At 39.4% G+C, this 143,073-nt stretch overlaps 8 protein-coding genes across 18 annotated transcripts in view; 4 read left to right on the forward strand and 4 right to left on the reverse strand.

Annotated features, from left to right (window-relative positions):
- Positions 1-2,722: 2,722 nt before the first annotated feature.
- Positions 2,723-18,168, reverse strand: LOC116256850 (ABC transporter G family member 42-like). Its single transcript, XM_050078586.1, has 24 exons — positions 17,995-18,168; positions 17,167-17,686; positions 16,178-16,387; positions 15,387-15,471; positions 15,126-15,285; positions 14,093-14,169; positions 12,200-12,253; positions 11,933-12,023; positions 10,353-10,654; positions 9,618-9,899; positions 9,219-9,535; positions 8,337-8,497; positions 7,937-8,046; positions 7,332-7,485; positions 6,452-6,616; positions 6,152-6,321; positions 5,650-5,982; positions 5,042-5,332; positions 4,840-4,923; positions 4,387-4,520; positions 4,051-4,278; positions 3,759-3,934; positions 3,423-3,673; positions 2,723-3,260 (listed from the first exon to the last, which is right to left on the reverse strand). Exons 2-24 carry the CDS (start codon positions 17,544-17,546, stop codon positions 2,991-2,993), a joined length of 4,485 nt encoding a protein of 1,494 aa, XP_049934543.1. The 5' UTR covers positions 17,547-17,686; positions 17,995-18,168; the 3' UTR covers positions 2,723-2,990.
- Positions 18,169-24,557: 6,389 nt separating this feature from the next.
- On the reverse strand, positions 24,558-63,832 carry LOC116260444 (probable RNA-dependent RNA polymerase 5). Of its 3 annotated transcripts, XM_031638791.2 has the most exons (19): positions 63,366-63,831; positions 62,830-62,992; positions 62,582-62,711; positions 61,053-61,127; positions 59,967-60,156; positions 56,475-56,670; positions 56,284-56,371; positions 56,075-56,185; positions 55,213-55,275; positions 55,050-55,121; positions 54,185-54,288; positions 51,811-51,959; positions 51,360-51,579; positions 50,559-50,784; positions 47,915-48,057; positions 47,261-47,423; positions 25,927-26,065; positions 25,661-25,824; positions 24,558-24,958 (listed from the first exon to the last, which is right to left on the reverse strand). In XM_031638791.2, the coding sequence occupies exons 1-19, from the start codon at positions 63,649-63,651 to the stop codon at positions 24,665-24,667; spliced, it is 2,976 nt and encodes a 991-aa protein (XP_031494651.1). In that variant the 5' UTR covers positions 63,652-63,831; the 3' UTR covers positions 24,558-24,664. The 3 variants fall into 3 exon arrangements, with proteins under 3 accessions (XP_031494651.1, XP_049934875.1, XP_049934876.1); XM_050078918.1 differs by lacking the exon at positions 61,053-61,127 and having other exon boundaries at positions 63,366-63,832; XM_050078919.1 differs by lacking the exon at positions 63,366-63,831 and having other exon boundaries at positions 62,582-62,718; positions 62,830-62,948.
- A 5,557-nt stretch (positions 63,833-69,389) lies between these two features.
- Positions 69,390-72,311, forward strand: LOC116246331 (heat stress transcription factor C-1-like). Its single transcript, XM_031618160.2, has 2 exons — positions 69,390-70,197; positions 71,221-72,311. The coding sequence occupies exons 1-2, from the start codon at positions 69,997-69,999 to the stop codon at positions 71,977-71,979; spliced, it is 960 nt and encodes a 319-aa protein (XP_031474020.1). The 5' UTR covers positions 69,390-69,996; the 3' UTR covers positions 71,980-72,311.
- A 5,596-nt stretch (positions 72,312-77,907) lies between these two features.
- LOC116257187 (kinesin-like protein KIN-14C) lies at positions 77,908-90,905 on the reverse strand. Its single transcript, XM_050078199.1, has 24 exons — positions 90,704-90,905; positions 89,550-89,647; positions 89,144-89,459; positions 88,870-89,042; positions 88,513-88,668; positions 88,346-88,406; positions 88,081-88,254; positions 86,297-86,421; positions 86,120-86,191; positions 85,900-85,977; positions 85,704-85,805; positions 85,555-85,584; positions 84,854-85,195; positions 84,684-84,765; positions 82,635-82,730; positions 82,380-82,559; positions 81,990-82,096; positions 81,658-81,837; positions 81,196-81,359; positions 80,808-81,061; positions 80,516-80,679; positions 79,587-80,164; positions 78,896-78,999; positions 77,908-78,800 (listed from the first exon to the last, which is right to left on the reverse strand). Exons 3-24 carry the CDS (start codon positions 89,199-89,201, stop codon positions 78,730-78,732), a joined length of 3,351 nt encoding a protein of 1,116 aa, XP_049934156.1. The 5' UTR covers positions 89,202-89,459; positions 89,550-89,647; positions 90,704-90,905; the 3' UTR covers positions 77,908-78,729.
- Positions 90,906-95,857: 4,952 nt separating this feature from the next.
- Positions 95,858-109,309, forward strand: LOC116261699 (protein SAWADEE HOMEODOMAIN HOMOLOG 2-like). Of its 8 annotated transcripts, none has more exons than XM_031640545.2 (9): positions 95,858-96,163; positions 102,883-103,201; positions 103,324-103,369; positions 103,494-103,602; positions 104,502-104,565; positions 106,859-106,910; positions 108,582-108,725; positions 108,811-108,930; positions 109,086-109,309. In XM_031640545.2, the coding sequence occupies exons 2-9, from the start codon at positions 103,125-103,127 to the stop codon at positions 109,155-109,157; spliced, it is 684 nt and encodes a 227-aa protein (XP_031496405.1). In that variant the 5' UTR covers positions 95,858-96,163; positions 102,883-103,124; the 3' UTR covers positions 109,158-109,309. The 8 variants fall into 8 exon arrangements, with proteins under 8 accessions (XP_031496405.1, XP_031496422.1, XP_031496371.1 ...); XM_031640562.2 differs by having other exon boundaries at positions 103,116-103,201; XM_031640553.2 differs by lacking the exon at positions 95,858-96,163 and adding an exon at positions 96,215-96,692.
- Positions 109,310-110,453: 1,144 nt separating this feature from the next.
- Positions 110,454-116,425, reverse strand: LOC116261739 (casein kinase 1-like protein HD16). 2 transcript variants are annotated; one of them, XM_031640586.2, is made up of 16 exons: positions 115,607-116,425; positions 114,579-114,707; positions 114,386-114,459; positions 114,201-114,270; positions 114,042-114,097; positions 113,861-113,932; positions 113,128-113,222; positions 112,973-113,039; positions 112,709-112,838; positions 112,139-112,357; positions 111,912-112,054; positions 111,631-111,805; positions 111,454-111,544; positions 111,209-111,366; positions 110,918-111,106; positions 110,454-110,826 (listed from the first exon to the last, which is right to left on the reverse strand). In XM_031640586.2, exons 1-16 carry the CDS (start codon positions 115,976-115,978, stop codon positions 110,767-110,769), a joined length of 2,100 nt encoding a protein of 699 aa, XP_031496446.1. In that variant the 5' UTR covers positions 115,979-116,425; the 3' UTR covers positions 110,454-110,766. The 2 variants fall into 2 exon arrangements, with proteins under 2 accessions (XP_031496446.1, XP_031496436.1); XM_031640576.2 differs by having other exon boundaries at positions 111,209-111,544.
- A 2,065-nt stretch (positions 116,426-118,490) lies between these two features.
- Positions 118,491-127,063, forward strand: LOC116265973 (uncharacterized). The gene is made up of 8 exons (XM_031646997.2): positions 118,491-118,878; positions 119,083-119,170; positions 119,342-119,427; positions 120,705-120,783; positions 120,864-120,923; positions 124,978-125,099; positions 126,027-126,098; positions 126,183-127,063. Exons 1-8 carry the CDS (start codon positions 118,637-118,639, stop codon positions 126,283-126,285), a joined length of 852 nt encoding a protein of 283 aa, XP_031502857.2. The 5' UTR covers positions 118,491-118,636; the 3' UTR covers positions 126,286-127,063.
- Positions 127,064-128,365: 1,302 nt separating this feature from the next.
- LOC116259817 (golgin candidate 1) overlaps positions 128,366-143,073 on the forward strand; it is a 21,460-nt gene continuing 6,752 nt past the window's right edge. Inside the window, exons 1-10 of the mRNA XM_031637757.2 lie at positions 128,366-128,726; positions 129,849-129,929; positions 130,100-130,146; positions 130,264-130,902; positions 131,007-131,069; positions 132,249-132,326; positions 132,444-132,647; positions 133,568-133,624; positions 133,741-133,815; positions 133,903-133,974. Of these exons, the coding sequence (XP_031493617.1) occupies positions 128,699-128,726; positions 129,849-129,929; positions 130,100-130,146; positions 130,264-130,902; positions 131,007-131,069; positions 132,249-132,326; positions 132,444-132,647; positions 133,568-133,624; positions 133,741-133,815; positions 133,903-133,974 (1,344 nt within the window). The 5' untranslated portion in view covers positions 128,366-128,698. The remainder of the gene's footprint in view (positions 128,727-129,848; positions 129,930-130,099; positions 130,147-130,263; positions 130,903-131,006; positions 131,070-132,248; positions 132,327-132,443; positions 132,648-133,567; positions 133,625-133,740; positions 133,816-133,902; positions 133,975-143,073) is intronic.

The following is a 143,073-nucleotide window of genomic DNA, read 5'->3' on the forward strand; positions in this document are numbered from 1 at the left end:
GAGTTCGAGCTTATAAAGATACTCGAAATGATAAACGAGTTCGAGTTTCAGGAACTTGATTCGTTTATACTCTACTCGACTTGTAAATCTATACTCTATATAATACTACCAAAGCTGGTTCATCAGTTTTAACTTTTAGAGTGAAAACAAATTTTCACAAGTTGAACGAGTTATATGAGTTAACGCTTACACGAGTTAATGCCTAAACAAGTTAAATGGGTAGAACGAATCGAGTTCTAACTCGATTTTGTATAGTCGAGTCGATCTCGAGCTTGCTATAAGGAGCTCGACCCGAGTTTGAGCCGAGCTTAAGGTTGAGTTTTTTCTGTGGCTATCACTCCCCTAAATGACCCAATTTTTTTTATGTTATTTAACACTTCTAGCCAGTGTCGCTTGTAGGATTTTCTGTATTTTTATCTGATATATGCTCAATGTTCTTTTAAATGTTATTTCTTTACTGTGGTCTGTAAAGTTTCAACTATCCATTGGAACTTGGTAACGTTGATCTCGCTCTCTGTTTCTCTCTCTCTCCACCTCCTCCTCCTCTTGCTTTTGTTCTCGTTTTGTTTCTGTTCTTCACGTTTCTTTGTTCTTGTTTTCTTTGCTATTTTTTCTCCTATGTCACCTTTATTTTATTTTTTTGTCTTTGTAAATTGGTGATGCCTTATTACCAGATTTTGTTTTTTAATGAATTTCCATTCTCTCTCTCTCTCTCTCTCTCTCTCTCTCTAGCCTCATGCATGGGGTTCTTTTGTATTTACCTCGTTTGTAAATTTCTTGGTGCAATTGATTTTCTATTTTGTCGGCAGTCCCTCCCTCTAAATTTTGATAGCTTTCCAGAATTTTGATTGTTAGTCCAACTCAAGAACGCTGATTGGTAGATGAGGTTCTCGATTCTCAAACATTAACTCTTCATAATAATGGTGACATCTCCTTAGTGTTTGGTATCTCTTTTTGACTTCGCTGCTAAACCTCTACATCATGAATAATTGCGTAGGTGTAAAAGCGAGGCCAATAAGAAAATAGATCCGCCAGCCAAACCACGTGAAGATGCCGGACATATATGTAACATGCACCTTTACCAGATAGAAATTTTTCAAATCAAGATTAGTAGGGGACATATATGTGGTTGGTCTCCACGGATTTCTAAAAAAAAAATTAGAATTATGAAAAGGTCTTGGTCTAGATTCTATAAAACCCTCTCATCCCAAGTTCTTCCAATGAAATGCAGTAACTGGAGGTCTAGTGTTTGGTATCCTAGGAACAGCGAGAACAAACACGGCCTCGAAAGGGCCTGATTTTTAATGCCCAAGTCCATTCTTCCTTGCCGTGTCTCGTGTTTGATTTATCTGTTGATCAGCGGAACATAGGTGGACCTTCTCACCCATTTTGCAAGTTATCAAACGCAGAAGATGTTTGGATTTTGTGACATATTCATGGAATACTGCATCTCAAAGAAGGCCGTGTTCCTGTTACCAATGCCTTGTAAAACGCAGCAAGCCATACCTGAAATGATGGAAAGAACAAATGCCTGTGCTGAATTCAGCTGACCCACTTATATCTGCATAATTTGGTTATATGTGTGTGTGTATGAAAATTGTTCTTCACAATGCATTTTTGTTAAATCCCACCTTCAGCACATGAGAAGAACATACTTGGATGTATTTTAAACCTCTCTATGTGTCCATGATTGAACACTAAATTACATTTCCAATGTCCGTTTATGCTTTTTAGAGATGGAAATCAACAGATTATGTTGCCTAATCCTTTCAATGAAGGTTCAAAGTATTTCTTGCAATGAAATCTAGTGCATATTCATAAGCCAATAGACTAACAAATATGAGACTTAGCAAAAAATGGGTCATGAGAAGTCCATCTCTAAGGCCGGGCAGTGGGCTGGGCCAGGCCTGACCAAGGCTTGAAAAAGTGGGGCTCAGGCTGGCCCAAAACCTTTGGCACCAGCCGAAGCCTGGCCTACTTAGTTATTAGGTTGGGCCTGACTATCAACTTCATACCTGTCGGATACCCGGTTAGGATTTGAAATTCTTAACATTTCATTTTTTTAATATCTAGAAACATAAGTCAATGTATTAAGTGTTTTTAAGAGAGCTAACAGTGGTACACAAAAAGTTTTTGAGGGAGATATATATATATATATGTGTGTGTGTGTGTGACATATAATTTAATTAAACATTTTTAGTTATTTGTTTTTCAAATAACAACCATGTATGTATTTCGTGTGAGGAGGGGAATCTACCACCTAATAAAGAGCCAAATCTCCCACTCAACATTTTGTTTTCTTAAGGTATAAGGCTTGAGTTTGGTGTTTCGGGTTGTTACCTCTTGGCTGCGTTTCAACTTGGGCATGGATGAAATGAAAACCCACCGCGCATTAGCCTCCACTCCAAGCTGTTGTGCTACCTTCTTGGGTATATATATATATATACGTCTACTTGGTAAAGTCCCCTCTTTGTTCTATAGAGCGTATTCATGAAACAGCTTGGCCAAACAGCTCCTTTTCTTTTAGTCAACCATTTTCAACCTAAAACCTGAACCTTCTTGGGGCAGAGACAGAATCTCTTGTATACCCCTGCAACTTCAGCATGTACGAAAACGAGCCTCGTAGCAATTGAACCATGATTCTATGCGACTCTGCATGACATAGTAACCTTGAGCCCTCCAGAGAACCAAAATAAACTAGGAGAAAAGTCGACGACAAAAGTTAGACATCATTTCTGGTGATCTTATTACATGTATAAATTACATTTCATTTCCTTCATTTGGGATCGACGACCAAAAAATTTCAACTTATTACCAATATTACACATACAAAAAGCTCGTTAAAAAAATGAATGTAACTGAATCATTAGACCCTTTGGATTCTAGCTGCAAAGGGGTCAGCCCACACTATCTTCTTTTCATGTATTTATGTACAATACAACTTCCTCCACGAATTGGTTGGTAGAAATGTCGAACTCCTTGCTATTTGTTCATCTCATCTGGAAATTAAATTTCCTGATGCAGTAAGCAAACATTGCTGCAAAGAAGACTGTGAAACCAACCAGAACTCCGGCCACTGGTCCCATAAAGTCAGGGTTATAGCCGTAGCGCTCTTTGACAAAGGTGCTAATCGGCTTAAAACCTTCTCCAATAACTAGAATTTCTTCATCCAAATCTCCATACTGTGAGACAATAAGTCCGTAAACCGTCCAAGCCACTGGGCAGATCCAGTAGTACCAAACCCACCACTTTGGAATTCTCTGCATATGCCACCGAAAAGAAGCCATTAGTTACTGAATAAAACCTCCAAAAAAAGTTAATCTCGAGTACCAAACTTTCCTTGCCTTACGTGCATGTGTGCGCGTGTAGGCAGGCTAGTCTACCAGATCAGACTTTTTATCACTTGGCAGAGAAAGACTTACTGGTCTTGGGATGAAGAAGCCTGAAAACAAATTGAAGATGGAGTAAAATGCAGCGGCAAATATCGCAGCAATCTCATGGTTTGGAGTCATTGCAACGGTCATCATCCCGTAGTAGGTGAAGTAGAGGAAAGTGAAAAGGGTGATGAAGAAGAACCAGAAGAACTTCACTGCCGTCCACTGAAAACTCATCATACTATACACTACCACTGTGTAATATACAGCCTGAAATAGTGCATATGGTATCTCCACAACTACCTGCATTTAACAAAACACAGAACTTAGTGATGAAATTCACAGCTCAGCACACACCTTACCGCACAGAACTTTTCTGATGACCTACCTGAGACAAAGCATATGGCAGAGGAGCGTACATCCCTGCAGCTCTTTCTCTGTAAAACACAGTCCGCTCTACATCAATGACAGGTTGCACAGAGGAGCTGTTATTGATACCAACAAAAAGCACTGCCCCGGACATAGCTCCAATTATGATAAACAGATCATTTGAGGTCTTTCTGTTGCAACAGAAGAATTTGTTAGACATAGTTATGAATATTTGGTCGATTGGATGATGTCGCTGGACACCTTGCATGGGATGTAATTCATTTTTTTTTTAATAAGTGGGACACACCTATCCTTCCCGACACCCCAGAAGATGGTACCAAGTAGCAGGGCAGCAACAAGAGCATAAACATATCTAACGAAGTTGTACTCCGGGCTCCTCCAGTATGTCAACCATAGCTTCCACAAGCATGTCTTAAACTGCCCAGTGTTTGACTGTGAGTATTGTCTTGGGAAATATAGATCTTTTGATCCCTCTGAAGGAACACTCAGTTCTTTCACTAGAGAATTAGTACGCCTGCAAAGCAAATAATAATGAACTTCAGTACAATCAACATCAGCAGGGCATCTCTGTAGGTCATAAATTGCTGGTGTTTAGCATGTATTATATACAAGTTCGACTTACTGGCACAGAGATGATGATCTGTAATATTCAGCAAAATCCATTTGAAGACGAACTTCAGCAGCAATTGACGTAGCTTCTAGCATCCAGGTGGCTGGATTGTATTTGTCTTTTATTTTTGGTACGCCAGGAATCTCCTGTCGAAGTTGAACCAAAAGGTCACCATATGCCTCAACTTGTAACAGTCTTCAAGCAATGAAAAACCTAGATTTTGGCACTAAATGTAGAATTGTTGTCAACATTATTTTAGAGAGATAAGGTGGCACCATAAAAGGGGTCACCATCAAGGGCATTTCATCCGTCAGTCTTGAATTTCAATCTTCAACACAATTAGGATGTTTCTTTCGATTTAATGATTCCTGTACCAATTTGGGAGCCTCTTCTACGAGAGCAACAGAGAGGAAATTTACCAACTACCAATCACTTATAATATTTCAGTTTTCACATAATTCTGACCTCAAAATACTCGATGATCTTCTGAGAGTTTGTGCCTAGTGGTCCTGCATAGATTACCTGCCCTCCTCTCTTCATCAGTAGCAACTGTCAGTGACAGAAACAACAAACATCAATCCATGCATCTAGAGTTTCATAACAGTAAACTCATATTTGTATCTGCTGATGAAATAAATATTCTTACAGTGCGATTGCTAGCACATACCTCATCAAAAGCTTCAAAAATATCAATACTGGGTTGATGGATGGTACAGACAACTGTTCTTCCTGTATCAACTGTGTTCCTTACAGTTCTCATGACAATTGCAGCAGCTCTGGCGTCTAAACCTGAAGTTGGCTCATCCATGAAGATGATTGAAGGATTAGCAACTAGCTCAACAGCAATGGTTAAACGCTTTCGTTGTTCTGTCGATAATCCAGTGACACCAGGTACCCCGACCAGGGCATCTTTCAGATTTTCCAGCTCTACCAGTTCCATTACTTCATTCACAAACGCCTGCAAATTGTCATAGTCATTTCAATTAATTTGCAAGTTACAGATTTGAAAAAAAATGCTGCAATGGAGCCACCAGCCTCTGTTCTTGGCTAGATATTTTAAATAACACTTCTACAGCAAGAATTTTCTTCAAGAGTGAAACGGGAGATTGCTTAGCAGCAATAGCATGTACTGCTATAAAGCCTCCAGTAGAAAAGGCTTCTCCATATGGCCGTTTATCCTTCCTCTGAGTCACTTTTATACGAGGAAACATTGTTTAAAGTCTTAACTTTTAAGAAAATACAGAAACATTGAAAGAATAGGCAGAAAACCCTCACCATTTTTTCGTTATCACCGACTTCTGGAGGCAAACGGAGAAAGGCAGAGTAGATCAAAGATTCCTTAACAGTGACTTGGGGTGAATGGATGTCTGTCTGCTCACAATAGCCAGAAATTCTCGCAAAAGTCCCCTGGTTCTTGGGGTATCCAGAAATTCTTATGTCACCTTCAATATATCCTCCTGTTTTCCTGCCAGCAAGGACATCCATCAGTGTTGTCTTCCCCGCTCCACTCACTCCCATCAGCGCAGTGAGGACTCCAGGCCTGAATGCACCAGTTACTTCTCTTAGCAACTGCAATTTGTCTTCTATTATTCCTTGCTCTTTCATTTCCTGCATGAGGGAATCAGACCCCATTAGTAAGTCAATTTTTCTCCGTACCTGCCACCTTTGTAATACAATTGAAACAACTCGAAAATATCCTTGCAAGCCCTTACTGAATGTATAAGGGAAAAAGTTGGCCAGTAATGGTACAACAATCCTTAGGATATGGAAGACTAACCGGGGGCATGTCGACGTAGTAGTTGACATCCTTGAAAGACATGGATAGAGGTAAGAAAGGAAGAACCATTCCTTTCTTTGGCGGCACTCCAGTTGATGCTTCCAGAACGGAATCTGCGTTTCGGTTAAAGCCGTTGGCCGCGCTGCTTATTCCTGTCATGGTAATTTCTCCTGTTATTGAACATCATGATCAGAACCTTACGCAAAATTCTTCTGCAATCCTGACTACAAGTCTGTGCGCAATCCCCATGGCTTTGCACGTGAATTGAAGTGATCAACTTTGGAAAATTAGCTTTCTTACTGGTATTGTTTCCATCAGATTTTGAAAGTGATCGTCGAAAAGAGTCATCGTTGGCGGTCCAGGACGTTGATGATCTCGCTCCAACTCTATCCATGGATTCTTCATTCTCGATCTCCATCATTGCAACTTGTTCTTCAGATATCACAGCTTGTGGCTTTCCCAGGGCTGTCAAACCATTCAATCATACGTACAAACATATCAGCCATCTATCAAGATTCAAGACACCTTCTTTCATGACAAGTTTTATTTGCCAATTTCCAGAAACTGTTCCAAATTGCATAAAAACTTCTGCTTCTTAATCTAAAGATTGCAGAGCGACATCCTATAGCTCGCTGACCGGAAATAACAGATGAGGTACCGTTCCATGTTCAGGCCCATCTTCAGGACGCCAAAAAAAATATTGTTAAAAAAACTGGACTCAAAAACCAAGCCCAAGGGTTAAGTTATCAGAATAAAAGGAGTCTTTCAGACTTCAGATCAAGCAAAACATAAGTGCACTTTCATTTATTTATGGCTAGTTGAGGAAACTATTTTAGTACCTAGTGATTAGTTGTTCATGAATAAAAAATAAAAAATGAAGTGGTCAGGTAACTACGATCAGGTATCTTTAAGCAGGTGAAGGTTCTAGGATTTATCGCTAATGAAGTTGCTTTCACCTTGGCAGATCAGAATTATCAATTCACCTTTACTGTTTTTCCAAAAGTTGTCACGAATTCTAGGATGGAACTAACAATTGCACACACAGAGAGACGAAGAGACGACCAAATGGAAATGCATTAGGCAACAAGCTTTAAAAAAAGTACAAAATTGCAAAAGAAAGAACGCAAAGAAGGAAGAGGGAGAAGAGAGGAGGGGAGAGGGAGATAGATAGAGAGCATACGTTTAAGATACTGGAGAGCCAAAGTGAACAGGACGTTGAAAACGACAGCAAATGCTGCCAATGCAGCTACTCCTATCCAGTACCAGTTCTTTGCTGCGAACACATCGATATTGTTAAGTACTGCAATTCCTAAGCTCCTAACGTCATCTGCGGCCTGCAAAATTGCAAATCATTCGCCCGAAGGAATTAATTAGAACACATATGCGACTGCCACCGACATTCGAACATGTAGGTGAACGTGCAAAACAAATATGAAGTTATTATGAAAGGCGCCCTTCCTGTGCAAGATCATCTGCATATAAAACGGTTAAAAAAGTGTTACGATCCAATTCAACCATTACTGACTACGGACTAACATGTCAGAGGGCTTGGAACTGTGAACTTTATACGTGTCTGGCTTCGGTCGATTGTGATGCTTAGCTGGATGTAGATTCTGTTCCAGGCAGAAGAATTTATAGAAATATCGTCACACTGTAAATTTTGTGTTCCGCTGGGTCATAGGGTTGGACATGAAAGCTGGGCCTGGATCCTCCCACGTACAAGTACATGTACCGTGTCATTTGCAAGTTTTAAAAAGGAGAAAATGAAAACAAAGAGAACCGTACCTTTTGGTTCATCCATCTCGGAGCAAAGAATTCATTTACTGTAATCGCATTATACGCATAGGTAAGTGGAGAGGACCAGTAACCCCAAATCCACCAACCAGGAATCTTTCCTGCAACAACCAAATGCATCCAAGTGAGTTGCATCTATCAGACGCTGAATCTTAGTCGACAGTCTAATGGCTCAAGTGATGCACGGGTTCGAGTACTCCTGTGTCACTGATCTACTAGTTCATGAACTGCCAGAGACATTCGACGACTTGCTTATGAACAAGTTTAGCGTATTAGATTGAGAATTCTCAAGCGTAGCCTTCTGGGGTGGTTAAATAAGTTCACATGCATGAGGAAGGGCAGAGGACTCCGAGAAACAAAAATATCGGCATCATAAGGTAGGAAAGCTAACCATGAGGAATTGTGAAGCCCCCAACCAAGAAGATGAGAAGAAGAACCAGTGCTCCTCCAGTGTCAGCCAGGATCATTGTCCGGCAAACCCCTGCAATGAGTCGAAACAGTCCAGAGGCCATCTGTTGCAGCATAAATATGAGCAGGAACTGCTTGAAAAACCTGAAAATTGCATTCTTGGGTTATCCTTCACGCGGAGAACCTGAGAAACTTATTGACTTTTGGTGTATGGACTCCTAAGCTTTCACCATCAAATTATATGGCTCAAGCTAGTCTTGAGGTTCACCTGCCAAATCTATTACATGGGTGCTGCAGTCAAAACAAGTGCTTCTTTTGACACGGTAGGCTTATGCGGGTGGGTAGTCTGGCTCTTTGGCACCTTGGAACAGAATGTCACCATTTACCAGTAACTTAAGAGGACAGACCCTACAACCTAGGAAGATTTAGAAAAAGTATGACAACTGTATGAGCATACGGGTGTTGTTCCTGAATGATTGCAAGAGCATAAGAGTCCAGATTTTGTGGTTCCTATATAAGACACCAAACTCTCACTATTGAGAAATAGAATTCTTTGGAGGAACCGTGACTCCTATGCCGTGGTAACTGAGGCAAATCATCCATAAGAATTGCGATCGACTTCCTCGCTGAGGACGGATCGTCATTCCTGATTTATTCTGGCTGTCATTTTCTAAGTCTCGTGATTCCCACGGTCAGGAAGTTATTCCATCTACGGTGCCGCTACGTATTCCTCACTGGTAGTTGTCAGCCTCTTGACATATTTGTATTCTTCAAACTGACAACCTAATAAGTTACTATTCTACATGTAAGTTAAATGTGGATGGAGAACCCGGTTTAGACAGAAGCGGCAGGAGCCATGATTTACCTGCTGGCTTCTGGCGCAAAGCCAATTGTGTAGTATGTCACCCCCATCCAAGCAGTCGTCTCAAATAAGGAAATAGGGATTTTCAGGAGCATGTTGGGAACAGTAAATATCCAAGCAGGGTAAAAGAGGAGGTCCCTCTGCTTGAAGAAGACAGGAAGTCTTATGATGGTCATAGGTAGCTCTGCCAACCCGTTGAACATATTGATGATGACAGAGAAGATCAGGGCACCAACATATACACCAGCATCAGCCTCAGTTTTCGTGTGCATATTGGTCCTCAGAAAAACTGTCCCTCCAACCAACGCGATGATAACAATCTAGAATGCAGAAGACTTAAACTCAGGTACTGAAAGGAACCAGAACGCAAGGAATTCGATTGGGATTTAGCTGAAGGATTACCTGAACGGTCTTGAAGATGTACACAAAAGAGTTGCGCTTGATCAAGAGCCATTCTTTAGCAAATGAAGCTTTGAACAAGTCCCATCTCGGGACAGAGTCCTTGGTGAAGACTAGAGCCGCTTTGTGGCACCTGTCTCGATCATAGGGCACAGAAAGTTCATCGTCTAGGAGTTGGCCAACACGGAACTTCTTGAAACGTTGAACAAATTCAGATACGGAGACATATCGATACGGTTTCTGCTTGTTTGCCCAGTATTGCTCCTGATCTTTCTTAGAAGTAACCTGTTTTTGCATCAACCAGCAATGGTCAGAGAGAAAAAGCAGTACCATTACCATGTTTGAGTTGCGCTTTCTACTTAGAATAAAGATTTATTCGTGTAGCTTATAGTATCGTGATATCTTATCATGACAAACTCGACTTTAGCCTTACTAGACTTAGCTGATACAACAATCTTCAGCGACACTCTTCATTGTTTCAAGGGCATCACCGAGTGTTTTTTGCTGGTAAAACAATCTAGTCTTATTGAAATCAATATCTCATAAAGATGCGTTGACTGTGCAGGTCATAGCACAGTGCCGTCGGGAACCAAATTATGTTTCAGTAGTACAGGTCTAACTAGGGCAACTGCCAGTCTTTCCTATCTTCAGTCAAAACAGTACTATAATACAAACCTCTTAACTGTGATAAAGATAAGTGTATAGGACTCGGACAATTTCATAGAACGCATTCATTACCTCTTGCAGAAAGTCTGCAGTTCCTTTCCTATCAGGACATTTGAATCCGCAGCTCCCAAAGAACTCCAAAACATGAGTTCGTGGCCCCTGATAGACGATCTGCCCCTCCGAGAGCAAAATTACATCGTCGAATAGCTCAAATGTTTCAGGTGCAGGCTGGAGGAGCGACATTAATACTGTGCCCTCTGTAAGATGAACAATCTGTTGCAAGCATTTCACTATCTGGTATGTGGTAGAGCTGTCCAAGCCCGTCGATATCTCATCCATGAACAAAGTCTTTGTTGGTCCAACAATCATCTCACCTGCGTTCATTTGTGCGAATATGCTCAGTTGAGACGAGACAGATAACAAGAACTTCAAAACTTTAAAAGTCGATCTGACTAACGCCACATTATTTAGATCCCCGCGAGCAGAATCCAAATTTTATGTACCAAATGCTTGAACTGACTCTGTTCAAGAACGGGATCTCAAACGGTCAAACAGGTCCAAATCAGTTCATGGAGCAGACAAATAAAAAAATTTACCTTCAAGACGCGCAATACTGAACTATTATGATATACAATCAAGCGCTTGGTAGTAGTACCTTATAACCTAGTCCATTATGCGCCCAACCCATGTCAAATCCAATGGGGTCCATGTTTTTTGATAAAGGACAACCAATAATTGGAATTCATCTGGGCGTCGGATGATCTCGATTAGTACATGAAGCAGGTACGGCTGATGATGAAAATTCATACTATCTGAACTAGAATTAAGAACCGAAATGTTTGACGAGCTGGGTTTTTGGACCAGGTCTGACCTATTAATAGGAGCTTGATCTAGATTGTGTATTCCGGAACGGTTACAATGCCCAAACGTGGTATCGTAACTCAGAATAGGATTTCAAATTAGATAGTTACAATCTGGTATAATATACCTATTGCAGGAGGCTACAAGTTGGCTTTAGAGGAGCTATTCTCTGCCAATCTTGAGTAGGCTTGGGTCATCTGATGTTGGACAACAGACAGGATAAAAAACCAAAGAGCATATATGATCTGCATGTAAAACGGATCAACCCAAGCCTGACCCAAGTGATATGCGGAGTAGTTGGACTGGGAGTATGATCTGCAGTAGGTACTAATATGTAAGTCTTTGTAACAATATGTCATAAGCGTAGGATTAGGAGACAAGATCTTCTTTAGCCATCAGACTTGAGCCAAGGATTTTACATACAATTTTTAGCATATCGCAAATGCACCTTAAATTATATCGCTAGACGCTCGGAGTCATTTTTCTTGATAAAATGTAATTCAGTTCAAGTGCTGTAACCTGACTAATAATTATTTGGAGCATCGAGACAAAAAAAAAAGGCCTTAATTTGACATGAACGTCGTGCATTTAAATCAGATGGTTGATCGGATCCAGGTACTTTTCTGTAACTTCTGTATTAAAATCAGTGTGCTTATGTTCATATATCCATGTATCGATATGTCCGTGTACCTTTATATTAAATCAGAGTGAGGTGCTGAAAGTCCTAAGAGCGGTTAGACTTTAGGAAGAGCAACGTTAGACTGCTAGAAGAGAAGGCGTTGGAAGAATACCAGTAGTAACTCTTTTCTTCTGCCCACCGGAAATTCCTCTGTGCATGGCATCTCCGACCAGAATGTCTCTGCAGATCTCCAATCCAAGAATCTGTTTCGAAATCCATAACCAAGTTGAGTTTATTTTAATAATGGGTGCCCCAAAATATGGAAGTTTAGTTGTATGGAAATTGGGAACTATTTTTCTTCCCATCAATGACACTGCACGTGCTGATTTTCTAAAAGTTGTAGAGAGGAGAACAATTCCAGAGAGCCCCTATCACTTACTTTTATGGTGTAGTCTGTTTGAAGGGAGCTCTCCACCCCTTTAATCGCAGTGGCCTAAGTCAAGTAAAAACAAGTAGCAAAATTAGTTTTGTTAGCATGAATGCTAAATATTTATATTACAAAAAGACTAGGGACGGGGAAAGTTTACAGTATGATGACTTATATGCACTTAACCATTTTAAGCAAGCATGCATGCAAGTTGCAGCAAAAAATTAAGCCTGGTTTATGTCAAAGGATGCACTCTGAGTATTGAAACTCTTGATCTCTCTAATCCAATCAACGATCCAGTCCTACTTTGAGGATATTAATTATTTGGCTCGAACAAAATTTACTTTTGTCTGGTTTAAATCAATGAATTTTCGACTTCAAACCGATCCCATTTCTGATTAACTAATAAAGGAACCTTTCGTATACAGAACACCAGAAACAGCCTACTTTCAGGTTTCAGCTCTCTTCACCCTCACTTGTGTAGCTTTGACTCCACTCCCTAAAATATTAAAAGATAAATTTGCTCGATTAACATTTTCCCTCGTGCCTCCGTTCCTTCTCTTTCTCCATGCTGTTTTTTTCTGGGCAAAGATAAGAAAACTCAACCTAATTTTGTAGAAAAGAAGGACGAATTTGCTAGTTTGAAAAGGGTTGATGCCTGACACTAAAAGCCAGCAAAGGCCTCGGACGCGTCATCGTCTTTAAGGCAGCACACAAGGCCAAAGCAGACCTAGGTCAACTGCCAAATTGCATTTTGAAATAAGTGATATGTAGAATATGTAGTGGGTGTTTGTTTACATCAAATTGGAGAAACAAGGTGACCTCAGATCACCGAAGATCTCAAATTCAAGGATTTGATGACAGCGCCAGTGCCCCGCTCCGCGCCCCACTTCACACTGGAAAGTTTTCGGCGCTTAGTCAAGAAATTTAAAAAATATGTACACATGTGCCAGATTTTGTTTGTATTTAGTTTCCTTGAATAAGGTAAACCAAAGCCTGGTCAGAGAGTCTAGGGTTGGTGGATGGACCCGCTTATTAAGAAAGTCAAAAGGTCACTTCAAATCTCATGCCTTCAAGTCATCCCGGAAACGAAACCGAATCTAACACCTACCCCCACCAACCTCCTAAGCCGAAAGCTCACGCATTTACCGCAAACGCTCGTTGCCTTCTTTATGTCAACGCCTTACCTACTTCCGGGTACATATCCACTCATACTCTATGCATCTATGGGGTGGTGAGGCCCGAAGTCGACGGAGGGAAAAGCCTTTCCTTCTAGCTTTGACGGAGAAAAAGAAGAAATCTTTATGATAACGTACGAGCTTATATGATGAAAGCGTGTGCGTTTTTCTAGAAAAGAGTCCACAAGATAAGATTCAATATTAATGTCAATCGAGAAAAATTCCCGTCGAAGAAAGGTCCAATATCAATATCGTTCGACCTGGATAACCTCTCAAACAGTCAAACCCATTACCCTAAGCCCTTTAACGTCGGGTCGAATATGGAGATACCCTTTCTTAATAAACAATTCCCTTCCATTCAATAGTTTAGCATGCTTAAAATCATACCCATTTTTCAAAAATCTTCTTTCATCATGCAGTATTATATCGAGACGCGACGACAGGTTAAATCACCATGGCCAGATCTCCCACCAAGAATGATTTTTCTGCTCTAGAGAAGAAAGAAGGTTCTCAAACTGGCGTAGGCTGTGTAGTCGTTTGACCAAACATTATCTTGGGTACCAACCTTCCTTGGTGGCCAAAGAATCAAGTTTTATATTGTGAATCACGCGTTTGTCATTCCTTTGAACTACTGCTGAACCCAAACTAGCATTAGATAGTTTGTCATGACGGAAAACAACAAATTAGGGAGATGCTTCCACAAAAACAGTCGCATGTAATTTATTACCTTCATGAAGAGGTCCAGATCTGATTCAGGAAATATTCCTGCCTGCTTCTCCCTCGATGCCAATTCAGAAAGAAGGTCTACAGCAAGACATAGTATAAGTCGCATCTTAAAAATAAAAAACACACGCACACAGGAGTGCGTGCCTGCTCGATGCATGCATACATAATTATAAGTTTGTCTTTCCAATTAATTAAAGTTCACTAGGTAATAAAAAGATAGACTTACATATCTAAATTGCCCAATAATTTCTCTCCCTCTCCCCCTCTCTCTCTCTCTCTCTCACACACACACGCACACGCACACACACACACACACACACACACATATATATATATATATTAGCCTCCACATAGAAGCTGCACAGAGGGTGTAATATTACGTAGATGTTTTCGTGGACCATCCATTATGCGTTTTGACTTTAATGTATCTAAAATACCTTAAGGGCAAACTAATGCGCAACAAAAGTTTCGATATAAAATATTGGTGGGGAGCTTTTGAAATTCTTAAACGAGACACTTATATGACAAGTAAAAACGACATCTTTTTGTAAGGATGTACATCCAGGACCATGAACAAGGAAAAACAACAAAAATAAAAATAAAGGAAAGAAACAAAACTGGGACGTGCAGATATAGCACGTCCCAATAATACCAGTCAATACTTCTGCTTCTTTAAACAATAAAAAAGAGGACTAAAGTTGGATTCCCAAACACCTTCGCAAGCTTACATGCTTTTACAGTATTTAGTATTTACAATTTACATTATTGTTGTAAACTAATATACTTTTACAACGCTTGTAATTTGCATCATTGTTCTAACAGCACTTTACTTTCTCTCCCTTTGTTTAGTCTTTGAGAAATACGTCTCAGAATATAATATTGACGGTCCACACTTCACCTTTTTTTATGAATGGCTAGAAGGAAATTTAACGCTTACCGACCTACCGAACATGTGGAGTGTGTGTGAACAAAGATTTCAATCGAACATTGAACCCACGATAGAAACGGACTAATTTATTTACACTACGGCTCACCGTATCTGCATCCAACCCCTTGACATCTTGCAGAGAAATCCAGGGTTTCCTTGACAGTCATCTCGCCAATGTGAATGTCATACTGGCTTATGTAAGCAGAGGTCTTCTGAGGAACAAACTCCTTCAATTTGTAACCGTTGTACGTTACCTCTCCTTTTACCTGACCAAATATTAAACAACCAAGTCCGAGGTAAAGCAGGCAATAACATATTATTGAAGGACAAATATGAAGACATTTTAAAGTTTATTTATATGACTAACCTTCAAGCTTGAATCAAGCTTCCCAGCGAGTGCCAGCAAAAGAGAAGTCTTTCCTGAGGATGGTGGACCCAGGAGAAGTGTCATCCTGAGAAATTTACATAAATACGTTAGTTCATATTCATATAAACCCTCATTCGGACAGTAGGGGTGAATAGGTGAATCTTGTTTTCCGACAGATGACAGTGCGAAGTTCCGTGAGGTTGGAAATTTGTATTTTCAAGCTTTAGTAAGCTCATGAGCATAAGCTTCAGGATTGATGAGTCGAGTCATGAACCGTATATGACGATGATGGACGGCAGATTTTGAAGATGCGAGGTATTTGCACTTTGTCAAGTGATCATAATCTTATTAATTGTCCTCTCTAACAGCCAGATAAGATAGAGATAGAGATTACCCACCGCACTACTGAACCTTCTTGGTTGGTGAGAGATGGCAAGGAACACGGCCACTAGGTGATAATATACCTTTTGCATTTGCCTTCCTCTTTGTAACATTATGAAAAATGCATTAAATAATTAAAAACGACACAGCTAGATTGGTCACAAATTTTGCTGACATCTGTCATAATAAAATTTGGTGGCATACCCTCCGGCAGGCTGCTTTCGGTAGAGTGACCACAAATTTAATTTATGTAATTTGTGAAAATTAAGATCGAAGTGTAGACGCTATCGCCTCAGTTTATTCTTCAATTGCATAGAAGAAAGGCGCCCCTTCTAAAATGCAGAAGGAAAAGAAATCTGCTTTTGGAATTAAATGGTAAAGAGCAAGTTCAGCGAAAATGTTTAGATCACCTTGAGGGCCTGATGATGCCTGAGACGTCCTTGAGTATGGTCAAGGTGGTTGTCTTGGAAAAATTGATCCCAACAGATCCTAGAATGGTCTCCGCAACGTTCATTGTAGTATTCCAGAGAGTAGGAAGGGCTCTGGTTCCCACATGGCACTCTGCTTGTACCGTTAGATGCTCGAAACGAACCTCCACCGTTGGAAGTTGAATTCCAACTCTGAGAAACATGAAGAAGAAGGAATCTTCATTCGTTAGAGCATGGGAGTTACTACATAATTGAAGCACATGAAAAAGGTCCCATAATGGAATTGGCATAAGAACAGATGTTAGCATATGAACTTCGTCCAGATGGCTTTATTATCAGGATTTCGTCGGTGCAATTCTCTTCGTTTATTACTTAAAAGGAAACTCATATCCAAGGAAAAGGAAATCAACAAGCAAGAGAATCATCGGTGTTGTCTTTTATTCATCCAAAGAATCACACATTTAATATAAGGGAGGAGCATCTAATTTAGAGGAGGCAGTTGATGCAGATGCATTTGGACCAAACGATTCGAAAGACCATACTAGCTTCAGGAAAAGCTTTTACTTTCCTGAGAAATTTTAAATTCAACTGATACCTGTCATTATAAAATTCCAAAAAGGAATATTCTTTTTTATTAATCTCGCTCCTAACTGACTAACTCCACCAGCTCAATAATCAACGACGACTCAAAATCATTGTTGCACCAAAAATCCAACAAATAAGCACAATAATCGTCATTTAGCGCTTTTCTTCACTAAATTCAATGGTTCCAGAAGTGACTCCTCGCAACTAAAATAAAAAAAATCATGGTCCCGAACAAAAACCGACAATCAAGACTGAAAGTTTGGTGCTTCAGCAACGGATGATTTAAAATTGAAGCGCCTTGAGAAATCAAGAGAGTGAGTGAGAGATGATGAAGAAAGATAAGAAAAGAGGTGGATTAGGGAAGGAGTAAAGAAGGAGAACCTTACCTATCGATTCTGTTTCTGAACTTCCTGAGGAATATTTCATTGTCCTCCTCAGCCACCCTGAAGAGCCTTTCAATGAAATCCTGCCTCTCTGCCGCGCCCAGCTTCCGTACATCCACCTCCTTGTGAACAAGCTTCTCCCTCTGGCCCTGTTGCTGCTCCTCCCCTCCCTCCGCGAACGACTTGAGGATGCTAGTTCGTAGGCGATCGTAGGTCGGCAGCTTCTCAAGCGCCGCCCATCGCAGCGCCTCCTCGTCGGTCTCGGCGCTCCGAACTCGCCGCGACGACCTGAACGAGTCCTCCGTGCCCCACCCTCTGAAGCCCCTGCTCAGACTCCTGCCTAGGCTCCTTCCCCTGCTCCAACCTCTCTCCATGCCGTCCATTTTCCACTACCGGGCCGAAAATTCTAAATTTAGAAACAAAGAACGAATGATACTGCACTCCGACTCAGAAACGAAACGAACCACGTCTATGCGTTCGTTTCCCCAAATACAAATCGCTTTCCTGAACCTGGAGAGTTTCTCTGCATCCGAACACTCAAAGTCTTAGAGAGATTCTGTTTTTTCTCCAAAGAAAAGCAAAAAATTGGCTAAATGATCAATGAAGAATGCATTCTCCGCGAAATCCAGTTCAGAATTAAATTTTCGGGGCCGTTCTGACCGGAATCTGTGTCCTGAAGCTTTTTTTTTTCTAATTCTGATCAGATCAGAGCAAATGCCAGACGCCGAAAGCAAAAGACCATAAGGAGCTGACGAAAAAGAGGTTTCTTCAATGAATGACAAAAATAAGAAAATATTTCATTGTGCAGGAGACCGCGGTTCTCTACTCTACCTCCAGGAGAGTCACTACTGAGAGTTTCCCAAATCAGGAAAGCGAGGTGAAAAGAGGCCCGATGTCCACTTCCTCCTCCGTTTGTCACTGTCTTTCCCAAGAACAAGAACCCGTACCATTCACAAAGCGGACAACAGAAGAAGAAGAAGAAGTTTCACTCTTCTTCTTGGGCCAAGAAAGAAAGAAGGAAGGTCGAGCGTCACTTTGGCGGGGAGGCGAGTATTTATAGTTCATACTGGCAGTGCGCGCGGACTCATTCAGTGATTCTGGTGAATGAAAGGCGTCATCGCGGCTGGGTAAATTTCACATGGGTCCAACTATTCTTCTTATTTTCCAAACAGTCTCAATTTTTTAAAAAAAGACTCACCTCCTTCTCAACTTCTCAGTAAAGCAAGCCATATGGCATCTGAGGTCCTGAGGATTTGAGTAGTGAACTCGTTTCTTCCCTTCCCAACTTCTTTTAGGGCCATTTGATGCCTTGAAAATATAAAAATAAAATAAAATTTTTAAGAATTTATTTTTAAAATTATATAATTGAAAACAAAATATAGATTTTCAAAACCTCTTTGTGTTTATTGTACTTGGGTTTATGTTTCAGAAAATAAATTTCTCAATTTGATAAGAGTGAAAGAAGAAAAAACAAAATAGTTGGATTAAGCATTGCTTGAGAATCCAGCTTTTTTCATCTTGAAATTTTTTTAATGAAAATATTTTGGAAAAAACTTTATGAAAACCAACCGAACCTTCACTTTTTTCATGTCAAGTTTGATGGGCAAAAAAAAATTCAAAAATTTGAATTTTATTTACATAGCTACAAGAAATATCCTAAAGTGTCCCTTTGTTAATTAATGATCTGCTTGAAAACATAAACTAAGAGGTTAGGTTTCAAAAACGGGCAAAAAGGGATCATATCTTATCTTTTGTGAAGAAGGAAGAGAGAGAGAGAGAGAGAGAGATCCCTCTCCTTTTTCTTGGTGAAGAAGGAAGAGAGAGAGAGAGAACTCTGTCCTTTTTTCTCACCAACCGTATGATGTAATGTATGTCTTGGGGCCTTCTTCTTGGACTCTTTCTTTCATTTTTTTTCCCTTTCATTGCCGACACTTGTAATAAAAGTCGGTAGAACACTCGTGCGTATTGGGGCGTGAAGGCTTCTAGTCAACCTACTGAGATTGAAACTTTCAACACAACATCTGAACTAGCTAGAATTTTTTGGTTGATGGGCACTTGAATTGTCGCCTTGATCTGATGTGAGCATGACATGTGACTGAAACCTAATCTAGCTTTACTACATGCGTGAGTTATGCCGAGTACTTAGTAAATGATGAACCACTTCAAATCTTCGTTTCCGAGAGGGATGATCAACTCCGCAAATTTAACTTGAACCCGTGTATGGGTATGAAATCTCAGAAAGCACAACAATGGTGGTCGTGTGAGTTTGATCCTCCTTTGACTCTGGAGCCTCTTGGCTGCGCTGTGCTTGGATGCACTAGTCTTCCACATGCGAGTGATGAGATGAAAACCTCCTTATATCAAATTTTCCAATGGGATTTCTGAAGGTCTGGTGTGGGCACTGGCCGACACCAGTCACACTGTACCTCCTCTACTGTAGGACGCCATCTGAATGAATCGCTCTTAGCCTAATATTTACTTACAAGTTGCTAAAAAGTCGAACGCCAGACATATCTTTGGACTCAAGGACAGAAGAACAAGAAGAACTCAAGAACAGAAGAAGAAGAAGAAGAAGAAGGGGGGCTTCGGCTTCTCACTCAAGAAGAAGTGGGTTACCTCCCAGGCTCCCACTCACCCGAAAATTGTTAGAAAGACTTCTTCCCTTTTTTGTATTGACTGGTTAATTGTAAACTATGGCTTGACTCGGAATTGTAAACTACGTCAACTGAGATGTATAACATTATCTTTTATTCATTTCCTCAAAAAGGATGACTTGTGACTGCCAGTTACTGGATTACCTAACTGCAATATAATAATATATAGTTTTCGACGACGACTTGAAGCTTTTCATGGAGCGAAGCGCCGTATTCTAGCCGCAATAACTCAAGTGCTTACTCTTGCATGAGCCATGATAGGCATTGAACTCAAGCGAGAGCACTATAGAAATACTGGGGAGAAATTTCATGTATTTGGGTTTTCACAGTCTAGCTACTCTTGATTGCGGATGTTATAATCTGGAGAAGAACAGCGTGAAGAATGGGATCCATTTCTTTGAGTGTAAATCTGAAACTTCTTACTTCTAGAATTCGATTCGAGAGAGACTTGAATCCCATTTTCTTCGAGCATGAACGAAGACTTTGTTGGTGAAGATTCGCCAAACTCTCAAAGGAACTCATTTCCGCATGGTTGGAAGAAAAGAAAGGGAAAGGAAGAAGGAATCAAGGACCAGTTTCCATGTATGGCTTCATATGCTTTGGTCGAGGAACCCAAGCCGTGTTGGAGTGTGGAGCCTAATCTATTCTTTATAGGCTTTCTTAATTTCCATGGATCCAATTGCCGGTTTGCCCCAGTGCTCATGTTTATGACAGGGTGCCTTCTTTTTTTGTACTCTGTGATTCTTCGGTAGTAGTGAAAAACTTCTGTGGGCGACCGTGGACAAAGGAGAACCCTATCTCAAATCCACTTGTGTCTTCTTCTTTTTTCTCTTCTTGGGTTTTCTCTTGGTATGCCAAGAAAAGTGTGTGAGAGTCACGTTCCTCACAGGCCATACAAAAGTTTCACATGTCTTCTATTCTCATAAGTGTTGTTCCTCGAACTTTAAACGATGGCAATGTGACACTCTAGTTGATGGGTATACCATGGGTTCACCTAGGTTCTAGAGGAGCTTAAAACCTTAGGGGCATAAAAAAAAACATGAGATTTTCGGCCCTTCTTCAGGCAGCTTCTCCTCACTGAAAGGCAAAGAATGAAAAAAATGAACTAAAAAATAAAAGAAAAAGTGAATTAAAAGTAGGTGTTCCAAATAATAAAAGAAAAAGTGAACTAAAAGTAGGTGTTCCAAATATTTTAAGTTGGGTGTTGAGAGCGCAAGTGTGATATGGATGGTTGACTAAATAAACCTCTAAAACGCTTCTCTCGTTCTAAAGGTGTCTTTGATGAATCGCCCAATTAAACAGCCAACAATCTGTAAACATTGTAAAATCAATCTTCCCTCTCTCCTTCTCTAGGAGGGCTTTCTCTTTCTTGTTTTCCTTCCTTTTTCTCACCTTCTTTATTTAATCTAATTTTCATTTTGTCGGCTCTCTCTCTCTAATATAGCAATATAACTATAGAAGAACTCTCTCTCTCTCTCTCTCTCTCTCTAATATAGCAATATAACTATAGAAGAAAGCATGGTCGGCACTGATCGCTTTCACAAGGCATACTTAGGCTTCCCCCACCCAATCTAACATTTGTTTTGACCTAGCTCGATGTCTGTATTCAACACCAAATGTGACGGAAGCCGGGAAGTTCCACACCAACTCTATCGTTTCAAGATAAAATGTCATGAATTTTCAAGCTCTTCGGTCCACATAGCTATGAGTGGACAAGGTATTCGCAACCCCAAAATTTTGAGCCCCAAAGGGTGGAAAAAAACAAAGAGCAGTACTGCTAAAAACAACTTTAAACCTACCACATTATATAAACAACAAGTGTTCTGAATAAGTTGGTGATCCTTCATATATATGATATTGGAAGCAGCATTCATTATTGTGAAAGTCACATGGGAAATCAAAGACTTCCATGGGTCAGAGGGTATAAATAATGTCTTGTGCTTATTATAATCTCTTGGTGGGTAGTTGGGAGAGCCTACCAAAGGAATCAGAAGGGATGAACTCTAATTTCTGGTTCACAACACCGATACTGATACGGGTACGGATACACTTTGGGGAGCCGATACTGATACGGGTACGGATACACTTTGGGGAGGAGCGTTACAGACACGGTCATTTTGAAAATTGAAAATACGATGGCATGACAAGGATATGTATATGTGTGAATGTGTGCATGCGCAAAAGTTCATAAAAATTGTGCAAAATTAATAAGAAAAAGCTGTTAAGAATATATTTTGGAGAATTCATTTGCAAAAATAACACACAAAACTTCATTTACATATAGAAACTTCATTAATTTTCAGTTTTTTTTATATGTAAGTGCTCCTTCAAATTTGAAATTTAAACTTAGAGTGCTCTCCACCACTAAAGAAACATGTAAAAGATTACCAGGTTGAAGACAGTTCATATAACAAGCAACTCCAAGAACCGCCCTAATTAGAGTTGAAGGTACTCTTCCATGGAGGATCTGGATCTCGAATGTTGACTTAATCGGAGTGTTTTCTTCTTAGCACTGCAAGAAACACATCATAGAGACGTCAACACTGACCTGGTAAGTATTGGCAGTGAAAGATATAAATTTGATAAACTTTTTATCTTTGAATTAAATAAGAGGAGTTTCTAGCATTTTTTAACTGATTGAAAAAAGACCATTTTGATGTTGTATGTTATTCGTTTGTTATTCCGAATATGAATATGAAATCCATTCAAAAACTGTTATTAATTCAAAGATGAGAGAAAGTCGTGCTTGTACGCAACAGATGGCGTCTCCCGGCGACGAGGGAAGCAACTCCCGATGGAGTCGGTCGCCGGAAGAAAAAAGAACGACAGGTCTTGCTCAATTTAACTGGACCTTACAACTTGATGCTGGACAAGGCTTTGGGCATGACGGTGGGTGGCTAAATCACCTAGTGGCAGTTCTGCTAGTTTAATTTAAATCAATTCGGCATTGGGTTGAAGAGTACTTTATTTGGTTTAAGTAGGTTTCGATGCCTGAACCGATGCTTGAAACCCGACCCGAGTTGGGACCTATTTTAATCTAGTTAAAATAAAAAAAATATTTTTTAATATAAAATAATTATTTTTGAATAGAAATACATTTTAAATAATAAAATATATGTTTATTAAAATAATATAAAAAATAAATCGAGTCGAATCGAACCCGTCTAACCGTCCCAAACTGGCCCAATAATGCATCGAGCCGGCCCCGGCCGTTTTTTTCAAGCCCAGGCCCAATGCGCAGCCCTAGGTTTAAGAGATAGGATGTTGCATCCTCTCTCTCTCTCTCTTTCTTTGTAGAGTTGGTATCTAATAATATTTGGCATCACTTCATCTAAACCGACACAGTGTAAGACCCTAGAAGCAAGGAGAATATGAGGCCTCTAGATTCCTCTTTTAAGTAGTGAGTTGTTAACCTCTCACTCACCAGAACCGAGAAAAAAGAAAACAAACAAACAATAACAATGAATTCATTTTGATGGTTTTAAGCAACACCCAAAGTTGATCAGGTAAGGGTCAATTAGATATTGCTTTTTTTCTTATTCTTGGGTTTTCTTTCCTTAACGTGCGAGCATAAATTAATAACAATGAAGGTTGTGGGAAGCATTTAGGTAATTACCGTCGAAGAAAAAGCCAATAACCAGATGGGGAGGGGAAGATCTCATATGTGGATCTCCGAAAGACCTTTGAAAAAAGAAAAAAAAGAGTGAAGACTTACACAAGCACGCTGACAGTTTTCTAGCTACATATTAGTCATAAAAAACATTCCAGCATTTTTTGGAAACGAAGACCTGGGGTAACTTTTTTTATTTTCTCCAGAATAAAAGTCAGGAACATAATATAAAAATCTTGATAAAAAAAAAAAGAATAGTTAAAAACTTCGGATAAGTGCCCATTATACACCATCAAGAGACATCGAGATAATAGCATAACTACCACCATGAGAACATGGCTTTGGAAATAATGTTGTACGTGCATGGAAGCAGGCTTTCATGTATTGAATCAGCCAGAATAACCTTACGCACCATCAAGCAGTTTACTGAACAGATAGAACCATCCGGATAGATGAGCGATTATAGTAGCTCACATTTGCAGCCCCCTTGGGTGGAGTTTTGTGCCGACTAATTTACCGCTTCTTTAGGGGTTCCTTAGGAATGGGGGGGGGAAACAAACAAACAAACAAACAAACTATTTTGATCGTCAGTCAGAATAACGAAAATTTTACAAGGACGATACCAACTTTTAGTGGCACAACAACGGGCATAAATTCAAACCTGAGAATGTTTTCGTTACCCTTTTAACGGTATTCTCTGCGAAATTATCAAACAAAATGTGTGAAACCCAAGTTTAGTGAAACAGATTACCTTCCCCCCTCGAACTGCTTTTTGACATAAAAATGCATTACTCAAAAAAAATTTAACTTGCGAATGGAATAAACTGGGGCGGGATAATGCCAGCAGTTGGCTGTCTCCTGTTAATAACACCACGGAATTATCACCAGAAACTAAAATTCCGTAACATTTCGATGACTACATTGAAACTTCCAGACTTTCAGTGACGATGAAAGAGGGAAGTTGCTATAGTTGGGTACAGATGACAGTTGCCTAGCACCTCTTGGGCTTCCAGTATTTCTTGATCTTCACTACATTAAAAACAAGGCGCTTTCTCCCTTTCACCAGAGGATAAGACACATTTCCTTCAATACGTGAAATATGATATACACCAAGAGTGTTAGACATGGAATACAAAATCATATACATGCATTCTACAGCAAGGATATTTAAATATGAAATACAGAATTGTACACATATCAGTTGTCTTTATATTACAGAAGAAATACATAACTTTATTCATGCAGTCCCAATCAGCATGTCATGTAGAACGGAAGACAAGCAGAGAAGAGGTTGTTTGTTCTGGATCCGAGCAAAGAAGTCACAGAGGGCAGGACCAGCAACGTTCCAAACGAATGAGCATAACCGAGCCTTACCAATTTCTGATTCGAAAGGTGAGGCATTCTGATCAGGAGTATATGAACCTAAATTTGCAGCATATCCATAAACTATTTGATATATAGCACGAGCCTCAATGAATATCTCATTTGCAGCTTTTATTGAATCTTCATACTTAGCAGCACCATACAAAATCTGCCAACAGAAACACAATGAGGAACTGTCACAGACAGGAGGACAAAAAATGAATATACATGAGATTATGCAAATACCGATAAAGAAATCAGTATTATCATCAAATCTCCTGATAGTAAATAATTTATTAAGGTCTTCAATTTGACCAGAAAAGAGAAAACCCTTCTAAGGAAGAAAGACCTTCTATCCCTGGTAGGCACTTTGTTTCTTTATATGCAACAAAGCCAAAAACTGATAAAACTAAAAGCTTTTTCCAAATTTTGAACACGTCAAGGAGTAAGAAGGAAAAGCAGGCAAAATGCAGGACGGATGTTTCATAAAAATGAAATATAAACAAGGAACTTGTCCTTTAAAAGGTACCAATTACTTGCCCTTTAAAAGGTACCAGTTACAATTATGCTTCTTAAGGAAAACCCCTCAGAAGTTTGAAGAAAACACAGCATTTATGAGTGGCAGAGAACCACATACACTCTAAACACTTGACAGGGCAGTTGAAAATGTAGGACGAGACGAATTTGACTTAAACCAGTGCATATACTGCTGACTTAAGTAGTACTCCCCAGATCTCAACTGCTTTACTTAGTGGAGACCAGCCAACCTATAGTTCATGATGGTGAATGGTTTATCCTTATTTTAGCTGAAAAAAAACAAATAATGGGTAGGAGCCCGATTGTAATGATAGTAGGAACGTTTGCCATTCACCTGCTTATACTTTCTAATAATCCTGTCTGCTTCAGTATCTTTAGACTCCCCCGTAAGTTCCATAGCTTTCTTCATGTCAGCTCGATACTTTTGATAATGGGCAATCCACATTTTGGAAACGGACTGTGGGACTTCCTCAGTGAAGCATGAAAGTTGCCATATTTCTTTAAAACAGCAACAAGTAAATGGTAAGGAGTAGGGACATATTAGAGGCTCAAACTCTGGTCATAAGACAAGTTTTAGTTGTACTAAATGTTTCTGCTTACCTTGGGGTTGTTGATCCTCTTCAACTGACAACCTTACCTTATCATAGATCATACCCAAGATAGACCGTGAAATATATGAGTTGTCACGTTCCAGGTAATGTGGATATTGATCAGCTCTCAAATCTTTTGTGACTTCAACCTATTTCATAAACTGATGGGGGTTAGTCCAATCAATTTATGAAGATCAAAATGTTCATCAAAGAAACTAGGCCACACTCATGCAACATTATGATATACACACGTTATTTTTTATGAGAAAGGCTGTGCAAAAGTACCTCTAAAAAGGGGGGAAGGAAACGTCATGATAAATCTGTGTAAGATAAAGCACAATCCTCCAAGATAGGAGGTATTCAAAAGCATGCAAAATATGGTGGGACTTCATTCACACAAAGACTTGCTCTCCCAACCAACCGTTTCAATTTAAAAGAGAATACATGAAACCTATTACCTAGAGACAACTTTATCCGTATCGTACGATACGGACGCGTATCGTATAGGTCAAAGAAACCTATACGATACGTATTCGATATGCGATACGCGTGCATATCGTACGCGTATCACACGTATCGTGCGATACGGGCGTCGTGTCGCACGATACGGGTTAAAACACAAAATTTTTTATTTTTTAAAGTTTAAACACTCCTCCCTCTCTCTCTTCTTATATCTAAAGACTTCAAGAGACGTATGAGGGAGAGATTTTGCACATTTTTATAAAAAAATAACCAAGGATTCATCGATTTGGGAGATATTATCGTTAAATCATGAAAGATGATAGCTATATGTTTTGAACTTATAAAATTGTGTTATAATCTAAGTCCCTAAACTCCAAGTCCTAAGACTCTAAGTCTTAAGATTCTATAAAATTTTCAAGTTTAAAATTGTGATGAATGCTTATTATGTTATTTTGAATATCTAATTTCTTATTTTTGAATGTGTTGTTGATACACATGAATGTTCCTTATGTATGACGATCTTTTTTATATTTGACATTTTTCTTGATTTCTGATTTTTTGTTCATTTTTTCAGATTTTTAATAATTTTTCTCTATTTTTCTGATTTTTAAATATTTTTTAAAATTGAAAAATTAATTTTACGATACGCTACGCTTCGTTTACGATACGTTACGATACGACGGATAGGTCGGCCTAACCGATACACGATACGCTACACCTTTTATAACATTGCCTAGAGATCAAAAGTAGTTTCCGACGTCCATCATAGGCTTTAGTAATTTCCACATTCTGTTGATGCATCCCATCAAAAATTAAGAGCTTCCAATCTGATTTACTAGGAAAGGTTTCATTACAATTATTTGCATTGCATTATGCATATCTAGCAGTTTCGTTAACAGTCTATAATTCCAATTGTGTTTTTTCTATTGACCAAAACAAAACGCCTTTTCACCTGAAACAAACAAAGAGATAGGTAGATAATCAAGCATTACAGTACTGCAACGAAACTAGGAATCAGAAATAAGGGGGAAAGTTCTGAGATGCTGACATACTGAAGTACATTAAATTTATAATGGTGCATCGCATATTGTTAAGGCAGTCACAAATCATGGCAATCCAGCCATATCTGATCACGAATTGCCTAATCTAGATAAGGAAGATATTCTGGTGTCAGAACTTCCTCCCTTGCAAATGATACAATGGGCACCATTGCCGAATGTAACATTCTGGTTCCTTCACGTAAGGAAACCAAAACTATCCTGTAACATACTCTACTAAAAGGAAACTCTCCTCCTGTGATGGTTATGAAAAAGAGCAGGGGAGAGAAAATATTGGAGATCATGAATGTAGGCTTATACAAGTTGAACCACATTATATGTTCTATGTTTTTTTTTTCTTTTACTCTTTTGTTTAACATGGTATCAGAGCCCTTTATCCCACAGACAGTTTGAAATAATTTTGATCACTCAAAACCATGGATGGCAGCTGATTTGCAGGGATGCCATCATAAGCCATAAACAAAAGTTCTTTAGGAAGCATCTTAGCAGGTTTAAACACTTTGTTTCCCATATTATCCGCTACCACCAGTTTTCAGCTTGTTTTGTCAGGCCGGTTTTCTTCTCTAAATAACATTTCTCCATTTAAAAAAGCTATGCAAGTTAGAACCTTGTTAGAATACAGTGTTATAGGGAACCGGGTCTGGATATGGACCCGGTACCCATGTGCGCGGGAACCGAGGGTGGGCTCGGTTCCCTAGGCGGGCCTCTCTTCCTCCCTCTTTTAATTCTTATCATTTATTGTAATTGTTGATTAAGTGAATGAAGTTTTCTCTCTCCTAGGGTTGCGGTTTTGCCCCTAGGTTAAAGCTTCCCCGTGGTTTTTCACCTCTTTCTGAGGTTTTCCACGTAAATCCTGTGTTGGCTTTTCTTTCTCTTCTTTCGCTGCGTGTTTCTACATGGTATCAGAGCCAAAATCGTGTTGTTTGGCTTCTTTGTTCGTTTGTGATTTAGGGTTTTCTTGGAACCCTAAGTCTGAACCCTGAATCCTCGCCGACGCAGCCCGCCGTCTCAGCCCACCGCCGACGCCGCCCGCTATCGCCTGCCCGCCGACGCAGCCTGGCGTGCACCCCCGTCGTCGCCAGGACCGCCGCCGTCGCCTAGACCACCGTCGCCTGGACCTCCGTCGCCAGGAACGCCGTCGTTGCCTGGCCTTTTTCCCGCCGACGCAGCTCTCTGTTCTGTCGCTGCCCGTCCTCGTCCTGTGCTTTTCTGGTATTCTCTGACTGTTGGATTTCTTTTGTGGACGTTATGGCTAAAGAGATGACCTCCAAGACCGATGTTACCTTTGACACGGGTAGCAATACCAAGAGCGAAAATGTGTCTGTTCAAGTCACCTCTATTCGGCTGAACAAAGACAATTATCTCACTTGGTCTGCTGCGCTTGAAATTGAGATCACTAGTCGCAGTCGTCTGCCCTATATCACTGGGGAGAAACCTGCGCCTAGTAAAACTGATCCTGGATGGGCGACTTGGGCATTGGAAGATAGTCAAGTTAAGGTGTGGATTATTAGTTCTGTTTCTGCTGATATTCAGCCCCTTATTTTGCTTGACCTCATATGACATGTGGACTGTGCTTGCGAGGATGTATGGCCGTAAAAAGAGAGTCATGCGTACATACCAGATTAAACGCAGCATCTATTCTCTTAAACAGAGTGACTTGCCTGTGGCATCCTTCTATGCAGCCCTGAAGACTAAATGGGAGGAACTGGATTATCATGTGAATGATGACTGGAAATGTGGTTCTGATCATGAACTGTACTGGCAAAAAGAATGGATGGACCGCACTTTTATTTTTCTAGGAGGTCTGCGTGATGAGTTTGAATCCATTAGGAGTCAAATTGTCAATTGTGATGAGACCCTTGGAATTGAGGAGGTGTATGCCCGGGTGGAATCTGAGGAACAACGTCGTCAAGTGATGCATATTGACTCTAATCATGGTAGTTCACCCTCTGCTTTTGTTAGCCGAGCTCCAGGCACTGGGCAGCATACTATTCGGCGATGCAGTCATTGTAACAAGTTGGGTCACTGTTAACTTTTGTTGGGATCTTCATCCTGAGAAGAGGCTCACCCGTGGTCGTCCTCCCTCTGGTAGGCGGGGTCCTCCTGTGCCTGATACTAGCTCTCCCAGTGTTGAAAAACCGAAGCTTTCCTCTTACCAAATCAAGGAATTACAAGTTTACATCAGCCGATTATCTACTACTAAGGAGGAAGCCTCCACGTCTGAGAGAGCTCAGTTAGCCCAAGCTCTTGTTGCCACAAGTGATCAAGGTAATTCCTTACTTGGTGATTGGGTAGTGGACAGTAGAGCTACCCATCATATGACAGGGAACCCTAAGATGTTTCAAGAGTACAAATTGTCTTCAGGGCAGCAACGAGTATCTATGGCTGATGGGTCCTCGATCTCTGTGGCTGGAAAAGGGAGTTTGTCCTTATTAAATAAATATCTTCTGCATAATGCTCTTCATGTTCCCAATATTCCTGTGAATTTGTTGTCTGTCAGTAGTATCACCAAAGAGCTCAATTGTAATCTAATTTTCTCTGCTGATCATTGTACCCTGCAGGACTTGGTGACGGGAAAGAAGATTGAGATTTGTTCGGTTATTGATGGCCTCTGCAGACTGCCCGTACAGGTTGCCTCTGCTCTCATTTCAGCCACTAGCAGACAGTTGACGGGCGTGGAGGACAGGTCTAGCATTATGAGATGGCACGAGCGCCTTGGACATCTCCCATCCAGTTGATTAAGAAGTTGTTTCCTAGGTTTTTTACTTCTGTTTCCATGGACTCCTTCACATGTGAAGTGTGTCAGCTTGCTAAGCATGTTAGGGCTTCGTACCCTATTTCTATCAATAAAACCACTCGTCATTTTGCCTTGGTTCACTCTAATGTTTGGGGTCCTTCGGGAGTACCCACTTGTCGTGGTTTCCATTACTTTATGACTCTGATTGATGACTACTCCCGTTGTACGTTTGTGTACTTGTTGAAAGAACGCAGTGAGGTTCCTGTCGTTGTCAAAAATTTTGTTGCCTTTGTCGAGAATCAATTTCAGACCTCTGTTCAGACTTTCCGTACTGATAATGCCATGGAGTATGTCTCCCAATCCCTGGATGACTTCCTGCGGGGCAAGGGTATTGTTCATGAGACGTCCTGTAGTTATATTCCTCCTCAAAATGGCGTGGCCGAACGTAAAAATCGCCATTTATTAGATGTCACTCGAGCTATTATGTTCCACAGGCACGTTCCTAAGCGCTACTGAGGCGATGCTCTCCTCACTAGTGCCCACCTCATCAACCGTATGCTCACTCGTGTGTTGAATGGCCGTACTCCTTACTCTGTGCTCAGTCCCACTCATAACCCCTGGCCTCTTACTCCTCGGGTGTTCGGGTGTGTTTGCTTTGTTCATAATCATAATCCCACCATCAAGAAACTTGACTCTCGGTCTATCAAAGCTGTCTTCTTGGGGTATTCCTCCACTCAGAAGGGATATAAATGTATTGACCCTACTACCTCCAAAATCTATGTCTCTCGGGATGTTACCTTTCATGAACATGAGGCGTATTTTCCTGTGAATCCTCTTCAAGGGGAGTGTATAGTGGACAATGTGGAAGAGTATTCTCCATATCAACTTATTCAGTTTACGGACTTCTTGGACTACGAACTTAGTCACAGTGTAGAAGATACAGTCAGAGATGATAAAGACAGTCATGTGGAAGGAAGCCCTGTGGTTGATCAGCCCACATCCCGTGATCATTTGTTTGAGCAGGTTTACACTAGAAAGGAGAAAGATGTGGTTGAGACTGTTGATGTAACCAATCCCAATCCTGTGAGTTTCCCGAATGAACCAAGTCCAATGAATGAAGAGCTTTCCATAGCCCTACGCAAGGGGACCAGGTCATGTACTTCTTATAAATGTGACTATAATAGTCACTAAAGAAGAATATGATAGAAAAAAGCACTAAGGCCACTTGAAATATATCAATCTTATTGAATGAATGTCAAATGGCTGTGTAAAACAGCATACATTGTACAAGAGGCAGCCCAAGAATATATATAACCAATTAGAGTGAAGGAGAGAAGGAAGAGAGGGCTGTTCTAGCCGTTGGAGGTTCCAACGGCTCATAAAGGAGCCGTTGGAACTCCCAACGGCTAGAACAAAGGGGAAACAAAAAGAAAAAGAAAAGGAAAAATAAAAGAAAAGAAAAAGAAAAGAAAAGAAAAGAAAAAGAAAGGAAAATAAAAGAAAAGAAAAAGAAAAATAAAAGAAATAATAAAATACATAAAAATGAAAATAAAATGTAAAAAATGTAAAACCTAATCTAGCTATGATATCAACAAGATATCTTATTTCCTAACACCCCCCCTTAAACTTACGGTGCTAACACCGAAAGTTTATCTAAAAGAAAGTTGAATCTGGGAGAACATAGAGGCTTCGTGAAGAAATCAGCCAGCTGGAACTCGGAGGAGACATATGGAAGTTTGATTGTCTTGTTCAAAAATTCTTCACGAACATAGTGACAATCCATCTCTATATGCTTTGTTCGTTCATGAAATGTTTGATTCTTGGCAATGTAGATAGAACTCTTGTTATCGCAGCACAAATCAGTAGGTTCTTCTATTCTTGTTCCCATATCAAGAAGCATTTGACGAAGCCACACAATTTCCATAGTTGTAGAAGCCATGGCTCGATATTCAGCTTCAGTAGAGGATAGAGAGACTTTCTGTTGTTTCTTGCACTTCCATGAGATGAGTGATTCTCCTAAAAAAACACAAAAACCAGTAGTTGAGTGTCTATCATTTGGATCTCCTCCCCAATCAGCATCAGTATAAGCAATCAAGTTTAAAGGGGAAGAGGAAGACATAAATACTCCCTTATTTATTGTTCCCTTGATATATCTAATGATACGAAGAACAGCTCCCATATGAACGGTTGATGGAGCATGTTGGAATTGACTCACAGTATGAATTGCATGAGCAATGTCAGGCCGAGTGATGCTAAGATACATTAAGGAACCCACAAGTTGTCGGTAAGGAGTGGGATTTGTAAGTGGAACTCCATCATCAATCTTCATTTTGTTTCCTACTGCTTCAGGAGTTTCTATGACTTTATCATCTGTTATGCCTGATTTAGCAATGATCTCTGCAGCAAACTTAGTTTGTGATAAAAAATATCCTCTAGTAGAATATGCAACCTCAATACCCAAGAAATACGTTAGAAAACCTAAATCTTTCATTTCAAAAGTTCTTTGTAACAATTTTTTACATTCTCTAATACCTTCCTTATCACTACCTGTAATGATCATGTCATCAACATACAGTAGGAGGATTATGATACCTGCATTAGTATTCTTAACAAACAAGGCAGTGTCAGTTAAACATGAATGAAATCCATAATCAGAAATAACAGAGTAGAAACGGTCAAACCAAGCTTTAGGAGCTTGTTTGAGGCCATAAAGAGCCTTATTAAGTCTAAGAACTTTTCCTTGAGGAACTGACAACCCTGGTGGTACTTCCATGTAAACTTCTTCCATAAGATCTCCATTTAAAAATGCATTTTTAACGTCCATTTGGTAGATATTCCAGTTTTTAATAGATGCTAAAGCAATAAGGGTCCTAACAGTAGTCATTCTAGCTACAGGAGCAAAGGTTTCCTCATAGTCAATACCATATTCTTGAGCGTAACCTTTGGCAACAAGTCTGGCTTTATATCTTTCTAAAGATCCGTCACTTCTAGTCTTCACCTTGTAAACCCACTTGCATCCAATAGTCTTTTTTCCTATAGGTAGGTCTTGTATTTCCCAAGTTTGGGCTTTTCTCAAGGCATCTAATTCTTCTATCATGGCATTCTTCCATTCAATATATTTAGAGGCTTCATTAAAAGTAGAAGGTTCAAAGTGAGAGTGAATGGCATTAATTCTAGCTCTATGAGTTGGGGTGAAAGTTTCATATGACACAAACCTATTGGGTTGTCTTACATTTCTAATAGATCTTCTAAGGTTTTCTTCACTTTGTGGAGTTGGTTGGAGATCAATAGTCTCATGATGTTCTCCTTCATCAACATCTTGTTGCCGGTTTCTTCTATGATATGTGATTATATCATTGGCTACTCCGTTATCGTTATCATCAGTGTTACTATCATCAACATCATGCATTTCATCATCACATTGAGAGAGATACTTAAATAAAAAGGAATAATCATTGTTGTGTTGTGATTTTTCACAAATTTTGAATCCATTTTCGTCTTCACAAAACTTTACATTTCTTGAAACTATGATCTTGTCTTTGACTGGATCATAACATTTGTAGCCTTTTTGTGTTTCAGAATAACCAATAAAAACACACTCAATAACCTTTGAACTTAGTTTATCAGCCTTGTCATTAAGAACAAAACATTTGCAACCAAAAACACGAAGCCTTTTCAAATCAGGTTCATATTTGAATAATTTTTCAAAAGGGGTTGTATTATTTAAAGCTTTTGAAGGCATTCTATTGATGAGATATACAGATGCTAGGGCTGTTTCGGCCCAAAAGTTTTTAGGCACATTTTTGGCAATAAGAAGAGTTCTAGTTGTTTCAATTATGTGTCTATGTTTTCTTTCAGAAAGTCCATTTTGTTGAGGTGTTCTTGGACAAGATTTTTGATGGACTATTCCATAGTTTTCTAAATATCTTTTGAACTCATTTGAAATGTATTCGCCTCCAGAATCAGTCCTTAGGATTTTTAATTTAGCATTAAACTGTGTTTGTACTAAGTTGTGAAAATTTTTGAACATCTCAAAAACCTCAGATTTGTATCTTAAGAAATATATCCAACAATATCTAGTGAAATCATCAACAAATATCACATAATATGATAGCCCTCCTTTTGACATGATAGGAGAGGGCCCCCACACATCGGAATGAACAAGTTCAAAGGGAAAAGAGGAAAAGAAGCTTCTTTGTCCAAAAGATAAGGATTTCATTTTTCCATGTATACAATCATTACATTTGAAATTCTCAATACAAACGTCCTTGGTAGGACTCATCATAGACAATTTTCTAATGTTTGGATGACCTAATCTTTGATGCCAAACATTAATGTCCACATTTTTCACATAGTGACAAAACTTTTCCTTGGGGATGCATAAATTGTCCATGTAGTAAAGGTCCCCTTTTCTAAAACCTTCCCCAATCAATCTCCCGGTTTGGTGATCCTGCACCAAACATTTATTTGATGAGAAAACGATGTCAAAACCAAGATCTGAAATTTGAGATACAGAAAGTAAGTTAAGATTAAGTCTAGGGACATAACTAACTTTTGGAACAAAGAACTTTTGTTTTCCAAATTCTTTTTCAAAATCCCCGATCCCTTTAACATTCAAAGATGTTCCATCGGCAGTAACTACATTAGATTCTTTTCTTGCTTGTTCAAAATTGGTCAAAGATGATATATTTGGTGTCATATGAAAAGATGCACCGGAATCTAAAAGCCAAGAAAACATACCGGGAGTGTTGGAGGTAGATGCCGTTGTTGCTAGTGCTCCGGGATTCGACTCTTTGATCATAGGTTGAAGCACCGACATGATTTGATTCAACGTTGTGGAGATTGAAGAGAGATCACATCCTTCATTTGCAACATTTGCAACCCTCCTTTGGTCAAATTGTCTATTATTGTATTGCCCACCTTGTGAATATGAAGTTCCACTTCCACGGTTGTGTTGCCCTCCTTGAGGATATGAAGCTCCTCCTTTGAAAAGATTTCCTCCATAGTTTCGTGGTTGTCCTTCATTGTTATTCAACTTTGGACAACTAGGTCTAATGTGACCCGGTTCATGACAAAAGTGGCAAACAACCTTAAATTCCCCTCTATTTTGATTTTTAAAGTGAGGAGGTCTAAAAGATTTGATGTTGTTCCCGGGTCTAGAGGCGGCTAAAACTTTTTCTTCTTGTTTGGAAATAAGAACACTATCTAATTCTTTGGATAATTTCATTCTAGTTTCTTCACCGCTTAACTTCGTAAGAAGTTCATGAATGGGTGGAGGAGAGGCTAAAGAAAGTAGGGCTGACCTAATTTGTTCAAATTCGGGTCGTAGACCTTAAAAAAATTGAAAAAACCTAAATTCATCGATTTCTTCTCTTCTAATCTCATGACATTTACAATCCAATCCTAGTTTGGGAGTAAGTTGATCTAACTCATTCCATACACTAGAGATTTCCATAAAATAATCTCTAACATTATTCTCACCTTGCTTGATACTTTGGGCTTTTTGAATCAAGAGATATTTACGGGCCATATCTTTTTGGGTAAACATTCCCTTGAGATATTCCCAAACTTCACTTGCTCTTTCATAATACATGAGATTTTGGGCAATTCTAGGTTCTATACTTCCATAAATCCATTCTTTAATTCTAGAGTTTTTGGCCTCCCAATCATCTAATTTTTTATAGTATTCATCCATGGCATTTTTTCTCTCTTCTACATTCAAGTCTTTCTCAACTCCATTTTCAATTTTGGTCAACTTGAGAGAAGGAGGGGTAGACGTACCTCTTATGAAACCCCATAAATATTTCCCTTTGATATGCATCTCCAAGCATTTTGCCCATAGAGTGTAGTTGGTTCCATCAAGCTTGTACGGAGCATGATAACTTCCTCCTTCGATCAAGACTTTGGAGTCCTCCATAAGAGCAAGATTTTAAGTAACAATCTCCAAGAGAAACAAAGAGGAAGTCCTCCTAGAAATTTCACCAAACAGTTGGTGAGCAGCAATAATAAGGTCTTCAAGAAATGTTGATCAGCAACAATGGCCTCGTCTGAAAATTTTCTTCAACAGTCCAGTAGCATAAACAGCAAAAAACAGCTTATAAAAGCTTTCCAACATGCAGCCCAATGGCTCTAATACCATATAAATGTGACTATAATAGTCACTAAAGAAGAATATGATAGAAAAAGGCACTAAGGCCACTTGAAATATATCAATCTTATTGAATGAATGTCAAATGGCTGTGTAAAACAGCATACATTGTACAAGAGGCAGCCCAAGAATATATATAACCAATTAGAGTGAAGGAGAGAAGGAAGAGAGGGCTGTTCTAGCCGTTGGAACTCCCAACGGCTAGAACAAAGGGGAAACAAAAAGAAAAAGAAAAGGAAAAATAAAAGAAAAGAAAAAGAAAAGAAAAGAAAAGAAAAAGAAAAGGAAAATAAAAGAAAAGAAAAAGAAAAATAAAAGAAATAATAAAATACATAAAAATGAAAATAAAATGTAAAAAATGTAAAACCTAATCTAGCTATGATATCAACAAGATATCTTATTTCCTAACACTTCTCACCCTATTCAGAGATTTGTCTCATATTCAAAGCCTAGTAAAGAATACAAATGCTTTATTACCACTCTGTCTGTGTCTGTGATTCCCAGGTGTGTGGAAGGTGCTAGAGAGGATCTTAAATGGCTACAGGCTATGACAGAGTAGATGGATGCCTTGACAAAGAACAACACGTGGGAAGTGGTCGATATTCCCAAGGGGACTCACTTAGTTGGTTCCAAGTGAGTGTTTAGTGTGAAGTATATGGCACTGTGGAACGATATAAAACTCGCCTAGTTGCAAAGGGGTTCAGCCAAAAATACGGAATTGACTATCTTGAAACCTTTGCTCCTGTTGCAAAACTGAAGACTGTGAGGGTCATTTTGGCACTTGCAGTGCAAAAGAAGTGGGGCATGGACCAGCTTGATGTCAAGAATGCCTTCTTGAACGGCCATCTAGAGGAGGAGGTCTATATGAGCATGCCTCCTGGATATGCTCAAAGTGGAAAATGCTGTCATCTCAAGAAGGCCCTGTACGGCCTGAAGCAGTACCCCAGAGCATGGTTTGAGAGATTGAGGGTGGTAATGAAGACAAATGGGTACAAACAAGGAAATGGTGATCATACCCTGTTCATTAAGCAGAGAAGTGGCCTACTGAGCATTCTTCTTGTGTATGTTGATGATATGATTGTCACAGGTGATGATGAAGAAGAGAAAAGGAAGATGAAGGAGAGGTTAGCAGCTAAATTTGACCTTAAAGATCTGGAAAAATTAAGGTACTTTCTGGGAATAGAGATTGCACGATACAGGGCTTGTTATGAGCCAAAGGAAGTACACTCTGGACCTCCTGAAAGAGACAGGTAAACTGGGATGCAGGCCCTTTCTAACTCTAATGGAGTCAAGTACAAAGATAAGTATCAAAACTGGTAACATCCTGGATAAGGAAGGAAAAGGACGGTATCAAAGGCTTGTTGGTAAGCTTATTTATCTGACTCTTACTCGCCCTGATATTACTTATGTTGTAAATGTGTTGAGTCAGTTTATGCATGCTCCTACTGATTGCCACTGGAAGAGTGCAGAAAGAGTGTTGGGGTACCTGAAGAATAACCCAGGTAAAGGGTTACTGTATACACGGCAGGACAAACTTGATATTGAAGGATACTCTGATGTCGATTGGGCTGGTTGCACGGATACCAGAAGGTCTACCACAGGGTACTGCATCTTTCTAGGGGGAAACCTAGTGGTATGGAGGAGTAAAAGGCAGGAGGTCTGTTCTAGATCCAGTGCTGAGGCTGAATACAGGGTTGTTGCTATGAGGGTTACAGAGATGTTATGGCTAAAGATTCTTCTAGCAGATATTGGAATTGAAATTGAAGAGAAGATGAAAATGTATTGTGACAATAAGTCTGCTATTAACCTGGCAAATAATCTCGTCCTGCATGACAGAACCAAACATGTTGAGATAGATCGCCACTTCATACGGGAGCGCATAGATTCAAAGGAGTTGATCCTTCCTTATATGAAGTCTGAAGATCAAATTGCAGGTGTTCTAACTAAGGCCTTATGTACATCTCAATTTGAAAAGAATGTTAGCAAGCTTGGCATGTTTGACATGTATGCCAAGCTTGAGGGGGAGTGTTAGAATACAGGGCACGGGAACCGAGGGTGGGCTCGGTTCCCTAGGCGGGCCTCTCTTCCTCCCTCTTTTAATTCTTATCACTTATTGTAATTGTTGATTAAGTGAATGAAGTTTTCTCTCTCCTAGGGTTGCGGTTTTGCCCCTAGGTTAGAGCTTCCTCGTGGTTTTTCACCTCTTTCTGAGGTTTTCCACGTAAATCCTGTGTTGGCTTTTCTTTCTCTTCTTTCGTTGCGTGTTTCTACAAACCTGATTATAAAAGATCGAGAGTTTTTTGGCGCAAATGTTTTGTGCCTAGGATAAGCCAAAAAATCAACAAGGATTTATACGCTATGATATCAAAAATGATAAACTCCTCGTTTAAAGAATGTAAACCTTTCAAAATTAGAAAAAGAATCAATGGTTTACCTCAAATAAAGAAGTTGACTTTTCCTCTCTATTAGAATTACTAAATGATAGTGGTGATAAAATATTTTATGATGAAATTAACAATGACTATAATTTCAATAACAAGTAAAAAAATTATGAAAATAATGAAGCTAATGATAGTAGCAAAGTGGGGGAATTTAGAACATATTGTTATAGAGAAAATAATGACAATTGAAGCTTCTGTGATAGAATAAATTCAGATTTAGAAGGATCAAGTCTTAGAAGATCACAAAGATTCTCAAAAGATCTTAGTAGGCTTGTTTTTTATGAATATTTTCACCTAGATATAGATTATATCATTGATTATTCATACAGCAAAAGAATAATTTACCTATAATGAGGCAAAAGGTAAATCTTATTGAGAAGAAGATATGAAAATTGAATTAGAGGATTTATGAACAAAGCTAAAACTTGAGAAAATTTAAGATCTTCCCAGATTGATGGGTATACAATATTATAACTAAACCAGATGTAATATAAGAAAGATATAAAGCTAAACTTGTTGTTAAGGAATATTCTCAAGAATATAGAATAGATTGTAAAGCAACATTTGCATTAGTTGCTAAAACTACAACAGTTAGAACCCACGTTGCTATAATTGCTCAAAAAATGGAAACTTTATTGAATGAATGTTAAAAACGTCTTTTTAAATGGCAAATTAAATGAAGTAGTTTATGTTGGTAAAAGAGAATTAATTACAATGATGAATTGTGGCTTCCATTCTTGATATGCTGGCAACGCTCTTTTGCAAAGAATCCTAATGCTGGAAATGTAATTCTTCTATTACATGTTGACATGATTACTATTAGGAGTGATAAAAGAAGAATTGAAGAAAACCAGAATTTCTTAAAAACTGAATTTGAAATGATACGTTTGGCATATCTATCTTATTTCTGGGGATATAAATAGCCAACTCTGATAAAACATATTTTTATCACAAACAAAATTTGCTTCAGATATTGTTGCTAACTTGCTATATCTTATTTAACAACTGACAGGGAAGCTGAAACTTTTGAAGCTTTTGGTTCAAAAATGAAGATTGATGATGGTGTCTTAATGAATTTACTCCCTATAGATGGTTGGGCCGTTGGGGCACTCATGTAGTTGAGTATCACACAACCAAATATTACTCATGTTGTATATGTAGACGGTTAGTTTCAAAATAATCTCACATCAATGCACATAAGTGTTGTAATGTGAACAGTAAGATATGTTAAAAGGAACATTATCAAGAGGTTTATACTTAACACCATTTTTTCTCTTGAACTTAACAGTATCTACTGATTCTGATTATGGAGGTTACACAAGTAATGATAACTTCACCACTAGTTTTGGTACCTGTCGATGTGATGTGTAACATGTGTTCATATCATGAAGGTGCAAGAAACAGCAAAAAGTCTCTTTAGCCTTGATTAAAGCATAGCCACAAATATCATTTTCGGGTTGTAGAAATAAAATGTACACGAGAGTAGAAGAAAGCACACAGATGTAACGTGGAAAACCCTCAACGCGAGGGAAGAAAAACCACGGGTGAGGAGGTCTGGTGCCCACTAGCCTCCAGACACTCTCTCTCTTCAAAACTTCATTAACTCAAAGATTAGGGTTTACAGAGATATAAGTAGTCCTAATTAGGACAAACTGGATCGGGTACGGATCCGGACCCGAACAACAAAACCCGTCAACACTCCCCCTCAAGTTGGGCATACATATCAAACATGCCCAACTTGGATACATTTCTCTCAAATGGAGTTACACTTAAGGCCTTGGTTAGGATATCAGCAGTTTGGTCTTCAGACTTCATGTATGGTAGCGTTAATTCCTTAGCATCAATTCTTTCTCTGATGAAGTGACGGTCGATCTCCACATGCTTTGTTCGATCATGAAGAACCGGGTTGTTAGCCAAGTTAATTGCAGACTTGTTATCACAATACATCCTCATAGGCCCTTCAATCTCTATTCCAATATCTGTCAGTAAGATCTTCAGCCATAACAATTCTGATACCCCAGTAGCCACAGCCCTATATTCAGCCTCTGCACTCGAGCGGGAACACACATCTTGTCTCTTGCTTCTCCAAACAACTAAATTTCCCCCCAAGTAGACGCAGTACCCTGAAGTAGATCTTCTGGTGCCAACACAGCTTGCCCAGTCTGCATCAGAATACCCTTCAACTTCAATAGATCTTTGTTGCACATATAGAAGTCCCTTTCCGGGATTCTTCTTCAAGTAGCACAAAATTCTATCTACAGCCTTCAAGTGCATATCTGTAGGTGCATGGATGAACTGGCTCATCACATTTACAGCAAATGTGATATCAGGTCTAGTCAGAGTAAGATAAATCAGTTTGCCAACTAGACGTTGATATCTCCCTTTAGCTTCTTCACACAATAGTTCTCCATCTTTGCTACCAAGTTTATGCCCAGCATCTATAGGAGTAGAGGCTGGTCTGCACCCCAGTTTTCCTGTCTCCTTCAGTAGATCCAGGGTATACTTCCTTTGATTAAGTACAAGAGTTGTACCTGATCTAGCAATTTCAATACCCAGAAAATACTTCAGCTTACCAAGATCTTTTAGATCAAATTCAGTAGATAGTAAACCCTTTAATCTTGCTATCTCTTCCTTATCATCACCTGTAACAATCATATCATCAACATAAACCAATAGTAGAGTAACTTTACTCTCTCTTCTCTTTACAAACAGGGTATGATCTCAATTTCCTTGTTTGTAGCCATGTTTCTTCATAACAAGTCTGAGCCGTTCAAACCATGCTCGGGGAGACTGTTTCAGCCCATACAAAGCTTTCTTCAATTTACAGCATTTTCCAGGCTTCTCAAAACCTGGTGGCATGCACATGTACACTTCCTCTTCGAGATCTCCATTGAGAAAGGCATTTTTCACATCAAGTTGGCACATCTCCCAACCCTTCAGCACCGCCAATGAAATAATAACTCTAACAGTCTTCATCTTTGCAACAGGAGCAAACGTCTCTAAGTAGTCGATCCCATATTTCTGACTGAACCCCTTGGCCACCAATCGTGCTTTGTACCTTTCAATGTTCCCATCTGGTTTGTACTTAACAGTGTAGACCCACTTCGACCCAACCAAGTGGGCTGCTTCAGGAATATCAACCACCTCCCATGTCTGATTTCTGTCTAAAGCTTTCATCTCTTCTTTCATTGCATGAGACCACTTAGTGTCACCCTGAGCCTCTGTAGCATTCCTGGGAATCACAACCACAGCCAAGGAGGATACAAAATATTTATAGTCAGTGCTCAATCTAGAGTAAGATACGAAGTTACCAATAGGGTGCTGGGTACATGACCTGACACCCTTTCTCAAGGCAATAGGAAGATCCTCCTTTTCTTTTCCAGTCTGAATTTCTGTTCCAACATCTTGCTTCTGAACACGACTTGGATCATCCAAGGAAGAAGTAGGATTGGGATTTGGTGTAACCTCCTCATCATCAATCACCTTGTCAGTACAAGCTCTTCTCCTGGAATACACCTGTCCAAACATACGATTACCCTCTTGTTCTGTCACCATAGGATGCTCTCCCTCCTTCTCCTGTTCATGTACATCAGTAGTCGTCCCCTCTTCATCTTTGCCAAGCACCTTGGCAACAGGATTCTCTTCACGCTTGTAATCCATAAAGTCTGTAAACAGAATTTTCTGTGTGGGAGAATACTCTTCCTTAGACACTAATTTCTCCCCCTGAAGAGAATTCTCACCAAAATAGGAGACATGTTCCAAGAATGTGACATCTTTGGTAATGTGAAGACGACCAGTGGTGGGATCTAGACATTTATAACCTTTTTTAGTGGAAGAATACCCAAAAAAGATGCCCTTAATAGATTTGGGATCAAGTTTTTTCACATTGGGGCTGTGGTTATGTATGAAACACACACATCCAAAGACTCGAGGAGGAAGGTGGAAAGGTTGACTACTCCCTGGAAGCATAGAGTAGGGAGTACGACCCTTTAGCACACGACTAGGCATGTGATTAATCAAGTAGACACTAGTAAGGATTGCATCACCCCAATAGTATTTTGGGAGATTTCGTTGGAACAGTATGGCTCGGGTGACATTGAGCAACTGACGATTTTTCCTCTCAGCAACCCCATTTTGAGGGGGGGTATAACTACAGGATGTCTCATGAACAATCCCCCTCTTTCGAAAGAATTCTTCAACAGTGAGACACAAATATTCACGAGCATTATCAGACCGAAAAGTCTTGACAGAATTTCCATACTGGTTTTCCACTAGGAGGATGAAGGTTTCAATAATGTGAGGCACCTCACTACGATCTTTCAACAAATACACAAAGGTACACCTTGAATAATCATCTATAAAAGTTATAAAGTATTGAAAACCACCACGAGAATGAATGCCCGAAGGCCCCCACACATCAGAATGAACCAAGGAGAAAGCTTTATTAGAACGACTATTGGAAATTGGATAAGAAGCTCTAACATGCTTCGCAAACTGACACACATCACATGATAACATGGAAATGATTAAACAAGAACATAGTTCAGGGAACAAATGTTTCAAATCCCAAATGGGAGATGACCAAGGCGTTCATGCCAAAACAAAAATAACTGACGACACTCTTCCTCCTTCTCTGTTCTGCTGACTGCTGACATAAGAGCTGTGACAACGCGTATAGGAAGCCGATACATCCCATCAGACACCAAACCAATCCCAATCCTCTTCCCGGTCACCAAGTCCTGCAAAACACAACGTTTTTCAGAAAATATAAGCTCACACTTTAGTTCCTTGGTAATCTTACTAACAGATAACAAATTTAAGGGAAGATGGGGAACATGTAAGGCATCATGAACTAAAAAGTTATTTAACAAGGAAAGACTCCCTTTCCCTGCCACAGAAGTAAAGGAACCATCGGCAAGGGACACACGTTCCTTTCCCGAGGATAGCTTGTAGTCATGGAAAAGCTTGGGGTTGCTAGTCATGTGATGAGTGGCACCGCTGTCAACAATCCATTCACCCATATAAGAAGTACCTTCTCCCCCTGAAACAGCCAATGCCTAATTGATCTTCACCTCATCTGGTGTATCTGCCTGACCAACATCAATCTTGCTCAGATATGCTCGTAGCTCACGAATCTGTTCAGCAGAAATAGAACCTTTCCCATCACTCAGACTTGTTGCAGACGATACAGGCTTCTTTCCACTAGAAGACCTTCCCCTACTATCCTTCTTTTCTGGATACAGGTCCCAACAAAAATCCCTAGTATGACCAAATTTTTTGCAATGTGTACATTTTCGGGAAGAACGAGGAGTTCCCACAGGGGCACGGCTAACATAGGCAGACTGTTCTTCCCCCTTTCGTCCACTAGAAAGCAGCCTTCTCTGTTCTTCAGCTTCAACCGGGAATAGACATCTTCAATACTAAATGATTCGTCAGAGTTAAGAATTTGACTCTTTATATTTTCAAAGTCATCATTCAGGCCGGATAAGAAAAGGAATACCCTGTTTTCCCATTTATCAGTCATGTACTGCATCTGGTCGTGAGGACATCTCCATGTAATATCAGAGTGATAGTCAAGGTCCTCCCACTTAGATTTTAATGCTGCATAAAAGTCTGCAACCGAGAGAGCACCTTGTCGCAGGGAATACACATCCTTCATACACACGAACTTTCCTTTTCTTTTGGCCATACATCTGCTCCAAAATAATCCACATATCCCTTGCAGTCTTCTTACGAAGAATGAGGGGTTGGATATCCGGGGACACTGAATTGACAATCCAGGTTTTGACCTGGTTGTCTTCAAGAAACCATGTATCCCAAGCCAGACTATCTGCAGCAGGTTCAACCTTTCTCCCATTCACATAGGCAATGCGTCCTCGCCCAGCAATCCCCATAGTAATCGCAGCAGACCATCGGGAATAGTTCTCCTTGGTAAGTTGAATGGTGGTAACTTGAACCGGTACATGATCAGTCCGCGCAGACACAACATCAGGTAGTAGTGACTGAAGAAGAAGACGAGTCAGCCATGATCACCAGGTAGAAGTGGCTGCCAAAGAACACACACAGCAGCAGTAACCTAGAGAAGAGGTGAGATGACGCAGTCGGGGATCAACGGCGGAAGCGGTGGGAGCAGCGGAAGCAGAGGGCGGCGCTTGGCAGCGCGCGCCGAGAACAGGCGACGGTGTTGGACGTCGGCGTCGGTGGTCGGACGTCGGCGTCGGCAAAGGCGTCAGCAGAGACGTTGGCGTCGGCAGTCACGACACCAACGACGCAGCAGCGGCAGTCACGGCCACGGCGGGGCAGCGACGGAGGCCGTTACGGTGCGGCGACAGTGGCGGCGGTGGTGGTAGCGACGGTGGTAGCGGCGGCGGCAGTCAGGGTTGGAACTTCACAACCATAGAAAAAACAGATTTTGTTTTCTCCAAGTCCGACGGCTCTGATACCATGTAGAAATAAAATGTGCACGAGAGTAGAAGAAAGCACACAGATGTAACGTGGAAAACCCTCAACGCGAGGGAAGAAAAACCACGGGTGAGGAGGTCTGGTGTCCACTAGCCTCCAGACACTCTCTCTCTTCAAAACTTCATTAACTCAAAGATTAGGGTTTACAGAGATATAAGTAAGTCCTAATTAGGACAAACCGGATCGGGTACGGATCCGGACCCGAACAACAAAACCCGTCAACACGGGTTTTAAATGACGAGGTTTCTCAGGTATGATACAGCAAGTTTGATTAAAAAAAATGAAAAAAATATGGCATTTTTTTCAAATTTTAAGAATCTTAAAAGTTAGGGAAAAAATGAAATAAATAGGAAACTAATAAGACAACATCTAAAAATAAGTACATAAGAAACAAATAAAAATTAGAAAATGGAAAGAAGCAGGCCAGCATTAAAAAATGTTAAAAACATGGGAAAACATGAAGAAAGCGTGTTTTTTTTTCATTTTGACATTTAAAAAAAATGTTGTCTTTTTGCCTTTTCGGGTGACATGTTTTTTTTGTGTTTTTAACTTTTTAACACATTTTTCTGAAAGAAACATGTCTTTCCTTGTTATGGTTTTAAAGCTGAATATCTGACTAGTGGCCATAGCAACAACAACAATCAAAATTGTATGGTTGAAGCAGTTAATTCAAGATATAGGGCTTGTTCATAAATACACCAAACATGTATGTCGTGATATCAAAAGTGCTGTTGACATGGAGGGTAGACAACCCATCGAAATAGACTGTCAATATATTCAGGGAGAACATCTGAAGAAAACTATGAACTTACCATATGTGATTGGGACCTTCAAATTTCAATTGGAAGCTTCTTCCCTACTGCCTTGTATCCTCCAAGGTTAAATTTCTTATTAAAACAAACTTTCAGTTGTGACATCATAATTTTGAGTGGGGTGCTAAAAAATTATTGCATATGTATATATATTAAATATAAGTCATTGTATATGTATATCATTGTTCTATATGTGTTTACACACATGTGCGCACACACACACGCACACACACGTGTGTGTGTGTGTGTGTTCTTTTCTATTTTTATCTTTCATATTTTTGTGTCTTTTATTTGTTTATTTTATATTATTCTGTTTCACTGCAGCACTTCTAGCCATTTGAGGCTCCAGTGCTAGCTGTCGGAAAAACACCAACAGCCAGTTAATCAGTTACCTTTCTCTATAAAAAGAGTCTGCCATCAATTGTGTATTCCAAGCACTTCTGAAGCATTCTCTTGTGCAATACATTATTCTTTTGTGCCTTAGTGCACAACTTTTTGCTTCAAATCAATCGAGTCTGTCTTTTCTGAGGTTTTGGATTCGAGAAATATAGATACAATAAAAAGCCAAGAAAATAACTACTCACACATTGCTTACAACTATTATCATCTCATGCACTAAAAAGATGAACTTTATCAAGACAGGAAGATTTTGAATAAGGGTAATTGTGGAGTCATAATATCTAACTGCTGAAGAATGAAAATAAAAATTCTCATCAGTATTCTAGGTCCTCCAATAAATTGGATCCTCAGGAAGTTCAGGACTGGTGACACCTTTTTTGCTTGGTTTAAAGACAACAGCCACTGCTGACAGCACACCAATAAGACTCCCAAAGCATCATACTGACCATTATGATAATCATTAATCTGCTGTGGTTATCTTACACATTAGGTTAGATACGACCAAAACAATAAAATTTGGGTCCTAAAGTGCACGAAGAAGAGGGAACATCTGAATCATAAATTTAAGATGTGAAGAAAGATCTCCACAACAACACAGATGTAGGAACAGTATCTGATCCATAAATTTAAGGTGAGGAAAAAGATCTCCACAACAACACAAGATGTGGGAACAGTATCTGATCCATAAATTTAAGATGTGGAAAAAGATCTCCACAACAACACAAGGTGTAGTGAGTTGTATGCTAAGGACCTAAAACTTGAAATAACTAGAGAGGATATAAGAAAATTTTCAAATAAATTTCAAAGTGAATACGCAAAGCATACCTTCTTTCCAGTTTTTTGAGCATCTAAAGCATCATAAAAGATGTTAGTTAACCGAAGCATTTTTTTTGTTAGGCATCTTCTCTCCTCTTCACAGTCATCTCCAAGGGTCAATAAACGATCCATGTAGGCTAACCAGCTGTCCGCCGCCATACTTATAGTATTGCTGAAGGACAAAAACGAGAAAAACAGTTTAAAAACCAAAAGGATAATAATAAGCCTTCCCTATCCAACAAAGAAACACATACTCATATACAGATATTTAGTTCTTTATACTGTATGCAGGAAGGAAAAGAAAAAAGCAATATAACAACAGTAGGAGAGCTGATTTTATGGGTTTGCTTCTGTTTAACCATCTCCAGATGTAGATATTGATTTGTGAATAAGGCATAGGATGGCCAATTTACTGTAGCTTCAGCTTGGGAACTTGGTCCCTCCTTTCATAAAAATGATGAATCAGATATTTCCGATTCAAAGTATGGTTTTGAACATTATTAATGCTACAAGAGGTGAATTTTGCCAATTGAAACACTTTCTTTCATGAAACCTAAATGGTGAACCATGGCTTTCTCAATCTACAGCTATCCTTCTCATATATATTTACCAGTTCTCAGCCATTGTCATTAGTTTTGAAATTTAGATTTCAACTTCTCATACCTCGGATGGAACCGATTTGCTAAAAAAGTACTGAAAAGCTCTCTTTCCAGCTCCACTGGGGATGAAGGCAGGGGCTTTACAGACTGCTTTGCTGCAGAAGGAGGACGCTCCCATGGTCTGCTGGACCGGAAGGAGGACAGCAACTGGAAACAAATTAAGGTGACAATTCACAAATGAAATATAAACCCTAGAAAAATAACATGGTGAGCAACTCATAGATGTACGCATCCAATGTCTCCTAGTTCATAATGACCACCTTTTAACCCACTTTCCGTCTCCCCTTTTCCCTTCCTTTTTCCTTGTCAACACAGAATTGCAAAATAAGTCAACAATCCTACCAACCAGTATCGATCCACCCAAGAAATTTTCTTGCAACGCAGTTGCTATCAGCCATGCCCACTTTGCATAAGTGGCAATTCCTCTCATGAGGGCCCCAATAAATGCATAGTTATGTAAGCCAAATCAGTCTAAAACAATAGAATCTACCTTTTAACTTGACATGGGAAGTACCAGCTAAAAAAACACAATCAAAAGAAGAAACAATCAAGTGGTGCCATTATTTTAAGGATTAAAATGAATATACGGTTTGCAACAGCATATCGGGGTTCAATTGGAGATTCCTGTCAACATATAAATACCAACATGTTTTTGCCAACAAGCTTTCTCATGTCCCCATGTGTGCATAGCAAAATGCAAATATAATCTTATTTTACAGTTTCTATGCATGTATGAAAACTTTGGATATATGTCTAATGATCATTTATATTTGATTTGTATAAACGTGAATATATATACATATATATATATAGATTACCTGGACATAGGTTTATTCTTATGTATTTTTATTCTTCTTATGTATTTTTATTCTTCTTTATGTATTTTTGTTTTTATTCTGCTGTTCTGCTAAACTGTAGTTTGGCTGCTGCTGAAATAGCCATTGGAACTAGTCCAATAGCTAGTTCCTTCTTCTTCACTCTAACCTTATGTAATCTCTATAAATTAAGCGATTTCGTATCCACATTCAGGTATGGCCTGAGTGTCAGTTGTAGCTTGCTTTTTTATTAATATATATATATTCTGATTCTTCCAAATTTGAGGAAAATGAAATTCGTGATTCAAGAGTCTGTGCCTATTCTTTCAAAGTGTGTGCTCTGGTTTACATCAAGATCCTGTTTCAGGATCCTATCTGCTCATTTTTGTCTTATCTATTCATTTTTGTCAAAGCATGAAAAGAAAGAAAAGCCAACTGGCACTAGCACTGCAGCCATATGAGTCAAGCCATAGATGAGGCATATAGCTACTATACAATCATTCAAGTAATGGTGATAGCAACCATCCATCACGCATTAATGGCCTCCCCTTGTACTATGTTTAGTTTCTTAAGTCTTCCGTTCAGCTAATGCAAAGTCCCTTGAGTAAAAAAAAAAAAAAAAAAAGGTTTTAAACATCGTAGCTTGTCTGTCTCGAAGGACAGAGTGCCAAGATATAAGAAGATGAACCACACATTATTTTCTTCATGCAAGCTTTATGACCCACATGGCCATATCTATGGCATCTAAATTTGGAACTCTCAAAGGACTCTTTCCATGTATAATGTATTGGTGACTTGTGCTGTTTGCATAAACTTTTTTTACTACCTACCAGCCTGTACACTAGACCAAGAAAGAAGACATGCCTAGCATGCTTGAATTTGACCAAATTAATCTCTATGCAAGTTGATCCATCGATCAGAACAATCACGAGTTATGTATCATCTACTCTCCATTGATTTAACTAATTTCATAGCTTTGTTCGCTCCTTGCGTTTAGATTTTGAATTGACCAGAAAGCCTCCTAGATCTTCCCTTCTAATCACACTTTTCATGAATCAATAGTGTAACATAGCAGGGAATAATTGCATTTCATTATATGCAGATTGCTTAATCCACCACCATCTCAACTACATAAAAATACTCCTACACCCTTATACCACTCAATCTGATTAAAAACATCAAACTAGGGATTCAAGCAACTCAGCCTTCAGTTAACCAAGTCTTTTGAAAATGACATCCCAAACTCAAATTCTTCGCATAAGGAACAAGCTACTTTAGTGTAATTGCCCTATCTTCTCTCGATTAAAAAACTGCCAGGAACAGTGGTACTTCATCAAGAAGAACAGTCAACAACTTTAAAATCATTGTCATGCAAAAAAGGAGAGCATTGCATCCCACAAATACAAAGACTTTACTCTTGAGTAGGTGCCACTTTATGAGTTTTCAATCCAACATGAAACAAACAGAACCAAAATGTTTTCATGTCTAAACCATCACACATGAAGTTCTAGAGAGGCAGTGAGATTATGCCTTGCATTTGTTACAAGTGAAACTTACGAGATGCTACAGCCAAAATCTTTCAGTATTCCTCACTTTCAAAGCATTTTTTTCCTTATTGCCTCTTTCCAATACTCCTAAGATTTTCCTTCTAATGCATGCATTAACAAAAGCATAAAAAGTTTCCCCAAGCTGACTCAGCCATGTATAAACCACACAGCAAGAGCAAACCAAACAAAGCACATAATATATCTACATGCACTATTATAGTTACTTCCAGGAATGATAAAGAAGAAAATTTAACTTAGTGGCTAATCCACAAATGTTGTTTTTCACCTTGGAGTTCAATGATACCCAGTACATGTCACCATCAAAATCACTATTAGCTATTTCATCAGCTGCTGACCGAGGACCTTGGGTAGGAAAGAAGATGGCAAATTTTGAATTTCCAACAAAATTTGGTAACTCCTCAATATAAGTAGATGAAAATCTATGGATGTCCCCAAAATGCAATCCAGGATGCTTGTAAACCAAAACTTCACCCACTATTTGCCCATGATCCCTAAAAGGTGGAGAAAGACAAGTTTTCAGAACTAGAAACATAATTGCAAATGCAAAACATAGACATCTCTTAAGCCAGCAAAAAGTCACATCACAAAATATATCTCAAACTACAACATATTCTGGACTCAAGTAAGTGCCTAGAATAGGCAAAAAGATATTATTTCTCACCAGCAAGAAAAAAGAAGATGAATTCGATATAATTTGCCATGCCCACAAAATGGAAAATATGCATCAAAGAAAAAGAACAAAACAAAAGCAACAAAAAGGAAAAATAGTCAAAGAAACATCTTGCAAACAATGGAACACAGAAAAGCAACTCATCCAGACTCCTGAATTGTCATAAAGCAAAGCAGCTCTGAAAGAAGCACTTGGGCAGAAGATGAATAAAAGATTACTAAGAAACGAGTGGTCAGAAGAAAGAAGAAAGAAATAGAAAAAATGAATGAATCAAAACAAGTTTTTATGGTTAAACATATCAAATCTAAATAGAAAACCATGTCCTAAAAAATAGCTTGGTTCAAGATTATCACTAGCAATACCACAATGCAACTAAAATAACAGAAATGCACTTACAAAATAATGCAGACTTGATTGGATCTAAGCTTTCCAGTAGGATCAACAGTGCCCATCAAATAGTAGCAGTCCGAAATATAAACTTTTCCTTCTTTGAGACGCTTCCTTTCCTCTCTCAACAGACTGGACAATTTAAGTTGCAAATATGGTTCATCCAAGGGAATCCCAACCAAAAGCATCCTCACTAAGACATCACTCATCTCAGGATACTTCAAAGCAGCTGTTATGCCACATGAAATCAATGACATTTAGAGATATTTGATACATGAAAAAAAATTCAACCAATCAGCCATAAACTTGTAACTCAAGGTATAAACCCTGAAAAATACATTTGAACAAACTAACCAAATTCACCAAAAGAAAATATTATTACACTTCATGTTTATTTGAATAAAGCATGGACATAAACTTGTTCTTTCAATTAAAGAAGGAATTAAAGGGGTTTATGTACCTTTAAGTGCAGAATATGGATTGGAGTATGCATGTTTAGCATCGTCTAGTGCATCTGTCACAAGTCCCAGAAAGAAATCTTTGGGAACACCACCATAACTTAGCAACGCAATTAAATATCTTGAGAGAAATGTCTTCTTAGGACGAACACTGCATTACAATTTAGCATTAGAAAAAATTCCAACCAGATTCTCAAACCACAAGAAATATGATTATCTCATTATCTGACTACATCTTCAGTAGTAATCAGCTCCAGAATAATTATGGTATCCTCAATCAGATGAAACATGACATTCAGAAAGACTAGAGAATGTCCACAATAGAGTAGCATTACATCCAAAATTTGTTTGAAATTTTAAATGATAACATATGCACACTTTTATCCATGTTAACTGCCTCATCCTGGATAAGGGTTGCACCAATTGGGTTAGAGCAGTGTGTGTGGTTGAGTTTTTTTCTTGTAGAATGTGGAAGTTAGCAGGTGGCTGCTAACAATTGGTATCAGAGCCAATTTCTCAAGGGGTTCAGGTCGGCAGATTATGGCTGGTCGATTGGAACAGGTGGAGAGTACCTTCGCAAGGATCAATGGAAAGTTGGACCAGATGGACGAGAAGTTGCAGATGATACTGCTAAGACAGCCGCAGATGAGGGTATTGCTTGAAGAAAGGCTTCATGGTATGTATGAGCACTCGGGTGTCTTCTGAAGACGTCTTCATGACTTGGCAGCAACAAGGCAAAGTAAAATACCAGGATGACAGGGCGGAGATGCAACCACCCTCAGACCAACTGGGTGCATTCACTGCCATATGGTCAGGCGTTCACAAAACATATGTGTTCCAGGAGATTCTTGGAATCTCCAATAATGAGGAAAACGGCTCCAGTTCTGCCACTGAGCCGCTCTCAGTGTTGACCCACCTTGCACAATAAATTACAATCAAGGGAGCAAGCAAGAGGCACATTGGGAATAGGAAGAATTTCAAGAAGGCGTTCCACAATGCCGCCTCTCAGATGGGTGTTTCCACCCTTCCATTGTTCTCCGGCGACAAGATCAGCGGCATTGGCGTCTTGGTTCGATCACCCAGGGACTATGCTATCTTCATAACAATAGCACCTAAAACACTCACCCACACGCACTACTCTAACCCAGTTAGAGCGACCCTCACAAAGGAGAACCCCTATTACATCCATAACCTTAATTGCACCCCCAATTCCCTTGTTTATAGCCATCTTCTAGGTCAGTCCAGTAGACCTGATTCAGACCCAATTTTGGATCCGAACCCTGGACACTAACAATAATGGTTTGCACTTTGCATGAACTTCATTGTAAAACATATATACTTTTGCTTTAGGATTTACATGGGTTCCTCATTTGAGGTGGGAATATCTCTCCTTGGAGGTGCCACAGTTCTCAGTCTGATTCCTATTGCAACTTCCCCCCCCTCTCTCTCTCTCTCACACACACACACACAAAAAATGAGCATTATTCACATGGATGGCGCTGCACATGGACCAGTTCAAGCAGGTCTGGAATTAAAAAGGCTGGACCGAGCTTGAGCAGAGTCCAAACTTTAGAATTTTGACTCGGTCTGGTTGTTGGTGCCATGTAGACCCAACTGACCTGCTTTTAAATAACTTAACACAGACCAATAAAGAGAACCTTAGGCAATTGTTAATTTTTCCAAAGAAAACAAAAAAAAATTGCATTTACATGAAAGAGAAAAAGTCAGCAATGAAGCTTCGGTTTCCTAAGACAATTAGAGAGAGGAGGATGAGATTGGCACTGAATTTGTTAATGTTAGAATATATTGTAATGGGGAACCGGGTCCATATCTGGACCCGGTCCTATGGGGCACGGATACCGAGGCGGGCTCGTTATCCTAGGCGGCACTCTTTCTCTCCCTCCTATATATTCTTCACTTACATGTAATTGTTGAGTTAAGTGAATGTAATTTTTCTCTCTCCTAGGGTTGCGGTTTGCCCCTAGGTCAGAGCTTCCCCGTGGTTTTTCACCTCTTTCTGAGGTTTTCCACGTATACTGTGTGTGTTTTCTCTACTCTCTCCTTGTGGTTCGTGTTTCTACAGTTAAAATAGTAAATCTTACTTTCTTTGAAGTTTCGGAAGTTGCTATTTTGGTAACAAGCACAGCATCATAAAAAATTCAACTCATACATTTAAAAGATCACCTTTATTAATTAAAGCAAGATTGCATGGGCTGGGTCAAGAATAGGTTGGTCTTGACATGCAACTTGGACACCAGAAGTGAGTTATGAACACCCTTACACATGGGAAGATTATGAAAGTCAAGTAAACAAAAGAAAATTGAAAAGCTCCATAATAGTTTCTCGAGACATCACAAACGTTTGTGGATTATCTACCTAGTTGAGACAATCTCAAAGGAATTGATTGAGTGAGTGTTTGCAAGCACATCTCTATCAACCTTCACCATCGAGTCGCGTACCTGAATTGTATTTGGAGGCAGCTACACTCAAACAAGGGGAAAACACAAAATTAGAAAGCAGCAAACTAGTTCCATTGATTACCAATTTGAAATTTTCAATATGATACTTTAATTTGCACTTCATGGAAACAGATATAATAACATGTTTAGAGTTACAGTGTTCAGAATTTAGTGATGAATTATTCCTAAGAAAAATATATATACTAGGGCTCAAAGATCCAACACAAATTTGTTAAGACAATTGAGACAATACTGGCAGCTTGCAATCATATCGTAGACCTTGCTCCCTACATAGTCAGACCCACACTTGAGAATCCAAGGCACAAGTCTAGAATCAAGGACCACCTTCTACACAAATATGCAGGAAATAAAGTTAAACATTTAATGTTTTTTGGCCCAAAAATGTAAAAGTTATGTGATTTTGTAACTCTGGTTTTTTTACTGTTCTTCTGAACAAATGCTATAAATGTTAGAATAAATGATGTTTACGTCCTCATCAGGTCAACCAGTTCAAGATGCCACCTGGCCTTTTTAAGGGCTTGGAGTATAGACACCACTTAGAATTTTTTTTAGTATATAAATTTGTTTTCGTTGCAAAAATGGAAAAAGGAAACAAAATGTTTTACACTAGAAAATTTTCCAAATTAAAGACTTAGCTCAGAATGATACCAATATCACTGGATAAATGGCAAGAATAATGAGTTTTTTAGCAGACCTTGACAGAGTGAAGGAAAAGTAAGGAATTTTTCATAATCAATGGAGGAGAGTAGGCAGGGATGTACCATTTTATTAATAAGGGCTGTTCCTTTTATTGCATAACCCTTGTAAAAAAGACGAAACTGTATTAACAATGGCTGAAACAACAAAGAAATAAGGATCAGAACATAGTCAAGATGCAAGAAAATTAACTAGTTACAAAACAGAGGATATAGAAAATCTAGACACTGGATCCTCAGCATCACATGTCCTCCTCTTGCATAACATGTTCTTTTCCTTCTCAAATTGACCCTGCAAAAGATGGGGAATCAAGGGAAAAAATAAAAAGTAACATCAATACATGATAGAGAATGTCGTGGAAAATATACAATATAAACAAACATAATAATGATTTGGGCATAAGAGAGTGTTGTGGAAAAAATATAGAATATAAACTTAAACATAATAATAATTTGGACATAGTCACAAAAGGTTTCTTGTCTTTCCATAAATTCAGGGCAGAAATACTAAGCAAAGTACTACAAGGCAAAAGAAGTGAATATAGTAATAGGCATAGGTCAGATCAGTAAATTAATGATACTCCATCCAAACAAGCACATATAAACAATGTCACATTGAAGAAGAAACAGAAGGAGAAACTACTAGATAATCATAAAGGAACATAAGGTTTTTAATAAGAAACTAAATCAGGCAAAAACTGCAAAAGTGCACCAGATATTAAAACTTTAAAAAGTATAACTATAATTCATTAACTTACAGTCTTCTCTTTAACTTGCTTAGCAGTTAGACCACATAATGTGTATGTATGTAGAGAGGAAGAGAACAAGGAAAGAAAAAAGAGAGAGAGAGTTTTCTACTGTGGCCAACCATCCTGCTGACTTAAGAGATGCCCCACAACCACAAGAGATATGATGTGATACAGGAAATTGTGAATGTGCACATAGAGATGTAGCATTTAATTAATCTATAATAACTTCCCATCATTCATCAAAAGAAAGAAACCATGGCCATAATAAATTTCAGAATTTTGGTGGAGTTGAAATTAGAAAAGGGAAGTCCCCATAAACAAATTGGGGAAAAGTCAACTTACGTTTACTACTTTTGGACATCTCAAAGCCAAATCTTCAGAAATAAACCCAGTCCCATCTGTGTGAATTAGTTCCTTGCCATTATCATCAAAAACTGCCACATTGTTATCATCCTGAGAAATAAGTCAGCACTGAAAGTTAAATCAGTGAATGGCCTCAAAATAATGAAAAAATTTTGGGAAGGTCATGAGTTAAAATATTATCTCCATACCAAGCACAGTATGTCTTCAATAAATTCAACATTCACTGCCCTAAGATCAACTGGTAACTCTATAGTCTTTGACAAAATAAGAGAAAATCTGCATCATGTTCCCAACATTCGTAGCAATTATTGAAGCAATCCTTGGTGCAACAACCCTTGCCCCCTAAGTGACAAAATTTGGTTGTACTCGAACAAGTTACCTTGCCATATACTTTGACAAGTGAGGAAGCGTATGTACATGCATAAACATAGCCCTAGCTTCAGTAATTGATTTGTTTGACAAGATATAATCCTCTGCTTGGTCAATAGCAGCTCTTGACTCTGTGCGAACAAAAAAACACTTCACAGAAGAATAGTTATTCTTCTTCTTCTCCTCTTTCCCACCATCTTTGTAAACTAAGAAGAAAATTTAACAATCAGGCCACTTCAGAAGCAAATCCATTCAACAGTATACTCAAATGAAACCACAACATTGAATGATATAGAAATCAACTGGTGTCCCTCCAGAATGCTCAGATAGGAAAATAAAAACATAGTCACAAATATCATTTATGGGTTTTAACCAGGAGGTTTCTCTTGAGTATAATACGGTGAAGTTGTTTTCCTTGGGAAAATCTCGGTAAATTTTAAAACAATTAAAAAAGTCTTAAAAGTAAAATGGGAAAAATAAAAAAGTGGTAGCAAAAAATGTAACACAAAAACACAAAAAAAATGAACATATATATAAATACCTTTTGGAGTTTTTCTCAAAAAACGCATTTTTTGCCTTTTTTGGCTGACCCATTTTTCGAGTTTTTAATGTGTTTTTTTTTAAACATGTTTTTTGCGACTATGGAAAAACTAATACATTAAGGTTTTAAGAACCATAATTTCTTGATGGATTAACAGCACAGTGATCAAGCAAGAGCATAAACAACATAGAACCTTGTTTAACCATATCTAACAAACAGAAAGAGTAAAGCTTAAAAGGAAAAAGTTTCTAATTAGGAGGAAGACCATCTACATGGTGCAACCCACTTCCTATTTACATGCATATATATACCCACTTTCTATTTACATGCATAGATATATATATATATATATATACATATATATATATATATACCTATATATATATATAGAGGAAGAGAGAGAGAGATTGATGCAAGATGAAAGCATAACCAAATCACGAAACTGGATCTAATTATATTTTATTTAGTACTTGTAATCCATCCCTTTCTCTATATAAAGGGACGTTGGTTCATTTTGTAGGAGTCAATCAGTTGAAAGAAATGAAGTGCTTTCTTATTTTTCTTCTTCTGTTCTTCTTGTTCCTTGCTCGTTTGCTTGAGTTTTAGTTAGTTTTAGTTTAGTTGTAACTGCAGACGGATTAAGATTTGTTGATCTTAATTCTTCTTGTGATGCAATTGGTATCAGAGCGAGGCTTTTACGAACATGAAAGACCAAGTTCAGCAAACCTTGCTGACCGTAGCAAGGCAGGAATCTGATTTATCTTTCATTAGACAGGATCTTATTGTTGTAACCAGGAAGATAGACGTTGCAACCAGGACGATGGACGAGATCAGAGCAACGCTCTGCTCGTTTTTGTAGTATGCACAAAATAAAGCAGAAAATTACCAAGCGTTTCCTGCAAATGGTATTCCCAATCTCTGTGCATTGGGAGCTGAACGACCGTCGCAAGGTTACTCTGCGAGAGACGCCAGGGCTTTGGGGAGAATCTTGAATGCATCAATGAAAGGAGTTCTTGCCGGAGGTCCGTTGCCAGCAGGTGTAGCAAATCCGACACTAGGGCTCTTCGCCAGAGCTCCCCTGTTTCCGTCAAAAGGTAGTGGAGAACCTGCCCATCGTCAGGCAGAAGTCACGGCCCACGTTGGTCTGCCCACCGGTGAGCAAATGAAGGCACCATGTCCGGCGAAGGGAGCGATGTCGGCATCGGCTCCTCCTAGTGCATTGGGTGAGGTGCGGCAGACGTCGTCGGCTGCTGGTGGTGCAGGGGACGTCGCCAGCAGTTCCGCTCAACCAAAGGGGCAAAATCTGGAGGCATCTCTGTCCGACCGGCCGCCGCCCGTCGCTCCGCCTCCCACCACAGTTCGAGGGTCGAGGGAAAGTCGCCCGCCACCGCCGTTCACCCACCATCATCATCGGTGAGAGGCGGTGGGTGCCCTGCCCTCTGGTTTGCCCCTTCTGCCTCTGTTTGAGGCGAAAAGGGGGAAACTCGAGCGAGGCGCTCGAGGGTTGGGACTGCTTCCTTTTGGGACTGGTTCAAGTGAAACCGGGTTTTGGACCCGGTTCGAACCTGTATAGCTCAACCTCCTCAATGCAAATAAGCTATATGTATATATATATATATAAAGAGAGAGAGAGAGAGAGAGAATTTGATTAGACTGTTTAAATGCAACAGTTAATGTGTTCCTTTTGCGATTTAACCTTACAGGGTTAACATATATTTAGTTAATTATTTTTTGAATTTAATATGATTTTGATCAGACATGAAACTGAATGGCCCATATAACATCAAAATTTTAATCGTGGAGAAATCCCCATTTTTCATAAAAGTAACTATAACTAAAGCATATTTTGTATCAAATTAGTTTTTATAAATATCCTAAGGAATGTGTTCAAAGAGTCCCATTTTTAGACTAACTATTCTAACTCATTTTCTTCCCTTACTTGCTCACCTACTTTTGGTTCAAGAGTTTGGATCCGGACCCAATCCCACTTCTTCCACTTTCTTTAACCGGATCCGGTGCAGGGTCACTCCAGAACCAAGTCCAAGCTCGCGTTCCTTCTCCAAAGCCGCCACCAAAGCCGCCACCTTGATCATCAACAGAAGATAGAGCAGACCACCACTTTAGCATACATAGGCGAACGGTGAGACCTTTTGTTCAGCAGATCCAAACGTTGTCCAAACTCTCTAAGGTGAAGAATCATTTTGGCAGAATGAAAGATTTAAGCTCATCGAGGACGACTCTTCTCCAACTAGGGGAGTTGGATGCAAGATGAAAGCATAACCAAATCATGTAATTGGATCTAATTATATTTTTTTTAGTACTTGTAAATGGATTCAGATCCGCAATCCATCCCTTTCTCTATATAAAGGGACGTTGGTTCATTTTGTAGGAGTCAATCAGTTGAAAGAAATGAAGTGTTTTCTTATTTTTCTTCTTTTGTTCTTTTTGTTCCTTGCTCGTTTGTTTGAGTTTTAGTTAGTTTTAGTTTAGTTTTAGTTTAGTTGTTGTTGATCTTAATTTTTCTTGCATCAGAGATGGTACAAAACATGCAGCCTTTTCCACCTCAATCCCTCTTGCAGATCTAAAATGCAAGCATCGTAAGTCCAAACCACCCCTCTCCTATCTCTCTCTCATGAAAGATCAATGGATCTTGCATCTTCCTCAGACTTCAAATGACTTAAAATACAAAGTTTAATAAAACTATGGAGGAGGCCCATCTCACCATCAACCCTTGGATCTCAGATCATCAATCAAACAACCCCCAAATTTCTCTTGCACAAGTAATCCGACATGATACAAAAATGCATTACATTTCGCTACCATGACTCACGTATGCACTATGCTATTTGCTCAAAAGAATCATACTCAATAGTTCTTAAGTTCTTATAGAATTTGTTTCTTTGTCCTACTTACAAAAACAAAAACATGGTTTAAAGATTAAACATAAAGGGAGATATTTACCGAAAAAACGATAAAGCCGTAATCCTACATAAATTCCATCATCTGCAACATTGTGAAAAATATTTGTATACTGAGGTAAGTGAAGTTTAGATCCACTAGCGTTCTCTGTTTCAGCAAACTTGACCAACAAAACATTGTCATCGCCTAGGACTCTTTGAAGGATATTAGTCGTGTGATGAAAATATGGACCCTGCACACAAATGAGAAAGTGATACTTGATGGCCATATAGAACTAGCATGGAAAACTTCAATGACCTCCACTTAGCCAACTGAAACAACATGCATAGTAACCACTTAAGAGACATTGAATTGCAGAGTGATCAAGACAATCAAGATTTGAAACAAGAAAAGGAACAACTCCATCATAAAACTTTTTCCATGTATTTTTTCCCCCTCCATTGTGCTGTCCTTCTACAACAAATGCATTCAAATTGTTCACAACATTTCCTTTCATACAATCAGGTTTTTGTGCAAGAATTTGACCACGTCAAACAAAACACTAGTTGCAGAACATTAACTAGCATTTGATACTTAACATCTTCAGACAAACAGGAATATAAGAAAGTAAGATGTACTGTACCATATCTATTTAGAAGATATGCCTAGACTCATCAGGCTAACAACGTTAGATCCATAGAAGGCTATTAAACAACCTTAAGGACAAGAACAATGCAGAGACATAAATAAAAGAAAATAGAAAAGGAATGGCAGCTCAACAATGGAAATACAATATAACAAGGCCCTACCAACTCCAAAGAGGCTTCCAGTAATCTTACACAAGGAAAACTGATGTTGTTGCATAAAGCTTACTTTCCTCAGGAGGATAAAAACATAAAGAACAGAAGAAAGGCACAAGGTCGATCATGACCAAGCATTCTGCACATTATCATTTATATCACAGTTTACATTTTAAAAATTATGAAATCCAAGACAAGCAATCAGGCATCTTTCGTTACCTGCTTTTTAAGCATGATGGCATAAAATAGGGATGCCAAGATATACAGCTATGATATAGTTCGCAGATCAATTTTGAAGAAACAACAAAGTGGAACAGTGCCAAAGATACATCCAGAACCTGGTGTTCACCTTAAAACTGATGTTACCATTATGGTCAACGAGACAATGATACTGATGAGTTTTCCCAGAATCCCAATCCTGATTCTACAAATCAAATCAGCAAAACAGTGGACTCAACAGCAGTTCAACTTATAAATGAAATTTTAATTGTCGACAAACCACTTAAAACATTATATGGCTTGCACTAATGGAAGAAATCATTACAGACATAGAGCGATGCCATCAACTGCAATACAATATTTTAAAAAATGGCAGGCAAGTCAAAAAATAAGGTTTAGGCAGTCTTTTAATGTGTCAGGGAATCCACCATGAATCTTCTGTCACAATACCTTATTAATTTTGGATATGCACAATTTTAGGAATATTAGAAGTGGTGCACTTATGATGCTTAAATGCCGTGCAAGTTATTTGCATGATTTTCCCTGTGTCCCATGAAATTCAATGATGGTACTTTATGTCATGTTAAAAGTATGTGATCAGGACTTCATGTGGGAAAAGGAAGGAGAACAGGCAAGTTGTATTCCTGTATGATCTCTAGTATTATATAATTTATCATGTATTGCTAAATTAAAGCAGCAGAGGAAATGTCTCATGGCTACTAATTAGGGAAAAAGTCAATGATTAAACATGTTGAAAATGTATATAGCCAACAGCATATATGTACGCATGTGCATAACTGTATGTATGTAGCCATTTTTCATTGCTAAGCAGAGGTTTGACGGTCAAAAAATGCTGCTAAGATGGACTGAACCAAGTGATTCTGGTTGCAGTAGATGCTGGAGGTGACTTTTAGAAATAGTTTAGATGATGCTCTAAAAGGTGTAACAAAGTTCTTACCTATAAATTCAGACTCCTGTAGATTTAGGCAAAACATCATCTTGTGTAAATGAATATAACTTTCAGACAGTCATGCAAAGTTGTCTTGATAACAGAAAGAGCAGCTTTTATATATGGCAAGAGGGAATCTTTGATTGTGTAAAGCACACATTTCTCTATGCATAAATGGTAAAAGTGCTCTCAGCAGCCTCCATTTCATTCAATTTTGGGACAGTAAAGCATCAACTTTGACTTGGCGCAAAGATGTTCCCCAATACAAATGCTAAAAGTGCTATAGAAAGCTCTTGTTCATTCAATTTTGGGACAGTAGAGCGTCAACTTTGACTTGGCACAAAGTACATGTTGTCTGACCTTCTTTGGTTAGATCGGTGTCTGAGCCAATGCTACATTGAAAGAGAGCAACATTAATTTTTCTGTCCACATAGCAATATTGATCACTTGAATTTCAATCATATTCGAGCCGCTGTGTAGAACAATATGATTTTGTTGAACCAGAACTGAAGGTCTCAGTTTGTAACCATTCAAAAGCATGAAGTGGTTTGAAAGAGCAGAACCGGTGAAAACAGGAACTTGCATTTTTCTTTAACCTGAATCTTATAATTAACCCAGAAAATGCACATAAATACCGACGAAATCTTTCTCCACAGGACCACATATGCAGTTAAGCATTTGCTGTTCATAAACATAATAAAAAAACCAACCTGTTTCAATCTTCCATTTGGGACGCAATGTCTTCCTATTGCTCTCCAAACTTCCTCCTCAAAGGTGGACATGGGCAAATCCTTCAACTGAAGGATTTTGTCCACTGATATTGCATTTTCAAGTCTTTTTCTGCATACTCTCGACAAATAAAAGATAGAAACAAGGACACAAGTAAACCAAGACAGTCAATAGCGTCTATTTTTCTACTTTTTGCAAAATCAAGACATAATTCTTAGGTGAAACTTACTCCCCAACGTAACTTAAGATTAGAAATGCCTTTCGAAATTCGAGTTCCCCCAGAACCACCAAATGCTGAGAGGTGGTAGGCATGTTTGCATTTCTGAACACCAGTGACTGGCAAGCAGTTATGGACCCGTACGGATTTGGGAGCTCTGGATTATTCGTATAGCCTTCATGTATGATAATACAGATGAGCCGTCAATCACTCAACAGTCGACCACTCAAGCGATATCAAAAGCAAATTACGATTACATTAATTATTTATGCAAGTTCCTGAGCATTCCTATTGATATCAAAAGTCAGAAACGATCTGCAGAAATAGAAGAGAGGCCATTTTCGCTCTCTCTAATGCAAACGCTGCATAACGAAATTCGAGTTCAACAACTTGACGTCCACGCACTTCCCAATTTCAATATCCCAGCCAGAAAAATAAAGACAATATATCTAACCATCTGGAAGGTGCGAATAAAGCAACCTCCCTTGGAAATTCCAACTAAGATCATCGGAAAGGACACTCACTAAACCAGAGAGAGACAAACGTACATTCCTTTCGCTCTATCGGGGTCACTGGTGAGCCGGCGGGACTGGCACTTCCTGAGGTTCGGCCGGTACCACGGTGCATCTTCACTGATAAGATGATAGAGGCGGAAAGGTTGGTAACCCTTCCAGCCGCGATCGCATTGAGGATATCAACCGCGGTTTCCTCCGGGAGGGAGCTCAGCCCTTCGAGAGCGCTAGCATCCGGCGCACCTAGCGACCGCTCTTCACGAAGTCGCCGGAGAGTGCTCTCAACGACCGGGGACAGACGAAATTTCAGGGGCGAGCTCATCGCGTCCGTACACACACACACAGGGAAAAAGAGAGAGAGAGAGAGAGAGAGGGAAGGGGACTCGAAGTTGTCGACCAAATTGAGTAGAATTTGAAATCCTCTCCAGGCTCCAGTTCGCGTTGTTTTCGTTTGGCGCGAGAAACGAGACCGGTTACATGACGTCAGCTTGCACTGGATTTAAAATTCCAGGTGATCTGAAATCGTCGATTCCGAGGGCACCTTCCGTCGCTCAATCAAATTTATGTAACGATGAGATTCTCAATCAAATTTATGAATGATGGGATTCTATGTCACGTCCTACATTGTACTCTGACAGAAAATGTGGATTTTAAATAAACTGGTTAACGTTTGATAGCCCCAGATTGGATCTGAAATCAGATGAGAATTCTAGACCTTAGATAGGCTCGAGTTGATCGAGCCAAACTTTATGTGCGGAACTGAAATGTTGGCATGTAAATGTTGTAAATGTAGGGTCTTCAAGCATGATTGTCAACTTAAACATCTTTTTTGTTGTTTGAAGGATAGACCAACAATATGATTAAGAAAGTTGTGTTTAGTTGTGATTTCTAAGAAGATGAATTATGAAATATATTAATATTTGACATAAATTTTGGATTCAATGATAGGATGGATATGTAAATTCGTAATAAAGATGGCGGTCGCATGTTTTCATATCAATTTCTATCCTTCTGCGATATGAATTCAAGTACGATCTTTAGTTTAGGAGAAATCAATGAAATGGCATCAATTCAAATCTTGTATTTTTGAATTGAGAGAGATCAATAATTCTCGCTATTTCTTACATTCATGAACCAAATTCGATTCAGTGGTGTCATCTACTACAAATTATTAGTGTTCAATTGTTATATATTTTGTCATGAAATTCCCCGAAGTTTGCTAGCAACTGACCTCATTCTTTGAGCAAGATGAGCAAACACTTGCTATTTTACTGAGTGACCTTTGGCAGCAAATTCATTTTCCTAATCCCTAACTCGTTTTATTGATCATGCAACGTATATTAAGCTTTCACTTCAATTATAGTGAAAGCAGCAACAATCGCTGAAAGTGCAAATGAAAAATTGCACATATCACCAACACGAAAAACTAGGCATCAATGTGTAAATTGCCTTTATCACTATCAGACAAACCTTCATAATTTGCTGGTCCTTTACAACTTATCTGCCTTTTTCGCTCACGGATTCTTTCCTTACCCACGAAGTTCTCTATCGCTAGTGGGTTCTCCTACTTATATTTAGTATCTTTCTCTCTCTCTCTCTCTCTCTCTCTCTCTCTCTCTCTCTCTCACACACATATATATATATATAATTTAACAATGGAAATAACTAATTGTTTTCTCTTTTTGTGTGTGTGTGTGTAGTGAGTGAAGGTTGATTCTTATCCAAACTCACTCAATCATATAACCAAAACAGTCCATCTGAAATAGATTGATGGTTGAGAGAAGAAGACAAGAAAAAATATGTGAATTCGTATTAGATGATGAAAATATTCATCAATTTTTTTTCATTGTTTTTCTCTAAACCATTCACTATGTTGGATTGAATGGCTAAGGATGGTTTGTTGTTCTGAAAAATTATAATCACCATTCAAGTTATATATATATATAAAGCTCATGTTACACCACTCTTTGATTACTGCGTGCAGTCTTAGAGTGTTGACCATTGCCTTGATGTAAAAATTCTTCCTTACAAATGTGCCCTAAGGCTAGGGTTGATTCCTCGGATCTTAGATTGAAGGCTGATCTTAAATTCGCATTAGGTGAAATCCACCTTAAGGTTATGGTTGATTCCTCGGATCTTAGATTCAAAGCTGATCTTAAATTCACGTTAGGAGAAATCCACCGATGAAGCAAACAGTAGACTCTACAACTGTAGATTTGAGATCAACATTAATATTTTCTTGCCATTATATTGTCAGCGCTTAGATGCAAACACTCATATTCAAATAAAAGATTCTTAAAAGGGTAGAAATTGAATCGCACAGTACTTTTTACGGTGAAAAATAACTATCTAAATCCCGAAAAACTCATAACCGTGGAGATGCTTAAGAGAACATTTGAAGCAATACACTTGCTTCATGAACACTTGTTTTAAGAACGGTATGGTCCTGTTCTAAGAAACATAGGATGATCAAATACATGCTATAAGAACCACATTCTTGTTTTAAGAAACATTGGGTGATTATAGAAATTGTTTTTAGATCCAACCAACAAATGTTAGACATAACAGCACCATGTTTTATAGAACAAGAACGTGGTGGTCTTGAAATATGTGACATAAAATTATGTGTTTTAATGACACAATCTTCTTATCAAACACCCATTTAGAGTCTACTGATCTCTACTGCACTTTGTATGAATTTATAAAACTGTGGTGGATAACTTAAAACAATATCTAGCTTGGGTCAGCGGCAAAGACAGGTGTGGACTACGTGTAGGCAATTGAGCACACAGACTCCAACTTCTTATTTTTGTATTGATATTTCTAAGTAATTTTTCTCCTTATGCTGATACTAAATTTAGTGATCAGTGATTGAGATTGTGCAGAGCAAAACTGTACTTACACATCTGAGTGCAAATAACAATAGAAATCGAGCTTGATGTAGAGCAAACTGGCATACATTTCATAACCATATGGATCTTAAACCAGATTCATGTTATGGGGACAAGCAATCAATGAAGAACTGAAGGGATTCACTACAAGATTACTGTCATACACTTCAAGATCTATACAAAACTACTGGGCTTTGAAGGGATTAGATAGAAAAGATGCACCTACAAGCGAAGGTCAAGGAAATCAACCAAGTTGTAACACGTAACTAAGACCAATTATTGCACCAATCTACCATGCTTTTGTTCACACATGGGGACAAACGCATATAAATCATGAAGCCGTTGTGGAGTTAATTGCGTGCATGGAATTAAACTAAGAACAGCTCACATGTGGCATCTATTGCCTCACGCTTTTTATAAGTATACTAAAAGATTTTTCTTTGTAAATAATGAAGTTTGTTGAAGTACCCTTCAATGATCAATCTGTGGTTAGTGCGTGGACAAACTTAGAAAAAGGAAAACTCCTGTGCTGCAATGCCTTGTGCGAATGACGCCAAAGGGAAATGAAAGAGGAGGTCGACGGCCTGGTCCAGCTAGGGAACGTCATTGATGATTCCTATCCGCTAGCTCTTATCCTATTGTGGTAGAGTCTCGTGCTCATCAATTTTCAGTTTTTCACTATAAGATAAATTTTCTTCAACTGGAAAATTCGACATCTTGAAACAAGGGTCTTCTTTGTCAAATACTCAACCATAAATATTTATTGAAGTAAATAATGTATGTATATATTATATCTTAGCCAAATGATGAGTCTAGTGTTCTATGCATTTTTTTAAAGATTCATTTTAATGTTTGCTCAAAGAAACCGCTTTTTGGATTTCATACCGTTATGCTTCTAAAGTTTTGATTTGCTCACGAGGATTTTGGTTAGACCTACCATACACTTTTTAACTTGAATGTTGCACTTGTCACTATTTGCAGATTTCGAAACTCTTAGATGTTAAATCATCATACCGTTCAGTTGCATTACACCCCTTCAGACTTCAAAAAAATTAAACATGAATCATTTAAAATATATAAAATACGTAACGAATCGTGAAAATACAATTGTTCGTATAGAATTTTATGCCAAGGAAGCTAACACAATTAGTAGTAAATTCCTTTATATTAAATGAGGTTTACGCGCTATATTCTTAATCGTGATTTTTTTATTATATAATTTAAACTATGTTGCACCCACTTGTATAGTACGTCGGTGTATGATCTCAAATCTAGATCGTAAAAATGTCAAAAAATAGTGAAAAAAAAAACAGGAAAGTTGAAATAACGTACATAATACAGAACGATCATCGTCACTAACATATCACTTTGACGTGATCAATTTCTTTAAGAAGATTTAAAACAGTACCGACTCTCACGGAAAACACTCATATGGGGGCTTTTAATAAAGCCCCACTGGATAAGGCGCCACATGATCTGCACCTCAGAGGGGATTCTGCTTCGTGTTTCTAGACGACACATGTTCAACTATGCTGCAGGAACCAAGCCAAACTCTGTGGAACCCGAAGTCTTGAGTCGACACGTTTCACCTAAACAGATTCGCGCAATCAGGATTTTCAGAGAAAAGATTGTGCTGACTGACACTCATTGCCACGGGGTGACCCTTTTCGGACCGTACAGTGCGACTAAGGAACCCTGACAATCATTTCATTTTGGTTTGAACTTTCTCAATCTAATAAAAGTGTTCATGGATTCATAAATTTTAGCCAGCATGTTTTCAAGGTTGAGGTATGGATTGGCCCAAGCTCAGTTTTGTAAAAGATGACCACTTTACTTGTAAATTATAAAGCACTAAGCACTGAAAAAAATAAAAAATAAAAAGTTGAGTGAAGACTTAGACCTTTTGCCAAGTGAAGCCTCACTTGCTTGAAAGAGTTTAACCATTATGACATCTCCACTGATCCGCCGTCTTAATTTAGCAGCTGCGTGGTCAAGTAGGAAGGTAATTGAACCCATTTGAGACCAATTTCCTGGCTATTGCACAAAACAAAAGGTGTGGAAGCCACCGTCTTCCTATGAACACAATGAGAGGCCTTTTATTAGGCTGACGCACTGACTTCAAGAATGGAGTAAAAAATTTCTAGTTAGTTTTAACATCAACATGCAAATAAGAAAAATTGTCATGAAATGTCAATATAAAACTAAGTACTTTTATGGGTATGTGTAGGCAATTGCCCACACGTTGTTCATGCTTGCTTCCCAACCTGCTCATGAGGGAGGGTGGATTCTACACCTTCCCTTTTTATGTCATAAGACATAACCAAATTCTAACCCATTTAATTGGTTTTGGTAAAGAAATTTGGTTCTAACTTTTGTATGAACTTGATTTCAATGCTGGTTGTTCTGATTCTAATATAAATTAAACTGCAATTTCCAGGTGAAACTTGATTAACCGGTAATGCCATTACATATATGCATCTTACTTTTGTCATATGCTAATGGATTCAAGTATATAAAACTGATTTTGTTTCCCTTTTTTGCTATTATACTTGAGAGAGACCACCTCAAACAAAAGGACTTCATTGCTTGCCATTATAAGCGGCAAGTTTTCATTTTAAATTTTCTGAATATCAATTTTTTGTGTTGCAAAACAGAAAATACCGCTAGACAATTTAAAACCTAAGAAACACAAAAAGTTGGTCATATATGTTATGAAAGACAAGGAATTGAATGAAACTTCTAACTTTAACGAGACAGTAGTCCAAAAGTAAAAACTGGTTGCTTGCTTGACAAATGACAAGCACTTGCTGCAGGCAGATACATGTTTTATCTTTCAATGTCGGTAGTAACCAGAATCTACTTTCTTTGACTAAAATATATACAATATAGCATATAGCCAAAAGGCAAAACCTTCAAATATACAATTTCTTATATGTAGTATAACTAGCGCTTCCAAGTGCTCCTTCTAAACCCAAGTCAATACAGTCTCCGTCTCGAGCAACCCGCCGGCTTCCGCTCCGGCGAGAGGGAAGCAAATGGTCTCAAAAGCGGCAAAAGCAAGAAAGAGCAAGCAGAGAACGTGCTCACGAGCTTCCAAACAAGCACGAAGACAGATGGCAGCGGATTTGCGACATGCCAATTTCAGCAAATTTGATGATGCGACAGCTGCTGTGGCGTAATGAAGCGCTGCCCTGGCCTAATGAAGAGCTGCCATCTGCATTTATCCTGCCTACCATGTTCCCTTCATCGACTTTTTTTATCGTGAAATAGCCTAGGCGCCTAGCCTCTGCTCTTTAATCTAGTATCACGAAAATATTTATCCACAGGATCACGTTCTTGGACTCATCTTCGTCCTTTTCACTGCAGCCGTGTGGGTAGAGAGAGAGGGAGAGAGAGAGAGGGAGGGAAGATGGAGTTTGACGCTGAGGGTTGTTCTTTCGTTAGACTGGAGAGCCACAGTGACTGTGAGATAGAGATAGAGAGGAGAGAGAGAGAGATGTTCTTGTGAGTGGAGAGCAAAAGGGTCAATTGCTGCGCTTTTGCACAAGTCATGTGGGGGCAGAAGCGCCTGCCACTTCACAAATGGCCTGGCCACGTACCAGGACGCCATTGGAGAAGACAATAACACGCGTACAACCTTTTCAAATAAAGGGCGCTGCTCTGCCAGATGAAGGAAGCGAGGGAGAGTGAAGCAGGGGAAGGCAAGCAAAGGCCTTTACCGAGGAAGAAGAAGAGAGATCTAAAAAGGGTTCAGTAGAGAGAGCGAAGGAGAGAGGATGGAGCAGATCTCTGTTGCCCCTTTCGTTCTGAAGACGTACGAGATGGTGAGCGACCCTTCCACCGACGCCCTCGTCACATGGGGCACTGCCAACAACAGTTTTGTGGTGCTTAACCTCTTCGACTTCTCACAGCAGCTCCTCCCCAAGTACTTCAAGCACAACAACTTCTCCAGCTTCGTCCGCCAGCTCAACACCTATGTGAGTCTCCCTCTCTCTTGTTACAAAATTTCTCTTGGCTAGACGCCTATTTCTCAGCTACCATGCTAAAAGAACAAGAAGAGAATGTAGTGTTGAGCAGACCAATGATTCATTTCTTCATGATTGAGGATCTCAAGAATTAGTATTACCGACTTTCTAGTGTCTAGGGTCTTCTCTCATGAATAGTTCCCAAAACGACACTTAGTGAACCCAAAAGGAGCATAGTTTGGCTCTTGATGCATGTAAATGACAGAGGTTGAAGCGTTCTCCAGGTTGTTCCTTTATTTTTGAACTGAGCCACCATATTGATAAAACTCTGCAAACTCAAGAATGGAAAGTATCAGGAGCACCTTTCTAGTTCGACGACTTACTCCATATTGTGACAGCCCGTGAAGCTGAAACAAAGCCATTCTTAGGCTCTTCATCCCTGCATGTTGCAGTAAAAAGGTTGAGTGTTGAGCAACTTATGATTCTTTTCTTTCCCCACTTGAATAGAAACTAGACAAGGGTGGTGCTGATAAAACACAAGAATGCCAATAAATGAGTTGTCACTAACATCTTTATAGGCTTTAGTCTCATGCCTGTATTGGGCTGACCAACCATACCCATAAAACTCTACAATCCGCCGAAAATGAGTGTCGACGTCTTTCTAGTCTCTGATCTGTTCCATGCTGAGTGAAACTCAAGCAAGTAGATGTAGATTTTACCAAGAACCCCAAAACATGAGTGTCATAAACACCTTTCTAGCCTCTGTTCTCATACCATCTGATAGACAAGAATTTCGAGAAATGAGTGCACGGATTAACCCGTTTCTAGGCCCCGAGTGTTTCCATATTGAACAAGTCTCGAGAATCACGCGGACCATATTTAGGCTCTTCAAGGCTGCGATTCCTTAGTAATGGAGATTGGTGGTTGTGCTTTGATACTGACTTTTAGTAGAACTCAACGGCCATGACGATAAAAAATCAATGATCTGCACATAACAAATTCCACAATCGAGATTATCGTGTTCGTCCTACTCAGGGATTCAGGAAGGTTGACTCCGACAGGTGGGAGTTTGCAAATGAGTACTTCCTGCGAGGACAGAGGCACCTATTGAAGAACATCATAAGGAGGAGAAGCTTCCAGAATGGGGGCGAGATCAGCAGCCGCGTGAACGCAATCATGGCAAGCAGCACTGTGGAGATGTTGCTCGCCAGCCAGGTGGAAAGGCTGAAGCATGAGCGAAACTCCATGGTGGTGGACTTGGCAGAGCTGAGGCAGAGCCAGATGGCCATGGAGGAAGAGGTGGAGGAGATGAACAAGAGGCTGCAAGTCACAGAGAAGCGGCCGCAGCAGATGATGTCTTTCCTTGCCAAGGTAGTGACAAACCCCGGAATCCTCTCTCGCATGAACAAGGGGACGAAGCAATTGATGGACGAGAATCCGACCAAGAAGCAAAAGATGATAGCACACGCTGAACAGAAATACTCCCCTCCACCTTCGGTTGGTGATGCAGAGAATCGGGTGCTTGTGGTGGATGGGGATGAAAACAAGAATGGGGAAGGGAATTTTGAGGTGAATTCTGAGCTTCCATCCTTCTCAAATTCGGGGATGATGAGCATGAGTGCACAAGTTGCGGCTGAGGAAGAAGGGGAAGAAGAAGAAGAAGGTCCACTCTTAATTGAGGACATACAGCCACCTGAATACGTCTATGAATGCCAGCAACTTGTTCCTAAGCATAGATTAGAGAGACCAACTTTGCCTCTCTCTGGTCCTGCTTTCATAAAAAGTGGCTTCTGACTCTCACCAGATGCAAAGTTAAATTTGGTGGGAACTCGGGACAGGGAGGCTCTTTTGTCAGGGCAATCTTTTGCTCCTCTTCCACGTCTCTGTCTCCCTATCTTAAGCAGATACTAGGGGATAAAAACGATGAAAATGGGAGAACAAAATTAGTTCTGCGGGTGAAGCTAGATTAGGATGTGTGCAATCAGGATGTGTGGAATCTCTGATGTGTAGATAACCGATTCTTTGCTTTTCCATCTTCTCCTCCTTCCCGTTTTAGTTGGTAGGCTTGTAATCCGTGTAAACTGCAGAAACATCAGTAATAAATTTGTAGAAAAAAGGTTCATCTATTCGCGTGAGGACGCAAAACTCTGTTTTCAGTCCCTTGGATTAGATATGAACGGTTTTCGTCGCTGGACATTGCTGACAGTGGCTATAGAGCAAATGTATGGCTGACAATGGCATTTAGTAAGGAGCAAGCAGCATCCTCTGCATTACTTGACTGGTGGAACTCCTCTCAAGCCAATTAAACGGAAATCCATTGCAAAATTGTGTGACAAGGTGTCCCCAAGTACACAAACAAAGAGGGAGAGATGGAGAGAAGCCGTCACCAAGTTTTATTGAGTGGAAAGAAAGTAAGGGAAGCAGTGCACCGAAAGTCACTGCATTGTTCTTGATTTAGGGTAAGCTTAGCCATGTTTTATGGTATTTTCAATGATGAATTTTTAAATTTTAACGGTCCGGCAACCATCCAGCTAGCATTGATTTTAGTTTAGAAAAGAATAGACACTTGAAAAATCTAGTCTGGAAGTGATATATATGTATAGGGGGAGAGAGAGAGAGAGATTGTAACCCAAGCCCAGGGATCGTTGCAGTTCATGAAAGGTAGCAGTCAGACCCTTACCCGCCTAATTTAATTTGCTCTTAGTAATCAACTATGATTCATTAAGGATGGAATAAGCTGTTGGTGTATGGAACTTGATCCATACTGAACACTTATATGCAATACCGCGGATCCAAATGCGAGTTTGCTTTAATTTTTATGTTGTAAGAGGGGCCGTTGTTTTTTTTTTTTGTTTTCTCTTTGAGAGTGTATGTGTTCATCTGAGAGTGAATAGTGAAAGATCTGTGCGACCGTGAACGTAGGATATTATTGCTCCGAACTACGTAAATTTTTGTCTTTTTCTTTGTTGCTTCTAACCCCTCTTAAGAGTGTGAGAAGAGAGTTTTGTGTATTGTTCCTAACATAAGCAACCAGCAAAATGGATAGCGTTTCATCCCTGCACACAATCTCATATCAAGAAATCCAAATGGAGTCTGGACCACAACCATGTTCTCCATTTTTTGGTCACTCGAAGCTGAGTGGCGCTTTGTAGAGATCGGAAATGGCAAATGCATCTGTGACAGTGATGGTTGGAGAGAATCAACTGAAGCAAAAAATTAATCTTTCGAATAAAGTATTAATTTGAAACCAGTGGACCCCAAGAGGCTGGAAAAGCCCATCTTGGTATTGTGCTCACGAGTGAAACTGTTCAAACGGTGGACCCTTTTTGCTAACATATGGGGAAGACCTATGCCGACTTGAGCAGATTGGAAGAAGTTACTGGCTGTAAAGATCAAGATGAGTTCTAAGGGATCATTTTGCAGTTTGCTACTATTTTCATGGTCAATCAGCCCCTAATAGGATGTATGCTTGTTAATTCAAACACTCTGTTTCATGAACATGCCTTAATCTTTAATGCAGCTTCATGAAATAATATTTCTTGTGTTTTATGAAACTGTCTCAATTTTGTAAACAAATTCATGTAATAACCAATCTTAAAAATGCATTTTTGGCCCACTGCACAGTTAGATGCCAAGACAAGAATCGAGGCTTACAAAATAACATAATATGAAAGTTTTCAAAGAAGGAAGTTAAAAAAAAATTACTCGCTTGCTACAAACATGAACCGTTTGAAGCACCTAAAGGCAGCTGCCGACAACGCCAAATGGAGAAAGAGTAAAGATAATGTTCATGACGGCTCTAAAATAAGATTCGCTCGTAAATATGGCTTTTAAGAGCAAACAAAGAAGTTTATTAAATCTAACCAACAAACTCACCTTAGTAAAACTCTTCAAAACTTTATAAATCTCGTAAGATCATCCGGTGAAATGTCACGAGAACTTCGCTTTCGCATTATCTAAGACAAAAATGAACGTATATTTGGCGCTTTAGAAACCGCCAAAAACAACAGCAACGACAAAGTCGACAACGGCGATAAACACCACAAACGACAACGACTACAAAATTCAAAGAAAGCTTCCCATCTTATCGAATCTCCCGATACGCCGGTTTCCGGGTCAAAGATATGGCTATCGACGGAGAAGGGAGGTCGGGGCACTTAGCAGTGGCAGGGCCACGGGAAAAGCGCATCCGCGCCCACCGGCGGCCGCCAAGTGGCCGGTGCTGCCAGGGCGAGGGCCCTTCACCTCTGGATGTGGCACATGATGAGACATGTGGGGATTGCGGCCGCCCCCATCTGAGGCGGTGCTTGAATATGACCGGACATTTGTCACTAGCCAGTGAAGGGTCATCAGACCGAGCCAAGCATTCTGGGGGCGTTCTCATCCGCATCTATCGGGTAGATAGATTGATTGATTGAGCCAAACTCATCATCCCAACGATGTGATGTGATCTGATGAATGAAAAATGCACCCAATTCACATCACATGACGGATGGATGAGTATGGACATCAACATCTGATGCTGGATGTCACTGGATCCATGGCCAAAGTTTTAATTTTTAAAACGTGTTAATGCGTGTTTTAATTGTTATTCAAATCACCATTGATTATTGGTAAAAACATCATTTGTTGTTGTATCCCTAATGCTATAATAGCATTATAACAACTGTCTTTTGCCCAAAAGTTTGAATTTGTGAGGTACTCGAGACAAAAACCAGACTTATTGAAATTAATTATTAAAATTTTTTTTAACCTAATAGATATGATTTTAAGAGCGATTTGATGAGAAATATATATTAAGTTAGTTGTTTTCTTATTTAAATAATATTCTTTATAGTAAAAAAATAAATTGTTCTTATAGTATCAAAAATTTTGGTAGCATAAAAATCGATTTTTTTACAAAAGTGTTTCACATTTTGTCTAAAACACTTTTCAAATGAATTTAAAAGGTCTGGTTTTTTCTCATTCCCATGTGGTCTGATTACTGATACCTACCAATTACTTTTATATATATATATATATATATATATAAAGAGAGAGAGAGAGCAAAAGAAAGGGAGAGAAGGGGAGGGAGAGAAACTCTCAGGTGTCAAAACATCTTATGTTAGACGAATGGCAGAATGAGGAACAATCTCAATCGTCGACATTTTTTAAATTGGTAGTTGAGAAAAAAACAAAAAAAAAAACAGGTAACAGAGTATTTTCTTTATCTAATATTAGTTCACACCTCTTTTTTCTTGTTTTCCTATCAACTGCCGACACGCAAAAAATGAAGGGCTGAAATTATTTCTCATTCTTTCAACATTTAAGTGTCTAGCAACTACTCTCTCTCTCTCTCTCTCTCTCTCTCTCTCTCTCTCTCTCGCTATATATATATATATATATATATATATATAAAACATGCATTGACACAGCCAATAGCAATTCTGATGGGCTAACATGCAGCCTGAGAGAGGAGGCGGTTGTGTACAGTCAGGTCCCCCATTATACATACAAGACAACTTGAGTTTCAAGATTTGCAAATTTCAACTTATGCGTGACTGGATTTGGCTTGTAAACAGAAGAATAAAAACCAAGGCAACTAGAAGCACGGAGATGGGTGTAAGCTCTCTAAGGTTCTTTGATTTTTTTTGGTTTGAGACTCGTTTGAAGTCCATTCACAAAAATTGTTATAGTTCATCTTCTTTAAACTACAAACATCTCCATGTGTTGAACTGGAAGACAATTTTGAACTTGATCCCTTCATCAGTCTGATATCAACTAGAATAACTTGACCAAAAAATCACCCCTTAGTCTAATTTGATGGATTTCAATGCGCTTGGTTGGTAGCTTTTGTTTCGCACCGAATTTAATTATGCATCAAAACAATTGTTAGTGAGAAACATAAATAGATAAACTCTTCACGGATTTTTCATAATCTTTCTTGTAATACTATAATCAAGTCTTTCTTCACAGACGAGTGTTACATATGAAAGATGAACTGGAACGGTTCAATATTTTAACAGGCCTTCCAAATGCAGATCGGATTTGACAGACGAAGTAGCCCACATTTCGTATCCTCATTTCCGGAAAAGGGAAATTTTACCGTGAACGGTAATCGCCTTCTTGATGGACTTCATTTTGCAGTCCAAATTGACACGGATAACACCAAACCAAAATTGTTAATAGTCCTGCTCACTTCCATAGAGGTCTTAGATTTTGGTTGGTCCGACCATCTGGGTTTCTGTCAAATTTACGTCTGATGCGCATGATTAATCATCGGTCGGTGTATTGTAAGAGCCCGGAAGATTTTTCCATCCAAACCTAGATGAAGAAACCAGGAATTATGTGTGTGTGTGTGTGTGCACGTGCATGTGAAAATTAAAATCAACCAACTGCCTTTGTGGCAAGATGGTTTTTGTTTTAGTTTTATATATCTCTAAAAACCATCAGAAAAAGTGCATTCCGTCGCTAAAAGCCATACACCTTTTACAATGGTTTTTAGTAACAAAATAGAAAAAATTCATCCGGTCATAAAGGCTAGCTTGACTGATTTCTATATATATATATATATATATATATATAGATTGCACGACATTTTACGGTAGAAAAAGATTTAGTACCCGAACATCGTTGTTTTATAGATTCAATTTGAACTAGTTGCTTCAGAGTCTATTTTTAAGGACACTGGTTGTGACAAAACGGAAACCCAAATACTCGATTTGGATGAAATTTGTGTAAGATATAGCAGCTGACCCTGTCTCATAAATTCGGCAAAGGAGCCAACACAGTTTCTTATCTTGTTTTCTATTAGCTGTACATGTCTCTAGATACCCCATAGGCCATAGCAATTTTTACAACAGCAAGTGAACAAAATAGAAGAGCAAATCGAAGTATCCATCTGATACAGCAGATGGCCTTTACAAGGCCGTGACATGCGCGGTGTATTATACATGTAAATTGCAGAATTAGGCAGCCGCAGCATGACGACGCGGAAAACCGAAATAACATGATAAAATTCTTCATGCCATGTGAAACTATGCGGTCCATCGATCTTGAAATCAGAGAGCGTGACGGGCAAACTGTAACCGCACCAGCTAAGAGCCTAAGAAAGATGTAGAACAGGGATTTATCCATCTACGTACCTGCCGACGAAAGCTTCAACAAGTAGTCAGAACTATAGCCAACTTCAGTAGGACACGTGAAAGTTCAAGTTTAGCAGACACCACATTGATGATAATAGTTTGACCTTTCTCGGTAAAGAAACCACTAAGTTCCTGCCGCTTCTCTTTCCTTAAACAAGTGCTGCAGTTCTTCCTAAAATTCATCTTCATCCCTCTATACATTCTTCCACGTTGTTACCTCCAGTCTTCCTCAACGGGTGCTCAATCATCTCGCATTACCACATTCGTATGCCCCGAATGCTTCTTGCAGAACATCGAAGCCCAGTCTGATGCCTGGAGTCATTATTTTGCTTATTATATTCCGCAATTTTCTCATTCCACGTTTTTTTTTTTTTTCCCAAAAGTTCAAAGCAATCGTTAGCCAGGTCTGTCCTTATATTTTGTGCAATATTCTTTCACCATTTCCCGTCAATGAATAAGGAATATATGTTTCACATTCAGTTCTTTAAGCGGGGTTTCAGAAAATAGTTGCAAGTGTTTTTGCCTGACGGACGTTTCTTTGTTTTATTACTCACAATAGAGATAGATGTAAAAGATCAAGCTCGCCTTTCTCCAAAGGTGAAAAACATCAACCCATGTGAATATTCATTAAATAGATGTTAGTGGAGTTCTTGCATCTTAGTATTAAGAAATGACAATCAACTAAAACCCACTCCTAATGTATGCTTCTAAGGCAAATGAAAGTCCCTTCTGCGCTCCCACCCCCACACCTCCAAAGAAAACACGCATTGACACCAAGATTGAGAGATCGACTCAGTTTCGGGTGGAGTAACTGGGGACTGGTGAACTATGAGGTGCAGCAGCATGCAAAAGTAGACAAGATATAGACTGTTGTAAACCTCACCTTAACAATTGCTGTATATTATGCATAGTGAAACACAACCTCGTATACATCTGCTCACCTATCAGCTATTAATCTTAAGCAAAAACCTGCAGAATCACAAGTCGGGAGGGAATTCCAGAATACATGGACATGAATGCACTGAATGCAGCAGGCAGACGAGACTTGAAGTGGAGGCGCATGTCCAGCATTGAGACTCCGTAACCAAGGAACAGGGTTCCCTTGCTGAAACAGAGCAAAGTGACCTCTCGTGAACAGTTCAGATGGAAGAACAGGAATGATGTACCGTTCCAACTGACAGATAAGGCTGCAATTGGGGATAGGTTATATTCCAGACAGAATTTGGGCTTCAAAGCAGGACATCTAGGTTAGAAGGCACCTATAAAAAGGTTCAGTTTCATGAACCAGACATATGCTGAATAAGAAGACACGTAGAAAAAGGTTCAGTATTCATGAACCGTATGGAAAACTTGCGTTACTGAAACTACCTGCTGCCATGATGTTGGTCTCTTCCACCAGATTACAAATTAAATAACACTCTCATTGCCATTTTCTAGGAGGTGGTTTTGGGGTTGTTGCTGGTTTCTGACTAACAATTGATCTTCGCAAACCTGAGAAAGAATGGAATGAAGAGAGGTTAGCAAATATAAAAGAGGAATACAGAGACACACACATATACATAGAGAGAAAGCAAATTCTTCCTTACTGGTGGATGCCCTCATGGAATTTGTGGTCACAGACTGTCGACGAGTAGTTACTGATTGCCTCGGTTTGGGTGGTGGACGAGGAATGCTTGATGGGACTTTTGACCTGCAATTGGAGTTGAAAAGCTTAAGAAATGATTGGTATAATTTAGCATTGCTTCAAACAAGTAGAATTAAAACAAAATCCAGTCTGTAAAACAAATGGAAAGAGATGAAATACTGACTTCATGCAAAACTGTAAAAGAAAAATCATCTTAATCTGCATCATCTTAAAGAAATGTGGACCAGAAAACTACGAAGCTAATGAAGGTTCATAGAAAACAGAATTGCTTGATAAGAAGTATTTATATTAAAATTGCAATATGCTTTACAGAGGAAAATTTGGAGAGTTTAGCTTTATTTTGGCAACTTTTATATTATGCACTATTGCATTTTTATCCTTAAAAGTCACAACATTTCATGGTGTTCGAGTTTACATGAAAAGCTACCAAAATAAAGCTAAACTCTCCAAATTTTCCTCTGTAAAGCATATTGCAATTTTTAAGCTTGATCAGCTTTTCAATCTAGAAATATCCATCCAACACTACAGAGAAAGTGATCGAGAGTAAAACAAAAATTAAAAGAAATCATCTATCAACAAGTTGACTTCTATATACAAGAAAATCGATAGGCTTGGCATTAAAACATCCTTACTGTTTCTCACTATTTGAATTTTTAGCAGCTTCTGGGAAAAGGGTAAGCTCCACTATGCTGGACATTGAGCCATCAGTCTCTGTACCCATAGAGAGACCTCCATCGGATATATCACTCAATCTCTCTTCCAAGTCACCATCGCCAATTCCTAAAAGCTCAACATCAGCTGAAGTAGTTTGATTTGGATACATGGTAACGTGCTGGGGCTGCTGGTAATGTTCTTTTTGACCTCTAAAGTCATCAAAAGACTGCTGTGAACTAGCCTCTGAATGCTTGTCACTATACTCAGAATAGTTATCCAAATCAGAAGCTGCCTTTCTCCGGGCTGCTGCTGCCGCTGCATCACACAGAGAGGAACTTGATAGAGGCCTATTCAGGTTTCCAGTGGAAGATCTTCGAACCCGACTACTAGAGCCTCCTAGAGTTGACCTAGGAGACAAAGATGATGTATGTTTAGGAGAGTTCGAGCGTCGCCTTCCCATTGAAACTCCAGGTGAGAATACCCTCTGATCTTTGAGAGACTGCAACCGTTCAATTTCTGCATCCTTGTTTGCAACTAGATCCTTGAGTTGTGACACCTGTAGAACAGAAGTCTAGATCAGCTTTTCGTTTTTTCAGATTGGCAGAATAGATTGTGAAATACCATGTAAAAAGATTTTCCTTGGCAGTAAATCATATCATACAAAACACATGCTAAGCATGAATTCCAATGACGATAGCATAGCATGGATAAATACATTTTCCAGCAACAAAATACAAACACCAACAAACAAATGATGAAAAGTACTACAAAATAGCTGCCCTAAATTTCAAACGACTGACTGTCATGCACTTGAGAAACAGCCACTAAATCAAGCTGCCCTCTCCCTGAAATGTGAGCTGCTAAAAGAAAAAAATTATAAGACAATCGAAGAATAAAAGAAGGAAACCTGTTCCATTAGGTCTCTAACATCTTTGCTCTCTTTGTTGCTCTTGGCAGCCCCTAACTCAACGCCTGACACTCTTTCAGCGAACTTTAAGGTACTAATAGTCTCAGAATATGACTCTATATCAGGATTAAGTTGCACAAACATAAGAGTCTTAGCTTGACCACCTGACATAAAATCAGAGATTAGAATTCACAAAATATATCGTAAACGTATCATTTGAAAAAGCACGCAGTTTGAGGCCATGAAATGCTAAGCATGACAAACATAAACTATGTCAATTGACAAATAATACCTAAAGAACCCTGTAGAATCTGAGTAAGTTTACTGTTTCTAAATGGTACATGAGAGTTCTTTTGAGATAGTGCATGTATAACATCTCCAAGAGCAGACAAAGACTTGTTAATATGCTGTGCTTCTCTAAGTCTGTCTCCTGTAGCTTCTGAGCGCTCAACCCTTTCACTTCCAGCAAGGTCTATCAAATGAAGTGAACCCCGTAAAGCAACACCAGTTTCCAAATTTGTCCCTCGAACATGCACTGTAAGGACACTGCAAAAAAAATGAATTCAAAAGGATGCTACAGAGAAATGTGAAACAGTCAACCAAGTGTATACTTATATTGAACAGGAAAAGCCCAAGCCCCTCAACCCCATAAAATGACAAGGCTGGACATGAAGAGAAACCTGTGCGACCGGCTGCTCCTCTCATTCAAGGCAGTTGCACCTACAGCCCTGTTCATCTGACCAATCTGCATTAGTGCAAGCACATCACTGGTTGAATCAACCTGATGCATGCTTGCATCAGGAACGCTTAACCCATTGGGTTGCGATGTGCTCCAAATCCCAAGTGTATGCAAGTCAAAGAAACGCTTACAAAATTGACAAGTGCAGGGAATCGCATGAACCCACATTTTGAGAGAGTCAACATAAAGGTGTTCATAAAGCATTGGAACATTTTCTGTACACAAAAACTCTATTGAATATAATACTAAAAGAAATGGCAAGTAGATAAGTCCTAGCTATAAAGCAAACAAGATAAATCAAACAATGAAAGGAGGAGCATGGAGTCCCCTTCAGCTTATGTTAACAAGTCCTGGCATGTCAAGGGTAGAATTCATCCCATCCGGCATGGTATTTAAAAGGATATCTCTTCTGGGGACCATCACTTATAAGAAGATCACGCACTTGTTCATTGTATATTTCAACCATCTGAACTCCAATTTCATATGTGTAGGTGCTTCTTCTTTTCTGGGAAATGAGGAAAAGGTCATTTAGTGCTCGATAGTTGACTCCCCAGGATGCCTCCAAAGATGGATCTGGTCCACTCTGACAAAACAAGGCATGTATATCAACATGTGAAATCAAGAGAAACTACAAGTATTTTTCAGTAACTTTTTTTGGCATAATAAGAGGACTGACTGGTACCAGCAAAAAAAATGAATGAGAGATTCAGTCAAATGCAGTACAGAAAATCATACCATTGTAAAGGTCTTCCCAGAACCAGTTTGACCATAAGCAAAAATGCAAACATTAAAGCCATCAAGGACAGATCGTATAAGCGGCCGTGTGTCCATAAATACCTCCTCTGCCAAAAGTTAAACAGAGTCAATAGCCAAATAAGCATAAGACAAAGCAACAGAAGCAGAGGTGATTACTTGCCCATAAGTGCATGTAGCACAAAGGCAACAATCAAATAAATTATTTTGAGGATATTATGAATAAAACAACCTGTAATAGATAACTTAAGACATGACAAAATCCAAAAGAAATTTGTCATTCCAATATATTTAACAGCCTTAACACCAAAAAAGCTATACAGTTGCGGCTACAGAAAGGATCAACCATAAATATTGGACGTCCATAAAGACCTTGAGTAGTTGTTGGACCATACACCTTGTTGAACTTGAACATCCTTTGACCATCTTTTCCCGGTTTGGATGGATTTGAAACAAGCAATTCACCATCTTCTCCAATATACTCAATGGTGGTTTGCTTTCCAGCCTGGCCAGCCAGGAATGGCCTTACTCTACAGTATACCCTAATATTTCCTGTTTGCAAATGAAAATCCAAGTGTCAGAAACATAGAAGCATATAAAATGTAACTAAATATTACCATGAAGCACCTTTTAAGTCTTGAACTTCATTATACAGCTTTCTATTTTCATCAAGAACAATATGGTAGTTTTGTGCTGCATCAGCCAAGCCTTTGAGATTGACACCTGTGGAAAAAGGAAATCCACATGATCTGGAACATAACTGATGCAGTGGGGAAGAAGACTGCTCCTCTAACCCACGATCAATGCCTAAATTGAACTAAGGAATTCAAAGGGAACATGAAAAGGAACAGAAATAACTGAAAGAAGGGAAACTCAAAGAAGATCAGGGTTTCAGTAATCTCCAAAAACTAATTACAAATGAGACTCTAAACGTCTATATACAGCCTGAAGTGGACCCTTCGATTTAGATCCGAACAACTTAATCATAAACCCTCAAATACTAAAACGAGATCCAAATAAAATAAAATAATAAATAAAAACAAAATTGAAAATGAATCTGTCTTCTTTTTTTTTTTATGCACAGCTCCTGCGTCATACTCCCAGGGTTAAAAAGAGTCATCCTGGATGATGTAGATCTCACAGGTAGGTAGTTGATGCCCCACCTGGATCCCAAATGATCTGAATCAGGTATATCGTATTTGATCAGATGCCCTTGAAATCAGTTTAAAAATTGTAAGAACCGGTTTATAGAGACCCGATCGGTCTGGTTCTTGCTCAATACAGACCCGATCGGTCTGGTTCTTCCTCTCAGGTCCCAAGTTAGATCCCAAACCCAAGATTTGGGTTCAGACACGAGGGCACCAAGGGCTCGATGGACGGGCAACTCGCCTGACTCTACCCCTTTCTTCTTCCACCGTCAGGTACCTAAGGATGCCAGAGGAGGGCCTGACCGGCACCGTCCGGCAAGCGGCTGGTTCGTCCCTTGTTTTGGGTAGTAACCTTACTGCTCCACAGTTTGCCGCCTCAAAATCGCCCAAGACAAGCATCATCAGCAGTCGTCTCTTAGCCAACCCAACGACCGCAACGACCGGAAGGGCTGCCGCCAGCATTTGTTGTGGAATATTGAACAATCCTAGGGTGCAGCAAGTGTCTGGGAGGAAACCGGTGGCTCTTCTGCTAGCAATAAAGCAGTCCGACACCGGGCACGGAGCATCTAGTAGTGGCGAAACCTATAGGAGGGAGGGGGCGACAACTGCATTGTTGTCTGTCGATTGGGTGGCTTCGTGGGGTGTGACAAACACCTCTTGCCATGTCTTCCACCGTTGATGTAATCCCCCACTTCAATATGGTCTCACGAGGGTGACTCTAGATCACTGCTTCGCAGCCATTGTCCATTGTAGAGCATCGCAAGCTAGCAAGAGTGACTTCCGCCAGGCCTGCCCCTCTCCGCTTTGTAGTTGTATCCCCTTCTATCACTGGTGTTTGAAATACGCTTGGTTCCTTTGACTTTGATTTTGTTCACGGATTATTATCTTCGATATGTTGCCGCCATGGTTGGAGCAAGTCCATCCTCTTTGTGCAGTTAGCCAGATCTTCACCCATTGTCTCTAGACCTTCTTGCATGCTTGTCAACGTACTCAGCAACCATATAATCCTCAGATCTTCCTTACTTTGAGCAATGGCCTTTGAGAATTTTTTTTTTGGTGCTTTTACCAAAACAGGATCATTCCTTAAATCTTCATTTATTGTTGAAGATGGAGGAAAAACCCTGGGCTCTGACACCACTCTACTCTGATACAATGGAGAAGAGGACTGCTCCTCTAACCCATGATCAATATGCCTAAATTGAACTAAGGAAATCAAAGGGAACATGAAAAGGAATAGAAATAACTGAAAGAAGGGAAACTCAATGAAGATTAGGGTTTCATTAATCTCCAAAAACTAATTACCAACTGAAACTTTAAACGTCTTTATATAGCCTAAAATGGACCCTTCGATCTAGATCCAAACAACTTAACAATAAATCAAACCCTAAAATACTAAAACAAGATCCAAATAAAATAAAATAATAAATAAATGCCAAACTGAAAATGAATCTTTTTTTTATGCTCTGTTCCTGCATCATTAACAATGAAAAAAAACTCAATATGCCAAGAAACTAAAATATTACCATACCTAGGTTATTAATTTCTTGCATCCAGTCCTTTTGTGTATCAACAATTTCCTTCTTTACAGCTTGTGAAACTAACCTTATGTCCTGCAAACATGACAAGCTTCTAGCATAATAATTTTCAAATGCATCAAAGAATGGAGAACCTGTCTACAAAGAGAGTGGCAAATTGTACCTCAAGGGATTGAAGATGGTTGTCGATAAACATTTTATAGTGAAGCTCTGTTAGTTTCCATTCTTGAACTCTCGATTCAGAAAGAGCTTCAAGCTCTTCCACTTCTCTTTTTGACTCTTCTAGATGCCACTCAAGCTGCTTTATTTTCTTCTCCATCTCATGTATAGCACCTTTCCTCTGGGCTTCTAACTGCAAGTAACGCTGCTCATATGTCCCTTTAGTCATTTCAAGTTCTTCAGTCAAAGATGAAATTGCAAGTTCAGTGCCTCGTTTCTCATTCATTAGTCTAAGCACATCCTGTTCCTCAAGTTTATGTTTCTCCTCCAAGTCGCTCTTCTCTGTCTGAGCACCACATACTCCATAATCAGTTTTGGTTAAGAAGACAATGCTAATGACAATCAATAAGTACCGCCTGGACATTCTTAAAATCAAGAGAGCAACTGGGAATAGTATTGCTAAAGCTACGTTGAAGGTGGACCATGTGACACACCAAGGGCAATTCTTATTATGAAAACCTATCATATCGGAGTTCAGTCAATTCATCTCTAGGAATATGCTCCATACAATCCAAAGAAAGTACCCATAAAATGTGAAAACAAGACCCACAATATCTTTCTAACGAAACCAAAATTGCTAACATGAAAGGAAAAATCAAGCAAAGTTAATTAATCAACACGAAAGTAGATGGAACAAAAATTCACCTTTATCTTTTGAAGCTGATGGGAGACAATCTGTAAATGAAAAAGACATACTTAAGAAACTGGGATGTACACAACAAGGAAATCAGAAAAAATATTATAATTTGGTTTAAATGAAAACACAAAGAGACTACATTTGAATCACTCCATACCTTGATTTCTTCACTTGTCCCAGATGCAAGAGTCTCGAGTACGCCAGCTCTGGAAACCAATCTTTCCTCACGTGCAAGAACCTCTTTAAGGGCAAGTTTTAGCTGCAAAATGCACATTATAAGCAATAACCAGCAAGCGGAAAAAAGTAGGCAGCTCGAAACTCTCAACATAACAATACTAAGAATAGATCATTACTTTCTTTATATGTTCCCCTTGGGTTGCCAACCTCCGTTCAATTTCTTGCATAAGTTTTCTCAGTAAACTGTTTATTTGCTGAAGCACAATAACAGGTTAATCAATTATTATACAGCAACTTGTTACATTTAATATTTATAATCCTACATGAAGAAAATGACTAGGAAACAAATGTCTTAATCATACTTGCATATAAGCATTTTCATTTTTGCAAGCATACCGGAGAAACTTCCCCCAACTTCTCTCCCAGAATTGCGTTTACAAGACCTAAAATGGACTGCGTCGGAGCATTCTGCAAAATGCATAGTAGGTATTTTTAATAGAAAGAGAGAAAAAGAAGAAGAAGGAAAACCTCTAATATGCTACCTATATGCCAACCTACATTCCAATAACTTACATCTAAAGTGTTCAAATTCATCATTCCGGAACTTTTCACTGCAGAAGCATCTAGTTGGTGTCCATTCAGTTGAAGAACTTCATTCAACCTTTGCCCAACACGATGCAGCCATTCTGAAGATGGTTCTGTAGGATATTTTGACAAAAATAATAAAATTTAAGGCAATGGAAATCAAAAATGTCCAATTATATACACATACAACTAGTTCCAATCTTCATCGACAAACCTAGGATTTGCTATCCCAGGCAAGGCCAATCTAGCATCAAGTGCCCTTCTCTTGAAATGATTGGTTGCACAAAATGTATTCTAGATTTGTCTACCCATGTGATGAAAAAGCCATGTAAACAAGGACACTGTTTGTTGTCAGTGAACAGTGTAAAGTTTTCCTAAAAAGCAATGCATACACATGACAGATTGCAAGGGACAAAACAAATCACCAGCAGAAAACGTCAACCATTGCCCAAAAATGACATGCAAAAATGGTCAAACCATTGTAAAATAATTCCACTTTTCTGGAAGCTTGAAAATCAATTGCAACTGGTTAGCAGTTTAAAGATTAACACCACATTGGAGTAAAAACATACAAAAACTGATGAGGGGTACAACTTTAAAAATAATGTTGAAGATGCTTTGTTGTCTCCATGAAAATGATTGTTCATTAGAAGAAATTCTGCATCAAAGTTTCATCCTCACTCTAAATGAATGTTAGCTGCATGGTATATGGATACACACATACAAGTTGAAAATTGTTTCCAAAGCTGGACACGCTTCTGAATAATAAATAGGAGCTCATGATAGAATTTTCTATAGTTGTATTAAAAATGTATGTCAATTTTTCCTTGACCTCATTTATCACCTGACATAGGTTTCTAGCTTGTCAGCTATTCATGATCTGAAGCAAACATGGCACTTCCACAAGCATGCTAAACTTTTAATTGCTGTTATATCTGACACAGTATATCTCAATTTCAGATGCAGCCATGTCTGTGGACTGTGGGTATAATACGGTGTTTCCACAGGCAAGAAAAGCATGCTAAATCGCAAATTCCATTGACCACCTTTCAGCATGCTGAGGTGTCTACTGCCGAGTCTTCACCGGTCACACAAGCTGGGGGTGGTGGGCAAAACAGTGCATGGGTGTCTTGTGTGAAGGCAGTTTAGACTCTGGACATGGTAGCCTATAGTGCAAAGTTGAAGACATATACTCAGGCACCTTGTTTAGATCCAATACTTCAGTAGTTCACTACTGCTCAACTATTTTAATCACAATTAGGGATTAGATGCATAAACATATGGCCACAATATTCACTTCAAGAACCAGAACCAGCATCCGGGAGTTTCAATTTTGAACCTATAATTCGAGTCCAGATCTACATACACATGAGGACCTCATGAGCATGGACAGTGACATCCTTGTTCAATTTGTAGTAAGCAAAGATTGTTATCTCCGAATCATCCCAGGCATAAGCTAGAGTACAACCTGATCAGTTACACTTCTAGCTATTGCACACAATGTTTACTGGCCCTATCCTGAATTACCCAATCTTTAAACCCACAACAAATTGCAGCAGCTGAACATAAATATTCTCTGAATCGGGTTGCTGTTCCCTAGAAATGGTCACATATCAAGTAATTAGTTATGGCAGATATGGGATGGAAGTTGAAACCTTGGAACTAGCAACCAACAAGAGTTCCAAGGACATCCCACGATTGTTCTTCCCGAAAGCACCTAGTATTTCATTAACCTCATAAAGTCCATTTTTACAGTTAACATGCAAGCATACCTTTCACAGCAGGACCTTCTGTAAGTTTCTGAAATCTGGAATCGGAGCAATGGGTTTGCTTTTCCTCTCCATTGAGCAGCAAACTCTGCAAATTAGTGCGGTCTCCATGGCAACCATCTGCAGCACATGGCCTTTCTTCTGAAAGTGACAACCTTCTCCAATGCTGGCCACCACCTTTCAGCAAAACAAAGACAGACTAATGACAAGAGCCCTAAATAAGTCCAACAACAATAATATTGTAGATATAGATCATCTTCAGCACTACCATTTGATGCAAAATGATCCTTGACACTCAGAAGACACTCGACAACAGCAGTCATTGAGCCCTGTAAAATGTCAACTATGAGAAAACAAGAAAGAGACATACCCATATTTCATGGTTTAGGAGGACATGAAACCATGAATGGAAGTCAAAATTAAAGTCTACAGTGCCTGTTCTAAATCTGAAAGCTCAAACTTTGGTAAACCAAGGTCATCCACTGCCAAAAGAAACTTCTTAACATTTTCACGCTTCTGCTTAAGAGAGAAACCAGCAAACTGCAGTGAATCAACATTCGTTTGGGTTTCTGGCTCCAAATTCAAATTTCCCTGCATATAACCAAACAAACAAGCATGTCATGTTCAACCGAGGACATTCCTTCGCATAAGAGAAAAAAATAGAAGCAATAGCTGAAGAACCATATCTTTATAATGGAGGACAGACACCGAAAACTCATTTAGAAGTAACTGAAAAGCATGAAAACTCTGATTTATAGAAGCATCAAAGGCAAACATAAGCAAGGATTCGACCTCTGGGATCAGGTCAGGATTTAGTGTCCTCAGGACGGCACACAAGACAGACCCATCAGCCAAATGCCTTCTCAAATCTTCTTCAGAAGCATCAGCCGGAATCCTCAGAGTAAGAAACAGTCCATTAAACCAGTCCACCACTTCCGACAGCTGATTAGAATTAGTCCCCATCTCTGTGAATTTAAGGACATTTTTTGTCAGTGAAATTCAGAACAGATGTAAAGCTTCGCTAATTGTAAAGAAAAAGAAACATAGAAGCGCTAAAGATCAAAACCTGCATTGCTGTATCGCCTTGAAGCTCTTGGTTCAGGTAAATTGCCATTAGCATCCATTTTGGTGTTACCATTTACCACACTTGGAGCAACCACCGTGGGGCTAATTTCTTTAAGGTCACAAATTTTCCCATCTCCCTATTGGACAGTCAGATAAACCAGGAAAGCTGGTTTTATCAACTAGAGGGTTCATAGGAAACCCGACTCAAAGAGAATTCCTCTTCCAATTTGTTCTACCATAATTGAATGTAGCTGATCCGATCCCCGTGACAAAGCCGACCGACAACCTCAGTAGAGAACCGCCTTCCCCATATGGTCCTAACCATGCAGAAAATGCAGCAGCATTTCATAGGAAAGAAACAAAAAATAACGCTATACGTAGATTATATAGTGACACTGCTTACTGACCATTGAAGTCCCCACTTTCTACTGCATCATCTCTGACACGATCTTGACGACATGGGCGATATGAACAACTCAGATCTGCAGATCTAGCACAACAAAAACTAAACCATACACAAAGATATCAACGAGAATGAAAACTGAGTATCATACTGTATGCAAAGGGAAAGGACTAAGAGTAGCTAAAAAGAGAAAAAGCACCATCCTAGATAACTTCTAATGTAAGACAACAAGAGCTTGTACTAAAGGGAAAATGTGAAGTAGAAAATAAGAAACTTCCGGAAAAACACAAACTAAGGAACAAATGCAACTAATCCCTTGCTTTTTTATTAGTCCAAAATGCACAGAACCAGATGAACGAAGTTTAGTATCCTAACTATCCTCGTCTGATTAAAATGCAGCTTTAAATTAAGACAGAACCCGTCCGAAAGGGGCAGAGAAAACCTCAACTTGACGTGAAAATCGGATCGAATGTTCTGTGCTTAGAGAACCCTTTTGGGATTGGAATGCACGGTGCGCATTCTAAGAAGTAAGGAGGGGAAAAAGCAAAAGAAAGGAAATCATAATCTAGATTTTTTTTTTTTTACTCTTTTTCTATCTTTGATAAAAGACGGAAAGCAAAAAAAAGCTACCCAAAAAAAATAAAACATCATTTCTGATATATTTCAGCGCCTAGGCCCGTACTGAGCCCAAAAAAAATCAAGAAATGACAAAAAATAAACCCACGACAAATCATCTTTCCATTGCAGACGAAAAAAAAAACAAAGAAAATAAAGTAAATAAATAAGAAGACGCCGTTTTCGGAAATCGTTGTCCAAAACTCGACGCCCCTCCTAAAAATAACAGTACTTTTACGAACAAAAACCGGTAAAGAAAAGTGAAAACAGAGCTTCTCATTCCAACAAAAATGCCACTCGAACCCAAAACCTGGAAGTGAAATTCAAAAACTTCTATCAAGCTAGAAATTTCTTAGAAAGATCTCGCACGACAAAGAAAAACCCCTTACTCAACCATTCTCATTGGAAATGCAGCTCGAACCTTTCTGCCCACAGCAATAAGGTTTTCAGAGAACAAAAAAAATGAAAAAAAAAATAATAATAATAATAAGAACAAGAAGAAAATTTGGAAGAAAACAAGACTCGGAGAGAGAGGGGACTCACCGGAATTGGAGAGAGATCAAGAAAAAATTGATCGTCGACGGAGGGCGACCCGATGGAGGAAGAACGGTGGAGCTCCCGCCCCGCGCCCGACGAAAATAACGCCGTTAAGTTCTCTCCCGCCTCGCCCAAAATATTCTCCGTCCCATGAAAAAAGGGATGAGGGAGAAGGCAAGAGAGAGAGAATATGCCCGGCACGTCGAGGGCGGGAAGACGGGCGTGGGGGCCAAAATGGGCACTTGTTAAATGTCCCTGATAACTTTCTCTCAAATGTCTCCCACTTTGTCCATCATCCAGAAACAGACCTCACTCGCTCCACAATTTCGTAAATAGCTGTCGATCATTGCCCTGATTTTTCCATCTCACGAGTTAAAAATTTTCGGTTACATAAAAATAGCACAAACAATAAATTCGTAACTTTTAAGAGTAACTGACTACCTTTTATTGTCAAAAAAATACATAAAAATTGCATATTTCTTCCTCATGTAAATCCATAACAAGTGGATTGAGGGCACGTGATTATGCTCTTATATCAAAAGAGATGTATGTTTCATATGAAAATTTAAGTATGTGGCTATTAGACCATTTAACATTGACCCAGCTTTGATCAGAGGACAAAAGAAAATAAATATAGATTCAACTCTCGTTTGAGTAGTAATAACCTTTCGCTCCACAAAAAATCAATAACAAACCGGGGTATCTAAGCCATGACTTTAATGGCAAGTCCTTGTCTGCCATTTTCCACTAAAAGATGGATCTCAAGAGAATTTATCCTCTTCTGCCGATTCCTCGCCGTTGTCCTTTCCATCGTCTCGCCGTGTTTGTTCGCTTTCAAAGTTCAAAACAATCTCCCCCCTCGTCGCTGTGGGGACCCACGCGCTGCCCTGTCCGGACGTTAGATAACTTAAAATATCGTGAAATTAACGCGATAAATGCACACGAGAAGATCAAGGCTTTCAAAAGCCCCTCCTAAAAAACATGTTATAATAAACGCGATAAATACATTATTAAATAAGGTTGTGGAATGCTGAAAAATGATCGGCACAAAGGAAAAAAAAAAAAAGAGGTGGTATGAAAGTATCGAACACATTTACCTTTTCCTAATGAAAGTATCGTGACGGTATACTGTGTTCGGCCAACATATTCTTATATTTATCGTTTTATATTGTCTCAACTTTCTATTTTGCAACATTCGATAACAAATTAAAACACTTTGGCAGTTCTTAAGAGATTAAGGCGCCCCTTCTTATAAAGTTAATAGCTATTTTGAGATCTAGGTGGTCTTATTCTTATAAAGTTAATAGCTATTTTGAGATCTAGGTGGTCTTATGATACACTCTTTAACTTGAGCGTCGCTTATGTCCCTATTTACGGTACAAATAAATAGCACACAAAAGAATCGAATGAAATATGTGTCATGGGCGCAGCACTTTGGCCAACCACCTATGCTACACCCTTAGCAGCAAATGAAAATAAAATATTGAATCAATGTCATAAGTAACAAATAAAACCCCTATATCTGCCCGATACGATGTCTGGCTTAAGTACCCAATATAAAGACGCCCCTTGTCAATTTCATTTGTTTAAAGCTTACTTTTATTTATTTTGGATATTTTTTGTTCCGAAAACCTGCTCCACTTTTATCTGTACTGTTTTTTTACTGCAGGCCTAACTTTTATAGAAAAATAGTTATCGCATTAAAGTTAGTTGGATCTGAAACATGTGAAAGTTTTTATGTTCCTTTATATTGACACTTCAATGGTAAGCAAATAAATAAGTATAAAACTTTTTTTGTATATTGTCCTTCATTTTCCTAATAATTCCAAAAACCTGAACCACCTTTTATTTAATCTCCTCTACTACAGCACCAACAGCAGCTGATGACTGCCAATGCTCGTATTAAAGCCGGTGGTTCTGAAATACATGAAGGTGTGCACGCTTCTTTGTGTTGGCATTTCAAGGTGGACGATACACATTTGCTCCAATCTAATAGTCGAAATATTTGTAAAAATCGACACTTAGATTGTGAAATTGGAGTTGGATTTAGGTGTGACTTTTCTTCGTTTATATTCAAATATAAACATGTGAATATCCGAAAAAACATATATGATCAATAGTATATCATGTATATCATATCAGTATGTTATGACCCCTAACAAGGGACTATATATTGTCTTATAAGAGTTATCAAAATAGCCCTTAAATATTCACAAACACGAGGCTCCTATCAAACATTATGAGCTCGCTTATTAATTCTATTGCCTAAATGGGTTCCCAATTGGACAAACACAATAACTATTCATCTAGCGGCAGGCTAACGCAAATCGCAAGCGACGGCAATTCTCCAATACAGGCATCGTATTGTCATTTCCGAGACTTTCAGGGGCTTATTACAAAAGTTTTGATTGGATGGTTGGAAACTGCAATACGTGGGGCCCATTCTCGTGAATTCCTTGCAATGGGATCATCGGTGGGGCCCTTTCTATGCACATGAATCCATTACAACGTGTTTGACTAAACCACGGAATCAAGCGTTCGGATAATAAATGCGGTAGAGCTAACTACCAAATAGCAAATAAATCCCTATTGAAAGATGCTTCACGTTTACTTAAATTAGTACAGCACTTTTCATCAATGGCCATCTTCCCTTTTTCTGCTTGAGCATCATTTGTAAAGTAGGTTGGTTGGTTTCCTTTTTATATATATATATATATATATATATATATTTATTTATTTATTTATTTATTTATTTATTTTTTGTTTGTAATTCGAATTTAAACCCTAATAACGAGGGTGTTTGGATGACAGCCTCATTAATCCAATTCGCGAAAACTTTATTTTATGAAAACCAAGTTTTTTAACGAGTTCCTAGCGCTTAGTTTGTTTATTTGGGGGACACACCCAAAACCTGATTTTTTTTTTTTTCAATAACTTAAGTGCGCTCACTTTCATAATAAGACTAAGGGCGCGGCTGGATACACCTTCAAACCAACATTTAAGAAGTAAAACAATGTTTTGCTTCTCAAACACCTTATGAATACGCAATATATAAATTGAACCATGCACCATTGTCATCATTTGAGGCAAGGGGAATGGAGGTACCTTTGGTGGATTGTTAACTTGTTGCTTTTATCACAAACAAGCACAGGAAAGTGGGACGTTATTTATAAAGGCATGACATATGCACTTCATTTATCTAGCTTATTCATGCGTAAAAAATAAACTTGTAATCCAAAGTCACCCTCATTCTATGTGCTTGTTTTAAACTCACGTTTGAGTTTGCCCAGACAAAGCTATATAAACCAAGTCGTCTAGATGTTAGGCAGCTATGAGTAAAAGCATTTGAGTGCTCGTTCATAAGAACAATCAGAGTTCGATAAGAAAAATACCACCATGATTGGTGCGACAAAAATAAAGTGTCAGCGGTGTTTCATTTATTATTTTATAACGCTTATAATGCTTCAATAAACTGGGTTTTACCAATGTTTGATCGTTTCATCGGCGAGTAAAGCAGTGGCGGTGCCAAATGTCTCGCACCTATTTCTATAATGTGACTATAATTTATCTTCAGGCTAATAAAGATGTTATATTTTCATAAAAATATTTAAATTTAAGGTTGTATCAGGCAACAATTGATATATATTTTTTTTCCATAAAATCAGAATTTGAGCAAAAATGTCACTACTTTTTAATGTATGTATCTGATTTTATTTAAGTTGGCATCATAGCAACGATTTATGGTGCGGCGACAGTTTATAATGGCTTTAGTGACAGATTATGATCCTTGTAGCGACTAATTTTAAAAATTTAGCTACAACTTTTCATCTGCATGCAACCTATGGAGGATAGATAACAAACCAAGTTTGTTTGTGTTATTATAATTTACTCGAGAGGAATCACTAGTTTGATAAAGTTTTGAATAATAAATCTGAAGAGGTGCTTTTATCATGCAGTTGATAAACGTTAGAGGTTTATAGTTATTTTATGATCTTAGTCTCGAGGTTTCATTAAATAATAACTTACGAGGAACATGCTTGTAAGGTTTTTTTTTTTTTTTGTTGGTTTAACCAAAGCGGTTGTTTTAACCAAGCAGATTGGTACACTCATTTTGTATTTAAGGGTGCGTTTGATGCACAAGGGAAGAAATTAACGTGGTAATTTTTTCTAGCAAATTTTTATGGAAAAAAAAAACATGATGAAATTTAACCAGCAGAGAAGGGGGGAAAGATCACCAGTAGAGAAGCAGACGGTGGGAAGGCGACAGAGCGAGGAGGAGCTGCGGGACCTGTTCGAGCGATGTTCGAGCAAGGAAGAGATGCGGGCGAGGGCGATAGGATGAAATGAAAAGTGTCGGGGGGGGGGGAGGGTGTCGAGCACGGGGGTAGGGCGTCGAGCGGGTGGAATTCCACCCGCTCCAGTTATACATTAAACATGGTGAATTTCACTTCGTTTGATGCAATTTTTGTTGGACGGGTCAATTTTCACTCGCCCGTACGAATTTCTGAAAAATCGGAATTGACCCGGTGCATCAAACGCACCCTTAAATCCCACCTTTTAGCAATATTCTCCAAAGCCTCATGATTTTTTTTTTCATTTTATAAGAATAATTTTTACCAAGGATACTTCGGTGTTATGAAACTAGGGCTTATGTCCTTTCAAATTTATCATAAAATCCCATAACAAATAATTGGCTTCGAATTTTTTGCTCATATAAGGTATCAAGATAAAGTCCGGACTTGAAATTTACAATTTTTTTTGCCCAACCTTTCAAGTTTCATTTTTTTTTCCTCTTCAAACACAAACAAAGAAGGAAAGTATTTATTATATTAATTAGTATGTAATGAGTGTGACTGGAGTATGTTTTCCATGTTATGCAGGAAGGACATGAACCAACAGTTTATTAAAGGAACACTCTGATAATTTATAATGTTTTTCTCTTGTAGAGAAGACCAGAGGTGATCAAATTTTGATAATTTTTAATTCACAATATAGCCTACTCGGGTGTGTCTGACGGCTGTGTAAATCAGGCAACTTAAGGCAAAAGCTCATGCGGAATATTTGAAATGGGATCGTATTTGGAATTATTGATAAATCATAGGGCCTTAAAAATAATTCGTATAAATAAACGTGCGCGCCATTTTTAGGGGTTCCGCGGAAGGAAAATGACGGTGGCGCTCTGGGGGAGAGAGAGAGAAGGAGGGAGTCGTGGAACGACGTCTGTTTGCTTTTGGTTGAGACCAAGGGGACCATAAGGCGGGTGTTTTTGCCGCAGCCTTCTTTCCCTCTTCTTCCTCGCGCGAAGGAGAAGACGTCTGGCTGCTGCCCGCAAGGAGAAGCGCTGGCTGCATTTGCCTACCGTTGCTGCTAACCGCTGGCTGCATTTTCCTGCTCACCCTCCCTGCATTTTACTACAATTGCTGCTCACAGCTGAGGAGAAGCACACGCCTGCTTACTCGTGCGAAGGTACTCCCTCTCCCTTCTCTTCCTCTCTCGATGTACACAGGGGCTGCTCTGGCAGACCCTTTGTTCTTCGGGTTTTTTGCTCTCCATCTCTCTCTCTCTCTCCATCCCTGCGCCCCTCTTTCTCCGTCGAAGCACACCGGAGATCCTCCCGACGGAATGTGCGACGGCCATGACCGTATGTTTTGGCGCTTGTTTTATCTGATTCCTTTTCAGCTTCTTGTTCTGGTCGATTTTGGATGCGTTTCTTTTTTGTTATCTTTGGCTTGCCCCCTGTTGTCTTTCTAGGGCTTTTGTTTTTGAAAGCGGATTAGTGTAGGGTTTTTTATTAATTTTTAGTGGTTATTGACTGCGATTATGGACGTGGCGAGGATGGCGATGGCTGTTCTGGAATTTAATGTAAAATTTTGCGTGTTGGACTTCAACATGGTTTCATGGTGGCGTTTGGTCATAGTTTGGTTTTTGGTTGGCGTCCCCAGCATGGCTGCCTGGAAGACGTTGATCTAGTAATGAAAGCCAGTGTTTGATGAAGGTTGACCTCTGTTGCTTGCCATCTCGTTGCTGAAGTTTTGCTTCTCTTTGAATTATTTGATTTTGCGCAGTACTTAAGTTTGGTTTCATTTGTTGCATGGGTAGCTTGAAATGTTGCATAACTAATATGCAATTGTGGTTCCTTTGCCTGTTTCAACTGCTGTTTGTTCGTTTGTCCAAATAACAAACGACTTGTCAATATGAGGTTTTATTCTGAAGGGACTTTCTGTTTTTTAATGGTTGCTCTGGTGTTAGCAATTTTAGTATTTGACTGCGCTAGACCTGCTTAATTCTTCCATATTAGCGAATATTAGTAAAGTCATTAGACGTTAGTATTGCTTATTGGCGCAATTTGAGTCGACAATGAAGGAAGGTGGCTCATTTATTACTCATCGACTAACCGTGATTGCAGTAAATGAAAAATTAAGCTGCTCAACACCTTTTTATGTCATTGTGTGTATGTCGGAGTTAAGGGTTGTTGTTCGGAGTGGCACCAGCCACTTGAAAAACAACGTCATCTTATTCATTAATCTCTGGGACTCTGGGCTATTTTGAAAATTTCTGTAATGTCTGAGAGCCGCTTGTATTATGAATGCAAGGCAATCATTGAACCAGCAACAGCAATACCAACAAGAAATAGCCAGACTTTTGCCCTTCTAGTGTTTATTGATCTTGTAAGTACCATGTCCACAACATGTTGGCTACGTATCAGGCACACATTTTTTATTTTCTAGAACGTTAAATAAACACTTTATGCAGTTAATATGTAGTGGAGATCTTGGATTGTTAGTATGCAGTTAATATATTCCGCCTTTTTTGTTTCCTCTTTCTTCTGTTCATTCAATTTTATTTTTTTGCTTTAACTAGCAGAACTTACTTTTTCTATTTTTAGTTGTTGATCTTGGTCATTTTTCTATTTCCCATGATTGATAATAATGAAATGAGCTGAGGATGGGTGTTATGTATCTTTATTTTGTTTATTGGGCTTTGATGGGTCTTGTTTTTGCAGGGGTTTTTCTGTTTAACTTCTCGTTGAACTGAACATTTATACGATGATTATACTTATTGCATTGAATGATTACCAAATTGAACAAAGCTTTGGGTCATAATGACCACTACAATATAATCCTGCATTTGGCCGAGGATTATTTTGACTTCTTCTTCTTCTTCTTCTTATTCTTCTTGTTGGATTAAAATGAATACTGTTTTCTGGATTTGGTCCATGATTTTCTGCTTCGCTTCTCCTTAAATTGAGTGTGATTGTGATGATTATGGCGAAGAACTACTAATAAAAATGAGTACGATCTTGGTCAGAAGGGCCATTATAACATGATGTTGAATTTGGTCATGATTTTCTATTTATCTTCTTCTTGAATTGAAGGTTTCTATTTTGAGTTCGTTGGCATGTTGTGACCAAAATGAAAATTTTTGCTAGTTTAACCTGATTATCAATGTGGCCTTGATTATATTCATGTTGAAAATGGCGGACAGCAGCACAGCAATGTGAGAGGATGGCCTGATAAGGGTTTACCGCAGCTGCTTTTTCTTTTTGTTGGATTTTTTAATTGCTTTGTGGAGTTGTGGGTTTATGCAAGAAGGGTGCAGTAATGAATTTCAAAGGAATCCAACAGTAACTTGTTTTTAGTCCCCAGTATTCTAACTCTCTTTTCAATGTTTTAACTTTTCATTAAACAGGTCATTATTAATTTTGGAATAAAAATTCTAGGCTATCAGCCACAACTTGTCAATCCTTTCTCTAGGTAGATGGGTGCATCCGAACAGCCAATAAAGGAGGCACACTTGATATGGTGTCATTTTTATATGGAAATTGGGCAAGTTGTTTAACTTCAACCTCAAAGGCATTATTCCCCTTAATCCCCCATGCTTCTGGTGTCTAACCATTACAGGAGAATACCTTGGGGTGCTCTTGGTGCTCAAGGCCCTCAAAATGGCAAGCTATTGACATATTACCATGCTTTTGCCTCAAAATTTAGTCTCTCTTTTCCATCATTAGCAGCTTTTACTGAGGCAGATAGCCATTTTCTTAGCTTACTAATTCATTAATTCCTATGAGTACATAAAAAGTCCCCATAGGGTGATTTTGGTTTGTAAAGTAGCCCTTTAAACTGGAAGCTTCCTCACACTTTCTATATGATTTGTATGGCACTTATGTCCAAGAGTATGATCAGTTGGAAAGTACAACTTCCTAGCTTGTCCTTCAACAAACATTTGAAAAACGGAATAAGCTGTGATGCTGCTATGTGGAGGATAATGCAATCTCCTAAATTTTTTGGATAAGTTGGTATGACCAAATTGCCCATTGTATTATTGGAAATAGGCTTATTTTCTCTATCAGTTGGTATACACAAGCAATTGTCTTGCTATATTGGGAAGGATGGTTCCTTAAAGTGAGGCATGTCTGTGCTTATGAGGGTCAATAAATGCAATAACTAGACCCGTTGATGCCTATTATTAGACAAGCCCTCGCCTCCTCTCTTTGGGTGGAGGTTGCCGGCTCCCTCCCTCTCACTCCTCTCTTTGTTAGCTGGCAATCTTTCGCTTCTCTCTAAACTCTCTCTCTTTGCCTTGGTCAGTGACCCATCCTCTCTCTCTCTCTATGTAATTTATTTGTTTTGTTTGATGTACAATTTGAAAACTTGCTTGTGTTAATTGAATACATAGATTGTTGAGTTTGTGGGTGTCAAAGACAAATAATTTAGCAAATTGATAGCTTCCAAGGTTAGGGTTAGGATGCTTGGTTTACATGTCGTTTGATGGTACTTTCTTATAATGATTGTTGGTCTTTTCTTCTCTTATGATTGAGTATATATATATAAAGTGATTTATTAGATTCTTACTTACATATATATTGTGCGCAGTTGATTGTTCAAGTTTGAGAAAAAAAATGCCACGAACAGATCCAGCTTGGAAACATTGTGTTGAAGAAGATCCTGATGATAAAGAGAAAAGAGGAAATTTGAGATGCAATTATTGCAAAGATATCTTCAGAGGTGGTGTAGCAAGAATGAAGGAACATCTGGCTGGAACTCGTAAAGGTGCTAGACCATGTAATGATGCACCACAAGAAGTAGTGCAATTTTTCGTGAAATATCTGCAGTCAAAGAAAAGTGGAAAAGAACAAAAAAAAGCCAATCTTGAATTTGCTAAAAATGAAGGTCTTAGCAAAGGACTAGCAGGTGCTAATTTTACTTTTCCTTCTACTAGTGAAGTTGGAAGTTCAAAAACTAGAGGGCCTATGGATCAACTTGTAAATTCAGAAGCTCGACAAGCAACAACTGATAGTGCCTTAAAAGAAGAAGAAAGAAAAAAAGTTTGTTTTGCCATAGGAAGATTCCTTTTTGCACACGGCTTGCCGTTAAGCTTGTGTAATAGTTTGTATTTTGAGTATATGTGTGAAGCGATTGCAAATTATGGTTCAGGATTTGAGCAGCCAAGTTATCATGAGATGCGAACATGGATTCTAAAGGAAGAAATTGATAGAACCCAAATCATGTTAGAGGACAAGAAGAAAACATGGTCGAAGACCGGTTGTTCCATAATGGTAGATGGTTGGACTGATGACAAGAGCAAAAACTTGACTAACTTTCTTGTGGACAATCCTTCAGGTACATTTTTTTTAAAGTCTTGTGCTATTAGTGGGGAAAAGAGGACAACTGATGATTTGGTAAAATTATTCATGGAAGTAATTAAGGAAGTTGGGGAGCATAATGTAGTTCAAGTGATTACAGATAATGATGTCAGTTACAAAGCTGCATGTTTAAAGTTAAAAGATATTGAAGGTTTTCAACATATTTTTTGGACACCTTGTGCTGCACGTTGTTTAGATTTGATGCTTGAAGATATTAGCCAGACACGTTTGCATAAGCAAGTGTTAAAGAAAGCAAAAGCTATAACTACATTTATTTATGGATATGCATGGACTTTAAATTTGATGAGAAAATACACAGACGGTAAAGAGCTTTTACGGCCTGCTGTTACTCGCTTTGCAAGTTCTTATCTTACTCTGCAAAGAATTGGCATGAATGAAAGAGCGTTAAGGAATATGTTTCTATCTCGAGAGTTTCAAGATAGCGACTATTATGTTAAAAATCGAAAAGGTAAAAGGGTAACACGTATTGTTACTGAAGACAGATGGTTCTGGAAAGCAATTGCTCATATCATGAAAATTACATTACCTATAGTGAAGGTTTTGAGAATAGTTGATTCAGATGACAAACCAGTTATGGGTTTTTTATACGATCACATGAGAAAGGCAAAAGAAGAAATAGCTTCCAATGTAAACAATGAAAGCAAAGCCTATACTCAAATTTGGGAAATCATTGATAATCGATGGGATAGTCAAATGCATCATTGTCTACATGCTGCAGGGTACTTTTTAAACCCCCATTTTCATTATGAAGATGATTCTATAAAGGATAGAAAATTGAAGGTTGGGTTTTTAGAATGCTTAGAAAAAATGGTGCCTAATATGGAAGAACGATGCAATATTATGGTTCAACTTGATGCATATGAAAATGCAGTTGGCTTGTTTGGTAGACCTATAGCAATTGGAACAAGAAAAAGATTGCATCCCGGTACACTTTTTTTTTTATTGTCTTGATTTATATTATACTTGAATCATTGTTTTCTTGTTGTATATATATTTTTTATTTTCTTTTGGCAGCTTATTGGTGGAATACATTTGGTGACGAAACAAAAGAATTGAAGAATTTTGCAATGCGAATTCTCAATCTTACTTGTAGTGCATCAGGATGTGAACGTAATTGGAGCACATTTTCTATGGTAAATAAAAATACTTTAAGATCATTGTTCATAATTCATATAATTATTATATATTATTTAGGACTTATAGAGATGTAAAATTATATGATAGGTACACACAAAAAAGAGAAATCGCCTTGAGCAGGAAAGGCTTAATGCTTTGGTGTTTGTAATGTACAACTTGAAGTTGAAGGAAAGAGATACAAGAAGGAAAAGTATGGGTGACCCTTTGTGCCTTGACAATATTGATTCAGATGATGAATGGATTGTAGAAAAAGAAGATCCTGTTTTCCCACCTTCTTCATTAGAAGATTCTTGGTTGGATTTAACTTTCAATGTAGATGATATAAATATTGCTCCTTTTGGAGTTTCACCAAGGTCCACACAAAAGCGTAAAAGGGATTCATCTTCTAAAAAGATGCAAGTTGACAAAGGTATCTATCTGTAATTATTGAAATCGCCTATGTAAAATTCTTTTTGTTCTTTACTAGACGAATTAATTATGTAAATGTTTTTGAATGAAGGTAAAAGAAAACAAGGAGATTCAGAAAATGAGAATGTTGATGATGAAAAAATTGGAGAGGAAGATGAATCTATCAAGTATATGGATGATTCAAATGAAGATGAATTGTCCACTTCTGATGAACACAACATTGATGAGCACATAATTTGAACCATTGCCTTGTGGAGATATTTAAACTTTGTTAAAAACTTACTGTTATCTGCATTGAAGAATTGATTTCTTGTAAATTTTGTAATATGCAGTGTTATTTTTACTTTCACTTTTCTCTACTCATTCTCAAATTGAATAGAATTGTGTTTTTATTTCTGATGTGTTGCATATGTTTTTTTTAAATTATCTAATTATTAGATGCTTGTTAAGGTGGCTATTTTATGTTTCTTATATTGGTGTTTGCTTGTGTACTAGTCACCTCAGTTATTCTTTTCCAAATTTTTCATTTATATTTTGCTCATTTGTCTTGAAGCTTAAGCATCAAAGCTTATGCCTTGCTCATAATAGGCTCAAGGCCTTGCATTGCCTCAATGCTTTTATCTGATGTCATTCATTCCATGGTCTGATAGTGGCCGGTGCCTCATGATAGGTGATACATTTCACGACACAGCTTTGTATCAGCTCATAACTTATGCCTCACTAATGTTGTGGTTATTGCTACTTACCTGTCTAAAGTCGTATCATCCTCATTAATATCTCATAGAACTCTTGATTAATAAATTTAATGTGCAATCTTGTTCTGTGGATTATCTGGTAGGGTTTGCACGACCATGCTGGGAGTCATGTTCATGCACAGACTAGCATTCCCCATGTTTGACTGCATTAATGGTAGCATAGAATTGTGGGTTTTTTCCTACATCTCTGATTTTAATTTGTGTCTCGATCATGATATCAGTTTTGTAGAAAAGGCAACTGAAAAAAGAATTATTTGGCGATTAACCTGCCATGCAATCTGCTGGAAACCTCCTTTTATGACTTGGGATACTGACAATCAGCATAATAACTTTGTTACCTGAGGGAGCAAAATTTGCAGCTGCAAGCATAAGTTTCTCAGTGAGAAAGGATCTATTCTATCACAAATACTATAGTACATAGTATATAACTTCGCTCTTAAAATATATTTATCAGATTGAGCAAATGGAAAAATTGTCTGATGATGCCAAAAGGAGATCCTTGGATCACAAGCCCGATCAGTCACTGGCAGAGAAGTTCAAGTAAGCTCTGTCTCAATTTACACATCTTAGATTATCTTGCGTCATGTTCAAATACTTTCTGGTTTCTAGGCCATTGGGCCTCTCCATTTTTCTATGTCATTCATTTGGCATCATGTTGGCAGTCTTGCATCAGATCGTTCTGGAAAGGCAGCTATACAACGGAAACAGGTCCATACTCCATTGCTAACTTGGCCTGGGAGTTATAGTTATTTTTATGACATTCCAACTTGATACCATCCTTTTTTGTTATTGAAACTTCATTCATATGGTGCAAAATTCGTTTGAATGTAAGCCACATGCCAGCAAAGCAAAGGATGCTTCTTTTGCATTGAATGAAGAGAACTCCATTCCTCACACCTGCCAGGAGGGCAATGTGGCAACTTCAGCAATTGTGCCATTAGGTGTGTATACTTGCTAATTTTATGATAATGCTCAGCTATTTCAGCTAGCTCTTACCGTGGATTGGTATACGTATGGTTGTCATGGTATTAAAAAAATTTAGTACAATGTTTTATCATTTGAATTAAGGAAATGAATGTGCAAATGTGTGCTTAAAGGTGTAGAAGTGATCTTTCTGCATATTTGACTCTCATATACTTTTTATAGCATTTTTCTTGATTTTTATGTGAAAACTGCTAATCAGTTTGGTACAAGTTCTTGTATCTAAAGATTTGCAAAAGATATTCCTGGAAATAGAAGCTGCAAAGCACGTATTTTTCTCTTTGGCAAACATTCACTAATGGGTTCATGTATTACGATGTCCAAGTAAGGTTGTTTAGTTGTCTAAGTAGCTTTTTGAAGACCAATAGTATCAAAGCTAGTGATGCTTATTCACTGGTCACAGCATGGTTGTAGAAGCTTGTTGTAGCTACATTCCATTTTCTTTTATTTCTGTGTTATGTATTTGTATTGTAAGGAAGGATATGGTATAAGTATTTGTTCTATGTTATATCTAGCTTCTTGCATTTTTTTACTGGGCAAGAGAATATTGCATTTCTGGCAGTGTCATAGATGAGCTAGACCTGATTCCTGTTGTGTGGAGCTGATGCGTATACAAGCCATTTTCAACTTTACTTCTCCTTGCAAACTATGCTTTCTCTTGGTGCTTATTTTCTACAGTTATACATGTTCTGGGTGTAAATGTGGGTCTCATGGTTCTTTGATTAAGATAAAAGATTGTACAATGAAATTTTTTTTTAAATTTGCTGTGATTAATATGTGCTTGCTGTACCGTCTGAACCTTTTTGGTTCTGTTTGTGCATGATGAGTAGCACTTATCTCTTCATACTGCTTTTACTAGGTGACAAAATTCCAGATCTCTCTGAGTTGGAGTTTGAGGCTAGGTCTGCAAAAGATGGGGCATGGTAAGTAGCCAGATGGCTTGGATCCTCTCCTCTTTCCTTGTCTTTTGATGCTGCAGGCATAATTTATGTGGGATCAAGAAGTATAGCATCTTACTCCATTCTAGTGTATCATGATCACTGTATTCTTCACGCTTTCTAGATTCTATGTCACATGGGTGCAGGTACAGTAAGGGTTTGGGCGTGGACCATGGTGGTACTGGTTCAGACAAGCCATTTTTGGAAATTGTGATTAATGGGGGTATGGCAGGATATATATATATATATATATATATATATAAAACCAATGTTGTAAAAAACGTATCGTAAGCCGTATCGGTCTGGCTTTAAGATATGCTATGTCATAACATATCGTAACTGTATTGCATTTTAAAAAAAAAAAATCATAAAAAATAGAAAAAAATCCGAAAAAAATCAGAAAAAATCAAGAATAATATGTTCTTCATAAAAGAACATATTTTCCAAAAGGATAGGCTTATTATTACTATAAAGTTATGGTTCATTACTTCGTCATTCATAAACATCAAAATTCATAACAATATGTCAATATCAATCTAGAAAGCGCAACAAGGAACATAACATATCATAATTGTATCGTATGATACGGTGCTTGTATCATACGATACGTGCGATACAGGCACGATACACCACCTGTTTAAGATACAGGTGGTGTATCGTATCACATTTTTGAAACACGACGATACGTACAACACTGTATAAAACAATCCACAAGAAAGTCAAAATTAAAGCAAAAATGAAAGGAAAATACAGAAGGAAAGAGAAAAATCAAAATTGAAGTAAAAAAGGAAGGGAAATATAGGCCTGTTATCTCTTTTTCAAGTTTGAAATATTAGCTTTTAAGTTTCAAAACATACATTGTACCCATTCGTACCCACGTGTTAACATAGGTACTTGCATCTTTCACATGTACCCATGTGACATAGTCTAGATTTTATGTGCTTATGCCCATTTGTAAAACAAAAATCCATATCCTGTCCCTTCATAATCTGTCTTCATGCTAAATTATATTCATCTTATTTGTTGTACTATTACATTTAAAAGCCTAATATGACGAAATAAGCAATTGGAAAAAATTCATGAGATGTTCATCTTTTGTAATGTTCATAGAAGAAACAGATTTCACAGACGAAGAATGAAGGGACTCTGGTGTCCAGTCACGTCATCTCAATGTCAATATGCAAATACCAAGTGCAGTATCTTCTGCTTCAAGGGAGAAATGAAAGCCGTGGACTTACTTAATTATGGATGGCATGTTTTCTTGAAGAAGAATAGTACTTTATCCTATTCTGCAGAAGTCATGCTGACTTTATAGTTAAAAGCATTTTCAGGCCCTCTCCTAGGCACTTGGTGGTGGCCTAAACATGTGGACTGAATCAAATATTTACACAATGAGCAAACCATTCTCAAAATAAGACTGAATTTTCTCTTTCCCTCCCTTTGGATTGTGCTGAGGTAGAGAGCATGATCCAAAAAATGGAAAAAATAAATAAAAGGGGGAGAGAAAAAGAGGTCTGAAAAACCAGTTCGAAGATGAGACTAGTTGAACCCATTCCGGATGTGTGTCATAGCCACAAATAAATATTGTTCTCAAGTTATTTATAGCCTGGTTTTTTTCGAATATTCTTTGGGAAAGTTGTTTCTCTGGAGAAAACCTCGACATTTTTTTTTAAAATATACAAATCCTAAAATCTAATAAGTAGGAAGACGTAAAAAATACTAGTAAAATGGTAATGTGACTATAAATATTAACTTAAGTTTCATTTACCTAAATGACATCATTAATCCAACCAAACCAAAAGGAACATGGGTTTTAAAGGATTAGAAAGACAAATTTATAGTTTAATCCATGATGATATTAACACTAAAAAGGAGAAAACTAAAAAAATTGCTAAATGTGCATTAAATTTATTTTCACACTTTTTGATAAAAATCTGTCTTGCCCATGTTTTTTTTTTCTTGTTTTTCTCTTTTATAATGTTAATATTGTATATATATATATATATATATATATATATATATATATATATGGCACTCTAAATTTTTACCCTTTTAGATCTATCTTCCAGTGTACTGATCAAGGTGGAGATTTTTCAAACACACACCACCCCCTCAAAAACCCTCAACCCAACCCATATGACATGTATAACACTTTCTTGTATATTACTGCTAAAATTGCTCAATGGGAAGGATTTTTTTTTTGGCTTCCCCTTTCTCTTGTAGGCAGTGTTTGTTTTGTGAAACTCTCTGTTTGAATTTTTTCTTGTGGGTTTGGCAGGTATGACGTAGCAATGTTTCTTGCACACAGAGTACTTGATTCTGGTGAACCGGTGAGGAGTCCAACCCAGATGTCTTTTTTATAAAAAATGTACCTATGTTCATTTTCCTTTATCTTCTCTGCTTCGTGGATTGCTTCTGAGCTAAGCCACTTCTCAAACCAAGAGGAATAAAGGGAAAAGACAAGGTTTTTCAGTTGTACCTACTTATGATATGAAAACCATTTTGCTTTTTTTGGTTCCAGGCTTTGAATTTCATACTATTTGAGCTTATGAAAGTGATACTTTTTTTGCTTGGGTAGGTAGTATTTACTAGCTTTTTTATGTTCTTTTTTCCAGAAATGTGTTGGAGACAAATACAATAATTTTATATTTGTAGATAGTGCATCTGTGAGTTTGAAATTTAAAGAACCACTTCGAATGCCTGTTTCTGATTCTAGGTCTGTTTAGGTTGAGTGGAGTAGGCATTCTGAGTTAGAAGTGAGGCACTAATTTAGGTGTCTGGGAAGAGTAGAGGCCAGAAGACAACTGTTCCATTTAGCTTCGATGAAGTAGAGAATTTGTAATGAGTAGGCCAAAATCAGCATTACTGCCAGTACAGCACTTTGTACTCCACCAAAAGGTTGGTGGTCCCACATTGCAAGCAGTACATAATTCTTAATAGATTTGTGGTGCCCGGGGCCATGCTTATCAGCTGTAGGCACTAGACAGTAGCAGAGCTACATTATGGTTGGTGTAGGCCACCGCCAACACCAGCCCTTCAAAAATCTCAAACCCCATAGCATTGAAGGTAGACCTAGCTTCAGTCACATGCGATGCCCACACCAGACTCGGGTCAGCAACTCAAAGTACCCCTCAGCCAAAAGTCCTAGTTTGTCTAAATTGAAGGCTTGACTAAGTTATACGTGGATTCTAGTGTAAAGACAAATTCCAAGATAGTATATGACATGGTCAACATAGATGCATTGGTAGACATATGAGAACCGACTGTGATAGAAAAGCAGATTAGTAATTCAACTCCTAATTCATGATGCAAGGCTTTACAATGATAGAACTTTTAATGCGAGGCACAAGAATGATTGATCTACACCGTAATGGAACTTTAAGCTTCAATAACATCGACAAACAAGGATTTGCCTGACTAAAGAAACTGTCCTGGAAGGTTCAATTTCTGCCACTGGCTGTAGACTGCGTGTGGGGAATTATTGGAGCAATCTTCCCTATCTAGTGAAACTGTGGAAATACTGGTTTCTTATGCGGAAAATTGCTTCAATACTGAAAATAGCTGTGCTTATGTTTCACTCTAAGTCTAAGGTCTCCTGCTAAGAATGAACATGCTTGTTTTTTCTGTACCAAACGTTTGCTGGGAATTTATATTGATGAAATTCGTTTCTGATACTAAACTGCTGCTTGTGATGCCTGTCACATAGCTGTGGAATTGCTATTAACCGTGGATCAGCCATATGGCAGTGCATTCATTCCTCGTCGACCCTTGTACACACTACACACCATTTATCATATAAACCTGGCGAAAGCTTCCTACGTTGGAAAATTTAGGTGTCCATCATTAAGTTGTGCCATAAGATATTATTTTAAATTTTTAATACTGAATTTGTTCATGGTTGCATATCCTGTTGACTGGCAATTTCCTCTTAAGAATTAATGCATTAACGGTTTGGAATGTTTTGTAGACTATTTCAGCAAATATGAGCCAATATGGTGCAGGAAGTACGTGTAAGATTTGCTGGATTTGGTGCTGTTGAGGATGAGTGGGTCAACGTCAAAAGGGCTGTCCGGCAGCGTTCACTTCCACTGGAACCTTCTGAATGTACGAGGGTCAAGCCTGGGGATCTTGTTCTCTGTTTTCGGGTAAACTTTTTACAAGAGAATAGAAAAGCAAGATCTTTTTTTTCTGAAAGCTGTGAACGTCCTCTGATTTTAGGCGTCTTTTTAGGAAGGGAAAGAGCAAGCGCTCTACTTTGATGCTCATGTTGTCGAAGTTGAGAAGAGGCGCCATGATATAAGGGGTTGTAGGTGCTGTTTCCTGGTTCACTATGTACATGACAAAACAATGGTAAGCAATTTAGTCTTTCAGGATGACGATAAAGGCCTTAGGTGCTCAGTTTCGTACCATTCTATGTTTGCATCTCACTCCTGCTGGAAGCTTAAAAATTTGCCATTCCACTTCTGGTTTTGTTAACATGGTTAACTGTTATTTTGTAATGACAGGAGAAGGTTTCCTTGAGACGATTATGTAGCCGGCCTACAGTGCCTGCCGACCCAGGTCTAGGCCAGGTCTGAATATTCATTTGAATCTCACGTTTTGTTAGTTTTGGTGGCTCTCTTTTACTTTCCTGCTGCAGTAACTGCTCCATGCTTGTACTTTGCCGAGTCATGAGAAGTATAATGGAGCCTTATGCATACATTAGGAGGACATTGGACATTCATGAAAACTGACGTCCTGCATAGAATGCTGTAGTCCTACCAATGGAGGTTTGTGCCTCTAGTAAAAGGCAAGAGTTAGACTAGGGTGGGTGAACGTTTATTGAGAGAGCACCACCATAGAAACCTAGTTTTGAGACTTGATCTAAGATATCGAACTTCCGAGAACGTTCCCTCTTAAAGCTGTAGAGTGCCAACTGTCCATGCCAAAACGTTGGTACTGTCGAACCACTATCAAAAGGTGAAACCAGCGCAGTAAAAATTCACAAGTATAGAAAGATCAGATCATCCGGTAACCTGATAAAATTTTCTAAGTGTTCGAGGTTTGATGTTTGTTGGCAAACTAACAGACCAAACAGGCTCACAAGAGCACCTGATCCTACTGCCGCTGCATTCTACAGCAAACGACATGTTCAATTAAACAAAAGCAGGAACGAGAGAGAACAATCAAGAAGAAAAAGACTGCCATCAAGAATCTCCCATAGAGTGGACGGTTCATCTTATTGAGATTCTTTTTTAAGCTTTGACATGTCTGAAAAGGTTTAATGATTTCCAGTCAACCTCGGAGCATACCCCACTTTGAACATGACCTTTGATTTCTAAGCCAGATGATTGGACTTCTCATTGCATGCCCACGTTCACGAGTAACCTCAAATGACATGCATCAACTAGAAAGGAATCCTTTTCCAAATTGCTTCATACCCCGGATGTTCAACAGAACCTTAAAACCGTATATCAGCGATCCTCGCCAATGCGGATTTAACTGGTCTGACAAAAGCACCAACGCACCCTAAGATAAGGAAGCCTCAGGAAACAACCCTGCCATTTCTGATTGGTCACGATCTACAGAAAACGAAGGCATGAACCAATGTTTATCAACTAAGGAGAATGAGTTCGTGTTTAACATTGGTGATCTCCATTTGTTTGCGTACATCGCCATAGCTATTCACAAGAACACTCCAACTTTCTGAAGAATGATGTTCAAACTTTCTCTGGAAGATGTCACGAAGAAATTATTTTAGTTTTCTCGGCATCGAAGCTCCAACTGACATGCTGTTGAAAAAAGGTAGCGCATCAGCACGCGGTTCCTCACATTGCTCCGCAACCACGTAGAGTGCAAGTTTATGCTCATTCATAACCCAATCAGACGAGATATCTCTTGCTAAAGAATTCTTATTGAAAAGCTATACAGAGAACAATAAGATCATATCTCATTTGATATTCGTGGATCGCAGTTCTTAGACCAGGGGCATCAGATATGCTTGGTACTATTGCACAAGGTGAGAAGCAGGACATAATCTGATAATAGGCGTAAGCTGCAAACTCACACGTCAAAAAATTTCTCTGCTCCAGATCAAAAAGAGAGCCGCATGCCTGCAGGTAAGGAAGAATGACGCCAAAAAGACTCGATGCACGAGGAAGGATGTCTTCAATGGTGCATCGGGCAGCTTTCCACCATAATACACGTTCAAGAGACAGTTCGGCCATAGCAAATGGATCCAATGTAGAGATTTTTCGCCCACTTTTCCTGTGAAATAAGACGGAGAAACATATATTGCAAATCAGATCACCGAAAAAGAAGGCAGGTATAGGAAAAGGGGCGGGAAGAAAGTATGAACCTTGACGTGTGTACTAGGAAATGCAGATGTCCTCAGTGTTTCCTGTGTTTCATCATTAAGCTTTCTTCTGGGTATGCTCAATACCAAAGCAGTTTGATCACATGTTGCTGCAGTTGCAGTTATTCGATAACCACTATCCCACCTCCGATGTATGCCTTCACTAGGATACAGAAAATCAAGTTCCACAACCTAGCGTGTTTATCAAGTAACCTGGTTAGTCTGAGAATTAAGACATAATTCAAAAGAGTGAGGCGGGAAGGAGAGACGACACTGCAAAATAAATATACATACCTGGTCAGAAAAGGGTGCATTACGAGACATAACAACTGCCCATCTACTCCCAGCAGTGGCCATTGAGGTGACGAAGAAACCTTCCCTCCACTTTTTGTTGATCCATTTGTAAGGAAATGAATCACTAACCTTATAAGATTGCTGTGCATATGGGGTACCTGCATTAGAATGCAATTGCATGAGCAAAATAGATTTGGGACGCACGTTGACGTCTAGTCTCAGATAAACAAAGATTAGTAGATTACCTTTTGACATTACTACTAAAGAGTTTCCATTGTTTGCACCTGCGACTGCACTAATATAATAGTTTTTCTCCCACTGTTCCACGATCCATTCCTTCAAAAGTACCAAGGAAATGTCAATTACCAATAGTAAGCACTTCAAAAGTCAAAAAAGGAAAGTCAAAACCAGCAACAGGGAACCTTGTGAAGAAAACATTTCGACATTTTATAAACTTGGGATGTAAAAGCAGTGCCAGCATCCATGATAAGTGCCCACAGATTTGTACAAGATGCTACACTGCTGATAAATAACCCATCTTGATTCCCTTTCTCAATGTGCTGTGCAAGCCTTCCATCTGCAACATTATAATGGTACCTAAGGGACGGCAAGAACAAGGAACTTTTTCATTAACAAGGTCAAGAAAATCTTTGTAAAATGTGGATAGTTAAAGAACCAAATCAATAAAAACCAAAGCACATACCGCTGCTTCATTGGCCTCCTTGCATTATAAACACTAATCCATTGCGTTGCAGGCACCCCCATACGGATCTTCTTCTTCGGTTGTTCGTCATCATCTTCCTCGATTGTAATGCGCCCTCTCTTTTGTCCAACAGGGTACATAAGCTTTACATTTGTGATAATGCATTAGACAAATTTCAAAATGGAGAACACAAAACAGGCTAGAAATGGAAGTTTCACAAAAGATACCTTTTCTGCCCCATCTGTGTTTATTGGTCTTATGGCTGGACTTGGACCAAGTATCTCATCAAAGAGAGAGATATACATAGTATAGTTGGGCTCCTCATCAAACTTCAGGTTTACCACATGTTCAAGAAACTGCCTGAATGGCTGCGGACAAAAGCAACAAAGAGCCTCTGGAGATGTAGCCATCTTCTTCTTGCAAACCAAGAAACTCTTGTTCTCACCCTGTAAACAATAAAAAAGTGTATGAATTAGATCAAAAGTGAAAAGGACAGACTGCCTTCAGTAGCAGTGAAAAGAGCTCCAGATTCCAATAATGTGGTTACTTATGCAAAACCCTTTTTTCTTTAAGTAGCCATAATACTCGAAAGTCACAAGTCCATGTTTGAAAATCAAGAACATGCAGGGCAGTTCATACAACAGAGATGGATCCCTCTCACAATGAAACCACTTCTACTGTGCAGCCATTGGCCAAAGTTCATGTCCTTTACTCAAACAAATGTACATGAAGGAGCACAAAATATAAAACTGCAATGCCATATGAAGACACGTAATTGAGGAGAAGAAAAGACCAACCTGATACCCTTGCCAAGGCAGGCGGCCACGTAAAAGAAATATGAGAGTGTAGGCAAGTGATTCCAAATCATCTCTTCTACTGCCAGTTCTTCCTAGGTGTGCGTGCACACTAGCATAGCGCACGGTTCCCCTGCATACATTTCAAGCAATTAATCAGGTGCCAAAATAGCATGTTCAAGTGATCATGCATGCAAAACCTTTAAACAAGACAAAAATAACATCACAAAGACACGTTTTCAACTAAACAATGGATGCTGAATTTACCTGAAGACATCTGGCCTTTGATCATATTCAACATGCTGACAAGTCGAACTTTCACGCCATCTAGTGGCTGGAAAATAATGAAGAAAATAAGAAAGTTGAATTCTTTCCACATAAGCAGAAGTACCATCCATATATAAGCAATAAACATGACTTACCTAACCCAAGATCAACGAGGAATAATTTTTTCTCTTCAGGTGTACCAGGTGGGCCAAGCAAGAAATTTTCAGGCTTTACATCCCCATGCACATATCTACAAAAGAACAAAATAAACAAATAGAACTTTGATGAATTAGACTGTCTTTGATACATAAAATTGAATTTGATGACTCGCAACAAGGAACAATGATGTAGACAAGATAAACTACATGCAGTAACAACTGGGAATTGCATGACAATAAAATATGTCCTTGATTTTACAATCAGAAAGATTATTGTAGGCAACCATGAAAAAAATATAATTATGCAAAACAAAATAATGGGATTAAAATTGCTAGGACATGTGGATGTTCCACCCAAATGAACTGAGATGTAGATACACCATTGTGTTTGGATGTTCATCTTTGCTGTATATACATTTCACAACCTAATTCAATCACATATACCCCCCTCTCTGTCTCCCCCATATATATATATATATATATATATATATATATATATATATACGCACGTATGTATCTGTCATAGTAAGTGTGTGTGTGCGCCTCAGCACATACCATACTCAGACAAAAGCCTGAGGGAACAACATTCCTAACAAATTAAAGCATACAGTAACTATGTACAAGAAAGCACTGTCATTATGCCACAGAACAGCAAATGAATAAACAAAACAGGGTAGCAAAAGCCATCTAACATATATGAGCAGAGAGATTAGAGGATAGATGATCTAACCCTCGATGGTGCATCTTCTCCAATATAGAGATTGCTTCCATAGCAATACAGGCCACCATTTCAGTAGACATTCTGCATTAAACACAAGAACAGGAGTCAAAAAATAAACTACACACGATAGGTGGATGAATCAGAACAAAATGTAAAAACATATCTGTTCAATTAGAAATTTAGAACTCACAGATGAGCATTGTTATTCCAAACATCCCATAGGCTTGGTCCCAATATATCCATCACCTACAAGATTTTTTCATATGAGCTTAACTTTAAAGTATAAAAAGGATTATAATCCTGTTAAAAATGCAGGCTCCCAATTCATAGAGTGTCAATCAATGGATACCATCACATAGTAATCACCCTGGCGGCCTTTGTAGTGAACACGAGGAACACCATGACTGCCACCAAGTGCACTGCACAGACATAGGTCCATCAGGACACAAGAACAAAAAATTCATAAAAGTAGAAAGCAATAGCATATGACAATAAAATGCTCAAATATGATTCAGAAAACAGATAAGAACTTACTTATAAACTTGCCACTCATATGGGGGGCCATAATTACACCCTTTGCTAGTTCTGTGTTCAAACTTTAGAGCTACCTGCAATGCATAGAATCATGGAAAATTAAATTCAAATACTTAACAAAGCTTGCAGAAAATCAATATGCACAAAAGTTTTGTCAACTAGCGCATTAGATGGTAGCATAACATTACAGTACCTCTAGAGTACCAGCTGTTCGATCATTTGTATTTGGAGCAGATACACGGCGACCAACATATACTTGCCCAAAACCTCCTTTTCCCAACTTCCTTTCAATTTTGTAAACTGGCGAACCACCCACCTGAACCTGCAGCAGGATATGTAAAAATATCACTTTCCTTCCACATAAGAGGACGATCCTAATGCATACAACAACAATACGAAACACAGCAGAGAAAAGCTTCTGACATGAGTGAGTGAAGAAGTGTTTCTGACAACAGAGAATAAAGCGTCCATAAAGAAATAAAATGAGAAAAATTAAGTGAGAATCTCCCAGTCTCCAACTTCAGTCAGCGTAGAAAAGGACAAGTTAGACAGCTGAATTCGGAAGGGCAAGCCATAAAGTTGTGCATCAGACAAAGTGAACGACTGGATCTGATAATTAACAGATTTAATGGATTCATCTCATCTTGATTGCGAATAACCCTACCGCCTCGTCGAATTAAAAACAAGAGACGCATAAACTTTCGTAAAAATACAAAATTCCAGCAACAAGCATTGAGCGATTAGTGGATCATGCAAACGTACGCAAGTAACAAGATACGATTATCCATACACTTTCTTTTTCCTTTTCCACTCGGAAGAAAAAAAAGATGGTTTTATTCAACAAGGACCAAAACAAAAAAAAACGAAAGAAATGCTGAGCTATAAATATTATATTAAACTTGCACCGATGTTCAAAATAAGTGAGAAAAGATGAAAAATCATTAAAGTGCACAAATTCAGGCAGAAAATAGATACTAGTAAACAAAAACCATTCCCAATCGGATACCAAAGAGTGATAAGCCAACTGACAGCAAATAAAACAGACGGTCGATTAAAAAAAAAACAAACAAAAACAAACTCTTAACCGGCTTCCTGATCACCAGTAACAACTAGAAGTATTCACGTAACCACGATCGAATGGCATTATCTTGTTTCGTACCGAGTCAGGAACCAAATTCAAGAGGGAATCTGATAACAAAGAGGAGGATGAGAAAGACTAACCCTTTCAGGAAGAGGAGCAGTGCTGCCCTCGTCTTCCGCCCCGGGGCCCTTATCTTCGCTTCTTGCGCCGCTGTTGTTATCCTCCATTCTCGCTTCCACCACGAAACCCTCCTCTCTGTTTTGCACCACCGCGTTCCCACCAGGACCGCACTTCTCCAAAGCCGCAGCAACCTGTCCTTGTATGCCCAAACCGGCCGCGTGGCCTCTGCCACTCGTACCTCCCGATCTCAGCCTTCCAACCGCTCCATTACTCTTGCCGCCTCGCCTCCTTCCTCCTCTCCCTCCAACCTGCTTTTCACCCGCCGCCTTATCGTTCAACTCGCCGGGCGGCTGTCCCCGGCCCTTGCGCACTCCACTACGCAGAACCGGCATCGTTTACCCATCCAACCGCACGCCTCTCCAATTCCTATCCTTCTCCCGTCCTGCCACGTCCCGCATAAGAGACCAGGAAGAAAAGCCCGGCAGGAAACCGATCCCGTGCCGTCTCCGGTGTCACGCCCGCGCCTCGCGATGGATTACGCCCGCGATCAGCACGAAAACCTCAATCAAAGGATTCGCATATGGAACTCCAAACTCTAAAGAGCCACGGGACAAGCGCATTCGCCGTTGTCCCTTCACAGAACCCGACCGCCGCTTGGCCGACGTCGTGATCGATCGAATGATCGCCAAAATATGGGCAGTGAATTGCCGGGAAAACAGGGACTCGCCGGGAAAATGGATAATAACAGGAACACGATCAGAAGACTCCAAAAGAGAACGAGAACGAGACAGAGGTTCCGTTTTGCTCTCATGCAGCAGACATTTGGCTTCGTGAAAGGAGACGCGATCAATTTGGCCTCACCTAAGGATTATATATATAATATACATAATAAATAAGCCGTTTTTATACGTATCAGATTCACTTTAAAGGTACTCTGACATGTTCTCCGTCCGATCATCGAGATGAACGATCGACATATATCAAAGACACGTTGAGCGATTAAACCTACGTATTCTTGTGTCCTTGAATCGTACTTTATACGTATTGTGTGGCCCTTTCCGGAGAGCTCTGGCCGTCCAACTTGAAAGTCTGAACGGTGTGGATCGAGTCGTACGGGAAGGTTAGATTCCGTTCGGGAATGTCAGAGTTCTCGATATCAATGAAAATGAAACCTGGCCGAGGGAAAATCTCGCGCGAGTTTTTTCTCGTTCTTCGGGAAGTCAAAAAAACATCTCCCGCGGGTTTCACGTCCCGTTTCTCGATAAATCCTGGATAAAAATCCAGATACAAAACAATATAAGCAAATGAAAAGATGTAAATATAATCTAACATAATAAGTGAGATATTAGTAAGGTTAGAGCGCTCTCAAAACTGGTAATAAGCGATTTTTTATAAGCTATCTCTGTTTGTCTCATGCATGAGGTTACAAATCGGTGGCAGAGCTGTCCAAAAGCGCCGCGTGCTGTTTTAGTTTGCTTTTTTATGTTTTATTTAAAAACTGATTTTTTACCTTAATTTTATTTAAAAGGCAATTGAATTTACTCGGGATTTTCATAGTTTAGATTTTGCTATTTTAACGTGTATCTCAATTGTTTGGTTTGACTAGTAGGTGCCACAAAATATCAATTTAAATCAGATTGTTTCGAGGAACTAATTAGTTATGATGCACTGCCTACGTTATAAACGAATTTGAATGCTCCAGTTTTGAAATTATATATGCATCGGTGCATCTTTCAACTTATATATATGCATCGTTACATTCAATCTATGGGTAATTGGACTAAAGTATCCAAATTAGGAAACGAGATCATACCAATTTGAAGTTCCATTTCAATCAATGTATGCATGTGTTGGCCCTCTCAAATTCAAATAGACATGTCCAAACTTGTTAGCATATCAAAATAAGCTGGATATGCCATTGTCCATAAAAAAAGTAAACTGGTTAGACATGGGTTGGCTGGGTCCTGCTATAATTTGAATAAGAAGTGTGCAGTAGATTTGGATCTATATTTGGGAAAAGGGTTTCAAATGGGCAGGGATGTATTTGGTATGATTATGAAATGTACAAACGAACTTGACATGTACACATTTAAATAACTGAACCTATCACTTATTGCTATATTAATGTTAGAAGAGCTGTCAGTGGTGGAGTCAGAAATTTAAGGGCACTCTTAATTTATGTTTCAAAAGCTTAAGAGACACTTATATATAATAAGAACAGCAAAAAAGAACGAGTAACAATACTTGAACAAAACAAAGTCTATGTGTTGCGAGCTTCATGGGATATTTTGTTCAATTAACTTTTATGTTCTATTTTGCAAAGACTTCCAGGACAACAATATGCAGAAAGAATCGTAAGAACCCGGAATTGAGCGTGAATATTGAGTTTCTTGATAAAAGCGTTTTATGTTTCCTAAAATATAATATTGATATAACATATTCGCTGCATGGAATTGGTCTTCAAGGCTAGATTGCATTAAAGAATACCAATTACGTCGATTGGCTATACGCGAATGCATGGAAAGACACGCGGTTAGAATGTCTTTAACAGAAGAGCAACATATAGCTATTTCTTATGATTTAAAGACATGTCAACTATGTTATTTCATATAGCGGTTTAACATGAGTTAATACAATCAATATAATTAAAGAATAACGAATTCTGATATTAATATTTTGAAGCTAATAAGACGCTCAGTTTCGGATTCAAACCGACAATTGGAGATTAACAAAAAGATGCATGTAAGTTGGTCTCAATTGGTCCGTGTCGCAGCTCTGAGTCGCAAGCAGTTGTTCACCAAAAGAAGAAAACGCCACCTTTCAGATTCATAGAATTAAGATCAGACTCCCATCTCACCTTAAATCAATGTTTTTACCTCAGTGATCTTGTATGTACCCAAATGACACTAGTCTTTTTTAGATTGGATAGCAGATCGGAGGCTATCAAACGCAACCTGAGACATTTCAAACTGAGCGAAATCCTTTTGCTGCGGAGCGTCGCAGGGATTCATGGAGCTGTAGTAGACGGAGAGAGAGAGAGAGAGAGGGAGATGCTATCTGCTTTATGCCCTTCGTCCATTTCACCAACTACCCACCCTCACCGGCAACCTTCTCAATCGGGAACATGTGCCCATCGGTTGAGAATCCGCGCAACTGCCTTACCGGAAGAATGTGACCGAGGTGCAGCAACGGGGTCGGGAACGAGTGCCAGAGGAAGGCGCCTTCTCAAAATCAGGGAGGAGAAGAGGAAGAGAGAGTACGACCGAATCCACAACTACCCAACTTGGGCAAAGTAACCAATGAACCCTCTCTCTTTCTGTCCCCTTCTGCAACCGGTGCTTGAATGCGACAGTTTATTGACAAAAGTAGGACGAAAAACTAATGAAAAGCTTAAACTTATTTCACGCGATAAACGGGTGCATTCAATCGCCTACGAAGGTCATTTTTGGTTAGTCTTGAATTGGGGTCCTTTATAAAGGTGAAATTTCTGCAACAGGATTCTGGAGGACGCTTGTAAGGATGATTCGGAGCTTCGGGCCGTCCTTGGTGATAGCATTGGTAATCCCGAGTTGATGAGGAAAAAGGTAAAGTCGTCACCCATACGCTTCTTCACTCTACCCTTCCTTTCTTCATTGTTATTGGTTTTGGCCTTCGAGATCTTCCTTAGGCATGTGATGAAGTTGGGAGTTGAAAAACCTGACTTTTCGGCTCTCAGCAGAAGTGAAATGGTGAAATTGTTGGTTGAAACCATGCAGGTCGAGGAAAGAGTTCGGAAGAAAGGCAGAGACATTCGCAAGTCTAAGACAGGCTCCATCGTTGCCTTCAAAGTCAGCTTCAGAGAGTAAGACGAAAAACTCAGCTTTTTAGTTTAAGAACTAGAGATCTGTAAAATCCAATTATTGGATAAATTTTATTGTTTTACGTGATATTATGATTACTTTCATACGAATCTCGAACTCGTGAAAAGCAATATATTGCCATTTACATCAAGGGGAGCGACATTATATTGTCCATAAATTGTACTGGCCTCCCGTTTTGTTGTAGGTCGAGTCGTTCGATGATTAGAAACTCGTGAATCTTCCATAATCCACGCGTGCTATAGTGTGTCCAATACTATTATTGGCGTCAACTTGAATGTCACAACTTGAGCTAAATTTGATGTTTTTGCGTCAAGAGGGGTGACTTTGTGGCGACAAAGAGTCGAATCATCTATAATGTGGTCACTTACTCGTCAAATTTCCATGAGTAATGCATTCTGCACAGAGAAGCCAACTGCTGCAGCGTGTGAACCGCAAACATGCACGCAGCTAGGTGCATTGGTTTCCTTTTTAGTGTGGAACTCATGAGAATTGGGAGATGATGACTTTTGAAGCTATAGGGAACTTGCTCTCGTAGGTTCAACTGACATCCCAAAGCGCATTTCACATGTCTGTGATGAAAAATAAACATTTAAAGGCCACAAATTGTTGCAGGATGATGTGATGTATGCACTTGCATGTATATGTATATGTGCATATGCATGTGTTTGGAAAGGTTAAAGTGCAAGTAACGATGCAACATCTGGTTGATTGATTAACTGCACTTGGTTGCCACGTATTTAGCATTTCACCAATCAGGCTTTGCATGGTGGTACTGAATAACCAATGGTAAAATATTTATATGCATTGTGAAGCATCTGTTTTTTATGTGTTAACCGCAAGTGCAACCCCATAATCAGTTAATTGTTGCTAAGCTGAATAAACATAAAAGGTTCAGTGAATGAAAGGCTCAAATATTGATTAAGATCTGTTGGTTGATCTTTGGTTGTGGGAATTGTACCTCCCCCTTCATGGCATGTGGCTGTAGAACCGAGACACTCCATTTAGATGGCATCTTCAATATACTACATCTTGAATTTTGCTAATTTATCTTTTGTGGAAGTGAAAGAAAAGGAATAAAAGTGCTAGAGCATAGGAAACATAGGATTACTTAAAAATGTACACCTGGAACATCAAAATTTGAAACAAGTTCTAAGAATTTGCAGCTGCAAGGCCTCAAGTTTTTTTCCATTTAATTCATTTGCCCTTAAGCTATAAACCTTTCACTCGGGTTACTTAACCTTCGTTTGGCTACCTGCAGCTTCAATCTCACGGATTCATATATATGGTTTGAACTATATGGTGCTCCCTCAGATCGAGATGTTGACCTCATTGGAAGTGTTAAGTATTTTTTAATCCATTTATTTATCACTAAGTTCCTTAGAATCAGATTTTCTTAAAGAATGAATTCTACTTCCAGGTTATACAATCATGGTACGTGATGGGGCGACTAGGGGCATTCAATTCCTCAAATCTGCAGGTTTGTTGATTATATGGAGTAGTTATGTATTTCCTTTATGCATTGTGTTTAACTAGATGACACCTTTAAAGGTACTCATTTATTTGGCAGTTATTTTTTTATATTCCTTTATTGGTATCTATCTTTGAAGGGAGAGAGTTCCCTGCGACAGTATTTGTTCTTTAGGGGCTGTTTGATCGGTGGTAATGTTTTGTGCTAGGGAAACCTTTTGCAAGTGAAAATTTGAGGGAAGTTTTTCCCTCATTAAAAAAAAAAATATTTTGCCTTCTTTTAAGGAGGGTAAAAGTTTTGAGTACTTATGTCATTTTTGTTAGTTTTTTGGTTTTAGACATTATAAATGACCCAACCTTTATTTTTTTTTCTTTTCTCTGTCAAATTTGGCAAACACAAGCTTTTGCCTCCAGTAAGATAGCACATCAAGTTCTCTGGGAGAGTATAATTTTATGCGAACTTTTCCTTCCTTCGTAAGTGCATTTTGCTCCAACTCGTCTGTTCCTCTTATTACTGCTCTCTAGAACATTACCAATTTACGGAGAGTAAGCAATGAAGACAAGTTTCCACCTGCTTTATTTTGGCATATGTTAGCAACCTGGTGAGGGTCACTCTAACTGGGCTGGGTTAGGGCAGTGCATGTGGGTGAGTAAGCAGGTGGAAGTTAGCAAGTGGTTGCTAACAATGGTATCAGAGCTAGTCTCCTACAGCCTCCTGATGGAGGACGTTGCAGATCATTTGGGTCGGATAGATCGATGGAAGGTGAAATTAGAAAATTATCTTGATAGGATCTATCAACAGATGCTTGACATCGACCAGAAGCTACAAGTGATTTGCTTGGGGCAATGCGTTCTCAAGGAGCTGCTGCTGCAGTTGCTTCACCAGGACCATGATGGTTCTGAGCAGATACGGTCTAGGATGAAGAAGCAAGGTAACCTTCTAGATTTATCCATGGAAAATGCTGCAGAGATTAAGCCCTGATCCAAAGCAGAACCTAGAAACATCCACACGCTTCTTATTGATATGGATGAAGTTGAAGGCATTCTAAGAGAGGAGTTGATGAGGGGTTCACTGGTGAGGGAAAGAAGCACGAAGAGAACCGATTAGGAATGGAGATGCTCTCACATATTTCCCTATTTCCACGCCAACCAGGTATGAAAATCTCTTTGGAACTCCATAAAAACCCAGTTATGCAGCAGAAAATTGCTGCACATGGCAAAACTTCCAAAGATGGAAGTCTCAGTCTTCTCTATCGGGGATCCTGTTCACTGGGCACTAAAGGATAGACTCCATGTAGAGGAAAAGGGGCATCAGGAAGATGAGGCCACACAATGGGGGACATGGCGCAAAACAGCAACCTAGAAAACCTCCATGGCTGGATCGACTGATGTGCAGACCAAGGTGGCCATACTCATCTAGGTTGAAGTTTGCCCAAGGTAAGAAGTGAGAGTCGAGGAACTGCTATATCATGGGCACAGCATAGGAGTTTGATGGGTTGCACGGAGATGACAATAGCTTCTTGGAGAAGACTCCTCTTAACATCCACTGGTGCGCGATCTTCTCAGTTGCTGGTTTTCTGCAACATGCACTTGCAGAGGAACTCTCTCAGTCTGCTTCTGCTACTCATATGATCAGTTACGTGTGGGAGCATTTACGAGGAGCAACTGGTAGCTCCATCGAAAAAGTAGAATTCTTTTCAGCAATGGGAGATCTTTTGTTAACACGAAGGGATGTTGAAATCTGTTTAGAGGACCCCAGAAGCACTCGATCTATGTTAGGATACCTCATAGATCCAGACAACAACCTTCCTACTAAAATCCCTTTCTCATTGTGCAGGGCGTGGCATATGGACAACAAAATTGAAAGCAGAGAATTTATTAAAGATGCTTATGTGAAACTTTCAGAAATTCATGCTACCATGGGAGATGCCTCCCATGATATCACGCTGCTGAACTTAGGCATGAGGACATTCCTACCAACAGTTCAAGAATTTGAGAAGATCTACCAGGTGCTGATTAGGGGGTTGCAAGAGCTAAGGGCAGGAGTCCTCCCTAAATTAGCTGACTATCAGAAGAAATGCGATGATCAACATCTCATCTCTGTTTTGGATTGTATTCTTCAGGAAGAAGCCCATTTCATTTGTCACTCAGGGGAGCAGGACATTCCAATTAGAAGGGGCACACCTTGCTTACAGTGCAATGAATGGATGAAGCATTCAGCCCTGTTGAGTGCAATATTACTATTTAAATTTTCAGGGAAATCTGGACTGAGTGTGTTTGGAGCATTGACTAGGTTGGTAGCAGGGTTACAAATGGGATCGCAAAGCTTCTTGAAGAGTGACCAACCTGGTAGAAATGGCTTCAGGAATTATGGGAAGCCAACTGGGACAGTTCCAAATGTCTCCGCGCACAAACCTTTAGAGGATGTTGCAATATTAATAAAGGGGGATCAACACAATGGCTTAGCTGTGAGGCCCACTAGCTACTTCCTTAGAAGTGCCATCTTACACATAAAACGTAGCCCATGCCTAAGAAGTGCTGAAGCGTGTACGATGGAGATCAGAGCATCTCATAAGGCAGTTCTGTTTAATCGATCAATTAGTACACACCTACCATGCAGGATCATGTTAATATAGAGAATACCCCTGTGGAGATCTCATGTTTTGAATCAAGCCCCCAAAACAGGTCTCCGCTGCCGCTGTTAAAACCTGATAGCATACACAAGTCAAGGAAGGAGAAGCTGATCTTCAAGTGCGCCCTTGCATTATCAAGACCAAGGTTGAGCCAGGTCTCACAGCTGCTGGCTGCCCTCCTTGTTTGGCTGAAACCAAAGGAGGAAGCTTTCTCAGGCAGCATCTATTCTATGCTCCCACCAGTTATTGTATACTCACACCCTGAAGACAAGGTGTTCTTCGAAGGAGGGAGTAATGTTAGCAACTGGGTCATGGGTAATACATATGCAGGTGGGGCGGGTCCTTTAGCAGACCCTGTACTAGAAAATTATAAATGTGTGGGGTGGGTTTGAGAAGGATTATCAATGTAATAGGGATTTTCCTCTGGTGAGGGTCGCTCTAACTGGGTTAGGGTAGTACGTGTGGGTGAGCAATTTCCTGTAGCAGGTGGCTGCTAACAGCATGTTTCGCGTAGATAGCTGAAATTCTCTCTCCTTTTTATGTGAAGCCTCTTTCCTGGATGTGTTCCTTGCTTCATGCCAAAACCCCTCCTGTTGGAGGGGGTTAGAACTTAGAACGAAAGAACCTTTTTTCTACTTCTACAACCATGGTAACTCCTTTCTATCCAATTGTGGGCATATGATAATTTCATTCATGAATTATTAGACAAGATAGATTAATTAAATAAAAAATAAAAGCCATCGAGTCACCTTTACCAAGCTCTTCAACCTATTCTGAAGCCAGTAAAACATTATATTACAAAGATTTTTTTTATTCTATTGAACGGCACCTGCTTTGGCGTACACAAGGAACAAGAAAGTAAGAAAGGAATTTCTTTTAGGTCAAGGGATTATTAGATTTGTTAGGTGTAGCAACTAAGCACAGTTGTTTTTATCCATGGAATTGCAGGGGATCTTGGTTATGTCTACAAGGTGTCTGCTATATAGCTTCTGGAGTGTAACCAACATAACTGGCAAAGATTTCATGTGAATAATTTTTTTGAGCGTATTTGTCCAAGCAATAATTTCTCTTTTGAAACTACTCTGCAACAATGCTTTCATCTCCTAAAAGTTTTTGTGTGGTCAATTGTAACTGCTTTTGGTGCTGTCAGTTATTGTGTTTGGATTAGGAATAAGCTCAGCAATGTAACAAAATCACATTTTTTTTATCTGATTTGGAGGGCAAACGAGAGCTCCTAAAATTGACATTTTGCCTAATACATCAGGATTATGTTTGAAGAATAACCTAAGGCACCAAATTTATTGCAAGTTGTAGCATATTGAGCATGCTTACTTTGGTTTGTCAAACATCTTTTGGTGTTTACCTTGCCCTTTCCATACCTAATCAGTTTGTGATAGAACATGCTTCTAATAACTGTGCAATGATATCCAGTTAGCAAGTGCATCCATGGACTATGATCCACTCTATGATGCGGACAAGGGAGCTACTGTAATGCCATCCTCGTTCCATGATATCAGTGACGTCGAGTTTCAGGACAACTGGGGTCGAGTGTGGTACAGTCTCAAGGACTAAAGAATCACTGATATATATATATATAAATAAATAAATAAATAAATATATATATATGTATGTATGTATACACATATTTATGTTATATATATATAGATTAGTTTATAAAACATTTGGACTAAATAAATATGATGATCATGTGAACTGATTATAAGTCCTTGATCAACTTGATTGAAGATTTACAAAGTGCCACATGTAAAGTTGTTTTTGAAAGTCAAAGTAGTCATTATCATTCACCTATGTAGAAACACACACCAAGATGGAGAGAAAGAGAAGGAACACACAATATACGTGGAAAACCTCAAAGAGATGTGAAAAACCACGGAGAAGCTCTAACCTAGGTGCACAACCGCAACCCTAGGAGAGAGAAAATGTTATTCCACTTAATTCAACACTTACACATAAGTGACAATATATAGAGGGAGAGAGGAGAAGCCGCCTAGGGTACCGAGCCCACCTCGGTACCCGCGCCCCATAGAACTGGGTCCAGATATGGACCCGGTTCCCACAACAACATATTCTAACACTCCCCCTCAAGCTTGGCATACATGTCAAACATGCCAAGCTTGCTAACATTCTTTTCGAATGAAGAAGTACAAAGCCCTTTAGTTAGGACGTCTGCAACTTGATCTTCAGACTTCATATATGGCAGAATCAGCTCCTTTGAGTCAATGCGTTCCCGGATTGTCGGTGCACCATAGAACCGGGTCCAGATATGGACCCGGTTCCCACAACAACATATTCTAACAACCTATTTGAAAATTAACTTCAGATGTGGCACCTTTTAAAACGATTAATCAAGTTGATCACTTTCGTATTTACTTAGTCCAGATATTACAGATATATAGAATTCTGATTGCTCTTGCATAACACAACTCACTGCTGTATTCATCTGATCTGTCACTTAACAGGGTTGATCTTGGAACATCTGACTATTTTGCCATTGATGTGTTGCTCAATTGTTTCACCGTGCTGAGCTCAGAGTAGGAGCTTTCTTGCCTTTACCATTAGCCTACAGAAGTCTCTTTCTTCTTCTCACTGTATCTTCTGTCATCCATTTTCAACAGATATCTTGGAATCCAACAGGTGGTTTTTGGTGGCCAGAAAATAGGTGATTGGGAGGAAGGCATGACCGACCCTGATTATGGGTACAAGTATTTCAAGATATGACGCCCTAGTGTAAACGAGCTTTTAGCTGCTTAGTATCAGAAGGAGAAAATGGTTGAAGGAAGTCTGTGCGGTATCTGCAGATTTGTCGGTGTATACAAGGCCAGTATCAGTAGGAGGAAGCTTGTTGGGGTCAATTAATTCCACGTCAGTAGGAGAAAGGTTGTTGCAGTCAATCAGTACCACTCCCCCTTGTTTGTCAGTCGATTCATGGCACCCTAACTTTGGCCGCGTCAACTGCTGCAGCATTGTTTACTATTAATGATAATTAGCATAGGAAGAAGAAAATGGCATGCAAGGGCAATCTTTGTTTCTCATCGTGTTGGATTGAGTGATCATGGGAAATTCCATTTTCAGTTTCCAGGTGGAAGTGGCTGGAAAATTCAAGCAGCACATAGAATAACTTGCACAGAAAAATTAATGTTTTTGAGCTTCCTGATTATAGCGACTCGTGCACAGAGAATGAATATTTTGATGGATCCTAGCTTGTTCCTTCTGCCACTTGTTTCCCTCTGCTGGCGATTGACAAAGCAAGAAGCATGTTCACTTTTCATGGTTGAAGTTAGCCTGTGCGGCTTCCACAGTTTTGTTGGTGTACATGAAGCCAATATCAGTAGGAGGAAGCTTGTTGGAGTCAATCAGAAAGCCAGAAAGGTTGAAGATTGTTCACTTTTTATATGTTCGTTCACTTTTCCTTTTCAGACAATCACAAGTCTGCTCCCGTTTCCTCATTCTAATAGCATTATAAACATAAGATCTTCAAGTGCAAAATCGTTCCTGATGCAGGAAGCTCACCTTTCTCCAATTATGTTTTGGAGACTTAACTCCAAACAAGTAAATGGAAAAGCAAAATTCATCCTTCCATATTTCTCATTAATTATCACTAGTTACTTTCTTATATGTGTCATCAATCAATTTTGTGACAAAATTTTCTAATGTCATCAATCAAGCATTGTTGTATGCATTGGCCCTATCAACCCATATGCATTGGGTTGGAACTTAACAAAAGCAAGGTATGGGCCAAGACTCGTCCTAATGACAAACAGGACACAGCACACAGGCTGGGTTAGGACTGGGCCTGGCCGTTCGAACCCGGCCTGACTTAACCCCTCAGTACTGAAAACATGAACTTGGTCCGGTAGCTCAATTCAGGTCGCACAGCTAAGCTGAGCTTTGTGCCAAACTCAAGTTGGTCTGTGACAGACAGGACCCAATACTGCGCTTGGGTCGTTCAGCCTTCAATATAAACTAAAATAGGTTGGTTCTGTCACAACTAGCTAGCAAATGCCAGTGGCTGAGAAAGTTGCGGGGGCTTGTGTTGTCAATTGCCCACACAGGTCCACATAAAGTGTTTGTTTATGTATTAATGCTTCATAGTCATTTTCTTATTTACATATTGGTGTCTTTCAAATATATAAAATCGGAAATGTTGGTGCCGTTTTGCTAGAAATTTCTGGCCCTGCTGCTGCTGCTATATGCTCATACCAGATCTAACGCACTACAATGAGTTGGTTCAACTTGCACTTTGGCACTCGAAATAAAAGTTCAATGCCAAGCTCATTTTATTGTCTTATAAAATAGAAGTTTATCGATGGACTGAACCATGATGCAGGGGCTCCTTGAGTTGAAAAAGGAAAAAACAGAAAAAACTTATGCTAATTGCATTTTTTTTCCGTGAAAATAAATACTTCGGTTGCCCCAGTTTGGACATTTTAACAACCCTGAACTTTAGAACTGTGATAAAATCTTGTTTTATCAAATATCATTTCTCATAAAGTCAACAACATATGTCACATTTTTATTGCTAAACTTAGCTAAATGAGATTAAAACATTAACACCTAAAACGCCATTTGCACATAATTCACGAGCTTTCACATTTTTTTTAACCAAACGGTTCACCTCCGCCTCCCGGATGCTGCCCCGTTATGAACCGTCGACGCCGGAAATCCACGACACAGATTTTTCGTGTTCGGTACAGAAGCTGAGGCGTGCATCTTGGGAGGCATGATGGACGGCTGATATAAAAAATGCCGAAAGTACATGAGTTCGCAACGCATGACATCAGTCCTCTACAAGTCCCCGGCGCACCGACCAGACGTCCACCTGAAGGAAGGTTGCCTAACTGTCTGAACCAAGAAACGAACCCGGATTGGGTCCCCCCGGACGCACTATAAAATTGAGAGAGTAGCGCCTTGTAAATTTCCCGCAAAATTCGTTCCCCGGCTTCCCCCTTCAGCCGTACACATTCCGGCGACTCCCAGAAACTGTGGGTGCCAATTCCGTTGTGTGGCTGGAGAACCTGAAGGACCACTTCCATGTGCTTGTGAAGTTTGGGGAATGCTAGGAGATTTCGGTGGTTTGATTGTCGGATCGGAGATCTAGGGTTTGGCCTAGTTTCCGCTTTTTTTGCTGGCGATGGGCTCCTGGCTTAAGGCCGCGGAAGGTATGAATGCGGCTAGATTCTGTAACGTAGCGAGGAAATTGTTGGAGATATTTTTCACTTTAGCACCATGCTCTGCTTCTTTCCTTTTGAGTTTGATTTTCTTGTATTTCCTCTTCTTTCATTTTTTGCTTATACGTGGAGGCAATGAAGCTACAGTTTAAAAAGATTTTGGTGCATCGAATTTGTTAGATCTGGTAGATATGACATGTAGCAGAAGCTTTAATCTTGTTATTCATTTACGTTTCCGCCGAAGTAAGGTTAGTGTTGACGGAATTTTAAGATTTATGGACATCGATCTCCAGGTGATGCGTCTAAATTTATTTCATACTTATTCTAGGAAACATTAATTTTTTCCCCTTTTAATAATTTCTGTTCCTATTTCGATAGTGGAAAATGCGTTTGGCTTTGGGTCTACGAAACTTACTTCGTGTTGGGTCTTGCTGTATCGCATTTGACGTGGATTGAATCGGGAAGGCAATCTCTTGTTCCTCGCAATGATCTTTCAATTGTAGGAGTGAAACTGCTCATTCGTCAGTTTCTAGGAATGCTCCTTCGTCATTATTGTTGAAATTTGAAGCTGAGTTAAAGAAGAGAAGAAAAAAAAAATCTCCATTTAGGCGATGATCTGAATATTTTTTCCTATTTATACCTGCTGTTCAGATGTATTACTCTAGACCTTCTGCAGCCATACCAGCTGGTGATTCTGGTCTAGTTGTTCGTATCCATTAGATTCTTGTGGTTAGTCATGGTCAACTCATCCAAGTTGTCGAGAACTTCTTCTGGGCTCTTTGTTTCAGTTGTTCTTTTATTCTCCGACAAGAGTACCGTCCATCTGGCTATGAACTTCTGCCTATGACCCTCAAGCTGAAGGGAGCAGATAATTCAATACCCTGGGTGTGTCTCTTACCATAAGCTGGTTGGAATCTGCCTCCTGTTTGTCTACAAGAAGAAAAGTTCTTTTATCCTCCTCTAATGCTGTAATTGGGCAATAAAAAAATTTGTTTCTTGAGGCATGTAAATTAAATTTGAAAAGGTAGAACACAAACAGCACTAAATGGTCCTTCTTTTGGCATCCATTACTTGAACGGTTAAGGTGATAACTTTTCGTGGCCTTGTATCCAGATTTATTTGAAGTTGTAGATCGAAGAGCAAAGTTGGTTGTGCGTGAGTTGGGAGATGAACAACCTGAATCCTCTCCAATAGGTATGTAGGCTAAAACCAAATGCAACTGTTTCAGGTTATTTCCATCTGATGGCAGCAAAACCTGGAATTTTTGTCTAAATGTTATTCTTCCATAGGGTTTCTATTATAATTTATATGCTAATTCTTCAACTTTCTTTACTTTCTTCATTTTTTGCTTGGATCGAGAGCAGTGACGGGGAAGGACGTGCGAACTTTGAAGAGGAAACCAAAGAAGAAGGTCTTCAGTGAATCTCTTACTTTTATTTCTGAAGAAACTTCATTTTCTCTTGGATGATCTATTTAATTTGCTTCCCATTTAAATTTTCAGTTGTAATCTGAGTTATTTCTTTTGCAGGGTCAGTCAGAACGTGCTAGACCTGAATCTCGTGGGCCAAGTGATACTGTAAGACTAAGAGAGAAAGACAATGAACAATTCTCAGCATCCAATGGAAACAGCAACAAGGCTGAGTCTCTTCATTCTGAAACTAAAGAAACCATTTTGGACCATTTTGTTGCTGATTCAAGAACAGAACTTTCATCCGATAATACTATAGAAAATAATCTTGTTGGACCATCAGCTGCTCCTTTGTTGGAGGCCCCAGAAAGTGATGCCAATGAGTCTGTTTCTGTTGCTGGTACAAATCAGGAAGGTTTAGATCATGAAAAGAGTGAAGAAGCTGTTGCTTCATCTGAGTCGTCCAATGCCCCTGCACCAAAAGAAAGTCCAGTAGTTTTATCCCCTACGTTCAAATCTAAAACTATTGAACTAGAAAATGGGGAGCATCAAGCAGATGGTGCAAAAGAAACCAAATTAGCAGATGAAGAGCCCAGCTTAAAGACAGAGGCAAAGAAACCTGAAAATGCAAGGGTGGAAATGGATGCTGAAAATGTGCAAGCGAAAAGTGTGATGGAAATTACAGAAGAATCTGCCTTGAAAAAGCAACAACATGAAAAGGATCCTTCTGTTGCTAAAGTTCAAGACCAACTGGATGAGGTGATGGTGTCCCAATTATCTGTAGTAAATTATTGATTTCTGTTGCTACATTAAATACTTGGATCACTTGTATGTTTTCTGAATGATCATTTGGTTCCTTACAGGCGCAAGGTTTGCTCAAAATTGCAACATCTACTGGGCAATCTAAAGAAGCAAGGCTAGCACGGGTAAGATAGTATATGATTATGACATACCTTGGTATAATTTTATGATGGCATTTTGGAACCCAAACCTGGCCGTACAAAAAAAGTTGTAGATAATCAGTATGTGCAACTTCTTCTGTTTCTCATTGTTAGCTGAGATAGTGGTTGGATTGCAGGGTTTTATTAATCTTGTGCGTGTGATAGGCACGTAGATACTGTTTTCATTGACTGTTTGTGCAACACAGTAGTTGCTCTTATTCGTCTATCCCATAGCTAAATATAGACACTTTTAGACTGATTTTAGGAAAATTTCTTGCACATTTTGTTAGTTTTTTTCCCTTTAGTGATGCACTTCTTTTCCTAAGTTACTCAGCATTTCAAGTACAGAACAGATCACCCTCCTGAATGATTGGTTCTTCACATTGTGGGTCGACTAGTTCATTTAATTAGAGAACCTTTGGAGGATTTCCAGTTTAGAAAAAGGTTTTTCTACAGTTGCTATGGTAGGAATATCATTTTTTTATCTTGATGTCAACTCAGGGTATTTGTGTTAGGTCAGTGGTGGAGCAAAGGTTTTTTTCCTCGGGGGGCAAAAAATTTTTTTTTTTTTGAAAATTTATTGTCATCAGTGTTAAGCAAGAATGTTTGTAGAGGCTAGATCTATGTTGGATGGACTTGGCAAAATAGTCATTGGCCCCGAGTCCAAATGGCATGGGAGCAGGTGTGCCACATTGCTAGGTCAAAGGAAGTGAGATCTGTCCATATTTGGGTGTGCACTGTACTTGAACAAAGAGTCCAACATGGTCAACATGGCCATGTTTGTCTAAAATCTGGACTCTGTCAACTTTGATAGAGTCCTTTTTTGTTATTTTCTAATTAAAAGAAACACTTTCAAAGAAGAAAAGGCCGAAAGTCTCCCATCTATGTGTGTGTGCAGAATTCAGCCCTGGCCACAATCAATTCTTTTTATTTTTTTTCTTTTTGGGTATTTTTTTTTGTTTTCACCTCTCTCTCTCTCTCTTTTTTTGGAATACAGGCCTGGACACAGCCAGGTCTGCATTCTTTTGCTCTCTCTGGTTGATTGTGTTTCACATTATGTTTCTCATTAGGTTTATTAGTATTCTATTGTAATTACATCTTATTTGTCATTGTAATGATTTTTTCTTTATGAGGTATATCCAGTTGATCTTTTCTAACATGCAGGTCTGTGCTGGTCTTTCTTCTCGTCTTCAAGAATACAAATCCGAAAATGCACAACTGGAAGAGCTCCTTGTAGCTGAGGTGATGTGTTCTTCTTTTCCTTGATCACCCTTGGAGCTGCAGTTATTAATATTCTTGATAGCATTATTGCATATGAACAATCGTGTGACTGTTTTCTGGTTTAATTGGATTTTGTAGAGAGATAAAAGGAACTCATGCGAAGCTCAAATAAGACTGCTGCAGCAGGATTTAGCTGCATCTCGCACTGCCATATCCAGAGTAGAGTCAGAGATGGCTGATGCCTTGTCTTCCAAAAATGCAGAAATAAATGATCTTTCTTCCACAGTAGATTCTCTTAAAAAACAGGCTTCTGCATCTGAAGGAAAGCTGGCATCATTGCAGGTTGGTTTCTTTCAAGTTTCAACCATAGAAAATTATGCCTTCAATCTAGCAAATATAATGGGTCTGTATCTCCATAGGTCACAAAACCTGGGAATTAAATTGTTGCTGAAGGTTTTGTGAAAACCACAAAGCTTGAATCCCATGAAGTAAGGTTTAATTAACTAGTAGGTCAATGGCTACAGCATCTTGAATGTTCTGAAAATGTCTCCTCAACACAGCTCTTTAATAGGAGATGCTGTATATAGATTTCGATTGTTTAAAGCTTTGCTTGGAAATGGGCAATGTTGGGCATTGATGTGGTCCTTCAGAGTTGATTTGAGAGCCTTGGATCTCATACCAAGGGGACTGAGGTTGCTGTGGCTAGTTGGTGTGGTCTACTCCTAATCGGAGGCTTTATCAACAATAAGGCTATGAGGTTAGGCGCTGGTCTGATTGGAGGTCACTCCTTCTCAGTTTTATAGAGGGAAGTCTGGACCTTAGATCCAATTGGGATGGGAGGAAGTTTACAATGTCCTCAGGTTTGGGGATACCAGATATGAGAAATCTGCTGTCAGACCTGTCAGGTCTTCAAATCCGACCTGTCTGCTCTTCAAATGCCTACATAAAGGAGCAAAGCTCAAAGAACATATATATTTATTAGACACATTAACTTTGTTTGGTCAATTCTATGATGATTCTTGCTTAGTTCCTTTTTCCTTTTGGGCAATACAATTCCATCACTTGATGCTTCCTCATTTTGATGGTTTTTTATTCCTTCTTGTTAGCTTGGAATCCTATCATTGGACCTTTCTTCCTTTTGTTGTACCTTTCCTTATTGTTACACTTGATCAATGATCATCCACTGCCTCAGAAATTATTTAGGCTGGGTTAGGTATTAACAGTAACAGGTCATGCTAATGCATCCTAAATTTCTTAACCAGGCAGACATGGAAACTGTAATGAGAAGCCGAGAACTGACTGAGACTCGAATGATGCAGGTATGTTCAGCATATCATGATAGAACTAGTACCCCTATATGAAGGATTTTCTTGTATTTTTTTATGCCATATATTTCATAGCTACAGGGATCCTAATTTATCATTTTGTTTGCTAGGCCTTACGTGAAGAGCTAGTGTCAGCAGAGCGCAAGGCAGAGGAAGAGCGTGCAGCACATAATGCAACAAAAATGGTCACCTTTTCTCTGAAGTTTCAGTCCTTCCACAGGTTTCTTTAATATGTTTCTTGATCAATTTTTTTTTTCATGGTGAGTTTACAGGCTTTCATGGAAAGAGAAGTAGAATTGGAGCGTAGAGCTGTCGAAGCATCAACTGCACTTTCTAGGCTTCAGGTACTAACTGAAACAAATCATTCTCTAAGTACCTGCGGATAATAGCTCAATAGTTGAGTTTAATCTTATAATTCCACAAAGTCTGCTTTTTTCCTTTTTATTTTTTGTAATTATACCACTTTGTGCCATGCATGAAGGTGTACATTTACTTCATGCAGGAGACTTAATTTGAATATGGTGGTTTATTGCTTGAACTAATCCAAGAAAATCATTGAACAGGCTTTTCCATTTACATAGTATCTCTCCTTGCTAGATTGATGTTATAAGATTCTGGTAGCCTCCCTCCCGCTAACATCACTGATTACAAGAGAAAGAACACCCTGAGAAACCCTACTCACCCACACCAACCCTAATCCCAGATTAGGGATTCTGCCTCACCAGAGGGTCAGGCGCTTGTTAACATCGATAATCCCTCTCAAGCCCCACCCCACACATTTATAACTTTCTAGTACAGGGTCTGCTAAAGGACCCAACCCACCTCCATACTTATTACCGATGACCCGGTTGCTAACATTACTCCCCCCTTTGAAGAACACCTTGTCCTCAAGGTGTGAGCATACAATAAGGTGTGAGTATAGAATAGATGCTGCCAGAGAAAGATTCCTCCTTTCGTTTCAGCCAAACAAGGAGGGCAGCCAACTATAAGAACCTGTCTCAACAACAGTCCTGATAGTGTAAGTGCACTCTTGAAAATCTGCTCCTCGAGCTCATAAGCTTCCTCACAATTAGCACGAGACAGCACCATGGATAAATGCAAGCCAGTGGCCTGGTTCATGGAATTTTCATTCCGTAGTTTCCTCATTCCGTCATATTTGAATAGCTGCAATGGAAGCCTTTCTATTTCTTGAGCACCCCAAGTGGCATGACACTGATGGATGGAGACAAAAACATAGTCGCTTGCTTGTCATCTGCCACAACACTTGATTGCCAGGTAGAACTTCAGGTGTATCTCCCCAAGGTAGCATCATTACTAGAAGCTGAATCTCATAATTGCTGTAAAGTGGACCTCTAGTTGGCAGGGCGATTCCATTTTGCTTATGTAAAACATAGTCAAAAAACGCTGCAAAGAGGTTCCAATTTTCTTTCCTGATGTGGGACCTAGAATACTCCTTGTGGACAAACTCCATTTCACCAAGTGATTCAACTTGTTGACTAGAATGAAATGGAACCTTCAAAAAAGCAATGCCTAGCACCAACCCTTGGCAAAACCTTTCATCAATTAATTGGCATGCACCATGTAGTACACCAAAAAAGCCATATTGGTAGCAACTCCAATTTCTGATGCCTTCCTCCTCTACCGCTCCTCCCATACAGATTGCAAGAGCAATCGTCGACTCCCTCTCCCATTCCAAGAATTCCAAGTCAGTCGAAAGCAAGTTCATCTTCATTTTTGCGATGAACACTCCTTGACATCTAAATTCAAGCACGGAGACACCTGCTAGTCTGCCTGTCCAGCCCTTAGCTAGTTCATCAGGACACTCCACATCTGGCATAAACTGTCTTGATTTCATGCTGAAATTGTTCACTATAACTTTTTGCATGTCTGAAGGGTTGCTTGGTTCATGACCATAAAATAGAACGACTATCTCCACCCAACCTTTGAGATCTCTTCGATGATCCTTCCTAGAAGTGTATGCCCAAGTTTTACCTGTAGGCTCAATATGAATAACAATGGCCCTCTGTATTAGTACATAAACATTCTTTACTATAGAATTCTAGAAGATGTGCTTCCCCTGCTCCGTCGAATGGCCTCCAGGACCTTCTCGATATCCATTTTTGAATGAGGGAACCTAAAATCGAAAACCATTTTGTACTTCTTCTCCAAGCAGTCTCGTTGGCCTTGGGAATGCGGCCAGCTTGCAAGAATATGGCTGTGAAGAATGATGCTCGACGACATGACTGATCATCCTTTGTGGTAGGACTCGACCTGGGAGAACAACGTCTTCAACCTCCTGAACTGCATGACATTTTCTTCCAGCGTCACTCGTGAGCAAGGTTTTCGACCTGGCGCCTGGAGCATCTTATCGCCATCTGAAGCTTTTGAATTGGTACTCAATTGGGCATGAAATTCCTTGTCTGAAAGAGCAACCTCGGTCGGTTCCTTACCTAGAAACTCTTCCAACATCCGACATATCTGCCTGTATTCTGCTAGCATAGTCTCCCACCTCTCATTTATGCCGTCACTTGTTTGGTCAATCCTCGCAATGAAAGTCTCCATCTTCTCCGATCAACCCTCTCCAGTGTTTGCCGACTGCGCCCTCAAAGGCTCTGATAACATTGTTAGCCTCCATCCTGCTAACATCACTGATTATAAGAGAGGGAACACCTTGAGAAACCCTACTCACCCACACTAACCGTAATCCCAGATTAGTGATTCTGTCTCACCAGTGGGTCAAACACTTGTCAACATCGATAATCCCTCTCAAGCCCCACCCGACACATTTCCACCTGCATACTTATTACCCATGACCTGGTTGCTAACATATTCCCATCTGTTCAATACAACCTGGAGCTAAAAAGTTATGGATGTTATTGCAGATGATGGTTTCATTCTGTGTCACATAGGTGCAGGGTGCGTCGAGGGTAATTATTATTATTATTATTATTATTATTATTACCATAACACACACATGCACAACAACAACAACAACAACAACAACAACAAAAAATTGTCTATAAACAAAAAAAAAAAACATATTTACACTATCTACTTTCGATGCTAAGTAAAATACTAAAATCTAAATCAGTAAATGGTAAATGAGTAGATGTATACAATACACTTCAAACATTCGGTGCTAACAGCCATTGCAGTAGAACAAATCAAATTATGGACACTATAAAAAACAACAAAACCCAGCAGAAATTATTCATAAAGGCATGCCAAGCAAGTAAACATTAAACAACGTATACCCATTGTTGATAGATTGTGTGTTTCGGGTCCGGATCCATACCCGACCCGCCTTGTAGCCCGTTTTGGGCTCTACTTAAGTCATGTAACCCTAATCCTTAAGAGTTAATGATAATCTTAAGAGAGAGAGAGTCTGGCTGCTAGTGGGCACCAACTCCTCCTCATTCGTGGTTTTTTCTCCCTCGTGTTGAGGGTTTTCCACGTTACATCGTGATCATTGTTCTCTTCGTTTTCGTCTTGTTCGTATTTCTACATGGTATCAGAGCCGTGAAGTTCCGGCGTTTCTGGTTTGTCTTTTGCCCGTGTTGGAGGAGGATTCGCCCGACACTGTTCATTGACTCGCCCGGCACTGTTCATCACCCGTGCCCAACGCTCGTGCCTGACGCTCGTGCCCGAGCTTCGCCCGACGCCTGTGCCCGACGCTCGTGCCCGGGCTTCGTCTGTCGCCCCGCCGCCGTCTCCGCCCAGCGCCGCCCTGATCAGCGCCGCTCAGGATTCAGCCGCTTCCGCCCAGCGTCGGCCTGCCCAGCGACGCCCTGCCCAGCGACGCCCTGTCCAGCGGCGTTCTTCTCTGTCAACCGACGCATCGCCCACCGCCGTGCCTTTTTTTTCCGGCGCCGCGCCGCTCTGCCTGGTTCCGGCGGTCTGCTTCCGCCGTTGCGCTGCTCTGCCTGGTTCCGGCGGTCTGTTTCCGCCCAGCGCCGCGCCGCTCTGCCTCGTTTTTTTCTCCGGCGCTGCCTCTCTGTTGCTGTCTCTTCCGCCGGTGAGGTTTAGGCGTTCTCCGTTTTGTCCGTTGCCTGCTCTCTGCCTTTTTTTGGTGTTGTATTGTGCTGTTGCTCCCTGCTGCCCTTGCTGCCTACTGGGCTTCTCCCGTAGCTAGACTGGTCTGTGATTATGGCAGCCTCTTCCTCGTCAACCGTCAACACCAATCCCACTGAAATAGGGGCTTTTAGAACTGAGAATGTTCCCATGCAGGTCATCACTCTTCGCCTCACCAAGGAGAATTATTTCTCGTGGTCGCCTGCTATGACTATGGGGATTGCTGGCCGTGGTCGCATGGCCTATATTGATGGGAGCAACCCCGAACCAGCAAGAACAAGTGATGTGTGGCATACTTGGTTTCTTGAGGATAATCAAGTGAAAACTTGGATTGTCAATTCCGTTTCCGCCGATATTCAGCCCCTTATCCTTCGGAAGAAGATTGCTAGAGACATGTGGGTGGTCCTCGAGCAAATGTATGGCCAAAAGAAGACCGCAATTCGTACTTACCAAGTAATGAAGACAGTCTATGGCATTCGACAAGGGAACTCGTCTGTTGCAGAGTACTATGGGGCTTTGAAAGCCAAGTGGGAAGAACTTGACTATCATTCTGATATCCCTTGGCATTGTCCCCATGATCAGGCGCTCTATGTTGCTCATGAATGGGAAAACAGAGTGTTCCTATTTTTAGCAGGTTTAAATGATGAGTTTGAAGGTGTTCGAAGTCAGATTCTGAATTCAGGGGAGGTGTCCAGTATTGAAGATGTGTACTCCTGTATTGAAGCGGAAGAACAGAGGAGGCTTGTTACAAAAGACGGGAAGAAGGAACTTGTGCCCTATAACGAGGATTGTTATAGATCCCTTCGCCGGTGCACTCACTGCAAGAAGACAGGTCACACCGTGGATTATTGTTGGGATCTTCATCCAGAAAAGAAGGGAAACAAAGGGAGATCTTCGATTGGGAGAACGCCTGTGTCTGAGGTGCAAGCATCCAGTGGAGAAAAAGTCTCCATTTCCGCTGACCAGCTTCGTGAACTAAGGGCTTATTTGGGTAGGATCGATGTCAACAAGATTGAGACCTCAGAGGGAACTACAGCTAATCATGCTCTCGCGGTTATTGGCAATCAAGGTAACTCTTCTGTGGGGGAATAGATTGTCGATAGTGGTGCTACTCATCACATGACAGGTAATCCAAAATTGTTTCATGAGTATAAGTTGTCCTCGGGAAAGGAACGTGTTTCTCTTGCAGATGGTTCCTCTACCTGTGTGGCAGGTGAAGGCACTCTGTCCTTGTTGGACAAATTTCATGTGCAGGGCGCTTTACATGTTCCCCAGTTTCCTCTAAATCTCTTATCAGTCAATAGACTTACTAAAGAATTGAATTGTGAACTTATATTCTCTGCCGATCGTTGTGTTTTGCAGGACTTGGTGACAGGGAAGATGATTGGGATTGGTTTAGCTTCTGATGGATTATATCGTCTTCCCATACGTGTGGCTATTGCTCTGTTGACAGCGATTCGCAAGACAGATAAGAGAAGAGAAGATTGTCTTCAGTCTTTTATGTACTGACATGAACGTTTTGGGTATTTACCTTTTGGGATTTTGAAACATTTGTTTCCAGACTTGTGTTCCTCCTTTGATTTGTCTTCCATTTCTTGTGATGTTTGTCAGTTTGCCAAACATGTGAGGGCTTCGTACCCTCTTTCTTCTAGTTGTGCTAATGAAGCTTTTTCCCTGATTCACTCTGATGTATGGGGACCTTCGGGCATTCATACCCGTCAAGGTTTCCAGTATTTTATCACTTTCATTGATGATTTCTCTCGTGCTACATTTATATACTTGTTAAAAGACCGCAGCGAGGTTCCTCGAATCATCGAGACATTTATTCTTCTTGTGCATACCCAGTATGGTGCGAATGTTAAAACTTTCAGGTCCGATAATGCCCGTGAGTACATGTGTCAGCCTGTTGAGGAGTTTCTTAGACAACAGGGGATTGTTCACGAGACATCCTGTAGTTACACCCCCCTCAAAATGGGGTAGCTGAAAGGAAAAATCGTCAACTTCTTAATGTCACCAGGGCTCTTTTGTTTCAGAGAAATCTTCCTAAACACTATTGGGGTGATGCAGTTCTTACTAGTGCCTATCTTATTAACCGCATGCCCAGCCGTGTTTTGAATGGTAGGACTCCCCACTCGTTGCTTCCTGGCAGTCGTCCACCATTTCCTCTTCCTCCTCGTGTTTTTGGTTGTGTATGTTTTATCCATGATCACAGTCCAAATGTCAAGAAACTTGATCCTAGGTCTATCAAAGGTGTCTTTGTTGGATACTCCCCTACGCAAAAAGGATACAAATGTATTGATCCTATTACTGGTCGAGCTTATGTTACGAGGGATGTTACCTTCTTGGAACATGCCTCTTACTTTGGTGCGAATCCTCTTCAGGGGGAGCAGTCTGTGGGCAGGGAAGAGTATTCTCAGAGATAGGAACTTCATTTTATAGATTTTTTGGACTACAAGAAAGCAGAATCACTTAATACTGTTGATCTGCCTGAGAAGAAGGAAAGGGGTGACAATAGCATTGAGAAGGAAGGCCCTCAGTTGTTTGGACAGTTCTACTCTAGACGAGGTACTCGGACAGAGGTGATGACTTGTGATGCTAGATCTACTTCCAATCCCAATGCCACTCCTTCCCTGGATGAACCAAGTCCTACCAAGGAGACCGTGGAGACTCATGATGAGGTTGAAAAGAAGAATGACGATATTCCCATTGCCCTGAGAAAGGGTGTCAGGTCATGTACTCAACACCCTATTGGTAATTTTGTTTCTTATTCCAGACTTGGGAAAGATTACAAGTGCTTTGTTTCTACTCTCTCTTTGGCTGTGATTCCCAGGACTGTCGCTGAAGCTCAAAGTGACTCCAAGTGGGTTGATGCAATGAAAGAAGAAATAGATGCCCTAAGAAGAAACTTGACATGGGAAGTGGTGAAGATTCCTGAAGCCGCTCACCTAGTTGGATCCAAATGGGTGTATACCATCAAGTACAAACCAGATGGGAGTGTTGAAAGATATAAAGCTCGACTTGTGGCCAAGGGGTTTAGCCAGAAATATGGAATTGATTACTTGGAAACCTTTGCTCCTGTTGCGAAAATGAAGACTGTGAGGGTGGTTATATCCCTAGCTGTGATGAAGGAGTGGAAGATATATCAACTGGATGTTAAGAATGCATTCCTCAATGGTGACCTCGAAGAAAAGTATATATGCATATGCCTCCAGGATATGAAGAACCAGAAAAGTGTTGTAAGCTGAAAAAGGCCTTGTATGGCCTTAAGCAATCGCCCAGAGCGTGGTTTGAACGACTGAGAAGAGTGATGATACATCATGGATACAAACAAGGAAATGGAGATCACACTCTGTTTGTGAAGAAGAAGGAGAGCAGGGTTACTCTCCTGCTCGTCTACGTAGATGACATGATTGTTACTGGAGATGATGAGGAGGAGATTATCAAGCTAAAAGGGTTACTGGCTACAGAATTCGACCTCAAAGATCTTGGCAAGCTAAGGTATTTTCTTGGTATGGAGGTTGCTAGGTCTAGTACTGGTCTTGTACTAAACCAAAGGAAATATACATTAGATCTGCTGGAAGAAACTGGTAAATTGGGATGTAGACCTACTCCTACCCCTTTTGACACTGGGCACAAGTTGAGTCTTAGAGATGGAGAGCCTCTCTGTGAAGAAGACAAGGGAAGATATCAACGTTTGGTTGGGAAGCTAATTTATCTTACCCTCACGAGACCTGATATCACCTTTGCGGTGAATGTTTTGAGCCAATTCATGCATGCACCAACCGATGCACATCTGAAGGCTGTGGACAGAGTGCTATGCTACCTGAAGAAAAATCCTGGTAAGGGACTCCTGAATGTGAAACAAGAGACTGTGGAAATCGAGGGCTATTCTGATGCGGATTGGGCAGGTTGTGGTGATACCAGACGATCCACTACAGGGTGCTGTGTCTACTTGGGAGGAAACCTTGTTGTATGGAGGAGCAAGAGACAGGATGTTTGCTCTAGATCCAGTGCAGAGGCAGAATATAGGGCAGTTGCTATGGGAGTGTCAGAGTTATTATGGTTGAAGATATTGTTGACTGACATTGGAATAGAGATTGAAGGACCTATGAAGATGTACTGTGATAACAAGTCTGCAATCAACTTAGCCAACAACCCTGTTCTTCACAACAGAACAAAACATGTTGAAATTGATCGTCACTTCATTCAGGAAAGGATTGATGCGAAAGAGTTGATCTTACCTTACATGAAGTCGGAAGACCAAACTGCTGATGTTCTGACGAAAGCTCTTCCTTCAGCTTCATTTGAGAGGAATGTATCCAAGTTGGGCATGTTTGATATGTATGCCCAACTTGAGGGGGAGTGTTGATAGATTGTGTGTTTCGGGTCCGGATCCATACCCGACCCGCCTTGTAGCCCGTTTTGGGCTCTACTTAAGTCATGTAACCCTAATCCTTAAGAGTTAATGATAATCTTAAGAGAGAGAGAGTCTGGCTGCTAGTGGGCACCAACTCCTCCTCATTCGTGGTTTTTTCTCCCTCGTGTTGAGGGTTTTCCACGTTACATTGTGATCATTGTTCTCTTCGTTTTCGTCTTGTTCGTATTTCTACACCCATCATTGCAGCACAACAAAAAACTGATGTAGGTGAAAAACATTAACACTTTAACAGTCAAACTCAAGCATGTATGATGTATACCATGAAAGCAACAATCAAACAATTCCACATATCGGAAAATAATCATTAGATTCTGAATATCACAAAAAAGAATTGAAAAACAGTAAAACATGCTGAAAATATGAGCAAGTGCCAAATGAAGTTGCAGCGATCATTCCAAAAAGATAAAGCGACAAAAACAATAATCGAATTAAAGAGGAACACCAATGAAAGACAAACACACAAGCGGCAGCAAGAAACTGACTAGATGGATCGGAGACTCGCAGTTGATTTCTGACACATTTGGGTGGAGGCCCAGTTGCCAGCGCCTCTAAATGCCAAACAGAGATGGACCAGATGGTCTTGCGCCAGCTGCCTTGAGCTAGAGATGCGTTGAAGGTTGCCAACCTTTTTGGGTCGGAACCGAAACTAGTAGGGGGCAGGTTGGGATATGCCAAACTGGGTATGACACAATGTGTAGGAAACAAGAAGTCTCCATTCGTGCTTATTAAATGACAAAACAATTCTTTTCAGGCTTCATACAAATAAAGATGATTAAATATTCCTATCTTAGTACAAGTAATTACAAGTAGTTGACTCTACACACTTAGGACTAACTTGTACCCAATGTTGTAACTATCAGTTTCCATCTCGTATCCGAAACCTTGGCAGATGATGTGTATCACCAATATGGGTTGGCTTGTATTGGGTGATTTT

Source organism: Nymphaea colorata, chromosome 1, assembly GCF_008831285.2.
Source record: "Nymphaea colorata isolate Beijing-Zhang1983 chromosome 1, ASM883128v2, whole genome shotgun sequence".
In the NCBI taxonomy this organism is placed as follows: Eukaryota; Viridiplantae; Streptophyta; class Magnoliopsida; order Nymphaeales; family Nymphaeaceae; genus Nymphaea; species Nymphaea colorata.

Excerpts from the sequence above, each read along its gene's own strand:
- LOC116257187 (XM_050078199.1), bottom strand. The coding sequence starts at position 89,201 with ATGGATGCTAATGGCAATTTACCTGAACCAAGAGCTTCAAGGCGATAC. Across the intron at positions 88,255-88,345 it reads GGATCATTTTGCATCAAATG|GTGGTGGCCAGCATTGGAGA; the intron begins GTAGTGCTGAAG and ends TTTTGCTGAAAG. Across the intron at positions 85,585-85,703 it reads GGACAAGTGAAGAAATCAAG|ATTGTCTCCCATCAGCTTCA; the intron begins GTATGGAGTGAT and ends TTTCATTTACAG.
- LOC116261699 (XM_031640503.2), top strand. The coding sequence starts at position 99,597 with ATGCCACGAACAGATCCAGCTTGGAAACATTGTGTTGAAGAAGATCCT. Across the intron at positions 101,495-101,585 it reads ATTGGAGCACATTTTCTATG|GTACACACAAAAAAGAGAAA; the intron begins GTAAATAAAAAT and ends ATTATATGATAG. Across the intron at positions 101,908-101,997 it reads AAAGATGCAAGTTGACAAAG|GTAAAAGAAAACAAGGAGAT; the intron begins GTATCTATCTGT and ends TTTTGAATGAAG.
- LOC116256850 (XM_050078586.1), bottom strand. The coding sequence starts at position 17,546 with ATGGACGGCATGGAGAGAGGTTGGAGCAGGGGAAGGAGCCTAGGCAGG. Across the intron at positions 5,983-6,151 it reads ACTACGTCGACATGCCCCCG|GAAATGAAAGAGCAAGGAAT; the intron begins GTTAGTCTTCCA and ends TCCCTCATGCAG. Across the intron at positions 4,924-5,041 it reads TTTTTGAAGCTTTTGATGAG|TTGCTACTGATGAAGAGAGG; the intron begins GTATGTGCTAGC and ends TGTCACTGACAG.
- LOC116265973 (XM_031646997.2), top strand. The coding sequence starts at position 118,637 with ATGCTATCTGCTTTATGCCCTTCGTCCATTTCACCAACTACCCACCCT. Across the intron at positions 119,171-119,341 it reads CCGAGTTGATGAGGAAAAAG|GTCGAGGAAAGAGTTCGGAA; the intron begins GTAAAGTCGTCA and ends GAAACCATGCAG. Across the intron at positions 120,924-124,977 it reads TCAATTCCTCAAATCTGCAG|TTAGCAAGTGCATCCATGGA; the intron begins GTTTGTTGATTA and ends AATGATATCCAG.
- LOC116246331 (XM_031618160.2), top strand. The coding sequence starts at position 69,997 with ATGGAGCAGATCTCTGTTGCCCCTTTCGTTCTGAAGACGTACGAGATG. Across the intron at positions 70,198-71,220 it reads TCCGCCAGCTCAACACCTAT|GGATTCAGGAAGGTTGACTC; the intron begins GTGAGTCTCCCT and ends CGTCCTACTCAG.
- LOC116261739 (XM_031640576.2), bottom strand. The coding sequence starts at position 115,978 with ATGCCGGTTCTGCGTAGTGGAGTGCGCAAGGGCCGGGGACAGCCGCCC. Across the intron at positions 114,708-115,606 it reads CTGCTCCTCTTCCTGAAAGG|GTTCAGGTGGGTGGTTCGCC; the intron begins GTTAGTCTTTCT and ends ATCCTGCTGCAG. Across the intron at positions 114,271-114,385 it reads TATGAGTGGCAAGTTTATAA|TGCACTTGGTGGCAGTCATG; the intron begins GTAAGTTCTTAT and ends ATGTCTGTGCAG.
- LOC116260444 (XM_031638791.2), bottom strand. The coding sequence starts at position 63,651 with ATGAGCTCGCCCCTGAAATTTCGTCTGTCCCCGGTCGTTGAGAGCACT. Across the intron at positions 60,157-61,052 it reads ATGGTAACATCAGTTTTAAG|GGTCCATATTTTCATCACAC; the intron begins GTGAACACCAGG and ends ATTTGTGTGCAG. Across the intron at positions 55,276-56,074 it reads GATGTCCAAAAGTAGTAAAC|GGTCAATTTGAGAAGGAAAA; the intron begins GTAAGTTGACTT and ends CATCTTTTGCAG.